General features: G+C 44.9%; 2 protein-coding genes across 3 annotated transcripts; one reads left to right on the forward strand and one right to left on the reverse strand.

Moving 5' to 3' along the window:
* Nucleotides 1-42246: 42246 nt before the first annotated feature.
* LOC141063600 (uncharacterized) lies at nt 42247-99878 on the reverse strand. Its single transcript, XM_073557729.1, has 2 exons — nt 99550-99878; nt 42247-45163 (listed from the first exon to the last, which is right to left on the reverse strand). The coding sequence occupies exons 1-2, from the start codon at nt 99876-99878 to the stop codon at nt 43534-43536; spliced, it is 1959 nt and encodes a 652-aa protein (XP_073413830.1). The 3' UTR covers nt 42247-43533.
* A 7589-nt stretch (nt 99879-107467) lies between these two features.
* Nucleotides 107468-121533, forward strand: NKX2-2 (NK2 homeobox 2). Of its 2 annotated transcripts, XM_073557403.1 has the most exons (4): nt 107468-107597; nt 114783-115425; nt 116767-117075; nt 120479-121533. In XM_073557403.1, the coding sequence occupies exons 2-4, from the start codon at nt 115161-115163 to the stop codon at nt 120619-120621; spliced, it is 717 nt and encodes a 238-aa protein (XP_073413504.1). In that variant the 5' UTR covers nt 107468-107597; nt 114783-115160; the 3' UTR covers nt 120622-121533. The 2 variants fall into 2 exon arrangements, with proteins under 2 accessions (XP_073413504.1, XP_073413503.1); XM_073557402.1 differs by lacking the exon at nt 120479-121533 and having other exon boundaries at nt 116767-118074.
* The last annotated feature ends 21448 nt before the right edge of the window (nt 121534-142981 follow it).

The following is a 142981-nucleotide window of genomic DNA, read 5'->3' on the forward strand; positions in this document are numbered from 1 at the left end:
ATGTTTGTACTGTGGGCAGACTGGTCATGTCTTGAAGGCTTGCCCATTGCGCGCCCAATTATCTGTGCCATCTGAGAAGCTGCATTCCCCTGGTCGCTTGGAGGGAGGCGACCAGGGAGTATACATTTCCTCCATTTTGTCCTCCCAAGGTACCATGTCAGCAGAGGTCTTGGCTGACGGGGTACCGGAGGTGATACCGGTGCTTGTGGACAGCAGAGCAGGAGTCAGTCTGGTGGATGCTCGCTTTGTCCAGACTCATGGTCTGAGGTGTAGGACGCTAACCCAACCTATAAGCGTCCAGGCCATAAACTCTGTTCCGCTGTGCCAGGGGAGTTTGACTAAAGTCGTAGAGAGTGTTCATCCGCGTATAGGACATCATGAGGAGTCCTTATTGTGCTATTTCTTGGAGGGAATGCCAGTACCTATTGTTTTAGGCTTCCCTTGGCTGAAAAGACAAAACCCGTTAATAGATTGGCGGGCAAGGGAAGTGGTCAGCTGGGGGCACTCGTGTGAGGGCTGCTGCCTAGGAACTACTGTCTCTGCCGTCTCTCTTCAACAGACCCCTTCCTCTCCGGTGAGAGCAGCAGATGTGTTGCAGGAGAGTAGGGGCAAGTCTCAACCCTTGCCATTGGCCAACCCTGGGAGGCGCAGACCTCGTGGTGGAAGGGGTTGGAGGGTGGTGTACCCCTTGGTGAAGTGCGGGGGTGTGAGTGTGGTGACACAGGGGGACGCCTCTGTTGTCAATCCCAGAAAGCGTTCTCCAAATGGTGACAAATGAACGAGTGGCAATAAACGTTCAGGTCCGGACCTGTGTGTGAACGAGAGTGTATGGGTGGCCACCAAAAGACATCCAGAGGAAGTGTGTTGTGGAGTGTTACCAGCTTATACCAAACATGCCAAACATACACATACACAACTCATTCCCCAGGTCAGCGCTTCGGAGATGTGTGGTGCCTCCAGAAACGTTGCCAATACCAGCAGGCTCATTTGTCATCAACCTGACATGCAGGTAGTTGCTGGGGTGAACTCTGGGTCTGGGCGTCCCCGCTGTAGGTGATTCCCTGATGGGGAGCGGTCTTGAGGGTCCAGAGGCCCCTCATTAAGGGGAGGGTACTGTCATGATCCATGCGGGATCAGGACAGATAAAAGCACAGGTAACCTTTGTTTTCTCAAGCTGTGCTTAGAGATGTTTTTGCCTCGGTGGCCATTTGGATTATTGCACTGTGGTGTTGTTTGTTCTAAGTTTTCCCCCGGTGGTGGTGAGCATCATTGCACTCTGTTTCTTTAGTTAAGTGCACATTTATAATGCAGGTGTGATTGCTGGCTCTGCTATAAAAGAGTCACAGGTATTGCAATCAGCGTTGGTGATAGTATTCATTTCCAACCATCCTTGGTGGAGGAAGGAGCTGGAGAGAGCTCCTGCAGCACGGTCAGAGCCCTGGTGTGGAAGGAGTCAAAGGGGACTTCATTGCAGCTCTGACAGAGCTTGGTGGCAGCGTTTCAGGAGGAAATCTGCATTCTGGTGGTGGACTCTGTTGCCAGGAGCAAGTGCAACAGAGTAAAGCTAAGTGGTGTTCCCTGTTTGTGTTTTTCCTTTGTGTGTATTAGTATAGCGGTGGGGCCAGTGCCTGCACCACCCAGCTCCCTAGCAAGGGATAGGTGTAGGGTGTGCTAGGGCGACAGGTATCCTGAGCGGCGCTCGGAGCGGAACCGGCCTAGGGAACGTCAGGAGCGTTAGGGACACTGACTCAGGGGAGTGCAGGAGGTCTCCACGTCCCCTTTCCCTATCGCAGGGCCCTCCATTGTAACTGTGTTCCCTCCCCCTTGTCTTGTTGTTTACAGTTACCGGCCTGCGGGCCGTGTCACACAGGACTGTATCACGTACCACGTCTTGTTTTTTACAGTTACCGGCCTGAGGGTCACGTCACACAGGACGAGTCCACGTGACATTATCACCAACGCTGATTGCAACACCTGTGACTCTTTTATAGCAGAGCCAGCAATCACACCTGCATTATAAATGTGCACTTAACTAAAGAAACAAAGTGCAATGACGCTCACCACCACCGGGGGGAAAACTTAGAACAAACGACACCACAGTGCAATAATCCATATGGCCACCGGGGCAAAAACATCTCTAAGCACAGCTTGAGAAAAAAAAGGTTACCTGTGCTTTTATCTGTCCTGATCCCGCATGGATCATGACAATAAGTTGATATACATGCAGCCTGTAGGTGCATGTTCATACTGGCCACTAAACAGACAAAACCTAAGATAAAGACATTTTTTCGCAACACCTTGGTGTCGGAATTGTATACAGTGGGGACAAAAAGTGTTTATTCAGCCACCAATTGTGCAAGTTCTCCCACTTAAAAAGCTGAGATAGGCCTGTAATTGACATCATAGGTAGACCACAACTATTAAAGTCAAAATAAGAAAACAACCTTGTCTGATTTGGCAACATTTATTTTGCAAATTATGGTGGAAAATAAGTATTTGGTTGCCTAAAGACCTGTAACTTCTTTAAGAGGCTCCTCTGCCCTCCACTCATTATCTGTAGTAATGGCACCTGTTTAAGGTTGTGGACAGGTGTTTTTTATACTGTTCAAACAATCACACTACCAAGTTCACTATGGTGAAGACCAAAGAGCTGTCGAAGGACACCAGAAACAAAATTGTAGCCCTGCACCAGGCTGGGAAGACTAAATCTGCAATAGGCAAGCAGCTTGATGTGATGAAATCAACTGTGAGAGCAATAATAAGAAAACGGAAGACATACAAGACCACTGATAATCTTCCCTCGATCTGGGGCTCCACGCAAAACCTCGCCCCATGGGGTCAAAATGATCACAAGAACAGGAAGCAAAAATCCCAGAACCACACATGGGGACCTAGTGAATGACCTGCATAGAGCTGCGACCACCGTAACAAAGGCTACCATCAGTAACACACTACACCACCCGGGACTAAGATCCTGCAGTGCCAGACGTGTCCCCCTGCTTAAGCCAGTACATGTCTGGGCCCATCTGGATTTTGCTAGAGAGCATTTGTATTATCTAGAAGAGTGATGGGAGAATGTCATATGGCCTGATGAAACCAAAGTAGAACTGTTTGGTAGAAACAAAACTCGTCGTGTTTGGTGGAGACAGAATGTTGAATTGAATCCAAAAAACACCATGTCTACTGTGAAGCATGGGGATGGAAACATCATACTTTGGGGCTGTTTCTCTGCAAAGGGATCAGGACATGATCCATGTACATGAAAGAATGAATGGGGCCATATATTGTGAGATTTTGAGTGCAAACCTCCTTCCATCAGCAAGGGCATTGAAGATGAAACGTGGATGGGTCTTTCAGCATGATAATGATCCCATGCACACAACCTGGGCAACAAAGGAGTGGCTTCGTAAGAAGCATATGAAGGTCCTGGAGAGGCCTAGCCAGTCTCCAGATCTCAATCCCATAGAAAACATTTGGAGGGATTTGAAAGTCCGTGTTGCCCAGCAACAGGCCCAAAACATCAATGCTTTAGAGGAGATCTGCGTAGAGGAATGGGCCAACATACCACCAACAGTGTGTGCCAACCTTGTGAAAACTTACAGAAAATGTTTGACCTCTGTCATTGCCAACAAAGGATATATAACAAAATATTGAGATGAACTTTTGTTAATGACCAAATGCTTATTTTCCACCATAATTTGCTAAATAAATCTTGCCAAATCAGACAAGGTGATTTTCTGGATTAGTTTTCTCATTATGACTCTCATAGTTGTAGTCTACCTATGATGTCAATTACAGGCCTCTCTCTTCTTTTTAAGTGGAAGAACTTGCACAATTGGTGGCTAACTAAATACTTTTTTCCCCACTGTATATTGCAAGGCAGTAGAGCTAGGCGAACCCAAACAGTATAGTTCAGCATCTGTACCGAACACCTACTGAACGGGCACGGACACCAAACACAGACTTCACCAGGAACTCCATGTTACTGTTTAGGTTCGCCCCCCCCCCCCGAACACCGGGTGTTTGTCGTGCTGTCATGTGCCTGATAGCGCAGCATACGCTGCTTCTGATTGGTGGTAAAATCATTACCACCGGTCAAACAGCATTGGTTCCCACATTGTCAAATGACAGCATGAGCGCGCAGCTGTAATTGGAGGTATAAAACTTACCTCCGGTCACTGGTGTCAGCTAATAGGACAACTCTGTTCAGCCGATGCCTGCTGCCCTTAAGAACAGTGAGAGCAGGAGCAGCTGATGGGAGTATTCATCAGCTGGCGCCAGCGCTCTAAATAAATAATTTAAAAAAAAATTACATACGTTTCCCTGTATCTTTGATAACCAGCCATACAAAATTCCCAGCTGGGGGGCTGCAACCCTCAGCTGTCAGTTTTAGCAAGGTTGGTTATGAAGAATAGAGGGGTCCCCACACTTTTTTTAATTATATAAGTAATTTAAAAAAATGGCATGGGGTCCCCCCATTTTTGACAACCAGTCTTGCTAAAGCAGACGGCTGGGGTCTGTTATTCTCAGGCTGGTAAGGAGCCATGGATATTGGCCCCCAGCCTATACATAGTATCCCAAAGCCACCCAGAAAAGGCACATCTATTAGATGCTCCAATTCTGGAGCTTTGCCTGGCTCTTCCCACTTGCCCTGTAGTGGTGGAAAATGGGGTAATATTTGGGGTGGTGATGTCACCTTTGTATTGTATGGTGAAATCAAGCCCACAGATTAGTAATGAAGAGGCGTCTATAAGACACCAATCCATTACTAATCCTATAGTTATATGGTAAATAAACACACAGCCACAATAAAGTCTTTTATCTCTATAGGTAAAAATGAATGTGTGTGTATCACCAACCAATCACAAAGCATCTTTCATTTCACCAGAGCTGAAAGAAGCTGAGCTGTGATTGGTTGCTATTAGCAACAGTTTTCCTTGCAAACAATCACTAAGCATCTCTCATTTCACCAGAGCTGGTTAAAAGAAGCTGAACTGTGATTGGTTGCTATGACCAACAGTTTTCCCACTTGACAACACCTCAGCAGACACTGACATGTGGGAGAAATATAGCATCTTCGGGAACATAAGCTCCCAGCCATTGTCTGCCCCCCTGAAAGCAGCAGAGAGCACATCACAGAAATGAATCCTCCCCTCCTGTGCCCATATACACATCACACATCCTCCATCCCGTAGGCACATCTTCCCTCTTAAAGGGATCATTGATATGGAAGTCAGAGCAAATCCATCCAGCGCTTTGGTTTTGACCCCAGGCCTCTCTTAAAGGGATCTCCAGTATGGAAGTTAGGACTGTTCCACTCAGCTCTGTGGTTCTGACCCCAGGGTCTCTTAAAGGGATCTCCAGTATGGAAGTTAGGGCAAATCCACTCTATGCTTTGCTACTGACCGCAGGCCTTTCTTAAAGGGATCTCCGGTTTGGAAGTCAGGGCAATTGCCTTCAAATGCTCTGTTACTGACCCCAGGCTCTATTAAAGGGATCTCCTGTATGGAAGTTAGGGCAAATCCCTCGGCGCTCTGATTCTGACCCCAGGGTTCTATTAAAGGGATCATTGGTATGCAAGTCAGGGCAAATTCACTCAGCGATCTGGTTCTGATCCCAGGCTCTCTTAAAGGGATTCCCGGTATGGAAGTTAGGGCAAATCCACTCACTGCTCTGGTTCTGACCCAAGTCCCCTCTAAAAGTGATCCTCAGTACGGAAGTGAGGGAAAATCCACTCTGCACTTTGGTCCTGACCCCAGGCCTCTCTTATAGGGATCTCCGGTATGGAAGTTAGGAACGTTCCACTCAGCGCTCTGGTTATGACTCCAGGCTGACAGGATGATGTGGGATATTAGTGGTAGTTGTCCGGTGGCTCTGGCTGATGGGATGATGTGCGATATTATAGGTAGTAGTCCGGTAGCTCTGGCTGACGGGATGATATGGGATATTAGTGGTAGTATTCCGGTGGCTCTGGCTGATGTGACGATGTGGGATATTATGGGTAGCAGTCCGGTAGCTCTGGCTGACGGGATGATGTGGGATATTAGGGGTAGTAGTCCAGTGGCTCTGGCTGACAGGATGATGTGGGATATTATGGGTAGTAGTCCGGTAGCTCTGGCTGATGGGATGATGTGGGATATTATAGTGAATGTGGCTATGTGGAATGGGTGGGGCTCTACACTTAGCTTTATATATATAGATATAATCATTATAATTTGCTATAATTTACTGTAGTTAGTTACTATGCCCAGGTAGCGCCGGGCGCTAAACACACTTTTCCTTTTTTCATTTAAAAATAACAAATACAGTTATACTCACCTAACGCCCATTCCATTGAATCCCTCGTCTCCTGTAATAAAAACAAAAATAAGAAACAACCTGTATGTCATTCTATCCCACGCTGTAATCCATGTCTGGGGATTAATAGTTTTCAATCTGCACAGCACCAAGATGCGACCCTCCAGGCTCAGAAAAACTGTTGAATGAGCTACTGCAAGCTCAGCCTCAGTGAGTAGCGATGACCTCATCAAGGTTACCGCAGGTCACTGAGGCTGCGTTCTCAGCCAAGCCTCTCAACTGCAGTGACCACCCTCTGTGAAATCACATCTAGCACAGTGAGAAAAAGTCTCATGGTGCAGAGGCAAGTTCGCGGCAGTTCAAATTCACCACAATGAAATTCTCCCGGTGAACTGGGTGAACTTGCCTCTGCACCATGAGACTTTTTCTCACTGTGCTAGCTTTTTATTTTTATTATTTAGAGCGCTTGCACCGGCTGATGAATACTCCCATCTGCCACTGCCTGCCTTCACTGTTATTAGCGGCATCAGGCGTCGGCTAATGGGAGCAGTAGTCCCATCAGCTGACACCAGTAACCGGAGGTAAACTTTATACCTCTGATCACAGCTACGGGCTCTCCCTGTCATTGGACAGAGTGGGAACAGTGACTGACATTGATTGTGGATACTTCACACTAGACCTTGGAAATCAAGGAAATCAAGGTCCCAGAGTCTGGAGGAAGAGTGGAGAGGCACACAATCCAAGCTTCTTGAGGTCTAGTGTAAATTTTCCACAATCAGTGATAGTTTGGAGAGTTATGTCATCTGCTGATATAGGTACACTGTGTTTTATCAAAACCAAAGTCAGCGCAGCCATCTACCAGGAAACCGACAAGGTTTTTGGAGATGGAAATTTTATTCTCCAGCAGGACTTGGCACCTGACTACACTGCCAAAACTACCAATACCTGATTTAAAAACAATAGTATCACTGTGCTTGCTTGACCAGCAAACTCGCCTGACATTAGCCCATAGAGCAGGGGTGGGGAACCTCAGGCCCCAGGGCCATTTACGGCCTTCGATGACCTTATATCAGGCCCCCGAGCAGATTCTCAGGGACCGCATTCTTGGGCAGGGAGCTGTATTTTGATTGCCACAAGCTCATTAATTTCTTCTTGCTCTGTTAGCACACACACGCAGTGTTCACTACTGAACACTGAAGGGCATGCAATGAAAGATTAAGTGATGAAACCAGTGCCAGAGTCAGGATGTAATTTGTGGGCGGAGTTTGTATGGCCCCCCGAAGGATGGTATAAATATCCAAATGGCCCTTGGCAGAAAAAAGATTCCCCACCCCTGCCATAGAGAATCTAATGAGTATTGTAAAGAGGAAGATGAGAGACACCAGACCCCACAATGCAGATGAGCTGAATGCTGCTATCAAAGTAACCTGGGCTTCCATAACACCTCAGAAGTACCACAGGCTAATCGCCTCCATTTGATGTCAAAGGAACCCAGACCAAGTATTGAGTGCATTTACTGAATATACATTTCAGTAGGCCAACATTTCAGATTTTAAAATAATTTGTTCAAGCTGGTGTTATAAAGTATTCTAATTTACTGAGATAATGACATTTGGGTTTTCATTGGCTGTAAGCCACAATCATCAACATTAACAGAACTAAACACATGAACTAGATCATTGTGCTTGTAATGACTCTATATAATATATGAGTTTCACTTTTTGTATTGAAGAACTGAAATAAATTAACTTTTTGATGATATTCTAATTTTGTGAGATGCACCTGTGTATAATATACCGTATATACTCGTGTATAAGCCGAGATTTCAGCACATTTTTTCAGTCATTGCCCGGAAAGCCAGCGGGGGAGGCGGAGTGGAGGAGCAGCGGCAGGAGCTGGCGGCTGTGACATCATACTCACCCTCCTTGCACCATCGCTGAATGTCCCTGCATCTCCGTTGTCCCACTGCACCAGCTCTTCCCCTGTGCTGAGCGGTCACGTGGTACCACTCATTAAGGTAATGAATATGCACGTGTCTCCACTCTCATAGGTGTGGAGCGCATATTAATTACCACGTGACAGCTGAGCACAGGAAGTGCTGCCTGGAAAACAGTGATGCAGGGGCGTGCAGTGATGGCGCGAGGAGGCTGAGGAGGATGGGTAGGACAGAGGAGGACAGGGAACGACGGAGGATGATGAGGAGGATGGGTGAGGATGGGGGGAGCCGAGACAAGTCATGCATACAAGGATAGGATGAGGGAGCCCAGCCATGCATACAACGATGGGACAGGGAGGAGCCATGCATACAACGAGGGGACCGGGAGAGCCATGCATACAACAGGGGGAGCCACATAGAGCAGGACAGGACAGTGGGAGCCACACAGAGCAGGACAGGACGGGGGAGCCACACAGAGCAGGACAGGACAGGGGGAGCAACACATAGATGGAAAGGGATGAGGGGACAATGCATACCCAGCTTATACTCGAGTCAATAAGCCTACCCAGTTTTCCGTGGCAAAATTAGGCGCCTCGGCTTATGCTCGGGTCGGCTTATACTCGAGTATATACTGTGTGTATACATATATATACTGTATATATATATATATATGAACAACGACAAAGCAAAGTCCAGCAATAACGTGAGCAATCCAGGATGCTGTTAAAAAAAATTTTCTTTTTATTCATAAATCCATTAAAATGCAATGGTCCAAGCAGTTTAAAACAGCAATAACGCAGGAAAGTCGTGCAGATAGGACTATGCGTTTCAGCAGTAGAACCCGCCTTCTTCACGGTCCAGAATCAGGACCGTGAAGAAGGCGGGTTCTACCGCTGAAACGCATAGTCCTATCTGCACGACTTTCTTGCGTTATTGCTGTTTTGAACTGCTTGGATCATTGCATTTTAATGGATTTATGAATAAAAAGAAAAAAATTTTTAACAGCATCCTGGATTGCTCACGTTATTGCTGGACTTTGCTTTGTCGTTGTTCACATTTGTATGGATGGACTCCTACATCCAGATCCGGGCACAACGGAGTTAACCAGGTCAGCTGAGGTTCCAGGTGGTTCACAGGAGTGAGCTGGTCTACATTGTTGGATTTATATATATATATATATATATATATATATATATATATATACACTCACTGGCCACTTTATTAGGTACACCTGTCCAACTGTGTGTTAAGACTTAATTTCTAATCAGCCAATCACATGGCGGCAACTCAGTGCATTTAGGCATGTAGACATGGTCAAGACAATCTCCTGCAGTTCAAACCGAGCATCAGTATGGGGAAGAAAGGTGATTTGAGTGCCTTTGAACGTGGCATGATTGTTGGTGCCAGAAGGGCTGGTCTGAGAATTTCAGAAACTGCTGATCTACTGGGATTTTCCCGCACAACCATCTCTAGGGTTTACAGAGAATGGTCCGAAAAAGAAAAAAAATCCAGTGAGCGGCAGTTCTGTGGCTGGAAATGCCATGTTGATGCCAGAGGTCAGAGGAGAATGGGCAGACTGGTTCGAGCTGATAGAAAGGCAACAGTGACTCAAATTGCCACCCGTTACAACCAAGGTAGGCAGAAGAGCATCTCTGAACGCACAGTGCGTCGAACTTTGAGGCAGATGGGCTACAGCAGTAGAAGACCACACTGGGTACCACTCCTCTCAGCTAAGAACAGGAAACTGAGGCTACAATTTGCACAAGCTCATCGAAATTGGACAGTAGAAGATTGGAAAAACGTTGCCTGGTCTGATGAGTCTCGATTTCTGCTGCGACATTCGGATGGTAGGGTCAGAATTTGGCGTAAACAACATGAAAGCATGGATCCATCCTGCCTTGTATCAACGGTTCAGGCTGGTGGTGGTGGTGTCATGGTGTGGGGAATTTTTTCTGGGCACTCTTTGGGCCCCTTGGTACCAATTGAGCATCGTTGCAACGCCACAGCCTACCTGAGTATTGTTGCTGACCATGTCCATCCCTTTATGACCACAATGTACCCAACATCTGATGGCTACTTTCAGCAGGATAATGCGCCATGTCATAAAGCTCGAATCATCTCAGATTGGTTTCTTGAACATGACAATGAGTTTACTGTACTCAAATGGCCTCCTCAGTCACCAGATCTCAATCCAATAGAGCATCTTTGGGATGTGGTGGAACGGGAGATTCGCATCAGGGATGTGCAGCCGACAAATCTGCGCCAACTGTGTGATGCCATCATGTCAATATGGTCCAAAATCTCTGAGGAATGCTTCCAGCACCTTGTTGAATCTCTGCCACGAAGAATTGAGGCAGTTCTGAAGGCAAAAGGGGGTCCAACCCCTTACTAGCATGGTGTACCTAATAAAGTGGCCAGTGAGTGTATATATATATATGGTGGGCCATTTATATGGATACACCTAACTTAAATGGGAATGGTTAGTGACCCAGATCGGCACGCTGAATTTGCAGAATGGGCAACACAAAAATTGGAATAGGACCCTCATTTTACATAGAACATTATGTTCAGTGATTTGGCAAACTTTTTGGGGTGGGCCATTTATATGGATACATCTAAATAAAATGGGAATGTTGACAGTTTTGTTGCGTAGGGTGTCTTGCATTGAAATCTGCTGCAATGACCAGGGTACTGCATTCTCCAGACATCAACACAATTTCTATCCGCTCCTCATGTGTTAACATCTGCGACATGTCAATGGCTGTAAACAAAGAGAAACTTGTAAATAACTCATGAAAGAATAAAGTCACATTAAAACCGAGCACACCATTGTTTTTCTTGTGAAATTCTATAAAAGTTTGATGTGTCACATGACCCTCATTTTTTCCCATTGAAAAAAATAAAATTGGATCCAAAATGGCCGACTTCAAAATGGCTGCCATGGTCACCATCCATATTGAAAAGTTTCCCCTTCCCATATACTAATGTGCCACAAACAGGAAGTTGATATCACCAACCATTCCTATTATATTTAGGTGTATCCATATAAGTGGCCCATCCATATATATATATATATATATATATATATATATTAAAGTTAACACTAAAATACCACATCCTAGATATATCTGTAATGAAATATTCCAGTTGCAAATTTTTATTCATTTGCATAGTGGAATGTGTTCAGAGCAATAAAACATAACAATTATCAATGTAAATCAAAATGAATATCCCATGGAGGTCTGGATTTGGAATGATACTCAAAGTGGAAAATAAAATTACAGGCTGATCCAACTTCAGTGGAAATGCCTCATGACAAGGAAAAGATGCTCAGTAGTGTGTGTGGCCTCCACGTGCCTGTATGACCTCCCTACAATGCCTGAGCATGCTCCCGATGGTCTCCTGAGGGCTCTCCTCCCAGACCTGGACTAAAGCATCCGCCAACTCCTGGACAGTCTCTGGTGCAACGTGACATTGGTGGATGGAGCGAGACATGATGTCCCAGATGTGCTCAATCGGATTCAGGTCTGGGGAACGGGCGGGCCAGTCTATAGCTTCAATGCCTTCATCTTGCAGGAACGGCTGACACACTCCAGCCACTTGAGGTCTGGCATTGTCCTGCATTAGGAGGAACCCAGGGCCAACCACACCAGCATATGGTCTCACAAGGGTTCTGAGGATCTCATCTCGGTACCTAATGGCAGTCAGGCTACCTCTGGCGAGCACATGGTGGGCTGTGCAGTCCTCCAAAGAAATGCCACCCCACACCATTACTGACCCACTGCCAAACCGATCATGCTGAAGGATGTTGCAGGCAGCATATCGATCGCTCTCCATGGCGTCTCCAGACTCTGTCACATCTGTTACATGTGCTCAGTGTGAACCTGCTTTCATCTGTGAAGAGCACAGGGCACCAGTGGCGAATTTGCCAATCCTTGTGTTCTGTGGCAAATGCCAAGCGTCCTGCACGGTGTTGGGCTGTGAGCACAATCCCCATCTGTGGACGTCAGGCACTCAGACCATCCTCATGGAGTCGGTTTCTAACTGATTGTGCAGACACATGCACCTTTGTGGCCAGCTGGAGGTCATTTTGCAGGGCTCTGGCATTGCTCTTCTTGTTCCTCCTTGCACAAAGGTGGAGGTAGCGGTCTTGTTGCTGGGTTGTTGCCCTCCTACAGCCCCCTACACGTCTCCTGTTGTACTGGCCTGTCTCCTGGTAGCGCCTCCAGCCTCTGGACACTACACTGACAGACATCCTGGATGAGCTGCACTATCTGAGCCACTTGTGTGGGTTATAGAATCGGTCTCATGCTACCACGAGTGTGAAAGAACAAACAACATTCAAAAGTGACGAAAACATCAGCCAGAAAGCACTGGTACTGAGATGTGGTCTGTGGTCCCCACCTGCAGAACCACTCCTTTATTGAGGGTGTCTTTATAATTGCTAATAATTTCCATCTGTTGTCTATTCCATTTCCACAACAGCATGTGAAATTTATTGTCAATCAGTGTTGCTTCCTAATTGGACAGTTTGATTTCACAGAAGTTTGATTTACTTGGAGTTATATTCTGTTGTTTGAGTGTTCCCTCTATTTTTTGAGCAGTGTATGTATGTCTTTTTTGTTTTTTAGGGTCTAATAAAGATTTTGTGCATATTTTTAAACACTCCTATCGTTTTCCTTTATGAATATTATGAATACCTAAGCAGAGCACCACATGAAGCACCCCCCCACATGCCCGCCCCAAAGCACGAGAGTTTCATTAACTCAATACTGAAAATAAAGATTAAACAACAACCACAAGATGGATTTCATCAACCAGGTATCATTTTAATCAGTATAATGGCGCCGACCTGACACTGTGTGTACGTTACTGTGCACAATCCTGCTGATAGGTTTCCTTGAACATGAAGTCTGTGCTGCACTAGTTGGACAAGCTCAAAGATCAAGGAGCCATTCTATACAGCTAGTGGCAAAAGGCTACCAAATTACAGGCATGGGGGCAAGTAGTAATCCCCGAGAAATTGCCAAAGAAGCTCATGAGCTCAGAGCCTACCTTCGACCAGGAAAGACCTACAAGTGGCTGCAGAGTTACTTATATTGCTCGCAGCTTGAGGCCACGGACGAGGAAGTTTGCTGATAGTGCCGAGTGTGTGACCTCACCAAATGCACAGAACACTGGGCACCCATAAAGACCATACAGAGCAAGGAACCGCCTAAAGCGTTAATGATGGACTACCTTCTCGTGGGACAATCAACTAGACTGACCACTTCTCCAAGTTTGCCGTGGTCCCCCTAACTTGGGAACACACAGCTCAGTCCGCTGTGCAAGCCCTCTGTCAATATTTCATCTGGGTCTATGGGTGTCCAAAGAAGATCCACTGAGATCAGGAACCATGTTTTCAGAGAAAAGGGACGGTGTAACTGTACCACATCGAAAAAGGAAAAACCCATGCCATCCCCCACTCCTGTGAGCCCTTTAACTGGAATCAGTTTCAAATGTTGAGAACATTAGAGAAAGACAAGAAACTACATCAGCTTTACTACATGCCTGAACTGGTCTGGACCTATAACAATCAGGTCCACACCCCCACGGGTTATACCCTGTACATGCTACTATTTGGTAGAGCCGGCCAAGAAATCGTCAAACTAAATCTGGAACAGCCAGAGGATCTATTCAAATGGTCTATATCACCTCATGGGTGAAAGAACATTGTCGGTGGCTCCAAACCATTCATCAGCTAGCAGGCCAGCGGTTACAAGAGAAGACCTATAACAGCCAACCTCCAATTCAGGAAGTTCCGCTCCAGCCTGGAGACCGGGTGCTGGTGGAAACCAAACATCCTAAAAGCAAGCTGAGTGCACATTGGGAGGTGCAACCATACAAAGTGATCAAGAGAGTGTACCCCAAGGGCCTGGTGTACGAAGAACAAGTTGAAAATGAGGAATTTGATCAGAGAACTCTACACAGGAATTTGTTACGCCATGCCAGTCTGAAGATCCCAAATTTTTTTCCCAAGAGCACCCCTCCTGTTCCTTTATCAGTGTCATCTTTCCCTGACAGTGACTCTAGTGAATACTGGTGGACCGTTCCTGAAACTGCAAAAGGTAGTCAGTGGATGTTCCCAACACAGAACCATTGTCAGTTCAGAGAGGAGAGGAATCCCATCTTGCTGCTGTAGAGGACAGTCCTACCGTTAATACTTCGATTGAAGATAGTCATGACTTCTGGAGATCCAGTAGGCCTATTGCAGGGGTTCCACCAAATTTATATGATACTGATCAGCTCAGTTGGGCTACCTGTATTGATTGTGGGCATCAGGACCCTGCTGTGTATAAAGTTGCATATAGAGTTTTTTATCCTTCTCCATAGACTATACAGCAAGGCCAAGGATGGCCAACTTAAAGTGGGGAGGCATGTAGGGAGTGTTAGGTATCGGGTTCCTGCAGCTGCACAGCAGGAATCCAGAGCCTTGCATCCAGTGGTCTCCCATTTGCCACCGACTGCTCAGGAGCCTGCACAGCAATCTCGGCGTCCCAGATGCTCTGCTCAGACCAGCTCTGTAGGACTGGTTGTTGCTGCCACCTCTGGGTCAGCAATAGCAGCGCAGGCTGTCCTACAACAAGCAACTCCAGAGGCTAAGTCCTCTCGTCTCGCTACTTGGCATGCTCACGAGACGATCTCCCATTGGAGATCGGGAGTCACGTGCTCAGGTCCTTCTCCTGATCTGATTGGTCCAGCTCAGAGATCTGGAAGGTCCTGGCAGCGCACGGCTATAAAAGGCCCGCATGGCCGCTCGGCCATGTGCTAGTATAGACTCTTCTTGCTAGATGTGTGAATGGTGATGGATGTATGATTCTGGTGACTGACTTATTAAGATTCCCCTCCCTCTGATATTACGCATGTGGATAGGGAACTATAGAAAGAGTCAGCGCCAGTCAGTGGCAAACCTTAGGCCACTGTGCACACCGCACCTCTACACTAGCGTCCGGTGGTGTCACGTCTCTCACGGCACTATCGCATAGCGGCTGTGTCTGCCGCCGCACTGCATTCAGCAGCACTTACCGGCGTCCGCAGTAGCGACGCCGCACGCACGTTAGGTCTAGACAGACACGTCCCCTGTCTTGGACCCTGTCCTGTGACCTGATACCGTGCGTGCAATTACGCTGAGACCTGTGAGTCTAACAGGCTCGGTGTTTATGTTTATGTTACAGCGCCTCTGTGAGTTAACAGAGTCCGCTCTGCGCACATCGGGTGATGTTGACCCCATGCACATTATACCGCCATATAGCGCATCTGCCATTGTCTAGCAGCGGTTTTAACACTTACTGCACGGTGGACCCCGGGTGGCGAGCGCACTTTCTATTATTTAATATTTAGTGCGTTCCGCCGTCCCTAACATTATACTAGCGCCAGGGTCTGGTTAGTAATGGCGGACCAACAGCAGCTGCGGCAGTACATTCGGCAGCTGTAGGGCAGGTAGGCGGCTCTCGAGAGTCCCACCTCAGCTGCGAATGCTACTGCGGACGCTGTTCAGGCAGTCGCAGAGGCTGTCTCACGTGTGCCCACGTTCACACCGGCACTGACATTATCCCGCCTCCCGTTGCCCGACAAGTTTTCGGGTGACAGCACCACCTGTAAGGGATTCGTGAGCCAGTGCTCTATTCAGCTTGAGCTAGTGGCCGCACGGTTCCCTACAGAGTGGGCTATGGTGGGGTTTATTGTCTCTCTCCTGTCGGGCAGGGCACTAGAGTGGGCTACGCCATTGTGGGAGCATGATGACCCCGTGGTTCTGAGCACCGCTCAGTTTCTCACATCCATTAAACAGGTCTTTTTGGAACCACGGGTCACTCACGACACCTCTCTCCAACTATTAGCCCTAACACAGGGGTCCCTCTCGGTCAGCCATTACGCCGTTCGATTCCGGACATTGGCTTCCGAGCTGGAGTGGCCTGATAAGACAATCGTCCCTGTGTTTTGGAGAGGGTTAGCGGAGCATGTCAAGGATGCTCTAGCAACCAGAGAGGTCCCCACAACTCTGGAGGAGTTGATTGCCATTTTCACCCGCATTGATCTCCGGTTTACGGAGCGCGGGCTGGAGTGTGCGCAATCCAGGCGAAGGGTTATGCTGGCTCCCACCTTCTTCGAACCGGTAAAATTTCCTGCTCAGGAGCTGATACCTTCTGAACCTATGGAGGTGTCTCGCGCCGGTTCCAAGCCGCTTCCGGTGCGAAGCTCCGCATGCTGTTACCAGTGCCCGCAGTTTGGTCACTCGGCTAACACGTGTTCACTGCAGTTGAAAAAACAATCTCGTCCAGTGGTCGTAGGTGGGGGTCTATCAGATATGAAACCTTTCTCTCCCAAACCAATATTCCGTGGGACCTTAGATAGCAGAGCTTCCACCTGGGAGGCAGAGGTCACCATGGATTCCGGGGCAGAAGGGAACTTTATGTCCTCGTCCTGCACCCAAAAGCGCGCTATTCCGCTGGTGTTACTGCCCCAACCCTTGACCATCAGGGTGGTTAATGGTGCACCTTTACCATCTCAGGTTACCCACCAGACAGCACCACTCGGGCTCTCAATCTCACCATCCCACCGTGAGATTTTGTCCCTGGTCATTTTGCCAGATGGCATCGACCAGGTGCTTCTCGGAGTTCCCTGGCTCCGTTGCCATTCCCCTCATATTGATTGGGCTTCGGGGAATATACTGGGTTGGAGCAAGGACTGTGAGGGAAGGTGCCTGAGGGGCAGTGTTCAGGTAGCCTCCACTGAAGTGCCCGCAGATCTCTCCACGCTTTCCAAACCATACCTCCAGTACGCGGACGTCTTCTCTCTTCTCGCTTCTGCCGCACCGTCCTTACGATTGTCCGATAGATCTTTTGCCAGGCACGGAACTTCCTAGAGGCTGCGTGTATCCGCTATCACTCCCCGAGATGGAGGCTATGTCTCAATATATCTGGGAGAACCTGGCAAGAGGTTTTATAAGGAAGTCTGTGTCGCCAGCTGGTGCAGGGTTCTTCTTCGTGCAGAAGTGGAGAGTTACGTCCCTGCATTGACTACAGAGGTCTCAACACCAAAACAGTTAAAAACAAGTACCCTCTTCCGTTGATCTCTGAGTTATTTGACAGGTTGCGAGGGGCCTGGATCTTTACAAAATTAGATCTACATGGGGCGTACAACCTGATCCGCATTCACGAAGGAGATGAGTGGAAGACAGCCTTTAATACCAGGGATGGCCACTATGAGTATCTGGTCACGCCCTTCGGCCTCTGTAATGCACCTGCTCTCTTCCAGGATTTTGCTAACAACGTCTTCCGCGATATGCTCTCTACCTCAGTGGTAGTCTATCTGGATGACATCCTCATCTTTTGTCAGATTTGACCTCCCACTGGAGAGACGTCTGCAAGGTCTTCGACCGTCTGCGGGCGAACTCTCTCTTCGCCAAGCTGGAGAAGTGCCAGTTTGAGCAGGAGTCCTTGCTGTTCCTGGGCTACATCATCTCGGCCCAGGGGTTGGCTATGGATCCTGCCAAATTGCAAGCGGTAATGGACTGGCAGGAGCCCCATTCACTCAAAGCGGTGCAGCGCTTTTTGGGGTTCGTCAACTATTACCGCCAGTTCATTCCCCACTTCGCCACACTGGTAGTTCCTCTGGTTGCCCTCACTAAGAAAGGAGCTAATCCCAAGGCTTAGTTAGATAGTTAGAACAGGTCTCCAAGGCCTTCTCATCTCTGAAGACCTATTTTGCCGGCGCTCCCATCTTACACCGTCCTGATGTGGATAAACCTTTTATCCTAGAGGTGGATGCTTCTTCCGTCGGTGCAGGAGCAGTCCTTTTTCAGAAGGATGCTCAAGGTCAGAAGCATCCCTGCTTTTTCTTCTCAAAGTCCTTCTCACTGGCAGAGAAGAACTACTCCATCAGGGACAGGGAGCTGCTAGCAATGAAATTGGCCTTTTCCGAGTGGAGACATCTCCTGGAGGAAGCCCGGTTTCCCTTCCAGGTGTATACAGACCATAAAAACCTGGTCTATTTACAAACGGCCCAGCGCTTGAACTCTCGTCAAGCTAGGTGGTCACTCTTCCTCTCCCGTTTCCGCTTCACCTTGCACTATCTGTCTGGAGAGAAGAACGTTCGTGCAGATGCTCTCTCTCGCTCGGTGGTTTCAGCGGAGGAAGAGGAGGCTGAGCCTCTGCTAATTCTCCCCACTGAGAGTTTCAGGACCATGGCCCCAGTTGCTCTCGAGTCAGTGCCGCCGGGCAAGACCTTTGCCCCTCCTCAGCTACGGCCGGAGGTTCTCGCGTGGGCACACGCGTCCAGGGTGGGTGGTCACTTCGGCAATAAGCGGACCACAGAACTCCTGGCAAGATCTTATTGGTGGCCACACACGGCCCAGGACACGAAGGAATACATACAGGCATGCGTCTCGTGTGCGCGGAACAGATCCTCTAGACAGAGGCCTGCTGGGTTACTGTATCCCCTGCCGGTGGCAGACAGACCTTGGGAGATGGTTGGCATGGATTTTGTGGTTGGCCTGCCCAAGTCTGGTGGCAGTACGGTCATCTGGGTGGTCACCGACCATTTTTCTAAAATGGTGCATCTGGTGCCACTTGCGCAGCTGCCTTCCGCTCGTGGTCTTGCCACACTGTTCATAAAACATGTATTCCGTTTGCATGGCATGCCGGACAAAATTGTTAGTGACCGAGGTCCCCAATTCGCAGCTCGGTTTTGGAGGGAGCTCTGCAGTCTACTCAGTATTGAGCTAAATCTGTCCTCCGCTTATCATCCCGAGACGAACGGGTTGGTTGAGAGAGCCAACCAAACTCTGGTCACATACCTGCGACATTTTGTCTCTGCCAGGCAGGATGACTGGGCATCCTTACTACCATGGGCTGAATTTGCCCTGAATAATGCAGTGGCTGATTCCACTGGTCAGACGCCGTTCCTTCTTAATTACGGCCAGCATTCATGCGTCCCTGTCCTGATGCCAGTGTCCTCTACTGATTCCAGGGTGGCAGACTGGGTAGAGGAGGTTCGCAACATTTGGGATGGCACCCATGATGCTATTCAAGCCTCTAAAGAAAGAAAGAGGGCATCCGCCGACACACATCGGCGCCCCGCTCCAACCTTTTCCCCCCGGCGACTTGGTGTGGCTCTCTGCTCGAAATATCAAGCTGCGGGCCGAGTCCACCAAGTTCGTGCCGCGATACATCGGAACTTTTAAGGTTCTAGAGCAAATTAGCTCGGTGGTCTACCGCCTGGCTCTTCCACCACATTTAGCCATCTCTGACGTCTTCCACGTGTCCCTTCTCAAACCTGTTCATATGGCCCGGTTCTCCGAGTCATCTGCCGGGTCATCAGACTTGTCTTCGGATGAGTTTGAGGTTAACGCAGGACGGGGACGCAGGATTGTGCGTGGCAAAAAATTTTTATTTGGTGGACAGGAAGGGTCATGGTCAAGAGGCCCGGACCTGGGAGCAAGTGGAGAACATCCACGCTCCGCTCCTGATAGCGGCCTTTGAGCATAGCGAGGCCCTAGGTGAGGGGTAATGTTAGGCATCAGGTTCCTGCAGCTGCACAGCAGGAATCCAGAGCCTTGCATCCAGTGGTCTCCCATTCTCCACTGACTGCTCAGGAGCCTGCACAGCAATCTCGGCGTCCCAGACGCTCTGCTCAGACCAGCTCTGTAGGACTGTTTGTTGCTGCCACCTCTGGGTCTGCAATAGCAGTGCAGGCTGTCCTACAGCAAGCAACTCCAGAGGCTAAGTCCTCTCGTCCCGCTACTGGGCATGCTCATGAGACGATCTTCCATTGGAGATCGGGAGTCACGTGCTCAGGTCCGTCTCCTAATCTGATTGGTCCAGCTCAGAGATCTGGAAGGTCCCGGCAGCGCACGGCTATAAAAGGCCCGCATGGCAGCTCGGCTATGCGTTAGTATAGACTCTTCTTGCTAGATGTGTGAATGGTGATGGATGTATGATTCTGGTGACTGACTTATTAAGATTCCCCTCCCTCTGATATTACGCATGTGGATAGGGAACTATAGAAAGAGTCATCGCCATTCAGTGGCAAACCTTAGGCCACTGTGCACACCGCACCTCTACACTAGCGTCTGGTGGTGTCACGTCTCTCATGGCACTATCGCATAGCGGCTGTGTCTGCCGCCGCACTGCATTCAGCAGCACTTACCGGCATACACAGTAGCGACTCTGCACGCATGGTAGGTCTAGACCGACACTGTTTCCTGTCTTGGACCCTGTCCTGTGACCTGATACCGTGCGTGCAATTACGCTGAGACCTGTGAGTCTAACAGGCTCGGTGTTTATGTTTATGTTACAGCGCCTCTGTGAGTTAACAGAGTCCGCTCTGCACACATCGGGTGACGAACCCATGCGCATTATACCACCATATAGCGCATCTGCCATTGTCTAGCAGCGGTTTTAACACCTACTGCACGGTGGACCCCGGGCGGCGAACGCACGTTCTATTATTTAATATTTAGTGCGTTCCGCCGTCCCTAACAGGGAGTCAGCCCCTGACAAAAACTGAATTACACTGTGAGTTTGAGAGACGATTCTCCCCTCTGATTTGTGCGCACTTGGACTAGATGTTTTCCTCCGTGCAGCTTGCAGTGTATTTGTTTGAGCAACAAGCAGGAAGTGTCTTTTCAAAAAGTGAAAAGGGAGACTCAATTCCTGTGTGAGACAGGCAGGACAATAAATGTGTCCTAACACTGAGAGACTGTTAAATTAACTATCGGCTTCAAGGAGATCGATCACCAGGACTGCCCGTTAACCTGAAGAAAAAGCTCAACACAGCAAACTTGGCTCATCTACAGTACATACAGACCAAGCAGAAGCTATCAGACTTTCTCCTAAGTGTAAAGGCCCCGTCACACACAGCGATCTCGCTAGCGAGATCGCTGATTTTGTGACACATCAGCGATCTCGCCAGCGAGATCGCTGTGTGTGACGGGGATAAGCGACTGGCCCCCCTGCCAGTTATCACCGATCGTGCAGCATCGGCCAGGGCCGTTTTTCTATCGCTGGTCTCCTGCTGGCCAGCGCGCATAGCTGCGTGTGGCAGTGAGAGACCAGCGATCAGCGACGCTGATTTCTAATGTAAATGTCGGGTATCCAGGAGTCGCGCGGCTCTTAGATACCCGATGTTTACCATGGAAACAAGCGTGTACGCCGGTTTCCAAGGTAAACAGTGGGTATCCAGGAGCCGCGGCTCCTGGATACCCGACATTTACATTAGAAACCAGCGTCCAGCGTCGCTGATCCTGATCGCTGGGGCTGTCTTGTGACAGTTCACCAGCGATCAGCCTAACGATGTCCCAGCGATCCCATCATGTCGGATCGTTGGTGGGATCGCTGGGACATCGTTATGTGTAATGGGGGCTTTACAGAACTGTGAGTGTGACACCACAGTTCAACTGTGTTAGGGTGTAGAGCAGGGTTTAGCTAGGGTGTTGTAGCAGTGCAGCTCGATTATCGGAAGCCAGGTAAGAAATTAAAAGAGAGTAGTTTGAAGAAATTGTTTATACTGTTTGTAGTGAACTTTGCATTTCCATAGCTGAAGCAAAGCCTATGTGACAGGCTCCAGATCTCTCTCCTTGTATCTATTATTGCTATTATTATTACAAGAACCATCTTATTTTACGGCATATAATCTTCTTTCAATAAAGCCGGTGTTTTGTTTCTGCGGGGAGTCTGCGCAGCCTCAGTGACGTCAGCAGTAGTCACTGAGGCTGCGTAGACTCCCCGCCTGACCCGCGGTGAACTCGGCAGCGTGTGAAAATGTTCAGAAACTTTCCCACGCTACTGACTTCATCTCCAATCAAGCTGGGAAGCTTCGCAGGCAGTTTTTCAGTCATTTTCACAGTGGTTTACAGCCGGGGTGGTAGCATTAGCACTGCTCCCGGTTGTAAACTATTTAACCCCTTGAGATGGATTGCAGGGTGGAACATGACTGTATGGCAGATAGGTATGGGATATTGTTGCTTTTTTATTTTTTATTTTTCACAGGAAAACAAGGGCTTCAATTGGATTGGGAGTTTAATAAAGATGGCAAAAATGTGTGTTTAATTATTTCATTAAAATACTTTATTCTTAATGTGTGTGTGTTTTATTAACCCTTTCATAATATAAGATTAATAATGTCTTATTGACACCTCTCTATTATTAACCCGGATTAATTTCACCTTACAATAGCAAGGTGGTATTAACCCCTTATTACCCCATATGCCACGGCTATACGGCAATGGGAACAGAGAGGCTAAGTGCCAGAATTGGCACATCTTACAGATGCGCCTTTTCTAGGGTGGCTGGGGGCAGATGTTTTTAGCCGGGGGGCAATAACAATGGTCCCTTTCTAGGCTATTAATATCTGCCCTCAGTCACTGGCTTTCCTTCTCTGGTGGAGAAAATTGGTGCGGGAGCCCGTGCTATTTTTTTCGCTGGGAGGACGGAACTTTTGGAGCCAATAAATAGGCTTCCACATTATTTATTTATGATTTTTAGGGCTGGTATCCATTATATGTCCATTTCAAGCCGGCAAGAAGACCTCGCCATACGAATGTCACACGGATGTCACACGGATGCTTAGATGCGAGAAAATCGCATCCTCGCATTGCACACGGATGACATACAGATCATTGTTCAGAGAATATTTCTGCGATTCTCGTCCGTGAAAAACGGACCAGTTTTTTATATGTTGCGGTTGACTCCAGCCTTATTAGTTGTGACTGCTACTTCAACGCCTACTATAATTATACCCCTGCCAAGGGCAAAAAACACATGATTTTGTGTTACTGCACTTCCGTTATTTTGTGCTGCATCACTACTATAATGCATGAACGAGCACTTATATTTTAACCCATATGAAAACAAAATGCATACACATCGTATTGTAAACTGTGTGATCTGCATTTAATTCAGATTCGAATATGGCTCAGTTAATTAGTGTTCGGACACATCTACATAGATAAGTCTGTTCTGCTGAATAGGACAAATGTCACCAGCAGTGTGTCTCTAAAAACTTCAAATAGCCAATTTCATTTTCCATTCTCTACAGTTTATTTTCAAGTGATGTTGATAGCTTTCCATCTTGTCTGAAAATAGCAACAATGATATATTTCATTAACAGTAAGACAAATGTTAGATTTTTTGCTGAAGATTAAACATCGTGTAATTGGGGATGCTTTTGAACCTTTGGCTCAGGATACAGGAATGCTGCAAATTTCATTAAAGAATGCATCCAGCATATATTTATAAACACAATTGAAATGAAAACATGAAATTGCTAAATCACTTGACTCTGATAACCTCACTTAGATATAACTGATATGTAGAAAATAAAACAGTTCCGCTAATTTACTTTTAATGCTCTGTGATTATATCTGAATCTTCACAATAACGCACATTGAAAAAAGGTGGAAACAGATGCTGCAGCATAGAATGAAAAGACACAATTGTGGTATGTTGCATGTATAGTAGTATGTTAAGCTTCTTCATTTATTTTCTTTTACAATTGCACTAAATTTATTCCTTTAGATGATTATAACACTCCGAATGTCCTTCAAAGATGAATGACGGGAGATTGATTGACTTTTCAAGTTCAAGGAAAATATTCCACTATGCATGAAATCATTTAACCCTTCCTTTTTGAAGACTCGTTGCTTTCTGTCTATGCGCCGCTTCTGTTATACAAAGTAATATTCTAATTACATTTTCTTCTAGGAATGAATAATTAGAAATCATGCAGGAATTGTGCTGGGTAATTTAGCTACATTCTATGCCCTACCAATGGCATTCACACAGGACAGGTGTTAGCCACTGTGTTTTTAACTCTTTAGTGACCAAAATGTTTCAATCTTAAATTACCAGACATTTTTTAGTGGTTTTGCACATTTAGTGTGTAAGTCTAACAGCCCTACATTTTTTTCAGGACGCATAGGGATAATAAATGTAGTATAAATGGATGTATGGATGAACTGTGGAAGTCCATTAGTGACAATCTTGTCCATTTGTGACCTGAATATAAGACTGTGACATTAAATTTGTTGATTGAAGGATTGAACAGGAAGCTTCTAGATCAGGATCCAAAACTTGCAAAAAGGAGGAACGCAGCAGCACTCTGTAGAAACCAATATATATGCGAACACCAAATCTATCATAATTGCTGAGTAAACTGTAATAAAAAGTTTAAAAAAATTAAAACGTTACTTACAAAAATGAAGGTTCTTAGCGAATAAATTGGCCAATTCATGTGAGCCCATCAACCACGACAAGATGACACTTCTCTGATGGGTCCTGTCATCTAAAACATGCCTCTCTTGTGCTATACTGTAAGTCTACAGTGTGAATGGGCAAATATGACTCTCCTGAGTTACAAACCTGCACATTAAAGTAAGCTGGTAGGAACCAGGGTTGATTATAAACACCTTTGGGCTGATGGGTGGGGTGCAAGTCAAAAAGGAGGCAGTAACAACCTCCAATGGATAACTGCAAAGAACAAAAAACCTGACCGGCACTATGTAGAGACCAATATATATGTGAACACCAAATCTATCAAAATTGCTGAGTAAACTGTAATAAAAAGTAAAAAAAAAATTTTTGTTCTTTGCAGTAGATCAGGATCCCAGTCTGTGACCACTTTCAATGTACAGTGGTATCAAGACATAGGAAGATGTAGAGGCAGATATATCAACCAAATGGTCGGTAGGGATTCCAAGAAATCTCAGTGTTTTAATTGTAGGCAGATTGGTCATTTTGAAAGGGACTCCAAAGTCATTGATACCTTTACCCAGCCCCAACATGCACCCGATAGGATGTTAGCAACCTGAGTGTCTCTCTACCTTCCCCTTTCATATGTCGACAAATTAGGACCCTCCACTACAATGTGAATTCAAATTGAAGAAGGACCAACTATAGAATGTTTAGTGGAAAGCGGGACAGCCAAATCAGAAATAGAATTAGCAATGGTCTCAACACACTTCATATTAGATGAGGTGGCATTGAGTGTGAGGATGGAGAGCATAGACACACAAAGAAAAATCACTTAATCACTCAGAATCAGAAACAGAGCAGATTATGATGAGATTTTTAGTGTCAAACAGACCAACTCTGTAAATCTACTTGAGTCAAATATTTTGGATGCTATACAAGCTGTTATTAAATATACTCCAAATTGGGTGCGGGTGACCAATGCTCTAAATGACAAAGAACTTGCAGTCCTTACTGCAGCCTTAATGCTTTTTGAACCATGTTCAGAAATACGCAGCTTGCTGGAGGTAGCACTCAAGCAGACCCGACTCAAGCTTTGGGCGTCTAGCAAGACAGACATTGGGCCTATTTCAGTTTTGCCTGTTAAGGTGGAGGTTAAACCCAACACCATAACTCCATGCCTATGCTATTGTCCCCTCGGTATCAGGAAGTTGGAAACCATATCACTGCAAATCAGTGAGTCCCTAAAGGCAAGGGAAATCAGAGAGTAGGTTTTCCATTGCAACACCCTTTTGTTTCCAGTGAAGAAAAAGACTGGAAAGAGACGAGTTACCTACAGTATAGTTCATGATTTGAGAGCTGTTAATTAAGTCAATATAATCATGACTTTTAATGTCCCAAGTCCACACATAGTCCTCTCACAAATACCACCCATTGCTATATATTTTCTGTCATAGACCTGGCAAATGTTTGTTTCTCTATAGCAGGGGTGGGGAACCATTTTCCAGCCAGGGGCCATTTGGAAATTTCTACCATCATTCAGGGGCCACACTAAAATGATCACCTTGAAAATTACCCCGGTATATTTAGTCAAAACAATTAATTTCGGTAACTCACCCTTAAAGGGAATCTGTCACTCTTTTTTTGGCCTTGCAATGACGTCCTCTTCTCCCGTCCTGTAATGGCTCCGGCGCAGGCGCATTGCTCTGCCCTGTTGAGGGCAGAGCAGAATTTTGCAGTGCGCAGGCACCGGACCTCTCCCGACGAATGCGCACTGCAGGACTCTGCTCTGCCCTCAACAGGGCAGAGCAATGCGCCTGCGCTGGAGCCATTACAGGACGGGAGAAGAGGACGTCATCGCATGAAGAAGGAAGGCGCCGGATGGGACAGCGACACCCATCGGACCGGACCGCCCACCTCGGTGAGTATAATATAACGTGTTTTTCTTCTCTTTCAGGTTACATCGGGGGCTTATCTACAGCATTACAGAATGCTGTAGATAAGCCCCCGATGTCTATGCCGGCAGCTGCAAGGCCAAAAAAAGGGTGACAGATTCCCTTTAATGTGACGGCTGGAGCTGCTTCTCTTTGGTGCAGCTGTGATTATAGGTGATACTGATCATGTTGCTTCTCACAACTGCTTTTCCAGGTTTGTGTCAACAAGGAGAGCAGTCAACTTTTTGTCAAAAGTTTTTTAAATCATATACAACACATAGGAGATGCTGGGACTACTATATATACATCACATAGGAGACACTGAGACAGCTGTATATACAACACATAGGTGATGATCGGACTGCTATACAAGCATCACATAGGAGACACTGTGACTGCTGTCTATACATCACATGGGAGACGCTGGGACTGCTGTATATACATCACATAGGAGATGCTTAGACAGCTGTATATAAACCACATATAAACTACAGGAGGGGCTGGAGGGCATAGACATCACAGAAGATGCTGGTACATATTCATCACCGGAGAGGCTGGGGGGAATAGACATCACTGAGGAGCTATATACATCACTAGGAAGCATAAACAGCACTGGGGGTATATATGTCCCTGGGGGGAATATACATCATTGGTGGGGTCACATACATCATTGGGGGCTATATACATCACAGGTGGGGGATATACAGCACTGGGGGCGATATACAGTATTCAGTGGGATATATAGCACTTCTGGGGCAAATTATCACTGGGGAATATACATATCACTTGTGGCACATATAGCACTGGGGGGATATACAGCATTTGGGAGAGAGGATATACAGCACTCGGGTTAACATACATCACCGGGGAGGCACATATATCACCGAGTGGGGCTCATATATCACTGGGGGGACACAGAGATCACCGGGGGGTGGCACAGAGATCACAGGGGGTGCACAGAGATCACAGGGGGCACAAATATCTCAGGGGGCATAAAGATCACAGGGGGGCACAAAGATCACAGGGAGCACATAGCTGGGGTGCACAGAGATCACGCAGGGGCACAAATTGCAGGAGGACACATAGCTGGGGGCACATAGCTGGAGGGGACAGAGATCACATGGGAGCACAGAGATCACATGGGAGCACAAATATCACAGGGAGGTACATAGCAAAGGGGGCACAGGGATCACAGGGTGTCACATAGATCTCAGGGGGCACATAGCTGTGGGCACAGAAATCACAGGGCACATATAGCTGGAGGGCATAGAAATCACAGGGGGCATATAGCTGGGGGGCAGAGAGATCACAGGGGGAACAGAGATCACAGGGGGCATATAGCTGGGAGCACAGGGATCACAGGGGGGGCACAGGGCTCACATGAGGGCACATAGCTGGGAGGCACAGATATTACAGAGGGGCACAGATAACTAGCAGAAAGGCACAGAGCTGCGGGAACAGAAATCACCAGCAGACAGACAGGCACAGAGCTCCCGGCACCCACAGATATCACTCTGGACTCTCTGGCAGCAGCTCCTCTTCTGGGATAGGAGGAGGGGAACGCATTGGGAGCTAACCCCACCCACCCAGGTACTAACCCCGCCCACCCAAATGCAAACCCCACTCACCCTGGTGATGTCATTATTCACGTGCAGGGAGGCAGCGTTCTGTAATGAACACTCCGTACCGTGCTCTTGGAGCTAAAGGGCTGGCAGCTGACAGGATTCAACTGCTGAACGAGGATTGCGTACTTGGGGACATGCCTGTGAGCCGCATGCGGCCCACGGGCTGGAGTTTCTCCAACCCTGCTCCATAGCATTGCATAAGGACAACCAATCCCTGTTTGCCTTCACTCATGAGGGAAAAAAATACTGTTGGATTGTCTTACAACAGAGAGCTGACAATTATCCCAGCCAATATAGACCGGTCCTGCAGTCAGTTTTGCAGAAGTGGCAGTCAATAGCACTGACTACTATACCACTGCAGTATAAAACAGGAGAGCTGGAGCACCAGCCAATGACTTGCCACACATATGAAACTGTTTCCCTTTGTTAGAGCTTTTGCAAGCAAGTAATAATAAATAATAATCTTTATATAGCGCTAACATATTCCGCAGCGCTTTACAGTTTACACACATTATCATCACTGTCCCCGATAGTGCTCATAATCTAAATTCCCTATCAGTATGTCTTTGGAATGTGGGAGGAAACCCACACAAACACAGGGAGAACATACAAACTCCTTGCAGATGTTGTCCTTGGTGGGATTCAAACCCAGGACTACAGTGCTGCAATGCTATCCACTGAGCCACCATGCTGCCTATGTGAGGAATATTGTGGTGCTAGCTCACAAGTATAATGCAACAGACATTTGGAGAAACAGAAATTGCAGCACTCACCAATCCTTTTAAAAAAAAATGGAAAGTCCTTTTGTAACATTTATGTAGGTAATAAGGAATCTGATAGCGTGGGATAAAACCATTCAGAACAAAGCTGCAGAAAAGATGTATTTAAGCAAAACAGAAAAGCAAACAGAACTAACACACATATTCCTGCAATTGTAATGAGGTGCTCAGCACAATATAGTAAATCACAGCAAACTGAATAGCCGGACGCGACCGCTAATACGAACCAGTTCACCAAGCATATGACGCAGGAGTGCGCGAGACACTTGGAAGTCCATTAAAGATATCAGTGGATATGCATACAGTATTTAAACGTAGTTATCCAGCACGGGCTTAGTGGAAATGCACACAGAACTTAAACAAGGGAGTCTAGCAATAGATTGATCACACGTGCGTACAGCACTTGTTTGAATGAGTCCAATAATACGTTGAAGAAGCGTAGATAGTGGAAAGTCTGTAAAGGTACCTTTGAGGGCTGACAAGTCCCGCTCAAGTCCTGCACCACAGCCCAACAGACATAATCTAGAAGATATAAAGAAGTTACACTCCTTATTGACCACAGCAGCTTCTGAGGTAAGAGAGGGAACCCAAGTATTCTGGCCAATAGGCAACCCAGGACAGAGATCCAGGGGCACACACAAAATGGAAGGCAGCTGAACGAGGCAAGGAGTACTACTGAGTAAGGAACAGCAGTATCAGGGAGCTCAGCACAACGGCCAGGAGCTCAGTAGCCAACAGCACAAAATACTCAGGCAAGGAGGAACTCACGACCCTGACTTAAATAACAGGACAGGCAGGAAGTTCCATGACAGGGACGAGATACAAGATTCCATCTTGGATAAGGGCAAACAGGCTCAAAAGGGAAATCCGGAATCCTTACATCTTTATTTTTCAAAGCATCGGGACATGCATAGAGTACGCAGGAGAATGCAGGGTGCACAATCTCTACTGCACCCTAGTCATTGATGTACATGGCCAGGTAACCTGATTGTCCCAAACTGGCTTCTCCAAATGTCTCCATTGGACCTGGTGACTTCATTGTCCCAATCTGGCTTCTCATATCATCTCCATGAAGCCAGGTAACCAGAAGGTCCCAACCTGGCTTCTCTGAACGTCACCATGGTTGCACTGATGGTCCATGGATCAGATCTATATTTCTACAGCTGGGGCTGTGGTCCCTGAAGTTGAAATTTTGTATAGTGTCTCAAATCTGTATCCCTCCTGTTGGAGCCATATTGTCCTGGCTGCTGTTCTGTAGAGTCTCTCTGCAGAAGGATAAAGGTCTCTTTTTAAAACCACATCTGAACTTCAGACCATCATCCACATGTCAGAGAGAACGTGGGATGAGGTCAACTTTCATTGTTTGAGTATTTAATCAATTTGCATAGTTTGTCCTTCACTGTTTGCGGGTCAACAAGATACATGGACTTAAGCAATGCGTAATTAATATATTAGCAAACATGGATTGAGAGTCACTGCATCCTTGTCCTCCAAGATAGTAGCACAATAAGTTGTAGGAGCTAATATAATAGGTAAACAGCAGCAATTCAACAAGCGACAAACATCAATTCAAATTACAAGAGTCAACGTTCAGACTCATGTGAACAACAGTCTATGTCTCTTGACCTACTGAATATACGTCTGGCATAATTAAGAATACATGCTGTGTTGTCACATTCCTCCCCATCTTAATTAGCCAGACGTAATAGTCTTCCAATTATCCTTCTCCTGGTACTCAGCTTGACCTTGGTAACTCCTCACGTAATCAACGGGAACCAAACACGCATCCATTGTGTCCACACATGGTATCCTCCGCATCCCATGGGTCCTGAAAGCTGATGAAGGTCGAACGTCGTGGCACCATCTCACCCATGACTCTTCAGCTCAATTGTACAGATTCGCCCATACAAACACAAAACTCCTCAAGCTCCTTCTCCCACTTGAGGCTCCTGGTCCCAATGCAACCAACAACTCCTGAATTCAAGCTGCTTGAGACTGGGTACTAGATTCCAGACTGCTACCGGATCCTTGATTTGGAAGGCAGTTCAATTCCTCTTGGTCAAGCTCATCATCCTCCTCGTCGTTCCGGGCATTCCAAAGGATCAATTCATGTATCAAATCCGATCGAGTATCAGTGGTCATGTATTCGATCCATTGTAGCTGGCTCAACTCCTGTATTTGCCGTTTCCTGTTGAGGCTGTATATCCACTCCAGTCCTCTTCTCAAGGCTAAGCTGGTGGGGTTGGACATAATGGCAATCAAAACCTGCTGTGTAAAAGTCACCTATGGTCCGCTGGATCTGTCTATATGCCTCCCTGGTTGTAGAGCCCTTGGACAGTGTCTACAAACACTAGTCCCCTGCAGTCCCCCAGATCCACCAGGCTGGGTAGTATCACACCACTGCCACCAATTATGGAGACATGAGGCTCTGTGGGTGCTCTCGTCATGTCGACTGGCCCGGTTGTCTTTAGAAAGATTGCACGGACCAGGGCTCATTCCACTTAACACTCGCACCTCCTTTTCCGTAGGCATAATACTACTCAGACAACAAAGGGTGAAAGTAAAACAGAATAGAAATACTTTAATGTACCACCAAAAGACAATAACATATAGAACAGTCCCAGCAAATACACAAGATGGAGCAAATTACAGAATCTCACCTTTCCGCTGGCTCCCCAGGATTAGAGCAGATGCAGCTTCAGGGCTTCCAAGGCCGACAACTTCCACAAGTGGTACCTTGCTTTTGACGGCACCCATAGAGAAGAGATAATGACAAGCTTAGGAAGCTGACAGTCCATTACATGGTCAGGTGACCTGATTGTCCCAGTCTGGCTTCTTCAAACTTCTCCATAAGGCCAGGTGACTGGATTTTCTCAACCTGGCATCTCTGAATATCTCCATGTGTTCAGTTATGGTCAATGGATCAGATATGTATTCCTCCAGCTGAGGCCATGGTCCCTTAAGCTAACATCCTGTATAGTGTCTCAAATCTGTATCCCTCCTGTCGGAGCCATATTGTCCTGGCTGCTGTTCTGTAGAGTTTCTCTGCAGATGGATAAAGGTCCCTTTTTATACCTACATCTGTCCTTCAGGCCATCATCCATGGGTCAGGGAGAAGGGTGGGAGGAGGTCAGCTTTCATTGTTTTAAGTATTTAATCAATCTGCATAGTTTTTCCTTCACTGTTTGCACGTGAACAAGCTACATGCATTTATACAATGGGTTATCAACATATTAGCAAACATCGATTGTTTAATGACTCTGCATCCCTGTCCTCCAAGATAGTAGCACAATAAATTGTAAGAGCTAATATAATAGGTAAACAGCAGCCATTCAACATTCCACAAACATCAATTCAATCTACAACAAGAGTCAATGTTCAGAGTCATATGAACAATAGACTATGTCTCCTGACCTACTGAATATATGTCTGGCCTAATTAAGAATAAATGTTGTGTCATCACACCAATCTATTGTCACATACCATGAGCTGAATTTCTTCACATAGGGTCACTGCCATACAAAATATTTCCCTGACCAGGTTACCAAAGAAACATAGAGTCTTCCTAGGTCTTTTGATCTACTGTAGAAAAAGGATTCCCTGTGCATCATCACTAATGCAACCCCTGTTTGATGCACAGATGTAAAGATCCGTTCACACTCACAAAAAGCTGCTAGACTCACTAAGTATGAATTCAACCAAAAAAGGGAAGCATATATCATTTAAAGACAACAGACATTTTATTTAAACAATCATTTTATTTAATACATCATAAAAATAGTAATCATAGTAATAGACCAAAACAGAGATTTGTGGATGCAAAAAATGCTACCAGCAGTAAAGTCACTAAAGACAAAGCTATGGGATAGAGGTACAATAGTTATTTGCACCAGATATATATCCTCATTCAATAAAAAGTTACGATAAACTCATACATTATCTTAGGTAACTGTGCAAAACAATACAGCAAGTAGATGGTTAATAATCACCCCAAAGTATATAAATGTCAATTATATGCCAGATCAAAGGCTATCTAAGAAAAAGCTGCCGTGTTGAAAAACATTTTTAATCTCATGCCAAACGTCCAAGGTGCACATAGCCAAAAAAAATTCACAAGGCTTGAGAATAACTACCAAATCAAAAAGAATTATTTTCTAAAGTGCAAAGTGCATAAATATAACATAAGGCTAATTATATCTCCATACAGGAGATTAAAGTATTCAGATGTATTACCATGTGGCAAACATAAGTTTGAAGCCCTAGTTAGTGAGGCTCAAAGATATTAAGCATTAAGCAAAGATTGCTAGATATGCAGATTAGGACAAAATGGTCACACAAAAATAACATGAATCTAGGTAAACATGGCAGCTGAATCAAAAATATCTGACCTGCTGGTGGCAGAGGCTCCTTGACGCGCGTTTTGCGTAGGCTTCTTCAATGGGGGTATTTCTAGGCCTTTGAGGATAGGTCACTAAGTATGAAGTCTCCCATCTCTCACCTGAATATGTTACGCTCAAAAGATACTCAGTTTTTGAGCTCATCCACTCTCAGTCAATGGGTTTAGAAGAGGGGAAAGAGTCAGAATTGCATGAATCACAAGATTTAATATCAGGAACTTTGTGGGATCCTCTGGCAAAGAAATCAATTAGGCAGACACAGTTGTCTTGAATGACCCCGGCACAAAACATGTAGGTGTCCATCTGAAAGATTTGGGCTCATACCAGTGAGACCACTCCTGAGGCAATTGTCAACCGAAAGATTGACAAACAAGCAAACAGGTCCAGTAAGCCTGGGGAGACGGGGAGGTTCTGGACAGAGTGTCTTCCTTAACATTGAACTGAGTTTGCATAAATCAGCTCTTTTTCTTTCTTATGTCCTCTTTAGTTTGGCCTCAAAAAGCAGGGTTACACTTTCCATTGCAACTACAAACTTTGCATAGTGATCAATTAAGCTATATGACCTCGATGAGACAATTAACTTGCACTCATAAGTATGATTTCAGGAAAAGTCTGGAGCCTTAATTTGAACCACCAAGAAGGGTCCAGCTGGTGACTGCTACATCAGTAAAACTAAAAGGGAAACCAACATGCGTGCATGCAAGTCACCGCCAAAAGATTCAGCCCCATTTTCAGTTTCTGGAGTGAGAACTCTCATCTGTCACTTGATTTTGTAAAGTAACTTACTCACTTAATGTGGTTTTGAAGGAAGACTGGAGCAATAAGCTGGTCAAACTCTATCAAGTCCTGCTTACAGACGTTAGTAATTCCAACAAAGCAATTGCTGGGTATCATACACATGGTCCAATATCCTTTAAAATCTTGCAATACCTAGCCATCCCCTTAGTCCCATATGAGGTTTTTAAATGTAACTGTTTCCATGAAGATAATTAGAGCCAAGTCACCGATAGAGGAAAAACCTCACCAGTATCTATGCAGTCCAAGTAAGAGGGTGGGTAGAGAACTCCTGCTTGCATATAAATCTGACAGGTAGTCTGACCTGCTGGAGTGACTGAGATCTAATACAAGACAAGTTAGTACTACAAAATGAGACATGCATGCCTCAAGAACATGGTCTTCCCTCAAAGTTATAAAACATGGTATGCTTCCATGGTTTGCTAGAAGTGCAATCTTTAAACTGAAATTCCTCCCGAGGATTCTGTATGTCATTCAATGGCTTCCAATTGGGATTTCGCCATCCTTCTTCAGGGGTCTTGCTTCTAATTAGGGATGAGAGGACCCGTGGAAGTTTTGGTTCTGCGGGTTCAGCCGAACTTGAGAAAAAAGTTTGGTTCAGGTACCAGAGCTTGACCCAAACTTAAAGCCAGACTCAAACCCCATATAAGTCACAAGCAAGCCAAACTTTGCTGTTGTAAATTGGCTGTAAAATGGTCATAGCAAGGGCTAGAGGGCTGCAAAAGGAACCAAAATGGGTAAGAGCAGGACAATTGCCCTGCAATTAAATGTAAATAGGAAAATTACTCAAAATATCGCAGAATTAAAAAAAAGAATCTTGAACAATAAGACAGAGGTCCAAGTGGATCTTCTTCTATTCACTTCTCAGTTAAAAACATCAGCTCGGCATGCAAAAAATAAACCCTCACTTCACCCGAGATCACGAAAAATGGAGATGCTACAGGTATCAAAAAGTGGCGCAATTTATTTTTTTTACAAAGTTTTGATTTTTTTTTCACCTCTTAGATAAAAAAGAACCTAGACATGTTTGGTGTCAATAAACTCATAATGACCTGGAGAATCAGAATAGCAGATCAGTTTTAGCATTTAGTGAACCTAGTAAAAAAGCCAAACAAAAAAACACTGTGGGATTGCACTTTTTTTTTGCTTCTTCACCGCACTTGGATTTTTTTTCCTGTTTTCTAGTACACAACATAGTAAAATCAATGGTGCTGTTCAAAAGTACCACTCGTCCCGCAAAAAACAAGCCCTCACATGGCCATATTGATGGAAAAATGAAAAAGTTATGGCTCTGAAAAAAAGAAGCAAAAAACGAAAGCACAAAACCAAACAAAGCTCCAGTCATGAAGGAGTTAAGGGAGACTTTGAGGTTACTGGAGTTTCCAGTTGATGGAACACATGGAGGCTGTGAACTCTGGAAACCTTAGTTCACCGCCTCCAGGTGTCCCAGTTGATGGGAAATTCAGTAACCTTAAGGCTGTGTGCCCACGATGCGATTTTGTAAGTGTTTCCGCGGCGATTTTAAACACGCGATTCTGCCGCAGAAACGCTTAAAAAAGCATCACATACACCATCAATGAAAATTGCATACCCTTGTGCTAATGTTGCGATTTTTACCGCTGCGGTATCGCTAAGTGGTAAAAATCACAGCATGTTCATTAATTTGCGGAATTGCGTGCGATTCCGCCTACATAGACATGTAATGAAACGCTTGAAAATCGCAAATGTAACAAACATTTGCGATTTTTCAAGCGTCTCAAAATGCACACTACAGGAAGTGACATCGGCCCATCCCTTAATGCCATCCCATGAGCATCCCATAATCCAGGAAGACAAGAAAAAATCCCATAATTCCTGTCTTCTTGGATCATGGATGCTGACATGGAATGGTACCGCAGGATGGACCTGGATGTGGGCCTCCTCGTAAGTGTGGTATGTGTCTGTGTGTGTGTGTCGGGTGTGCGGTGTATATGTGATTTGTGTGTGCGGTGTATATGTGGTGTGTGTGCGGTGTATATGTGGTGTGTGTGCGGCGTCTGTGTGCTGTCTGGCATAGGCCGATAGGACAACTACTCCCATTGGCCTATGTCTGTTCCCCCTTCACTAGCGCCAGCAGGCTCAGCATGATGGGAGCAGTATTTCTTTTTTTCATTGGTGGCCAGTGGTTACCTGTGGAAAAAAATTATAATTACCTCTCCCCAACGTCGCCATCTAAAAAAAAAATAAAATAAAAAACCCGTACTCACCTCTTCTGCTAATTCCCCGAAGACCATGTTCCACCTAAATAAAATTGTAAAAAAACAAACCACAAAAATACCTACCCTCTGCAGCATCCCATAAAAACGACTGTCCCACGAAGATCTAAAGTTTAGAGCGACCACATAACATGTGGCCGCTCTAAACCACCAACGCTGCTATAATGAACGGGGCCGTAAAGCACCCCGGTTCATTGCATACCGAGTTCACCCGAAGGCAGCTCGCGCTGCTCAGGTGAACTTGGGCGGTGCGGTGTGCGCATGCGCGGACCCCCAGGTTCACCTGAGGTGAACTCAGGAGCATGGGAATTTTTCCCATGCCAATTAGTTCATCTCAGGTGAGCCAGGGCGCCTGCGCAGTGCAGCCAGCATGACGTCATTTTTCTTTTTTTTGGATTGTTTAAAAAATAAAAAAAAAATTAAAAAATTGTTGTATTTATTTCATTAAATTTTTTTAAAATTAAAGTGTGTGGTTCCCCCCTCCCAAAAAATAAATATCTAAATAAAAAATTTTAAAAAAATATCATATGCCCAAAAAAAAATTTAAAAATATATATATATATATATATATATTTATTCCCCATTTTTAACCCCCCACCCGAAAAAAAATTTAAAAAATATATATATATTTATTCCCCATTTTTAACCCCCCATCCAAAAAAATTTTTTTAAAAATATATATACTTATTCCACATTTTTAACCCCCCGCCCGAAAAAAAATATATATATATTTATTCAACATTTTTAACCCCTGCCCGAAAAAAATTTAAAAAAAATTTATATATATATTTATTCTACATTTTTAACCCCCCGCCCGAAAAAAAATTAAAAAATATATAAAAATATATTTATTCCACATTTTTAACCCCCCCCAAAAAAATTTAAAAAATATATATATATTTATTCCCCATTTTTAACCCCCCCGCCCGAAAAAAAATGAAATAAAAAAATACATATATTTATTCTCCATTTTTAACCCTCCAGCCCGAAAAAAAGTTACAAAAATATATATATATATATATATATATATATATATATTTATTCACCATTTTTAACACCCCCCCCCAGCAGAAAAAATAATTTAAAAAAAAAAAATTTTGTGGGGGAGGGATTGAAATGTATGTGTGTGTGTGTATATATATATTAGATTAGGGTTAGGGTTGGGATTAGGGTTAGGGTGGGGATTAGGGTTAGGGTTTGAATTAGGGTTAGGGTTTGGATTAGGGTTGGGATTAGGGTTAGGGTTGGGATTAGGGTTAGGGTTTGGATTAGGGTTAGGGTTTGGATTAGGGTTGGGATTAGGGTTAGGGTTGGGATTATGGTTAGGGTTGGGATTGGGGTTAGGGTTTGGATTAGGGTTAGTGTTTGGATTAAGGTTAGGGTTGGGATTAGGGCTAGGGTTTGGATTAGGGTTAGTGTTTGGATTAGGGTTTGGGTTGGGATTAGGGTTAGGTTTGGAATTAGGGTTAGGGTAATCATCATCGTAACGGAGAGTAGACTGAAAGAGCCGTGTTGGGGTGATTGTGTGTGTGTGCACATGTGTACATGGATTCATACATATCTATATTGGTTTTGAAAGTGTATTACCGTGAGAATATATATTAATTGATGTGTGAAAAAGTAGATATTGTTAAAATCTTAATATTGTTGACTACACAATAATTTCCAAAAAATACCTTAACTTTATTGTAGATTGAAAAACATCCGGCCGTATGGGACTTCTCATGTGAGGAATGTAAGGGTTCCAAGCGGGATATACGGCCGGCTATTGTTAAAGAACTTTATCCTCAGTGGCCTCATCTGTCTTCAGCTGGACGAAAAAAGATTAGTATGTATTGCATACATTGCATTTGTCCAGTTTTTTTAATGATTGAATTTTCAAAAAACTTTTTTTATTGTTTCATTTCAGTGGAAGATGTAAAGAACCGATGGAGGTCTGTAACAGATCGCTTAATGAAGTCGCTAAAACCTCCAAGTGGAAGCTCACCTCCGAGGGTAGGGTCCAATACTCAGACCAGCTCCAGTTTGTTTTAACTAGCAGGAACTTGCGGAGGTAAATTTTACATATAAATTTTTTTTACAATTTATGTAACATTTTAAAGTAGCCTGTAATTAACATGGTTTTTTTCTTTCTTCTACAGAACTGACGGCAACATCAGGGCCGAAACTCCTCCGGCCCATACAACTAGCCCGGAGCAGGGTTTGGGAGAGGAGGTGGAGGATCATACGTTCTTCTCACCAGATGTTCCTGAGGACTGCCCATCATCCTTGCCACCCACAGATATGTTATCTGCAACACCAACATATTCTGCTGCGAGAACTTCGGCATCTGTGGTTGAGATCGTGTCAGAGTCCTGTTTTGCTGCTCCTGCCTCGGGTGCGGCCTGTAGCTCTGCTGGTGGAGTGTCAAGGCCTACTAGGATGGGCCCTGCTTCTGCCCATCCCATGCCCTCGAGAAGGGCGGCACCCAAAAAGGTCAATACTGAGACTTCGACTAGTGTGTTACAAAACCTCACTAGACGAACCCTCAGTATGCTCAACACTTTGTCGAGGCAAGATGAACTTGACAAATTTGGCTCATTTTTAGCCAGCCGCCTCATATCTATGACACGTGACCGGCAGAATACGTTGATGTCAGCAGTCAATTTACTCTTAATGACTGTTGACGTCCCATCCCCAATTCCCCCGTCATCAGCTATAATGACGGGGATTCTTAATATTTTTAATTCCCAAAGTGGGCCTCCACCACCACCAGCACCAGCTGCATGGCAGCGTTTTGGGCAGGCAGCAGCATACAGGCATGATGCTGCCGAACCGTCTGGTTTTGCCCGACCACCATCCACGCATACCGCATCCCATAATACTTCACCCACCTCTACTATGTCATCCCCAAACATGTATCCAACCTATGGATATGATCCTGACTACCATACTTTGTGATAAATTTTCTACTATCACCACAAACAACTCTGTATGTCCCACCCCCCCTACTCTGTCCTGTTGACAGGGTGCTTTTTGTTAATTCAAAAATTTTTGTGTTTTGTTTTTTCAAAATTAACATTAATTATGTTTATTAAAAAAATTTCAAAAGAAATTCTGTGTGTTTTTTAATTTCTTTCCCAAAAAATTTTTGTACTAAAAACACACCAAAAAATGCGTGTGAACATACCCTTAGGCCGGGGTCACACTTGCGTGTGCAATGCGAGGAACTTGCGCAAGTCTCTCTCATCAATGCGCGGCACTGCCGTCAACACTCAAATCGGAGTGTGCGGCTGCATAGAAATACATGCGGCTGCACACGCCGGTCCGAGTGGCAGCAGCATTGATGCGTGAGTTTCTCGCATTGCACACGCAAGTGTGACCCCGGTCTTATTGTAATCCTACCTGACACAATGGTATGACAACAGATAAGTGATCTGTAAAGAAAATGAAGGACTAGCCTATTGTAAGGCTTAAAACCCTTCACAGCATCCACTATATTTGGAGCGGGCTCACGGTCCACACTTGTGACTGAAAAGTTACACATGTGCAAATAAACTACATGTGAATTTCTAGTTACTGGTGTGCTCAGCTGCCTTCGATTTTTTTGGAATTCTTGCAAAGTTTTGGTATATATTAACCCCTTCACCCCCAAGGGTGGTTTGCACGTTCATGACCGGGCCAATTTTTACAATTCTGACCACTGTCCCTTTATGAGGCAATAACTCTGAAACGCTTCCATGGATCCCGATGATTCTGACAATGTTTTCTCGTGACATATTGTACTTCATGTTAGTGGTAAAATTTCATTCAAATAACTTGTGTTTATTTGTGAAAAAAATGGAAATTTGGTGAAAATTTTGAAAATTTTGCAATTTTCTAACTTTGAATTTTTAAGCCCTTAAATCACAGAGATACAGCACACAAAAAACTTGATAAGTAACATTTCCCACATGTTTACTTTACATCAGCACAATTTTGGAACCAAAATTTTTTTTTGTTAGGAAGTTATAAGGGGTAAAAATTGACCAGCGATTTCTCATTTTTGCAACATCATTTTATTTTTACGGACCACATAACATTTGAAGCCACTTTGAGGGGTCTATATGATAGAATATACCCAAAAGTGACACCATTCTAAAAACTGCACCCATTAAGGTGCTCAAAACCACATTCAAGAAGTTTATTAACCATTTAGGTGCGTCAAAGGAATTTTTTGAATATTTAAAAAAAATGAACATCTAACTTTTTTTCACAAAAAAAATACTTCAGGTTCAATTTTTTTTATTTTACCAAGGGTAACAGGAGAAATTGGACTGCAAAAGTTATGTTGCAATTTGTCCTGAGCACGCTGATACCTGATATGTGGGGGGGAACCACTGTTTCGGCGCATGGCAGAGCTCAGAAGGGAAGGAGCGCCGTTTGACTTTTTCAATGAAAATTGGCTGGAATTCAGATCAGACGCCATGTCCCGATTGGAGAGCCCCTGATGTACCTAAACAGTGGAAATCCCCCACAAGTGACCCCATTTTGGAAACTAGACCCCCCAAGGAACTTATCTAGATATGTGGTGAGAACTTTGAACCCCCACAGAAGTTTATAACGTACAGCGGTACAATTAAAAAATCATATTTTTTCCACAAAAATGATCTTTTTACCCCCAATTTTTATTTTCCCAAGGGTAACAGGACCCTATAAGTTATTTTGCAATTTTTCCTGAGTACGCTGATACCCGACATGTGGGAGAAAACTACTGTATGGGCACACATCGGGGCTCGGAAGGGAAGTAGTGACGTTTTGGAATGCAGACTTTGATGGAATGGTCTGCGGGTGTCATGTGCGTTTGGAGAGCCCCTAATGTACCTATACTATTGAAACTCCCCACAAGTGACCACATTTTGGACACTTGACCCCCCACAGAACTTGTCTAGATGTGTGGTGAGCACTTTGAACCCCCAACTGCTTCACAGAAGTATAATGTATAATGCCCGGGCGTGAAAATAAAAAAATCATTTTTTTCCACAAAAATGATATTTTTGCCCCCAATTTTTTTTTTCCTAAGGGTAACAGGAGAAAATGGACCCCAAAAGTTGTTTTGCAATTTGTCCTGAGTAGGCTGATACCCTACATGTGGGGGTAAAACACTGGGCGCATGACAGAGCTTGGAAGGGAAGGAGCACCATTTGACTTTTTCAACTCAGAATTGGCTGGAATTGAGATCAGACGCCATGTTGCATTTGGAGAGCACCTGATGTGCCCAAACAGTGGAAACCCCCAATTCTAACTCCAACCCTAACCCCAACACACCCCTAACCCTAATCTCAGCGCTAACCCTAGCCCTAACCCTAACCCTAGCCCTAGCCCTAACCCTAACCCTAGCCCTGGCCCTAACCCTAGCCCTGGCCCTAGCCCTAACCATAACCCTAATGGGAAAATGGAAATAAATGCATTTTCTTTTAATTTTATTATTTTTCCCTTACTAAGGGGGTGATAACGGGGGGTTTGATTTACTATTTATGGCGGTTTTTATGTTTGGCAGCTGTCACACGCTAAAAGACGCTTTTTATTGTAAAAATAGTTTTTGCTTCATCACATATTGAGAGCTATAATTTTTCCGTATTTTGACCCACCGAGACATGTGAGGTCTTTTTTTTTGCGGAACGAGTTGACATTTTTATTGGTACCATTTTTGGGCACGTGACATTTTTTGATCGCTTTTTATTCCGATTTTTGGGACGCAGAATGAACAAAAACCAGCGTTTCATGAATTTCTTTTGGGGGGGTGCGTTTACACCGTTCCGCGTGCGGTAAAATTGATAAAGCAGTTTTATTCTTCGGGTCAGTATGGTTACAGCGATACCTCATTTAGGACTTTTTTTATGTTTTGTCGGTTTTATGCAATGAAAACTATTTTATATAAAAAATAATTATTTTTGCATCGCTTTATTCTGCGAGCTATAACTTTTTGATTTTTTTCTCTGATGATGCTGTGTGGCAGCTTATTTTTTGCAGGACAAGATGATGTTTTCAGCGGTACCATGGATATTTATATGCATCTTTTTGATCGCGCGTTATTGCACTTTTTGTTTGGCGGTATGATAATAAATCATTATTTTTTGCTTCGTTTTTTATTTTTATTTTTTAAGGGGTTCGCTAAAGGGGTTAACTAATGGGACAGTTTTATAGGGCAGGTCGTTACGGACGCGGCGATACCTAATATGTGTACTTTCATTGTTTTGTTTTTTTTATTTCCAAAAAATAGATTTATTGGGGGAATATTTTTTTTTCTAATTTATTTGGCGATTTTTTTAAAATTATTTTAACACTTTTTTTTTTTTAACTTTATTACATAGTCCCAGGTGGGACATCACTGTCCTGTGACAGATCGCTGATCTGTCACATCACAGATCACTGTGACAGATCAGCGATCTGTCACAGGCACTGCTGCAGACTTCCTCATGCCTGCGCTTTGCAGGCACTGAGGAAGCCAGCTCCCTGCATGCCCCCGAAGGCCCCCGTCGCCATCTTGGATTCGGGGGCCTGCAGGGAAGGAGCCCCCCGCAGCAGCGCTGCACATTGCGCTGCCGTGGGGGACTCAGGGAAGCACGGAGGGAGCCACCTCCCTGCCGATGCTTCCCTTTAACCCCCGGTACACCGCGATCATGTTTGATCGCGGTGTGCAAGGGGTTAACGTGTCGGGGGCGGTCCGTGACCGCCCCTGACACATTGTGCCGGGTGTCAGCTGTGATAATCAGCTGACACCCGGCCGCGATCAGCGGCGCTCACCACGTGGGTACCGCTGATCGCTAAGACGTACTATCCCGTCCATGGGCATAGGGGCCCGGGTTCAATGAACGGGATAGTACGTCTGATGTCAGGAAGGGGTTAAAAAAAAAAATTGGTTAGAAAATAAATTTTTATTTAATGGAAAAAATAACATAAAATACACATTACCATAACAGCACAAAGGACAAAACAAGAATCAATTTGGGGAACGGACAAGCAAGCAAGTATGTAAACTGAGCCTTAAGGTGGGTAGGCAATCAGTATAATAAATATATTAAATATATCTTCATTACAGCATAAAATTCAAGCGCCTCAGTGCAAATCGGAGCTGCTGGCATTCAAAAAATTAACCACACTATGCATAATGTCTTCCAACATCCACCAATAACTGCCCATACCAACAACCGCTATTATTGAATAATAATAATGGAGAACAGATTTTATTTTGCAAACAAAGTTAATTTTTATTAACTTTTTTGTATTTTCACATTTATTAGAGAACAACGGACCTTGCTTGCTTGTAGTTAGTCTTCATATATTCTCTGCTGTCCTGGCTGCTCAACACCGGCACAGGAGTATTGCCAGTGCACGGCACCTTCAGGACTCATGAAGTAGTCAGTGAAGGTTTCTTGCACAAGCACACCCGAGTTGGATACCCTTCCTTGACCCAAATTTGAAACAGCATTTAAGTCAGACAGCTGTGACTCCTCATCTACGTCGGTGGCATATTCTCGAGCGTAGTTGTGGAGTACACAGCATGCCTTAATGACTGTGTCAGCGGTCTGCGTATCCAACTGGATGGCTGTGTGAAAGATCCGCCACTGACTACACATGATCCCGAAGGTGCATTCCACATATCTGCGTGCACGACTCAGCCGATAATTAAAAACCCTCCGCCGGTCATCCAGTGCCCTTCGTGGGTATGGGCGCAGCAGGTTGCTCTTTAAGGGAAACGCCTCATCCGATACCATCACAAAGGGTACTGGATGTGTGGAACCCGGCAAAGGTCTTGGGGCTGGGAGCGTTCCGCCATCTCGAAGAATTTGCTGTCCAATCTGTGATGCTCGCAACACCCGAGAATCCCCAGTACTGCCATAAGCACCAACGTCAATGGCAACAAATTTGCAATGTGCATCAGCCACCGCCATCAGGACCACCGAAAAATACTTCTTATAATTAAAGAAGTGTGATCCTGATCGTGGTGGCTTCAGCACTCTCACATGTTTGCCATCGACAGCACTTATGCAGTTTGGGAAATTGGCCACAGACTGAAAGCCTGCTGCGACCTGCAGCCAAGTCTCCTCGGTTGGGGAAGGCATCACCATGGGCTGCAACTTCTGACAGATGACGGCACATGTGCACCTCACAATTCTAGAGATGGTGGTTCTACCAACCCTAAATTGGAGGTGCAGTGATGTGTAGCTCTCTCCTGTGGCCAAAAACCTGAAAAAAAATACATTGATAAGCCAAAAAAAAGGCCAGGCGTAAATAGCACATTTCAAATATAGATGGCAGCAGTATGGGGGCAGTGGAAAGGCCAGTGGCTGGCAGCAGTATGGGGGCAGTGGAAAGGCCAGTAGCTGGCAGCAGTATGGGGGCAGTGGCTGGCAGCAGTATGGAGGCAGTGGAAAGGGCAGTGGCTGGCAGCAGTATGGGGGCAGTGGAAAGGGCAGTGGCTGGCAGCAGTATGGGGGCAGTGGAAAGGCCAGTGGCTGGCAGCAGTATGGGGGCAGTGGCTGGGCTGGCAGCAGTATGGGGGCAGTGGAAAGGGCAGTGGCTGGCAGCAGTATGGGGGCAGTGGAAAGACCAGTGGCTGGCAGCAGTATGGGGGCAGTGGAAAGGCCAGTGGCTGGCTGCAGTATGGGGGCAGTGGAAAGGCCAGTGGCTGGCAGCAGTATGGGGGCAGTGGCTGGCAGCAGTATGGGGCAGTGGAAAGGACAGTGGCTGGCAGCAGTATGGGAGCAGTGAAAAGGGCAGTGGCTGGCAGCAGTATGGGGGCAGTGGAAAGGGCAGTGGCTGGCAGCAGTATGGGGGCAGTGGAAAGGCCAGTGGCTGGCAGCAGTATGGGGGCAGTGGAAAGGGCAGTGGCTGGCAGCAGTATGGGGGCAGTGAAAAGGCCAGTGGCTGGCAGCAGTATGGGGCAGTGGCTGGCAGCTGAATCAGGGCAGTGGAAAGGGCAATGACTGGCAGCAGTATGGGGGCAGTGGAAAGGCCAATGGCTGGCAGCAGTATGGGGGCAGTGGAAAGGGCAGTGGCTGGCAGCAGTATGGGGGCAGTGGAAAGGCCAGTGGCTGGCAGAAGTTAGGGGGACAGTGGAAAGGCCAGTGGCAGGCAGCAGTATGGGGGCAGTGGCTGGCAGCAGTATGGGGGCAGTGGAAAGGGCAGTGGCTGACAGCAGTATGGGGGAGTGGAAAGGGCAATGGCTGGCAGCAGTATGGGGCAGTGAAAAGGGAAGTGGCTGGCAGCAGTATGGGGGCAGTGGAAAGGGCAGTGGCTGGCAGCAGTATGGGGGCAGTGGAAAGGCCAGTGGCTGGCAGCAGTATGGGGGCAGTGGAAAGGCCAGTGGCTGGCAGCAGTATGGGGGCAGTGGAAAGGGCAGTGGCTGGCAGCAGTATGGGGGCAGTGGAAAGGGCAGTGGCTGGCAGCAGTATGGGGGCAGTGGAAAGGGCAGTGGCTGGCAGCAGTATGGGGGCAGTGGAAAGGCCAGTGGCGGGCAGCAGTATGGGGGCAGTGGCTGGCAGCAGTATGGGGGCAGTGGAAAGGGCAGTGGCTGGCAGCAGTATGGGGGCAGTGGAAAGGCCAGTGGCTGGCAGCAGTATGGGGGCAGTGGCTGGCAGCAGTATGGGGGCAGTGGAAATGGCAGTGGCTGGCAGCAGTATGGGGGCAATGGAAAGGCCAATGGCTGGCAGCAGTATGGGGGCAGTGGAAAGGCCAGTGGCTGGCAGCAGTATGGGGGCAGTGGAAAGGCCAGTGGCTGGCAGCAGTATGGGGGCAGTGGAAAGGCCAGTGGCTGGCAGCAGTATGGGGGCAGTGGCTGGCAGCAGTATGGGGGCAGTGGAAAGGGCAGTGGCTGGCAGCAGTATGGGGGCAGTGGAAAGGCCAGTGGCTGGCAGCAGTATGGGGGCAGTGGAAAGGCCAGTGGCAGGCAGCAGTATGGGGGCAGTGGCTGGCAGCAGTATGGGGGCAGTGGAAAGGGTAGTGGCTGGCAGCAGTATGGGGCAGTGGAAAGGGCAGTGGCTGGCAGCAGTATGGGGCAGTGAAAAGAGAAGTGGCTGGCAGCAGTATGGGGGCAGTGGAAAGGGCAGTGGCTGGCAGCAGTATGGGAGCAGTGGAAAGGCCAGTGGCTGGCAGCAGTATGGGGGCAGTGGCTGGCAGCAGTATGGGGGCAGTGGAAAGGGCAGTGGCTGGCAGCAGTATGGGGGCAGTGGAAAGGGCAGTGGCTGGCGGCAGTATGGGGGCAGTGGAAAGGCCAGTGGCTGGCTGCAGTATGGGGGCAGTGGAAAGGCCAGTGGCTGGCAGCAGTATGGGGGCAGTGGCTGGCAGCAGTATGGGGGCAGTGGAAAGGGCAGTGGCTGGCAGCAGTATGGGGGCAGTGGAAAGGCCAGTGGCTGGCAGCAGTATGAGGGCAGTGGAAAGGCCAGTGGCAGGCAGCAGTATGGGGGCAGTGGCTGGCAGCAGTATGGGGGCAGTGGAAAGGGCAGTGGCTGGCAGCAGTATGGGGCAGTGGAAAGGGCAGTGGCTGGCAGCAGTATGAGGCAGTGAAAAGGGAAGTGGCTGGCAGCAGTATGGGGGCAGTGGAAAGGGCAGTGGCTGGCAGCAGTATGGGAGCAGTGGAAAGGCCAGTGGCTGGCAGCAGTATGGGGGCAGTGGAAAGGGCAGTGGCTGGCAGCAGTATGGGGGCAGTGGAAAGGGCAGTGGCTGGCAGCAGTATGGGGGCAGTGGAAAGGCCAGTGGCTGGCTGCAGTATGGGGGCAGTGGAAAGGCCAGTGGCTGGCAGCAGTATGGGGGCAGTGGCTGGCAGTAGTATGGGGGCAGTGGAAAGGGCAGTGGCTGGCAGCAATATGGGGGCAGTGAAAAGGGCAGTGGCTGGCAGCAGTATGGGGCAGTGGAAAGGGCAGTGGCTGGCAGCAGTATGGGGGCAGTGGCTGACAGCAGTATGGGGGCAGTGGCTGGCAGCAGTATGGGGGCAGTGGAAAGGCCAGTGGCTGGCAGCAGTATGGGGGCAGTGGCTGGCAGCAGTATGGGGGCAGTGGAAAGGGCAGTGGCTGGCAGCAGTATGGGGGCAGTGGAAAGGCCAGTGGCTGGCAGCAGTATGGGGGCAGTGGCTGGCAGCAGTATGGGGGCAGTGGAAAGGCCAGTGGCTGGCAGCAGTATGGGGGCAGTGGAAAGGCCAGTGGCAGGCAGCAGTATGGGGGCAGTGGCTGGCAGCAGTATGGGGGCAGTGGAAAGGGTAGTGGCTGGCAGCAGTATGGGGCAGTGGAAAGGGCAGTGGCTGGCAGCAGTATGGGGCAGTGAAAAGAGAAGTGGCTGGCAGCAGTATGGGGGCAGTGGAAAGGGCAGTGGCTGGCAGCAGTATGGGAGCAGTGGAAAGGTCAGTGGCTGGCAGCAGTATGGGGGCAGTGGCTGGCAGCAGTATGGGGGCAGTGGAAAGGGCAGTGGCTGGCAGCAGTATGGGGGCAGTGGAAAGGGCAGTGGCTGGCGGCAGTATGGGGGCAGTGGAAAGGCCAGTGGCTGGCTGCAGTATGGGGGCAGTGGAAAGGCCAGTGGCTGGCAGCAGTATGGGGGCAGTGGCTGGCAGCAGTATGGGGGCAGTGGAAAGGGCAGTGGCTGGCAGCAGTATGGGGGCAGTGGAAAGGCCAGTGGCTGACAGCAGTATGAGGGCAGTGGAAAGGCCAGTGGCAGGCAGCAGTATGGGGGCAGTGGCTGGCAGCAGTATGGGGGCAGTGGAAAGGGCAGTGGCTGGCAGCAGTATGGGGCAGTGGAAAGGGCAGTGGCTGGCAGCAGTATGAGGCAGTGAAAAGGGAAGTGGCTGGCAGCAGTATGGGGGCAGTGGAAAGGGCAGTGGCTGGCAGCAGTATGGGAGCAGTGGAAAGGCCAGTGGCTGGCAGCAGTATGGGGGCAGTGGAGAGGGCAGTGGCTGGCAGCAGTATGGGGGCAGTGGAAAGGGCAGTGGCTGGCAGCAGTATGGGGGCAGTGGAAAGGCCAGTGGCTGGCTGCAGTATGGGGGCAGTGGAAAGGCCAGTGGCTGGCAGCAGTATGGGGGCAGTGGCTGGCAGTAGTATGGGGGCAGTGGAAAGGCAGTGGCTGGCAGCAATATGGGGGCAGTGAAAAGGGCAGTGGCTGGCAGCAGTATGGGGGCAGTGGAAAGGGCAGTGGCTGGCTGCAGTATGGGGGCAGTGGCTGACAGCAGTATGGGGGCAGTGGCTGGCAGCAGTATTGGGGCAGTGGAAAGGCCAGTGGCTGGCAGCAGTATGGGGGCAGTGGCTGGCAGCAGTATGGGGGCAGTGGAAAGGGCAGTGGCTGGCAGCAGTATGGGGGCAGTGGAAAGGCCAGTGGCTGGCAGCAGTATGGGGGCAGTGGAAAGGCCAGTGGCGGGCAGCAGTATGGGGGCAGTGGCTGGCAGCAGTATGGGGGCAGTGGAAAGGGCAGTGGCTGGCAGCAGTATGGGGGCAGTGGAAAGGCCAGTGGCTGGCAGCAGTATGGGGGCAGTGGCTGGCAGCAGTATGGGGGCAGTGGAAATGGCAGTGTCTGGCAGCAGTATGGGGGCAATGGAAAGGCCAATGGCTGGCAGCAGTATGGGGGCAGTGGAAAGGCCAGTGGCTGGCAGCAGTATGGGGGCAGTGGAAAGGCCAGTGGCTGGCAGCAGTATGGGGGCAGTGGAAAGGCCAGTGGCTGGCAGCAGTATGGGGGCTGTGGCTGGCAGCAGTATGGGGCAGTGGAAAGGGCAGTGGCTGGCAGCAGTATGGGGGCAGTGGAAAGGCCAGTGGCTGGCAGCAGTATGGGGGCAGTGGAAAGGGTAGTGGCTGGCAGCAGTATGGGGGCAGTGGAAAGGCCAGTGGCTGGCAGCAGTATGGGGGCAGTGGCTGGCAGCAGTATGGGGGCAGTGGAAAGGGCAGTGGCTGGCAGCAGTATGGGGGCAGTGGAAAGGCCAGTGGCTGGCAGCAGTATGGGGGCAGTGGCTGGCAGCAGTATGGGGGCAGTGGAAAGGCCAGTGGCTGGCAGCAGTATGGGGGTAGTGGAAAGGCCAGTGGCAGGCAGCAGTATGGGGGCAGTGGCTGGCAGCAGTATGTGGGCAGTGGAAAGGGTAGTGGCTGGCAGCAGTATGGGGCAGTGGAAAGGGCAGTGGCTGGCAGCAGTATGGGGCAGTGAAAAGAGAAGTGGCTGGCAGCAGTATGGGGGCAGTGGAAAGGGCAGTGGCTGGCAGCAGTATGGGAGCAGTGGAAAGGCCAGTGGCTGGCAGCAGTATGGGGGCAGTGGCTGGCAGCAGTATGGGGGCAGTGGAAAGGGCAGTGGCTGGCAGCAGTATGGGGGCAGTGGAAAGGGCAGTGGCTGGCGGCAGTATGGGGGCAGTGGAAAGGCCAGTGGCTGGCTGCAGTATGGGGGCAGTGGAAAGGCCAGTGGCTGGCAGCAGTATGGGGGCAGTGGCTGGCAGCAGTATGGGGGCAGTGGAAAGGGCAGTGGCTGGCAGCAGTATGGGGGCAGTGGAAAGGCCAGTGGCTGACAGCAGTATGAGGGCAGTGGAAAGGCCAGTGGCAGGCAGCAGTATGGGGGCAGTGGCTGGCAGCAGTATGGGGGCAGTGGAAAGGGCAGTGGCTGGCAGCAGTATGGGGCAGTGGAAAGGGCAGTGGCTGGCAGCAGTATGAGGCAGTGAAAAGGGAAGTGGCTGGCAGCAGTATGGGGGCAGTGGAAAGGGCAGTGGCTGGCAGCAGTATGGGAGCAGTGGAAAGGCCAGTGGCTGGCAGCAGTATGGGGGCAGTGGAGAGGGCAGTGGCTGGCAGCAGTATGGGGGCAGTGGAAAGGGCAGTGGCTGGCAGCAGTATGGGGGCAGTGGAAAGGCCAGTGGCTGGCTGCAGTATGGGGGCAGTGGAAAGGCCAGTGGCTGGCAGCAGTATGGGGGCAGTGGCTGGCAGTAGTATGGGGGCAGTGGAAAGGCAGTGGCTGGCAGCAATATGGGGGCAGTGAAAAGGGCAGTGGCTGGCAGCAGTATGGGGGCAGTGGAAAGGGCAGTGGCTGGCAGCAGTATGGGGGCAGTGGCTGACAGCAGTATGGGGGCAGTGGCTGGCAGCAGTATCGGGGCAGTGGAAAGGCCAGTGGCTGGCAGCAGTATGGGGGCAGTGGCTGGCAGCAGTATGGGGGCAGTGGAAAGGGCAGTGGCTGGCAGTAGTATGGGGGCAGTGGAAAGGCCAGTGGCTGGCAGCAGTATGGGGGCTGTGGCTGGCAGCAGTATGGGGGCAGTGGAAAGGGCAGTGGCTGGCAACAGTATGGGGGCAGTGGAAAGGCCAGTGGCTGGCAGCAGTATGGGGGCTGTAGCTGGCAGCAGTATGTGGGCTGTGGCTGGCAGCAGTATGGGAGCAGTGGCTGGCAGTAGTATGGGGGCAGTGGAAAGGGCAGTGGCTGGCAGCAATATGGGGGCAGTGAAAAGGGCAGTGGCTGGCAGCAGTATGGGGGCAGTGGAAAGGGCAGTGGCTGGCAGCAGTATGGGGGCAGTGGCTGACAGCAGTATGGGGGCAGTGGCTGGCAGCAGTATGGGGGCAGTGGAAAGGCCAGTGGCTGGCAGCAGTATGGGGGCAGTGGCTGGCAGCAGTATGGGGGCAGTGGAAAGGGCAGTGGCTGGCAGCAGTATGGGGGCAGTGGAAAGGCCAGTGGCTGGCAGCAGTATGGGGGCTGTGGCTGGCAGCAGTATGGGGGCAGTGGAAAGGGCAGTGGCTGGCAGCAGTATGGGGGCAGTGGAAAGGCCAGTGGCTGGCAGCAGTATGGGGGCTGTGGCTGGCAGCAGTATGTGGGCTGTGGCTGGCAGCAGTATGAGGGCAGTGGCTGGCAGCATTATGGGAGCAGTGTGTCTTACAGTCTTTTGGGGGCCAAATGTGTTACCAAAACCCCCCCAAAAAAATACTTACCGCAAGGTGATGAGCAGCCTTTCCGCAGCAGAGATGGCTCGTCGCATGACCGTGTCCTCATAATCTAAAGCTGGAGAAAGAAGGCCGAGTAGGTGATCGAATGCTTCAATTGGGATCCTGCAGAATTGTATAAATTTTTCAGGATGCCTGTGAAAAAAAAAAAAATTACGATTAACCACACAGATGAAAATGTGACATAACAACAAAAAATAAACTTAAGTATCCATTAGGTTCACACGGCTAACAATAGACCTATTTTCCTCTGTATATCCTGGTAAAGGAGATGGAAGTGGCCCTTTGCCGCCCGCTCTTGAACTATCGGATGCACCCACATTCTAGTTCTCCTCCTCCTCCTCTTCCTCCTAGACTTGAGTCAAAAATACATATATTTAATAAAATATTAAACAGATCAAAAAATTGCATGACATTATGTTACCTGCTCGTCATGGTGTAGGTGTAGCAGATTCAGTAACAAAGTCAGCAGCAAAATCCGCAAGTTTTCTTCGCTCAGACTCCACTGGTCCTGCACATGAGTCATTTGGAAATCAGCCTGAAAACAAAATGGAGAAAAGGGGTTGGAAAAGGAAATGACCTCATATTGTATTTTGGTTTTTTTTATAAACAACTTTATTTGGGGTCAAAAATCGCTTAAAAAAACGCATGAAAAAACGCATTGAAAAAACGCATGAAAAACGCGTCAACATCGCGTCAAAAACCGCATGTGTTTTTCCTTGCAAGGGTATACGTTTCTGCTCAGGAAAAAAATCGCATGAAAAACGCTACGTGGGCACATAGCCTAAAAGCTCCCTAAGGCTGTGTGCACACGCTGCGGATTTTGCTGCGGTTCCGCAGCGGTTTTGGCCGCTGCGGACCCGCAGCAGTTTTTGCTGCGGTGTACAGTACCATGATTCCCTATGGGAATCAAAAACCGCAGTGCAGACGGTGCGGAATTTTCCGCGCGGATTATCTGCGGTTTTCAATCCGCAGAAAGAATTGACATGTCAATTCTTTCTGCGGATTCTCCTGCGGTTTGCCATCTCCTCCATTGAGGAGATGAAAAACCGCAGGGCAAAACCGCAGAGCAATCCGCAGGTAAAACCGCAGGTCTTTTGACCTGCGGTTTCACCTGCGGATTTTACAAAATCCGCGCGGATGAATCCGCACATAATCCGCAGCGTGTGCACACAGCCTTAAGGTTACCTGGCCGCACAGCTGCCTGGAGACCCGATGGCTGTGAACTCTGGTAGCCTTTGCGGCTACCTGAGTTTACAGTCACTGGGTCTCGTGGCAGCTGTAAGTCTAGAAACTTTAAGGGAGCCTTTAAAGGAAACTTTAAACTTTAAAGTTACTGGAGTTCCCAGCTGCTGGAACACCTGGAGGTTGTGAACTCTGGTAACCGTAGTTCTCAGCTTCTAGGTCTCACAGGAGTTGGGGATCCCTTAAGGTTATCTGGCCTCACAGCTGCAGTGAGATTCAGTGGTAGTGAACTGTGGTAAAGTTTAATGTTTAAATCACAAATTAAATTATTTAATTATGGTCTGAAGTTAATTACTCTAACGTGTTCAATGGGGTTGAGGTCAGGACTTTGTGCAACCACTCGAGTTTCTCCGCACCATGGATTTATGGATCTTGCTTAATGCACAAGGCCAAGGTCATAACAAACTTTCTGTCACGATCACGTGTGTCAGGACGCAGATGATACCGCAAGGCGAACCCATAACACACGTGACCCTGGATACACCGCCTCCAGTGGGGCGCATTTAAATAATAACACGTGCAGGTGGATACGCCGCCTCCACCTGGCGAATTTGGGAATTACACGTTATACATAAAATCTGGAAACCCCGCCTCCAGTAAGGCGCATTTAAATAATAAGGGGGGAACCTGGGTAACTTTAACAATGGTGGGCCCTGCGATAGGGAATGGGGAAATGGAGACCTCCTAAGCTCCCCTGAGCCAGTGTCCCTGCACTCCTTACATTCCCTAAACAGGCTCCGCACCTGTCGCCGCACGCGTACCTTAACGCCCTTGCTCACCCTGACCCTAAACCCTCACTAGGGAATGGGTCGGTGCGGAGACTAATCCCACCACTGCACTAATAACACACGAGGAAAGAGACAATACAGGGGAAACACCACTTAGCTTTGCTCTGTTGCGTGCGCTCCTAGCAACAGAGCCCTCCACCTGAGTGCATCTTCTCCTCCACCTGGATCCATCACCATAACAGGATCCTTCACCTTAGTGCAGCCTTGGAGCAGAGTCCAACACCAGTTGCAGCTGCTTAGTACCAGAGTCCCAAGGAAGTGTTCAGCTTCTGCCACGAAGTCAAGCATGCTTGAGTCCAGCTCAGCGGCCAAGTCCCACATGGTGAGTGCCACTCTCCATAGTAGCCACTCCACCAGACCATGCAGACACTTCCCGCTGACTCCATCACTGCGACCCCACCACGCCATGCCAGCCCTTCGTCCAGACACCATAGCTGCGACAAGTCCCCCCTGGCTAAGCTGCGCAGGACTCCTCACCAGCTCCATCCTTCCTCCAGGCTCTCCAAAAACAGAGTGAACACAAACTCACAATATCACAGGCAGTGATTGCACACCTCTAGCACACCTTTATAGGGTGTCACACCTGACCCCTAATTAAGTGCACAAAAAACCAAAGTGCAATACCACAACCACCACCGGGGACAGTCAAAACACCTTTGAACTTAACCAAAGTAAAAAAAGTTCACTTTGTGCTTTTAATACCGCCAGATCCAACACTGGATCATGACAGTTTCGTCACAAAGTTGAAATCATACAATTGTCTAAGATGTACTTACATGTTGTATCATTAACATAACACTTCACTGCAAAGAAAGAAACCCAACTTTTGAACAACAGCCCCAGAATCACACATCCACTGCTCCAAAGTCCAGTGTTGGTGTGCTTTACAATACCTCAGTCGATGTTTGGTATTCAGCATGGTGATCTAGGACTTGTATGCTTGTACGCTGACAAAACTATGAAGCTCCTAATACACAGATCTGAAGCCACCTCCTGAGGCAGATTGGAAGTCTTTTATTAGTAATGTACCTGTTTGTCCACCATTTTACATCTAGAATTTAATAAAATTGATATTTTATGGGACTTTAGGACTGCTTGTGTATTGTTCTGTTTGCATTAGTAATGCAGTAGAGAATATGTTGTGACTTTCCTGTGCTCCAGCACTCTATGCCCACCCTGAAATGTGTCTTAGGATAAAAGCCAAATCAGAATCTCAACTTGCAGTCATGGTGTTTTGGGTTATTGCCCCACATTACCCCTTAAACCTCAGTCCAGAGCCTCTCACCTAGCCAAATCAGTTCTCATACTTTGTACTGAAGGGGGGCAATACTCCAAAACACTGTGTATGCAAATTGAAATTCTGGTTTCGCATTTATCCTAAGTCACAGGGTCTATAGTGACTTGTAAGATTTCTGCTTCCAGCAGGTGGCGCTGTAGAGTTCAAATCCTCTTCCTCTTTGAAAAGGTTATTTGCAAATTAAATTTACAAAAGTAGCATTGCACGGCGAATATGCTTCCTTACCTTGGCATGCCAAAGCCGGTATGTCATTCTCCCCAAGGAGAAACATTACCCCTTAGACCCAGGGTCTGCGTCAGCACCCGGCGTACCCGGGCAAGTGCTGGGGCCCTAGCGAGACAGGGGGGCCCAATCGGCACCTGAACAAGTTTGTTTTTTTATTTATAAGTCCGTGGTCGGTCCCCCGCTCTCCGCCCTCTGCTCTCCACTCTCTGCCCTCTGCTCTTCGCCTTCCACCCAACATCATACTGACCACAATCTTTTTTCCTGTGAGAGCACGCGGTCCACATGTTACCGCTCATTAAGGTCATGAATATGGACGCCACTCCTCTCCCATAGGCGTGGTGCCCATAATCATGACCTTAATGAGCGGTACCACGTGACCGTATGCTCTCACAGGAAAAAGTTACCAGTGCCTGGACTCAGGTGAGCGGCGTTGAGAATGAGCGGCAGCGGGCCCGGGGGGTAATGAGCCCAGCCCCCCGGGGGAGATGAGAGTGAACCGGGGGGGAGAAATCAGCCCAGCGGGGGAGATGAGAGTGAGGGGGGAGGAAATAAGCCCAGCGGGGGAGATGAGCCCATTATTCTCTATGGGGCATTATATGGGGCCCATTATCCAGTACAGAGCATTATATGGGGCCCATTATTCTGTATAAAGCAATATTTGGGGCTTATTATATTGTATGGAGCATTATATGAGGCCCATTATCTGTATGAAGCAATATTTGGGGCTCATTATATTGTACTGAGCATTATAAGAGGCCCATTATTCTGTATGAAGCAATATTTGGGGCTCATTATATTGTATGGAGCATTATATGAGGCCCATTATTCTGTATGAAGCAATATTTGGGGCTCATTAAATTGTATGGAGCATTATGAGGCCTATTATTCTGTAAGAAGCAATATTTGGGGCTCATTAGTCTGTATGGAGCATTATATGAGGCTCATTATTCTGTATGAAGCATTATATGAGGCTCATTATTCTGTATGGAGCATTATATGAGGCTCATTATTCTGTATGAAGCAATATGTGGTGCCCAAGAAACTGTATGGAAGACTATGTGATGCCCAGAATACTGTATGGAGTTCTATACTGTCCGGTCTTAAATGAAAGCTTTTGAATCCCCACTAGGGCACGCTGTTATGAATGGGTCACTGAGGAGGAGAGCACTATAGGCTATGCCACCAGAATACCAGAGAGGTTGGTCGCTCAGCGGATTGCAGACCCCTGATCTTATCAACACAACTAGCAGTAGCCGTGGAGAGTTCCTACATTGCCCTAGACTCCTCATCACAGCCAGAGGACTAACTAAGCCTAAAGACAGAAAGGTGAAATCTAAACTGCTGCGTTGAGAATGAGCGGCGGGCCCGGGGGTAATGAGCCCAGCCCCCCGGGGGGAGATGAGAGAGAGCCGGGGGGGAGAAATCAGCCCAGCGGGGGAAATGAGAGTGAGGGGGGAGGAAATAAGCCCAGCAGGGGAGATGAGCCTATTATTCTCTATGGGGCATTATATGGGGCCCATTATCCAGTATAAAGCAATATTTGGGGCTCATTATATTGTATGGAGCATTATATGAGGCCCATTATTCTGTATGAAGCAATATTTGGGTCTCATTATATTGTACTGAGCAATATAAGAGGCCCATTATTCTGTATGAAGCAATATTTGGGGCTCATTATATTGTATGGAGCATTATATGAGGCCCATTATTCTGTATGAAGCAATATTTGGGGCTCATTATATTGTATGGAGCATTATGTGGCCTATTATTCTGTATGAAGCAATATTTTGGGGCTCATTATTCTGTATGGAGCATTATATGAGGCTCATTATTCTGTATGAAGCATTATATGAGGCTCAATATTCTGTATGGAGCATTATATGAGGCTCATTATTCTGTATGGAGCATTATATGAGGCTCATTATTCTGTATGAAGCAATATGTGGTGCCCAAGAAACTGTATGGAAGACTATGTGATGCCCAGAATACTGTATGGAGTTCTATACTGTCCGGTCTTAAATGAAAGCTTTTGAATCCCCACTAGGGCATGCTGTTATGAATGGGTCACTGAGGAGGAGAGCGCAATAGGCTATGCCACCAGAACACCAGAGAGGTTGGTCGCTCAGCGGATTGCAAACCCCTGATCTTAACAACACAACTAGCAGTAGCCGTGGAGAGTTCCTATGTTGCCCTAGACGCCTCATCACAGCCAGAGGACTAACTAAGCCTAAAGACAGAAAGGTGAAATCTAAACTGCCCCGAAGCAGATCCCCAATGGAATAGACAGTCCCCAAATATACACCGTTGGTGAGACAAGACGAAGCACAAACACAGACAGAAAACAGACCGAGCAAACGATGAGGCCCACACTGACCAGACAGGACAGGACAGAAAAGGCACCATCCGCAACCACGCAAAAACCCCAACAATTCGAACACGACTGATGTACAAAAATACCGAGGTTTGAACAACCTCGCCCCCAGCATATCAGCACCCAGGCGCGAACCGGTGGCCAGCAACAGACCAATACAGCAGGGGACTGAGCAAACAAACATAAGATACAAAAATACAGGGCAGGAGCCAGCAGCCCCAGGGGGGGCAAGCTGACCCCCGACAGCAAGGCAAAAACAGACGCAAAGGGTTTAGCAAATGACACCCGAAATAGAGAATGGAAGGGCGCACTGCTAATGTGAAGTAAAATATCAGGGTACCGGGGGTGCGAATGGTCACATAAAGTAATAAAAAAACAAGAAAAAGAAGGACCAAAAATAGAGAATTGCACACCACCAATGATAATAATACAAGGAAAAAGCTTTATTAACAGCAATGTTGATTAAAAACATGTAAAAACGACAAAGATGACAATCCCACTGTTAACCATGATCTATACAAAATACAATTGAGTCTTATAAATGTACCATTAGCATATATAAAGAAAGTTGGATGAATGAAGAGGGCATCCGCAATAAGGTGTATCCCCATAAATATATGTAAAATGTTACAACATGGTGCCCCACATGATTGCAATCTTAATAAGATCGCCCCAATGCTGGAGACTCAAAAATACATATATATATATATTTGTAGCCTTCAGGTAGGAAAATACCATAAACAATATATCAGCCACAATGGCTAAATACACCACTGACATGCAAAGTCCAAATATCCACAAGAATTGAGATAAACATTTGAATAAAGCCTGTTGCAAATCATCACACATACTGTGCAAAAAGGTGCCTCATGTCGCGGCAGATGAACATGCTGAATAAAGAGCTGCACAGGTAAGGGCCACAAAAATAAAGCGGCAGATAAAGTATCACACATGAAAATACATAAGGATACTAATCAAATAACCAGTGCATACAAACAATATCAGCACTCCAACCACTGAGGGCAACACATCAAATGTGGAACAGAACAAAATGAGGTGCATGAAAGAAATCCATACCAAGGCACCAGTATAGTCAGGGTAACAAGTGGGAGAACCCAACGCATGTCGCCGTGCCAAGACGGCTTCGTCAGGGGAAGTATGCGTTATATTGCTGTTAAGCACCTTTAAATACCTGTAAATAACGTGCTTAGTCTGGCCACCTGTGGGGGAGCATGTCGGACCCAGACCGGAAGAGATGCAAGAGGCTGGAAGCCTGGCTGACGTCTCTGCCCAAAATGTCAAATGCGCACGCGCTGAAAGATCAGCTCGGCGCATGAGACAAAGATGCATTGGGCATCATTAGTTCAAGTGAGCGTGACTTCATTTGGGTAGAACACTCTATAACACCTACTTTTAACATGTTACCCAAAGTCCACAAGGACCTACACAAACCACCTGGCAGGCCCATTGTTTCCAGTATTGGTAGTCTGTGCGAAAAGGCATGCATATACATCGACCTTTTTTTTTGCAGCGATTGGTGCTTAAACTACCCTCTTACATTAGCGACTCCTCACATTTTATTTAATCTTACCAGGACATTGTCCTATCGGCTAATGACATCATGGTAACATGTGATGTCGAATCATTGTATTCGAACATCAACCATGAGGATGGGATGCAGGCAGTCCTTTTCTTTCTGGATCAGCAACAAAATTCAGATAGATAGCACACGGCACTTAGAAACCTGATGTGTACCTTGGTTACCAGCTCCCTGCACCAGCGCGCTGGTAACTAAGGTACACATCAGGTTTCTAAGCGCTGCGCGTCGCTTAGAAACCCAACGTTTACCTTAGTTACCAGCACGCTGATCGATGGTCTCCCACCTGGCACATGCAGCGATGCATGCTGGCCAGCGGGAGACCAGCGATCAAAAAAATGTCCTGGCCGTTCCAGGACGATCAGCAATAATCAGCAAGGGGGTCGGTCGCTGGTCAGTGTCACACACAGCGATCTCGCTGGTGAGATCGCTGTTGCGTCACAAAACTTGTGACTCAGCAGCGGTCTCACTAGCGAGATCGTATATGTGACGGGGGCTTAAGGAAAACAAGTGTCTGTTGCTTTGTCATCTACAGAAGCAGAGTATGTGTCTGCAGCCCACTCAATTTAAGAGGTCATTTGGTTAAACCAATTATTAGGCATCTTGGTAAGCCATCAACTCAACTGAGGGTGATTAATGAAGACAACCAAGGATGCATTAAACTTGAATGCAGAGAGAAGATCTGTTGTGAGTTCATTTTTCCCTTCACCATTGAGGTCTGATGAACTCCCTACTCTGGTGAAGGAAGGTAGTGAGGCTGATTACCAAACACCTGGGCAGCTAGATGATGACTGGGTGGCTGGAATTAAGGACTGGATATAAGGCTGCCGACGCCCTTCTTCCTGGCTGGTGATTTTCCTGCTGGATTCTTGGAGACCAGTCTGATTCCTGCATCTCAAAGCTAAGTTTCCTGCTCTTCTTTGTACTCTTCAGTTTTGTTTTTGCTTTGCCTTGTTTTTTTTGGGAGTTCTGCCATCCCCGGCCGGGGGTGAGCTGAACCCCATTTTTGTCTCTGATCTGTTGATATTTTGCTCTGTCTTCAGAATATACCTGAGTGCTGATATAGTCTTTTGAAGCCTAGCGACTTCAGGGCCTGTTTTTCCTATCAGTCGGTTGGCTCATTTTGATAGCGTTTTTGCGGATGGCAGACAGCAGCTTTCCTATCCTGTCCTATGTAGTTAGCTTGGGCCCCATCATTTGCTCAACCTATGTTTCTATCTGTGTTAGTGTTTTCATCTTGCTTCACCGTCATTATATGTTGGGGGCTGCCTATTGCTTTGAGGTCTGCTCTGGGGCAGTTTAGTTTTTCCCCTTTCTGTCTTTAGGCTATATAGTTCTCCGGCTGTGATCAAGGGGTCTAGGGCACCGTAGGAACCCCCCACGGCTACTGCTAGTTGTTGTGGATAGGTTCAGGGGTCTGCAATCCGATAGCTGCCAACCTCTCTGGTTTTTCTGGACTTAGCTGGTATTTTGTTTTTTCCTCCTTCGGTGACTCATCATAACAAAGATCATTGCGAGAACCAAACACATTGATGTTAAACACCATCACCTGCGTGATTTGATAGAACATGGCATAATTGAGTTTGTTTATTGCTAGGCTGCCCAGATGATAGATGATGTTATGACAAAGCCACTTCCAAGGGACAAATTTGAAGAATTCAGAAGCACTATGGGACTAACAAGATAAGTAGTTGTTAAGTGGGGGTGTTGGAATATTGCTTATTATTGTATATATTGCAAAAACTACTGTTTACTGCTATTTAATCAATTAAGGACTAAACCCCTTTGTAGGTTAATGACAGGGCCTCATTTTTTAAATCTGACCAGTGATATTTTATGAGGTAATAACTCTGTAACACTTCAACATATCACAGTGATTCTGAGACTTTTTTATGACATATTGTACTTTGTTAGTAGTAAATTTTGGTCAATATTATGTATCACATTTACCATATACCACACAAAATAGTTAATAAATAAAATTTGCCACATGTCTACTTTACATCAGCACCATTTTTTAAACAATTTTTGTTAGAAGGGTTAAAAGAAAAGTTTCTCAGCAATTTCTCTTTTTTGCAACAAATTTGGCCCCTAAGTGCCAAAAGAGTAGAATCCCTCCTCAACTGACCCCAATTTGGAAATTTCACCCCATGGGAATTCATTTACAGGTGTAGTGACAACTTTACTAGCAATGGATGTTGATAAGTAAAAATGCAAATATGCCATTATAGTGCTCAGTACGTTGTAGTGCCCAGTTCATTGTGTCCAGCTTGTTCTACTGGAGACATGCATCCCATAAATTAAATGGGATCTCCTCACTACAGTAATGCCAAACATGTGGATGTTAACTGCGAATTAGGCACACTGTGGGGCTTGGGAGGAGGGGAGCATAGGGATTTGGTAGCTCAGATTTTGCTGCATTCCTTGAACACCACCCTCTATAATTTTGTTATCAGATTGCAAACTTGAGTGAGGATTTGCTTTATGTGGGTCATGAAGAATCTTTTATTGGTGCCATTTTGGAGTACAAAACATTTTAGATCACATTTATCCTGTGCTCTATGCAGGTCAACAGCAGGTGAAGAATTAGTTTAATTTATTGTTTACGCAGTTCCTCGTGCATTATAAGAGATTAGATTACTTCATTCTTCAGCTCAGTAAGATTCAGCTATATCAAATTTATATCTTTTTTTAGGTTTGCCTGCTCTCACACACTAAAGATGCTTTTTTTTACAAAAAAAAGGTTTTGCATTGCCATATTCTTTCCATATTTCAGCTGACAGTCATATTAGGGCTTGTTTTTGCGGGATGAGTTGACGTTTTTATTGGTACCATTGTCGGCATGTAACTTTTTTTATCACTTTGTATTCCTCTTTTTGGGAAGCACAATGAACAAAAACCAGCAACCCAAAGATTTTTTTTTTATTTTTTTTTTTATGACACTCGCCATGTGGTAAAAGTGATAAGGCAGCTTTTTTTCTTCAAGCTAGTACAATTACAGCGATACCACATTTTTATATTTTTTATCAATGGTCTTGTATGTCTTCCATTTTCTTATTATTGCTCCCACAGTTGATTTCATTACACCAAGCTGCTTGTCTATTGCAGATTCAGTCTTCCCAGCCTGGTGCAGGGCTACAATTTTGTTTCTGGTGTCCTTCAACAGCTCTTTGGTCTTCACCATAGTGGAGTTTGGAGTGTGACTGTTTGAGGTTGTGGACAGGTGTCTTTTATACTGATAACAAGTTCAAACAGCTGCCATTACTACAGGTAATGAGTGGAGGACAGAGGAGCCTCTTAAAGAAGTTACAGGTCTGTGAGAGCGAGAAATCTTGCATGTTTATAGGTGACCACATACTTATTTTCCACCATAATTTATCAAATAAATCTTGCCAAATTAGACAAGGTGATTTTCTGGATTTGTTTTCTCATTTTAACCCTCATAGTTTTGGTCTACCTATGATGTCAATTACAGACCTCTTTTGTCATTTTAAGTAGGAGAACTTGCACAATTGGTGGCTGACTAAATACTTTTTTTCCCCACCTTATGTTTTATGTTTTTTTCTCTCCCAACCTCCTAATTGCTGCTCTTGATCACAGCATTTTTTTTTAATTAAGTTACCAGTGACATTCTATACAATTCATTGCTTTACACTGATGTATTTTGCCATAAACTAAGCTAGCTTCACATAGATCCTACTCTACATCGATGCTTCCATTCAGTGTGTAACAAAAATGCCAGAAGGAGACTGATGGATAAACTTATTCCATTGATTGCAATGAGATCATTCTCATCTCTGTCAGGCATCAGTTTTTGTGCTGGACAGTTGTAGTTGGCACAGTTTCGGGGTTAGATCACGTAAACATGGATATTTAAAAAAAAAAAAGCCTGGTGACAATTGAGCCACTTTGCATTAGTTTTGCCATCAGGTCTGTTTGGGTGAAATGTATAAGGCTTAAAAAAGTACCGTAAGCTTGATCTAACTGATATATGTGAACCCAGCCTAAGACTGTGTCACTATTTACACAAAATCGCTGGTTCTAGTAAAAACAAATTAGCAGCATTGGTCAGAAAACAATCAATGCAAATGCATAATTCTTGCGGTACATCATTTTACAATATCTTCTTCTGTATGACCCCTTTCCAATGAGTATTCTGATTTAAAATAAAAATTTGAATATTTAACACAATGTCAAATCATAAGCTTAAATCTGCCACCCTATACAAGAAATAAACTCATATTCGATGTAATCTATATATAAATAAAAGTGAATGTATGTACAGTACGTATGTGTGTGTGTATCACCAACCAATCATGAAACATCTTTCATTTCACCAGAGCTGTTTAAAAGAAGCTGAGCTGTGATTGGTTGCTATGAGCAACAGTTTTCCTTGTAGTCAGTTGTGGTAACTGAGGCCTATTATTCTATGGTGTTATTGTCCTTCTGTAAAGCTGGAAATTACACAATTTATTACTGTGCCAACACAGACCACCCCCTGTCACAAACTGCAGGGGGAGCCCAGAATCAGGAACTTCTCTTTGTCTGGCATGAAGCACCTCATTAACTTAAAGATTCAAACACAGATTTAAAAAAAAACAAGATGGATTTCTCCAACCCAGGTATCATTTTAATCGGTTTAACAGTGCCATCCTGACAATGTTGGCTCTGACGGGATGATCTGGGATATTAGGGGTAGTAGTTCGGTGGCTCTGACGGGATGATCTGGGATATTAGGGGTAGTAGTCCGGTGGCTCTGAGAGGATGATGTGGAATATTAGGAGCAGTAGTCCGGTGGCTCTGGCTGACGGGATGATGTGGGGTATTAGGGGTAGTAGTCTGGTGGCTCTGGCTGACGGGATGATGTGGGATATTAGGGGTAGTAGTCCGGTGGCTCTGATGAGATGATGTGGGATATTAGCGGTAGTAGTCCGGTGGCTCTGGCTGACGGGATGATGTGGGGTATTAGGGGCAGTAGTCTTGTGGCTCTGGCTGACGGGATGATGTGGGATATTAGGGGTAGTAGTCCGGTGGCTCTGATGAGATGATGTGGGATATTAGCGGTAGTAGTCCGGTGGCTCTGGCTGACGGGATGATGTGGGGTATTAGGGGCAGTAGTCTGGTGGCTCTGGCTGACGGGATGATGTGGGATATTAGGGGTAGTAGTCCGGTGGCTCTGATGAGATGATGTGGGATATTAGCGGTAGTAGTCCGGTGGCTCTGGCTGATGGGATGATGTGGGATATTAGGGGTAGTAGTCCGGTGGCTCTGACGGGATGATGTGGGATATTAGCTGTAGTTGTCCGGAGGCTCTGGTTGACTGGATGATGTGGGATATTAGGGGTAGTAGTCCGGTGGCTCTGGCTGAAGGGATGATGTGGGATATTAACGGTAGTAGTCCGATGGCTCTGACGGGATGATCTGGGATATTACGGATAGTAGTCCGATGGCTCTGGCTGACGGGATGATGTGGGATATTAGGGGTAGTAGTCCGGCGGCTGTAACGGGATGATGTGGGATATTATGGGTAGTAGTCCGGTGGCTCTGGCTGAATGGATGATGTGGGATATTATAGTGAATGTGGCTATGCGGAGTGGTCGGGGCTCTACACTCAGCTTTATATATAGATAGATAGATAGATAGATAGATAGATAGATATAGATATAATCATTATAATTTGGTATAACTAACCGTAGTTAGCTACTATGCCCAGGCAGCGCCGGGCTCTTCAGCTAGTATTATCATAAATTAGCAATTATGCACTTTGATATTTTATTAAAGCAACACAATGGCATTGGTAAATCTAGTAAAATACACTCCTTACACAGTCAATTTAAGCATATTGAGAACCACTGAAGAGGTGGGAATTCTGATCACGTCAAGTATATAATGAATTTTAGAAGTGTCTAAGCAAGCAAAGTGCTAGCAACTTTCTATTGAGAATCAAAGAGTGATGACTGAAATGGAGGGAATAATATTGGTACGATTTACTTGTACAAGGTTAAACATATGGATTAGAATCTACTAGTGATAAGCGAGTATGCTTGTTACTCGAGATTTCCGAGCCTGCTCGGGTGTCCTCCGAGTAGTTTGGGCATGCTCGGAGGTTTATTTTGTGTCGCCGTAGCTGCATGATTTGTGGCTGCTAGACAGCCTGAATACATATGGGAATTTCCTAACAAACAGGCAATCCCTGCATGTATTCAGACTGTCTAGCAGCCACAAATCTTGCAGCTGCAGAAACACAAACTAAATCTCTGAGCACGTCAAAATACTCTGAGAACACCCGAGCACGCTCGGAAATCTGGAGTAACGAGCACACTCATCACTATAATCTACCAAATATATAAAATAATGAATATGCAATTACCAACTCCTGAAAGAATTGGATGGAGTGTATGAGCAGAAGCAAAAGTCTGCAACTTATGCAAGTTATTTGATTCGATATTCATATGTGTGCACAAGGAGCTTTACCTGGTACTGCCAGCATTGTTTAACCCTCTTGGCGTCACTGCCTGTTTTGGCCATTATAACCTTGTTTTTTCACTTTTCTTTTGTCACGTTTCAGGAGCCTTAATTTTTTTATGGTTTTGTCAACATAGTCATATAAGGGTATGTCTCCACGTTCCATTTTGGCAACGCTTTGGATGCAACTCCGCCAAAAGCGCTGCCAGCTTTTGTACACGCGGTGATTCCACATGAGTACATTAGACTGTGTTATTTATCTTGCGGACACTGAGCATCGCCACAAGATAAATAGACATGCTGCGGTCTATACAGACGTGCCGCATGTCCGGTTACGCAGGTCTGCCACCTGCGTCTTTGAACGCATAGTGGTTATCTGATTTCATAAAATCCCCTCCACTTTCCTGTAACATCTGGCCGCTGCGGATTGGATGCTGTGGCTGTACATAGTGTCCAATCCGCAGCAAATACTGAACGTGGAAACATACCCTAAGATCTAGAATAAAAACAAATAGCAAACACCCTGCAAAAGTAAATGAATAGTAGTAGAACATAAAAACAAGGGTTGCTCAAAAATATATAAAATCCACCCCACTTCGACAAGTCATATCAAGGCTTGCATTTTGCAGGCTAACTTGAGTTTCTTAGTAGCATCAGATTGGATTGTATTAAGGTTATTAACAAACAAATTTAAAAAAATCTTTGAGAAGAAAAATGAAAAAAGTAACTATTTTGCCATTGTATTTTTTGAGGTTTAAATTTAACGCTATTCATGGTACTACAAAAATAAAGTGTTAGCTTTATTCTGTTGGGCAGTATGAATATGGTGAAACCAAACTTATGCACTTTTCTTTATGATTTGTTACTTTTGTAAAATCAATACACTGTGAAAAAATCATTTTCTTTCAGGTCACCATATTCTGAGAGTTTTATAATTTTCTGTCACCAAAACAATGTAAGGCCTTATTTTTTGCATGACAAGATGACATTTTCATTGATGCCATTTTGTGGTAGTTCTGAATTTTTTTATCACTTTTTATTAACTCTTTGGAAGGCAAAAAGAACACAAAAAACAGTAATTCTATTTTTTTAAGCACCATCGACTGTTTGCTATACCGTAATTGTATTGTAACATTCTTTGTGACTTCATACCATCATGCACAATTTCCCAAATTTTGTACAGTTTTTCTATGTTTTGATACTTTGGGTACCATTTTTGGGTACATACAACTTTTTCATCACTATTTAATTATTGCTTTGATAGTAGGCATGAACAAAAAAACATTAAGTCTGTAATTGGTTTTACATTTATTTTTTTTTACAAAGTTCACCATGCAGTATAACTGGTATGATAACTTAACTCTATGAGTCCATATGATTAAAGTATGTTAATAACCAATTTATACCTTTTTTGTGTTTTACTACTTTTGCACAAGAAAATTATATTTTTTTTAATTTGCTTTTTTTGGTCCTCATATTTTAAGAGCCCTAACATTTTCATTTTTTATGTTGCGGAAATGTATAAACTGTAGTTTTTATTTTGTATCATTTTGGAATATATATGACTTTTTGATCACTTTTTATTTATTTTTTTTCTCACCAAGATTAACAAAGTAGTAATTATAGTATATTTTCTTTGTTGTTCAACAACTTTTACTGTACAGCATAATGAAAAATATTCTATGGGTCATTATGAACATTGCAGTACCAAGTAAGTGCCTTTTTTTTGCTATTGGTTTTTTTCTTAACAAATAAGCCATTTGTTTAACAACATCGGTAGTACTAATATGCCCACGTCAGACTCCCTCCCTTTGATATGGGCTCCGGCGCTGAGCCCACATCTTTCCCAGCACATGTCAGCTGTTTTGAACAGCTGACATGTACCTCTAACAGCCGCAGGTGGAATAGCGATCCACCGCTGGCTGTTAACCTGTTAAATGCTGCTGTCAATCTCTGAATGCTGGTAATTCATACAGTAACTGAACTCTTCACAAGGCATATCTGTTCATTAGAAGCCTTTCCGGGTAACTACCTGATGAAGTTGCTTGAAAGAATGGCAAGATTGTGTAAAGAGGTCATCAAAGTAAAATGGGGATACTGTGAGGAATCTAAGGTTTAATACATATTCTGGTTTGTTTCTTTACTCCTTGTTTCCATACCTGTCCCTTCATTGTTTTGCTGCCTTCAGTCTACATCTACAATGTACACTCTCAAATCAGAACAAGGAAAACCATTGCATGAATAGGTGCGTCCAAACATTGTTCAAAGGTAGAGTGGACAACTCCTTTACAGACCACAATTCACAATTCAGCTTCATATGCAAAAAAGTATTCCTGTACAAAAGAATATGTGCACCAATTACCTTATGCTAAATTAAAGAGCGTTTGCAGGGCTTATGGTGTGCCTATGCCTGATTATTTGGAAACAATACTCTGGTTTACTGCTTTCAAAATGAGGATAAAACAGCCATTTTGACATGAATTTTCAAAAGTAACTACACCAGCTTCATCGGTTCAGAGATCCGTTCAATTATGCCCTTTATACTTAGTTATCAACTCTCAAAAAGGGAATTGTCAAGACTTTTGGGTGCCATACTAACCTGCCACAAAGCTGCACTTCTCCCCTCAAAGATTTCTTCACTATAATGGCGATCCCCAACATCAAGAAGCACATTCATTCATACTACATTTTTAAGGACCTTAATTTGTACAATTTGGCAAGAAAACATCTGTTCTGTGAAATCCATTGGCACATCCTTTTTAATGTAGGAGTGGCCACCCCCTGTCTTGTCATGTTTTATCATAGAGATATAAGGAATTGGAGATGAGCGTACTGTATATGGAAAGCTTTGCTCTGTCTGCTTTGTGCTGATGGATGCAATTCCAATTATTGATTTATAGTTGAAAGCACCACTCCACCGGTGTAAACGTAAGTCCTTTGCCCGCGGTCATGTAAGGGGGTGAGATTTGACGTCTAACTTGCTCCCTTTCCTTCTGATTGTCTCCTGGTTGTTAATGTCTACAAATGTGTCTATGTTAAATGCTTGCAGTACTGCTACATATAAATTATGTATTATTGCTCATCTTTAATGGTATTGCCATATGTATGTTACCATTTTGTAGAAAGCTGTAATATATTGTCTTGTATTCTTGTATCATATTATTACATAATATAATGTGTCTGTTGTGCATGTACAGTTAGGGAAAGTTAGTGCATCCTTTTGGGGACATTAGGGGAGGGCACTTTTAGTTTATAGTTCCTATAGAATCAAGTAAGTGTAGTTCTGTTGAGGGCCACTAGATGGGGGCATACTAGTGGGCCTGATAGGTGTGGCTGATAGGAGGGTTCATTGTAGGAGGGGCTGCCGGGTAGTAAGAGGATAGTTGGTTAGGAAGTTAAGTCAGATGTGGCCAGGGCGCCCTAGTGTCCACATGGGCTATAGGCCCGGAGAGCTTGGAACCCACGCAACATTCAAGCGCTGCAGCCTACGTTACCCACAGCCACTGTGTGTCATAGCAGTGAGCCAGTACAGAAATGGAAAGATGTGGCGACTTGTTGCCTGGGCCGATGCTTTTAGGGCAGTAGTCGGCTGGACAGCTGAAGTGAAGGGAGCTGGAGCTTCAACGAGTTAGGTACAGATGGGTCGGATGGTTTACCAGAGGCCACCAAACCTGGTGACTGATGATTTCGAGTCTGGGGTGAAACAGGCAGAAGGAATTGTCATCATGGCTTAGTTAGGCCAGGAAGGAACTGGGGAGCAGTCTAGGATGGTCCGGTCCGGGCGTGTTCTGCACAGAAGTGACAGCCAGTAAGAGAAAGATGAGGAAGCAAGTAAATGTCACCATGTACCAACTGTAGATGTAACGTGTGAAGTACTCAGTAAAGAAAGTGTTGAAGTTAATCTGGACTGTGTCTCCATTGATGGGGGTCGCCTGAGAGAGGGACCGGTATTGCCTGGGAAATGCCCAGAGGAAGCTGATTTTGCAGATACAGGTATGCAGAAGAGTACATTTTCCTGTAGGGGAAGGACTGGACATGGATATAGCAATTGTTCAGGTCACGACTACAGTTCTATCCGTCCCTTACAGTCACATACTCACCCTCCAGCATTCGGTTTTGCAGTGCCATTTTGTGAGTGCAGCCTCTGACTGTCCGGAAGTCAGAAGTTGTGTCACAAGCTCTCAATGCAAATTTATGAGAGCGAGAAAGAGGCCCATAGGCTAACATTGATTAGTGACCTCCGATGCGCTCCATGAAACACTGGAGCAGATGGCAGGTCGGCCATAAACTGCATGAGACTGACTGAAGCGGCAGCAAAAACAGTTGAAAACAGCCAAGGTGAGTATCAGCAGTGAAATAAAAAAAAAAACAATAAAATGGTGCATTAAGGTAATAAGACAATGGAGGATATGGATCCTTATTATTTGAAGGATACAGAACTATGTTGGTACAAGAGAAAAATACTGATATTTGATATTGTGTGGATACCAGGCCCGGATTGGTAATATAACCAACCGGGCATTTTGTGGGCCGCGGGCGGCAGCGCCCGATCATCTGGCCGCTTGCCAGCTGATGCGGCCACTGGCCTGGCTGTTGCTCCTGCCGCCGGCCCTCTGCGGGCACGGCGGTTATAGTTTCCAACCCTCCAGCACTGCAGGGAGATAAGCCGCCACGCCCCCTCCCATGCACCCCATCCTCGCCGTAGCATGAGACCTCCCCCCGCAGCCACTCACAGCGTCGCTTGCCTGCTCTCTTCTCTGTTCACAGGACCTGTGATGAGGTCACAGGAGGGGAGGAGTCAGGGGTCACATGATCAGGAGCCTTTGTCCTGACTCCTGATCATGTCACCCCTGACTCTGCCCCTCCTGTGACCTCATCACAGGTCCTGTGCGCTCAGCCTTGCCTCTTGGTGTCTGCAAGACTCTGCTGTGCTGTTGTCATGGTGCTGGATGAGGTAAGTATGTGTGGGGTCAGGAGGGGTTTACAGGGTAGATGTAGCAGAGCTGTGTGTGTATGAGGTGTACGGAGTGGAGCTGTGTGTACGAGGTGTACGGAGCAGAGCCGTGTGTGTACGAGGTGTATGGAGCAGAGCCTTGTGTGTACGAGGTGTACGGAGCGGAGCCGTGTGTATACGAGGTGTACGGAGCGGAGCCGTGTGTGCACGAGGTGTATGGAGTGGAGCCGTGCGTGTATGAGGTGTATGGAGAGGAGCCGTGTGTGTACTTGGTGTACGGAGCAGAGCCACATGTGTATGGGGTATATGGAGCGGAGCCGTGTGTGTACGGAGTGGAGCCATATGTGTACGGGATGTATGGAGCGGAGCCAAGTGTGTACGAAGCATACAAAGCGGGCGTATGAGGTGTACGGAACAGAGCCGCGTGTACGAGGTGTATGGAGCGGAGCCGTGTGTACGAGGTGTACGGAGCAGAGCCACGCGTGTACGAGGTGTGCGGAGCGGAGCCGCGTGAGTACGAGGTGTACGGAGCGGAGACGCGCGTGTATGAGGTGTACGGAACAGAGCCGTGTGTACGAGGTGTACGGAGCGGAGCCGCGCGTATATGAGGTGTACGGAGCGGAGCCACGTGAGTACGAGGTGTACGGCGCGGAGCCGCGTGAGTACGAGGTGTACGGAGCGGAGCCGCGCGTGTACGATGTGTACGGAGCTGAGCCGCGTGAGTACAAGGTGTACGGAGTGGGCCGCGTGTGTACTAGGTGTACGGAGCGGAGCCGTGTGTGTACTTGGTGTACGGAGCAGAGCCGCATGTGTATGGGGTATACGGAGCGGAGCCGTGTGTGTACGGAGTGGAGCCATATGTGTACGGGATGTACGGAGCGGAGCCAAGTGTGTACAAAGCATACAAAGCAGGCTTTTCCCATGGACACAGGAGTACATGGCGGGGCCCCGAGGAGCATTTTAAAACACACACATGACGTTCCACCTGAAGTGATGTGCTGGAAGCTGACCGGAAATGAGATAATTTCTTGAGGAGATTGTGACGGAACCAGGAATGCTTCAGATCCATCACCGTGTCCTCCTCCGACAGCGCAGACAGCAGGATCGCCTTGGAATCGGGGATGCCGGCCATGTGAGCGGATCATGATATGTCCTGCATCGGGAGGCTCAGGTGGGCACTACAATGGGAGCCGGGCTGCTATAGTATCTTTATAGAATCTTTATTTATTTCTCTCTTTTTCTTTCTTTCTCTGTTCTTTCTTTCTCATTCTCTGTTCTGTCTTTCCCTCATTTTCTTTCTCTCTCTCTCTGCTCTTTCTTTCTCTCTCTAATCTTTCCTTTTTCTTTCTCTCTCTCTGTTCTTTATTTCCCCTCTTTCTTTCTTTTTCTTTTCTCTCTTTCTTTTTCTATGTTCTTTCTTTCTTTTCTTTACTTCTTTCTTTCTCTGTTCTTTCTCTGTCTCTCTCTGTTCTTTCTTTCTTTCCCCTCTTTCTTTCTCTCTCTGTTCTTTCTTCTTTCTCTCTCTGTTCTTTCTTTCTCTCTTGCTCTCCTTTCTTTCTCTCTTTTTTCTCTCTCTCTCTGTTTTCTCTCTTCCTTAGTGCCAGTCAGTGTGCCCATAATGCCAGCCACTGTGCCCTCAGTACCAGTCAGTGTGATCAGCCGTGCTAAATGGGTGCGATTAGGCGTGGACATGGGTGTGACTAGTTGTGAAATGGGTGTGGCCGGGCGTGGCCTAAAATTAGCAGCTGCGCGCGCCGCAGTCTTTGTCCCTCTTTCCCTTCTTCAAAAGTTGGGAGGTTTGATAGGGGCAGCTATGACCAGGGGTCCGGTTGCCCAATGGATAGCAGTTCTGCCAGGAATTCTGTCACCGTGTGTACAAAAGGGGACAGAGCTTTGGGAGGAGTACTGTACCTAAAAGCAATAAATAGGACTGAGCTGAAATCCTGGGCACAGCTGTGACTACATGTTATATAGTCATGTTAATCTCCTCTCACTTCTTGTAACCTACAAGTGTAGAAAGATATTATATAGTCACTATGTGACTAGTGGGCCTGTGTAACTTCAAATGCCAGGGCTGAATTTTAGTCCTAGTCCGGCCCTGGTGGATACACTCATCTCTAGAGATGATTCTTATATATTTAAACAATTTTGCATAAGGACTTGTACCATGTACTTAATATTCAAGGTCCACTTGAAGATATTCATCTTTATATTCTTGGATAAGGAACTGTGTACTTTGTTTGCACCAAACAATAGCATGGAGTAGCCATCTGTTATGCACAGGTGGGGAAGCTGGAGTCTGCCAAAACATATCGGCCTTGCATGTTTGTATATGATCTAACATGCTGACTCCTGTTTGCTTTAACCCAGTTCAGATCTGCAATACTTTGGGGATGCTTTGTAGGTATCAGTCTTGTGTTATTGTAAAATCAAATCTAACGCATAGTGACTGATAGCGAGGCAAAAAAAAAACTTATTTATAGATAGATTTGGAACAAGCAATTTTTTTTTTACTTTGTATATTTCTATTTTTTCTGGAATTAATCAAAAGGATTGGATTAGGTTCTGTACACACTACTGTCAGAAGCGCAGTTCAGAGCCACCATCATCACATTTGACAGCAGGAATAGGCAGAATAATGTCATCTTCTTGCTGTCAAAATAATAAACACCACAAGAAAACCTTAACGGACCCCATTGTAAAGCATTTTGGTCTCTTAAGCCCAGTTTTTATCTTTGGAACAATGGATCCAGCAAAAAGTTGTGACTTCAGTTACAGCTAGAGTTGAGCAAAACGGGTCGAAAAATTTCAAAAGTCGCCGACTTTTGGCAAAGTCGGGTTTCATGAAACGAAACCCGACCCTAGGATGAGGTCGGCCACGAGGTCGGCGACTTACGCGCCAAAGTCGCGTTTCAAAAGTTTGTTTTGCGCTCTTTTTCAGCCAATCAGGATCCACGGACACTGTGGGCAACGTGATGACATAGGCAGGGGTCACCACCATCTTTCAGAAGGGCATGCAAGTGATTGGCTTGCTTTGGTGGGCGTCACAGGGGGTATAAAAGGGCGTGCACGCCGACCGCCATCTTACTTCTGCCGATCTCAGTATAGGGAGAGGTTGCTGCTGATTCTGTAGGGAGAGCGTTAGGCAGGGAAGAAGACAAAAAAACTGCTTCTGCTGCTAGCGATTTGGCCTGCACAACACACCCGTCACTGTGTGTGCAGTGCAAGGGGAGGCTATATAGTGGTGTATCAGTGGTGTTGGTTGTTGGGCTGCCTTCTAAGGCTTCCTGACATTCCTGCATTGCTGTTTACCCACTGCTCCGCAAACTGCTTTTTTAAAAGCAATCCCAATTTTTTTTTTTTGTCCTGCTGAGAAGAAAAAAAAACTGCTTCTGCTGCTAGCGATTTGGCCTGTACAACACACCAGTCACTGTGTGTGCAGTGCAAGGGGAGGCTATATAGTGGTGTATCAGTGGTGTTGGTTGTTGGGCTGCCTTCTAAGGCTTCCTGACATTCCTGCATTGCTGTTTACCCACTGCTCCGCAAACTGCTTTTTTAAAAGCAATCCCAATTTTTTTTTTTTTGTCCTGCTGAGAAGAAAAAAAAACTGCTTCTGCTGCTAGCGATTTGGCCTGCACAACACACCAGTCACTGTGTGTGCAGTGCAAGGGGAGGCTATATTGTGGTGTATCAGTGGTGTTGGTTGTTGGGCTGCCTTTTAAGGCTTCCTGACAGGCTGGCATTGCTGTTTACCCACTGCTCTGCAAACTGCTTTTTTAAAAGCAATCCAATCTCCCTTATCCTCTAGTCACTTTTGTCACAGCTGTGCCATCGAGCCTGTGACATAGCGCTCAGATATCAGTGGGCCTCACACAATCCAAAAGTGTCCAGTGTCCACAAGTGTCTGCAGAAATTCAAAATCTCCCTTATCCTCTCGTCACTTTTGTCACAGCTGTGCCATCGAGCCTGTGACATAGCGCTCAGATATCAGTGGCCCTCACACAATCCAAAAGTGTCCAGTGTCCACAAGTGTCTGCAGAAATTCAAAATCTCCCTTATCCTCTAGTCACTTTGGTCACAGCTGTGCCATCGAGCCTGTCACATAGCGCTCAGATATTCATTGGGCCTCACACAATCCAAAAGTGTCCAGTGTCCACAAATGTGTGCAGAAATTCAAAATCTCCCTTATCCTCTAGTCATTTTGGTCACAGCTGTGCCATCGAGCCTGTCACATAGCGCTCAGATATTCATTGGGCCTCACACAATCCAAAAGTGTCCAGTGTCCACAAGTGTGTGCAGAAATTCAAAATCTCCCTTATCCTCTAGTCACTTTGGTCACAGTTGTGCCATCGAGCCTGTCACATAGCGCTCAGATATTCATTGGGCCTCACACAATCCAAAAGTGTCCAGTGTCCACAAGTGTGTGCAGAAATTCAAAATCTCCCTTATCCTCTAGTCACTTTGGTCACAGCTGTGCCATCGAGCCTGTCACATAGCGCTCAGATATTCATTGGGCCTCACACAATCCAAAAGTGTCCAGTGTCCACAAGTGTGTGCAGAAATTCAAAATCTCCCTTATCCTCTAGTCACTTTGGTCACAGCTGTGCCATCGAGCCTGTCACATAGCGCTCAGATATTCATTGGGCCTCACACAATCCAAAAGTGTCCAGTGTCCACAAGTGTCTGCAGAAATTCAAAATCTCCCTTATCCTCTAGTCACTTTGGTCACAGCTGTGCCATCGAGCCTGTCACATAGCGCTCAGATATTCATTGGGTCTCACACAATCCAAAAGTGTCCAGTGTCCACAAGTGTCTGCAGAAATTCAAAATCTCCCTTATCCTCTCGTCACTTTTGTCACAGCTGTGCCATCGAGCCTGTGACATAGCGCTCAGATATCAGTGGCCCTCACACAATCCAAAAGTGTCCAGTGTCCACAAGTGTCTGCAGAAATTCAAAATCTCCCTTATCCTCTTGTCACTTTTGTCACAGCTGTGCCATCGAGCCTGTGACATAGCGCTCAGATATCAGTGGGCCTCACACAATCCAAAAGTGTCCAGTGTCCACAAGTGTCTGCAGAAATTCAAAATCTCCCCTGTCCTATAGACACCTTGTACCTTGTTTTACATTACTATATAGTTTGTTGGATTTTGTCTACATTTCTACCAAAAATGAGGAAGGCTGGTGGAAGAGGCCGTGGAATTGGGCGGGGGTTGGCAGCTGGTAATGATGGTGTTGGTGGTGGATCTGATGGTAGTGGCAAGAGCAAAATAGGACCGAATGCAGGAGGTGTTGAGCCTGCGTCATCGTCTGGCTACATAAGGCCTCAAACGCTTAGTTTTCTAGGAGTTGGCAAACCGCTTTTAAAGCCAGAGCATCAGGAAAAAGTTTTGTCTTACATTGCTGACTCAGCCTCCAGCTCTATCGCCTCCTCTTCTTCAGTTGTAAAAAGTAAAAGCACTGAGTCATCATTGGAGGCTCATGTTCATGAACCACACCTTTCCTTGTGTCCTTCACCCCAACCAAGATTGAAGGATGACGCAGGCCATACTACTGATTACTCCATGGAGCTGTTTTCACATACCATGCCTGGATTATCAAGTCAAATGGTGAATTACCCAGGCCAAGATGAATCTGACATGGAGTGCACTGATGCACAGCCGCTGATGGATGATTCTGCTGGTACATTCACTCAGAGCACTACATTGTCCTCGCAGTGTACAGAGCCAGATTCTGACCCTGATGAGACTCAGGTGCCCCTTCCCGCACACTATACCACCATACACGGTGACACAGAGGAAGGTGCACATGACATAGAAGAGGAGGTGATGGATGACCCAGTTGTTGACCCAGATTGGCATCCATTGGGGGAAGAGGGTGCTGCTTCCAATAGCTCAGATGAGGAGCATCCACAGCAGACATCGACATCGCAACAGCTGTTATCTGGCAGGCCCGGAGCACTCCAAAGACAGGTTCCAAACATCAAAAGAGTTGCTGGACAGCTTGTCCAGAGGGTCAAAAGATCACAGCGTGCTAGGCCGCAAAATGTCTGCCAAAGTAGGAAGAGTGCAGTGTGGCACTTTTTTGAGCAAAATCCTCATGATCAGGCCAAGGTTATCTGTAAGAAGTGCGCAAAGACCTTTAGCCGAGGGAAAAATCTGAAAAATTTGAATACCAGTTGCATGCTTAGACATTTAACCAGCATGCACTTGCAAGCGTGGACACAACACCAAACCTCAAGTACCACATGTGCAACTGATCACAACGAAGGTAGTCAGCAACGCTACATTGTTTCCCCCACTGTAAGCCCACCGGTTAGCACAGCAGCAAATGTTGAGGTGTCGTTGCAAGGCCACAGCAGTCAGGGAATCCCACTGTTATATCAACGAAAGACTGATTCTAGGCAATCAGAAAGAACACCAACTCCATCACCATCATCAACCCTCTCTCAGTCCGCCCTGTCCACCGCTACTTCCACCATATGCAGCTCTCAAGTCCAGCTCACCCTCCCAGACACTATGAGTAGGTCAAGAAAGTACTCAGTCTCTCATCCGCGTACACTGGGTTTGAACGCCCACATTGCCAAACTAATCTCGTTTGAGATGATGCCCTTTCGGTTGGTGGAAAGCACAGCTTTCCGCGAACTCATGGCCTATGCAGTACCACGCTATGACCTACCCAGTCGCCACTTCTTCTCTCGCAAAGCCATCCCAGCCCTCCACCATCATGTGAAAGACCGCATTGTCCATGCACTCAAGCAGTCAGTGAGCGGAAAGGTGCACCTCACAACTGATGCATGGTCCAGTCGGCATGGCCAGGGCCGTTACGTGTCCATCACTGCGCACTGGGTTAATGTGGTGGATGCAGGGTCCACAGGGGACAGCGGTGGTGGGACAGTGCTGCCTAGCCCACGGTATAGGAAACAGTTGGCTGTAGGCGTTCGACCCTCCTCCTCCTCCTCCTCCAGAAGCGAAAGCTCGTCCACAGAGCGCAGTCGTACGAGCACTCCATCTGCAGCTGCCACTGTTGCACACGATGTGTCCCCCTATCGAGCAGCTAGTGGAAAGCGTCAGCAGGCTGTGTTGCAGATGATGTGTTTGGGCAACAGACACACCGCCGAGGTGCTGGCCGAGTACTTGAAGCGACAAACTGAGTCATGGCTGGGCAGTGTACATCTTGAGGCAGGCAAGGTAGTTAGTGATAACGGCCGTAATTTTGTGGCAGCCATAGCCCTTTCAAAACTCAGTCATATACCTTGCTTGGCTCACACCTTGAACCTGGTGGTGCAGTGCTTCCTCAAAAATTATCCGGAGTTAACAGCCCTGCTCCAGAAGGTGCGAAGACTGTGCGCGCACATCCGCCGGTCGCCTGTACACTCCGTTCGTATGCAGAAGCTGCAGCGATTGCTCCACCTTCCCAACCACCGCCTCATTATCGACATTGCAACAAGGTGGAACTCCACCCTGCACATGGTGGAGCGGCTGTGCGAGCAGAGGCAGGCCATAATGCATTTGTGGGAGGATACACGGCCAGGCACTTTGAGAGCAGACATGGAGTTGACAGGCGTGCAGTGGTCGAAGCTGAAAGACCTTTGTAAAGTCCTTCAGTGTTTTGAGGAATGCACACGGCTGGTAAGCGCAGACGACGCCATCCTAAGCATGAGCATCCCACTTATGCGTCTGCTCATGCAAACTTTGACGCACCTTAAGGAGCAGGCGTCTGCAGCCAATGTTGATGAGGAGGAAGAGGAGGAGGGAATCCTTGATGACATTCAGCCATTGTCTGCTCAGGGACCTCTCCTGGACGAGGTGGAGGAAGAAGAGGAGGAGGAGGAGGATGATGGGGATGATTACTTAGGGGAGGAGGATGCATCTCGTGGGGCAAGTGAAAATGTTGGCGTGGCAAGGTCTGGTACAGGGTTTGTGCGTGACTGGAGGGATGTGGATTTGCCAGAAAGTGCTCCTCCAACCAGCACTCGCAGTGCATCATTGACACCGGGAACATTGGCCCACATGTCAGATTATGCCTTGCAGATCCTAAAAAGGGACCCACGCATTGCCAAAATGATGAACGATGACGACTACTGGTTGGCCAGCATCCTGGATCCACGCTATAAAGGCAAATTACAAAACATCATGCCACAGGAGAACCTTGACCTAATATTGGCTAATAAACAAGCAACTCTGGTAAATCGGTTGCTTGAGGCATTCCCAGCACACAGCAGCGGTGATGGTTCTCACACGAGCCGTACGGGCCGGGGGCAGCTTGGCAGAGGTGTTCGTGGTGCACACAGCAGAAGTGGCGTTGGAGACAGGGGTTTCATGACAATGTTGTGGACTGATTTTTCAAGTACCGCTCACACAACTGGTAATACTGCATCGATGGAAAGTGACAGGAGACAGCAGTTGTCAACTATGGTTACAAACTACTTTTCCTACCATATCGATGTTCTCCCACACAGGTCATTCCCCTTTGACTATTGGGCCGCTAAACTGGACACCTGGCCTGAATTGGCACAATATGCCTTACAGGAGCTCGCTTGCCCAGCTGCAAGTGTGCTATCGGAAAGAGTCTTCAGTGCAGCTGGATCAATCCTGACAGAAAAAAGGACCCGTCTGTCAACCCAAAATGTGGATGATCTAACCTTCATTAAAATGAACCACGCATGGGTTTCCAAGGATTTTGTCCCACCTTCCCCTGATGACACATAGGGTGACAGAAAAATGGCTTGCTTTGGTCCACCTCTTCCTGGGACTTGACCTATTTCACCTTTTGCATCAGCTGAATGTCCAACATCAACATATGCCACTTTCTAAAACTCCCTAACTGTGCTGCCTCCCCCCCCATGGCCGGGGTCACCACCTAGCGCACGACACCGTGTGAGTGCCGTTGCCCTGGACAGGTGGGTAGGCCGACTCTTGGGCGCGGGCACTGGTACAGGGTCATTCATTGTGCAATCAAGTGTCTCTGACGGTGGTGGTGCACACCCGCCGTCAGACACACCGCCGTACTATGAGGGGCCCAGTGCCAGTACCGACGCCCACGAGTGGGCCCCCCTTGCTTGGGCAGGGCCCCAGCATTTGCAATCTTTACCTCTCCCTGCTCCTCCGCTGTGTAGTCTGGGCCGTCAAATCCATACTGTGCCTGACACCGTCTGAGCCTGCCTCCTGATGTATAGACATATATTTTGAATGTGTACGCTATCCATACATGTTATCTGGGGATACGGTACCCTTTCTAACCTTTGTGCAATCACGTGCAATCCATACTGGGCCTAACACCGCCTGAGCCTGCCTCCTGATGTATAGACATATATTTTGAATTTGTACGCTATCCATACATTTTATCCCGGGAAACGGTACCCTTTCTAACTTTTGTGCAATCACGTGCAATCCATACTGGGCCTAACACCGTCTGAGCCTGCCTCCTGATGTATAGACATATATTTTGAATGTGTACGCTATCCATACATGTTATCTGGGGATACGGTACCCTTTCTCACCTTTGTGCAATCACGTGTAATCCATACTGGGCGTGAGAACGGCTGGCGAGCTGTTAAGCAAGCTACAGCACCTGTGGTTTGCACACGTAAGTTTTTCATTTTTTCAGGAATGACGGTTAGGCCTAATTCCGGAACTGCGGTTGACCTGCACTTACTGGGAAATCATTGTTCGCGGGTAATAATTGTAATCAGTGATCCCCATCACTAACGTTGTTCAGCGGGTTATCTGCACCTGTAAGTGACAAACGCTGGCCTTTTCAGTGTAGCGCACATGCAGCCACGGACATGTAAGGGCATGACACACCAGTTATTGGCCAATATCATGTGCCAGAGCCTCACGTGTCCCTCTAGTAAGCCGGACTCGGACCGCGGGGCATGACGGAGTCTCGTTCGTTAACGGAATTAAGCTTGCAATGTGTGCATCTGTTCTGTAGCTGGCATGGTTGAGGTTTCCCAGGTGGAGTCGAATTTAACCGTAGGCTCCACTCCTGGTGGTGCCCTTCTGGACATTCCTTTAAGGTTCAGCTTTGCAACCATACTGCCCACGTAAAACAAACACTTTGCCTTCATGAACGCTGTTTGGAGGGTCATGACTCGTGGGAATAACGCCGCCCAATCAGTTAACCTGCTAGAGAGATCGTTCGTTGCTCCCAAGCATGACATCACACTCCCTAGGAAGAAGGTAATGCCACTGTGGCGACCGTACTCCTGGGGGCGACACAAGTGCACTGATGCCCAGCCACTGCTCGATGAATCTGCTGGTACATTGACCCAGACCACTACATTCCCCTCGCACGCTACACGACCTGAATCTGACCTTGATGAAACTCAGGTTACCCTTCCCATATACAGTTCCATCTTACACGGTGACAAAGAGGAAGCTGCAGATGAAAGTGCAGGTTCGGCCCACCCACCATCAGACACACCACCGTACTATCAGGGGCCCTGTGCCAGTGCCGTCGCCAACGAGTGGGCCCCCCCTGCTTGCTCAGGATCACAGCACTTGCAAAGTTGAAATACTGTGCAGTTAGATGGAAGATGGGGACGACGAGGAATCCAGACAAGTACAGGGATTCCCTAGCGAGGAGACTTATTTGATTGTTTTCAATGTTGGGACAGCAATTTTTGGGGAGCACTATACTCTGGAGAATGATAGATGGGGCCCACCATACACTGGAACATTCCAAAGGTGGACATCAGACACTGGAGCAGCATTTACAGGGCCCATTATACACTAGAGCATTAGAAATGGGGCCCATTATGTTTGGAGCATTATTTGGGCCCATAAGACAGTGGAGCTTCATCCATGGGGACCAACATATACTGTAGCATTATGTGGAGCTCATCATATACTGTTTCAAACATTATATGGGACCAATGATTCTGTATGGAGAAATAGATGGGCCTCGTCATGAGATGTAAAAAGTGAGGTATTTTTCATTGTACTATACCGCTATTTCTCTGCCGTATCGGAGCATGATGAGTTGTGGTATGTGTTAAAGGGGCGCTCTTTCGCCCAGGGCACATGAAAACCTGCAGCCAGCCCTCCCCCCCCACAAATTTAGCCAAATAACCCCCATTTTTCAATGCGTAACTTGTATTATGAAGTTAATTAAGGTTGACAAGCTTAAGTAAGAAGAATTGATGCTTTTGGCATTCAAATGGGCACTGTAGGTGTGTTTCCTGTCCTCCTCTCACTGCCGACTTTTATTCCCCATTAACTTACATTGGGTTTCGTGTTTCGGGACGACCCCGACTTTTCCCTATAATCGGACGATCTTGCTCGACCCGTCTTTTGGAAAAGTCGGGTTTCACGAAACGAAACGCGACCCTAAAAAACCAAAAGTCGCTCAACTCTAGTTACAGCGCAAAACCGAAAAAACTGAGCCAACAATTCCAAAGGCCGCGACAAGCATAAAATGATCTGAGTTTTCAGTAATTTTTTAATTATTTATTTGATTTTTATTATTTACTTCAAGACTTCAAAAACATGCATCATTTGGCTTACAGGGATTGTTCGTAGGTCGGGTATGCAGCTAGTTCTCGGCTTCAATTTTTCAAAAAACAGCAACATATTACAACACCATGATTGTGGGTGAGATTTCATGAAATCTCACCCACATGCTATGGAGAAAATCTGCATTATAAATTGGGCTGTGTCTCGAATTTGACACTTGTGACTTTTCTCCTTATGCAGTAATTAAGGAAAGAGAGCGCACATAGGGCGATAAAAGTGTATCGTCACAACCCCTTGCAGAATGTGAATGGAACCCGTGGTTGCTGCAGACTCCCGTAGATACCAATGTCACAAAGGAGGAATAAAAAGACCGGGTTTTTCAATGTATCCGCGCTGACCACACAAGGACAGAAATATTCTTCATAGCTTTATTGTGCCGACGCATTTCGTGGCAAATCTGCCACTTCCTCAGGGCCAAAGAATTACAGTATCTGATTACAGCAGTGATTTTATACAAAACCTTCATGACATCACAATTACATGCAAAAAGACATCACTTCCTGTGGAAACGCCCCCTCCAATGTCAAAATGTCATACACCAGTCACAATAACTTTATATCAAGATCTAACCTCTGATAAAGCACATTAAACATCTAAAAAATCAATCTTTAATTTGAAAAAGTGTATGAAACCTATATTCACTACATATTAAAATTTTATAAAAATAGAGTTGACTAGAATCAAACCCACAGATTTTAGGCAAGCCAGAACACTTAAGGCTTCCCATTACCGTCATGCTATCTCTCAACTTGTTAGGAATGGTTGTGGTTTTATATAAGGCCTTCATGACATCACAAACAGACACAACATTACTTCCTGTGAAACCGCCCCCTCCAATGTCAAAAATCTGCATTATAAATTGGGCTGTGTCTCGAATTTTACACTTGTGACTTTTCTCCTTATGCAGTAGAAATTTCATTACTAAATGCAAAATCTGCAGTAAGCCCGCAGCTTTTCCAAAAGAAAATCTGCAGGTAAATCCTCAAAAATTTGTGTAAAATTAGCTGCTGTGAGGGCGTGGCATGGCGAGCGAGGAGTGAGGACGCATGTAAGAGAGCTCCCGCTCCCGCACCGGTGACCGACCCGAACAGAGCCCAGCATACTCACCCCACCTTCCGATGTCGGCTAGGAGGACCAGGGGGAATACGTCCGCGGGCCCCTCAGCACCCGATAGCACTCCCGGAGGCATCTCCCGCTACCTTATAGGAGCGGGAAGAAGGAAGGCCGCGGGCGCCATGACAGGAGTGGAGACCGGAGCGCAGCAGGCCCCGCCGCCACCAGGAAGTAAGGTGCAGGCGGGAGGAGAGAGATCTGGTGAGACGGCAGACAGAAGGGGACCCCCTGGGAGGAACGGGGGCACATCCACGGGGGCCCAGCAGGCAGTGAGACTCTCCCCTCCAAATAAATCCTCTGGGGCCCAGGAGACCCGTCAATCACAGGGGCACCACGCGGATGGTTCCGCGCAGACACAGGTCGGCGGATCAGATAGGAACCCCGGGCGGATGAATGCAGAACCCCCCGCGTCACAGAGAGGCGGCAGTGTCCCCCCAGACGTCGACATGGCCACCGCAGTGGTCCCTGCAGCACTAGGAGCAGCGGACCCCATGATGATGGACACTGCAGCATCAGATATACAAAATAATGCAACCCGCCGACCAGACGCACTCCCGACACCGCAACACGGGAGATCACCCTCTTCCACAACAGGGTGCTCCGCAACACCCATGGGAGCTGATTTCAGTCTATTATACAATAAGATAAAAGATATCCAGACGAAGCAGGATATGGAGCAGTACATTGCTCGTTTTGAATGCTCCTATAAGGCTGAACTTTCCGTACTAAGAGATGATATTCAACAATGTGGTGAGAAAGTGGAATCTCATGACCAGCTTATAGCCTCCCTGACCGAAAGAATGGAGGCTCAGGAAGCCGCCACAGCCGCACAAGCAAGACAGCTGCAAACTCTAGCAGAAATGCTGGATGATTCTGAGAATAGGGGACGCAGAAATAATATAAGAGTAAGGGGATTGCCTGAATCTATACCCCCCCAGGAGTTGAACACCACTTTGAGAGATATTTTTAACTCGGTACTAGATAGGCCTCAGGATGCCCCACTGGAACTGGATCGTGCCCACAGGTCCCTGGGCCCGCGTCCCGGCGAGCAAGATCCACCGAGAGATGTGATATGCCGGGTTCACAAGTATCAACTTAAAGATGCGGTCATGGGAGCAGCCAGGAGAGCAAAATCCATAAACCACTTGGGATCTCGTATACAGCTCTTCGCAGACTTGTCCAGATGGACACTACAGAGACGCAGAGCTCTCCGCCCCCTCTTAGACGAATTACAACGACGCGGCCTTCCCTATACTTGGGGATTTCCATTCTGTCTTCGGGTTCGGAAGGGAGGTAGAGTGCATTGTTTGAGCCATCCTGGCGGAGTTCCGGCGTTCTCAGCTGCCTTGGATCTAACGGAGGTGGATATACCTGACTGGCCACCCCTGCCATCATACTATAGACTTGAAGGTCTCCAAAGAGGCCAGAACCCTCAGCAGCAACGTCGTCGCAGGGGTCGGCCCAATGGTCCAGGGCACATGCACCCGGTAGACGACGAGGCTGGATAGTATGCCTGGTCCTGAATTGCAGGTGGTCCTGCGGTGTTATGTTTTGAGGGATAACTTGTAGTCTAGAAGGTTATATTGGTTCTGAGTTTAAAAGCGAAGTATTCATAATACTATCAGTGTTGTTGATATCGAAAATAGTTAAGAATTGGGGTATGCTTCACTAGCCTATAATTAGATAATATACGTATATTCTCTATCTGTTCAGTCCTCGTTATAAAGGGAATATGATGGTTAAATCATTACGGGGTCGGGAACCGGGGGAGAAGGTGTCTCCAACTCCTCTTTTTGCTGTACACTTAACCCCCGGAGGCGCTGTTTTGCCATCAAGGCACGCAGCTGTTATATTTTACCTCCAACAGGTTTTCCTGGAGTGTGCTTATTTACACTCGTATAGTTAAAATTTCCTATTTCTTTGTCTTCTTTCTCTTTTTCCTTTTTTTAACTTCGCGTCTACTTTCTTTGTTAATACCCACTCCCTTCACTAGCTCTCCCTCCCTCATCAACAACGGGCGTAGGACTCCGAAGCCGATCCATCTTGTTAGCCGTAACCTGCATCCTTGACCACACGCTGCGGATACAATGTCGGGTAAGACCACTGTACAAAAGATAACATTGGGCTCTTTGAATACTAGAGGCTTTAATACTCCGCAGAAGCGGTCACATATTTTACATGGTATGCATAAGAAAAAAGTAAATATAGTAATCTTGCAAGAGACACATTTTAAAGTCGGACACATCCCTAATATTCACGACCGACACTACACAACATGGTTTCATAGTGCTAACCCGGATTCACGCTCCCGCGGGGTATCTATAGCGCTCCATAAATCTCTCCAGCATAACATATTGGACACCTTGGTCGATACGGAGGGCAGATACGTGCTTTTGAAAATTCAAATTTTTTCAACCACATATACTATAGCGGGTTGGTACGCTCCCGGCCGGGACCAAATACGAGCTGCTAGATCTTTCCTGAAGCTCGTGGCTGAGTTTGCTGAGGGGTTGGTCATACTGGGAGGAGACTTTAACATGACTCTTAACCCGACTCTAGACTCCACGGCAGCGAAGTCATATCTTTCATATCGTCAGCTATCCTCACTGAAAAGGGACCTCCAGGATTTGCGACTCACTGACGTCTGGAGACTTTGTAATCCCAGTGAAAGAGACTATACGTTCTTTTCCACACCGCACAACTCTTATGGGAGGATTGATTTCTTTCTCCTTAGCCACTGTGCATTGGCCTGGAACCCGAGACCTTCTATCGGGAGTTTTCTATGGTCGGATCATGCTCCAGTGTTTCAGGACATTAGCCCTCCTGACTCGGGGCTGAGACAGTGGACGTGGAGACTGAACGATAATCTTTTAAAAGATAATACTTGCGTGGCCGACATCAAGTCTACCATAGTGGACTTCTTACAAGACCATGCACATGACACCACTGCCATCCCTGTTAAATGGGAGGCCCTTAAATGCGTTCTTAGAGGGGTTCTCATTAAGCATGGATCTCGCTTGAAACGAATAAAAAGTAAAGAGATTACAGACTTGACAGAAAAGATACTGACGTTAGAGACGAAGCATAAAATGGACAAGGACACGGAAACGCTGATTGACTTGATCAAATACAGAGACGATCTGAAGTCCCTACTGAGTGAAAAATACCGACACCACAGAAATCGCTTCAAAAGTATATTATACGGTCAAGCTAACAAATGTGGACGTCTACTGGCCAGGTTCTTGCATCCGCGTAACCAGACTACATACATCTCTTCTCTCCAGCAAAAAGGGGGTCGAGCAACGTCAAACCCGACAGAAATTTTGGACATAATGAGGCGTTACTATCACACATTATATAATATTGGTGGAGATTGTCCCCCTCAGTCACCTTTGGATCCTCAACCATGCATAGAATCTTATATTCACGACACCGCCCTTCCCACACTGGCCACGGACTTAACTATCTCGTTGGATTCGGACTTTACGACAGAGGAGATTGTTGAAGTCATCCAAAACACTCCGGCTGGTAAAAGCCCGGGACCGGATGGGTTTTCCCCTCATTTCTATAAGATGTTTCAGGAACAACTTAGCCCTATTATGACGGGGGTATTTAACTCCATCACAGCTGAGTCCCCGTTCGCCCCACAGTCTTTAGAGGCTTTTATTACGGTGTTGCCGAAGCCGGGCAGGGACCCTAAATTAGTAACAAATTACCGCCCAATATCTCTCATCAATGTTGATGTAAAATTATACGCCAAAATACTGGCAAATCGACTGGCTCCTCTCTTGCCCTCTGTAATACATTCAGATCAGGTGGGGTTTGTGCGAGGAAGGGAGGCGAGGGATGGCATAAGTAAGACCCTCAACTTGACTGCCTATGCTAAATCGAAGTGTAAACCGTTGGTTGTACTGTCGATGGATGCGGAGAAGGCCTTTGACCGTGTGCACTGGGGCTTCATGTTTTCGGCCCTACGACAGCTGGGCCTGGGGAACCGTTTCCTGCATAGGGTCGCAGCCCTATACTCTGGCCCATCGGCCAGGGTCAAGGTAAATGGAGCAATGTCGGGCTCTATGACCATTGGGAACGGGACCAGGCAAGGTTGCCCTTTGTCGCCCCTTCTATACGCGATAGTTATGGAGCACTTGGCAGTGGCGATCAGGAAGAACCCTAGTGTACACGGTCTATGGGTGGACGATATTCATTATAAAGTCTCTCTTTATGCGGATGACCTCTTAGTGTATATATCCCAGCCACACATAACCCTCCCATCATTGATGGAAGAGTTCCAAAAATACGGAGAGGTCAGTAATTTCAAGATTAACTTTCAGAAAACTGAAGCCCTAAATATATCCCTAGGACAGACTGAACTTACAAGACTTATGGGAAATTTCCCCTTTCGGTGGAAGATTGGGGCCATTCAATATTTAGGCATTCAAATCCCTACTGACACGACCGACTTATATAAATTAAATTATGTGCCTTTGTTGGAGTCGACTCTGAAACAGTTGAGGGAATACGGACGGAAGAACATCTCATGGTTTGGCAGGATGAATTCATTTAAAATGGACATTCTTCCTAGGTTTTTATATCTATTCCAGGCGGTCCCGATAGTGCCGCCGAAGACATTCTTTCAGACCATTAGATCTGCGTTAATCCGCTTTATCTGGCAGACATCTAAACCTCGTCTTAAATATTCTATTCTAACCGCCCCGAAACCCAGAGGTGGAGCGGGCCTCCCTGACCTGGAACTCTATCACAGAGCTTCCCTACTTGCACGTCTGTTTGACTGGCAGTTCGGTCATCATTCTAAACAATGGGTTCAATTGGAACAGGCATCTTTCGGCGTCCCATTGTGTCATCTCCCGTGGATCAGACGTACTGAACAGGTTGCAAATGACTATAAGGGACCAACAGGTTTCTTGACTCGAGAAGTTCTACAGGTCTGGAATCGTGTTAAACATAAAAAGAAACTGATCAGTAATTTGAACCCACTGTCACCGATAATTGGTAATCCGGACTTTCCCCCAGGGTGTCACAGAGACCAATTTTTAGGTTGGCATAGGAGTTCTGACTTACGACTGGGACAGATACTAGTAGACGGAAATTTTCCGACATGGGATGCCTTATGGGAAAAGTTCCCTAGTAGGTCACTCTCCTGGTTGGAATATAACCAGTTGAGATCGTTTATACGGGGACGTTTGGTTGACCGTGCTTCTCGCTCTCCCATGACGCGGTTGGAAGCTCTCTTACAAATGCAGGACCCTCCCTTACATTTGATTTCCTTTTTATATAAGGAACTTCACTCAGGGGAATCGGAAGGGGTTCCAAGTTACATCCGCGCATGGGAGGAGGAGATGGGTTGCAAGTTCTCGAAGGAGGACCTTGACAAAGCTTTTCTTTATACACATAAAATGTCTCCGGCCGGGGGCGCTCAAGAGAAAAATTATAAGATACTGACTAGGTGGTATCTGTCCCCCGTTAGATTGAAGTCCATCTTCCCGACATTGGATGATACATGCTGGCGCTGTGCAATGGAGAGAGGCACGCTATACCATATATGGTGGCAATGCCCTGCTATACGACCCTTTATTGGGGTCAGAATGATCACAAGAACGGTGAACAAAAATCCCAGAACCACGTGGGGGGGACCTAGTGAATGAACTGCAGAGAGCTGGGACCAATGTAACAAGGCCTACCATAAGTAACACACTACACCACCATGGACTCAGATCCTGCAGTGCCAGACGTGTCCCACTGCTTAAGCCTGTACATGTCCGGGCCCGTCCGAAGTTTGCTAGAGAGCATTTGGATGATCCAGAGGAGTTTTGGGAGAATGTCCTATGGTCTGATGAAACCAAACTGAAACTGTTTGGTAGAAACACAACTTGTCGTGTTTGGAGGAAAAAGAATACTGAGTTGCATCCATCAAACACCATACCAACTGTAAAGCATGGTGGTGGAAACATCATGCTTTGGGGCTGTTTCACTGCAAAGGGGCCAGGACGACTGATCCGGGTACATGAAAGAATGAATGGGGCCATGTATCGTGAGATTTTGAGTGCAAACCTCCTTCCATCAGCAAGGGCATTGAAGATGAAACGTGGCTGGGTCTTTCAACATGACAATGATCCAAAGCACACCGCCAGGGCAACGAAGGAGTGGCTTCGTAAGAAGCATTTCAAGGTCCTGGAGTGGCCTAGCCAGTCTCCAGATCTCAACCCTATAGAAAACCTTTGGAGGGAGTTGAAAGTCCGTGTTGCCAAGCGAAAAGCCAAAAACATCACTGCTCTAGAGGAGATCTGCATGGAGGAATGGGCCAACATACCAACAACAGTGTGTGGCAACCTTGTGAAGACTTACAGAAAACGTTTGACCTCTGTCATTGCCAACAAAGGATAAATCACAAAGTATTGATATGAAATTTTGTTTCTGACCAAATACTTATTTTCCACCATAATATGCAAATAAAATGAAAAAAAAACAGACAATGTGATTTTCTGGATTTTTTTTTCTCAGTTTGTCTCCCATAGTTGAGGTCTACCTATGATGTAAATTACAGACGCCTCTCATCTTTTTAAGTGGTGGAACTTGCACTATTGCTGACTGACTAAATAATTTTTTGCCCCACTGTATATATATATATATATAGTGAGATAGCGCTCATTGAATGTGTTGAGGAACACTCATTTGGCAGTGGGATTAAGCCACATAGGAATGGTTTTCCACTTAAACAGTCTGGTTTATTTACAAAGCATAAACCGCATAAAGTATAGTCCATTTCATTACATCAACAGAGCCTTCCAGGAGCTCTGCTCCACATGCTGACTTCTTGACAATCCTGGCTTCCAGGGGAACTGCTTTACTGGGATCACTAAGCCATACACTGACTTGCACGACAAGCTCCAACCCGTCAGGTCCAGACCCTCTGAAGGACGGTAGTTTCCCCAACTTTGATAGCTGTCATGGACTTTCCAGGCACATGTCCTCCTTTATGTGCTATCCAACAAACCTGTCCTCTTCCAGGACCTTCCAACACTTAGACCATGTGACCAAACAACAGTCTCATTATATCCTGTTGTGAGTTCATTTTCCCCTTCACTACTGAGGCCCGAGGAACTCCCTCTTCTGGTGAAGAAAGGTAGTGAGCCTGATTGTCAAACACCTGTGGCTGATGATGATGACTGGCTGAGTGGAGTTAATGACTGGATATAAGGCTGCCGACGCCCTTCTGGCCTGCGGGTGATTTCTCTGTGGACTTCTAGGAAACCAGTCTGATTCCTGCTCATCTAAAGCTAAGATTTCTGCTTTGCCTTTTTGCATTAGTGTTTTGTTTTCCTTGCTTTTCTGGATTCTGCCATTCCCTGCTGGGGTGAGCTGAATCTCCTTTTGCCTGTTGCTCTGTCTTCAGAATATTCCTGAGTACTGACATAGCTTTTTTGAAGCCTAGCGTCTTCAGGGCCTTTTTTACTGTCAGTTGGTTGGCTCTTATTTTCATAGGGTTTTTCACAGATTGCAGACAGCAGCCTTCCTGTCCTTTCCTATCTAAGCTAGCGTGGGCCCCATCTTTGCTCAGTCTATCTTTCTGTCTGTGTTTTGTTCTTTCTTCTTGCTTCACCGTCATTATATGTGGGGGGCTGCCTTTTGCTTTGGGGTCTGCTCTGGGGCAGTTTAGATTTCCCTTTCTGTCTTTAGGCTATGTAGTCCTCCGGCTGTGATCGAGGGGCCTAGGGCATCGTAGGAGCCCTCCACGGCTACTGCTAGTTGTGTTGATAGGTTCAGGGGTCTGCAATCCGATAGCTGCCAACTTCTCTGGTTTTCTGGACTTAGCTAGCATTTCTATTTTTTGCCTCCTACGGTGACTCAATCATAACAGAATCACCCGCCATACCGCAGATTCTAGGGTACTCAATAGCAGGAAAGAATTGTATAAAAAAAATAAAAACTAAAAAAAATAAAGTGTGCATATTTTTTCCTCTATATCTCTGAGGCCGTAGGGGGAATTTTTTTTTCTCTCAATGGAGATAAAGCAATTGTCTGATCGTGTGGAGGAGCTCGCTGCGGAAGTGCGGGGAATTTCCGCCTACCTTGCTCATTCATATGCTGCTGAACCAAAGATTCCTACACCTGATGTATTTTTTGGGGATCGGTCTAAATTTTTGAATTTCAAAAATAATTGGGATTGGGCGTTTTCTTTGAAACCAGATGATCCTATTCTGACTAATGTGAACGCATTTTTTCAGGCCTTGGGGTTGTAGTATGACGAACCTAATGCCATTGATCAGGCTGAAAAGACCCTGCTGGCATTGAACCAGGGTCGTGATTCTGCAGAATTGTACTGTCAAAAATTCCGAAAGTGGGCAGTACTTACTACCTGGAATGATAATGCCTTGGCTGCTATCTTTCGGAAGGGGTTGTCAGAAGCCATAAAAGATACTATGGTGGGATTTCCTGTTCCCTCTGGTCTTGACGATTCTATGTCTTTAGCCATTCAGGTTGATCGGCGTTTACGCGAACGCAGAGCTGCACGAGAGGTGTTGCCACCTGTTGAACAGATGTCTGAACCTATGCAATGTGATAGAGTTTTTTCCAGAGAGCAGCGTCAGGAGTTCAGAAGGCGTAATAAGTTGTGTTTTTTCTGTGGAGATGCCTCGCATATTATTTCTGTCTGTCCTAAACGCGAGAAACGCTTTGCACACACATTTTCTGTTGGTGGTGTTCAACCTAAGTTTCTTCTGGCTATTACTCTGATCTGCTCCCTGTCCACATTTTCCGCCAAGGCTTTTGTGGATTCGGGAGCAGCTCTAAACCTAATGGACTTGGATTTTGCTAAACGTTGTGGATTTCCGATGACACCTCTGCAGACGCCTATCCCTTTGAGGGGGATTGATGCTACTCCTTTGGCTAAAAATAAACCTCAGTTTTGGACCCAGGTGGTAATGCGGGTCACCCCAGACCATCAAGAAAATTGCAGGTTTTTGGTGTTACATAATCTGCATGATACTATTGTTATGGGGTTTCCCTGGTTACAAATTCATAATCCAGTTTTGGATTGGAAATCTGTGTCTGTGGTGAGTTGGGGTTGTCGGTGTGCCTTTAGTGAGGCTCCGGTGTTTTCCACCTCTCCTCAGTCGCATGATGTTCCTGATTATTTGGCGGACTTTTATGATGTATTTAGTGAGAATGAGTCTGCGTCTCTGCCTCCTCATAGGAGTTATGACTGTGCTATTGAACTGAGCCCGGGGTGTAAATTTCCCAAGGGTCGGCTCTTCAATTTATCTGTACCCGAGCACGAGGCTATGCGATCCTATATTAAGGAGGCGTTGGAGAAGGGTCATATTAGACCATCCTCATCACCCTTAGGTGCCGGGTTTTTTTTTGTAGCCAAAAAGGATGGATCATTAAGACCTTGTATTGATTATCGTGCTCTCAACAAAATTACTGTTAAATATCAGTATCCGTTACCCCTGATTTCTGATCTATTCTCCAGAGTTAAAGGTGCTTGCTGGTTTACCAAGCTTGACCTTAGGGGGGCGTATAATCTTATTCGCATTAAGCATGGGGATGAATGGAAGATGGCGTTTAATACTCCGGAGGGACATTTTGAGTACCTGGTGATGCCTTTTGGGCTCACTAATGCCCCTTCTGTCTTCCAGTGCTTCATGAACGATATTTTCTGAGATTTTGTCGATAAATTTTTGATTATCTATCTGGATGATATTTTGATCTTCTCCAAGGATTGGGATTCTCATGTGGAACATATTCGGACTGTGTTCCGGATCTTGAGGGAGAATTCCCTGTATGTCAAAGGATCTAAATGCCTTTTTGGAGTACAGAGGATTTCTTTTTTGGGATTAATTTTGTCCCCGTCAACTATTGAAATGGACCCGGCCAAGGTACAGGCCATTTACGATTGGGTTCAGCCCACTTCTTTGAAGGCCTTCCAGAAGTTTTTGGGTTTTGCTAATTTTTATCGGAAATTTATTGCAAAATTTTCTAGTATTGCCAAGCCATTGACTGATTTGACTAAGAAGGGTGCTGATGTGTTAAATTGGTCTCCGGAGGCTGTTTCTTCCTTTTAGGAGCTGAAGCGAAGATTCACCTCCGCCCCGGTTTTGCGGCAACCTGATGTCTCACTTCCGTTCCAGGTAGAGGTGGATGCTTCTGAGATTGGTGCAGGAGCTGTTTTGTCCCAAAAGGATCCTGTAACATCTAAAATGAATCCCTGTGCTTTCTTTTCCCGAAAGTTCTCTCCATCTGAACGTAACTATGATGTGGGGAATCGGGAACTGTTAGCCATGAAATGGGCATTTGAGGAGTGGAGACATTGGTTGGAGGGAGCTAAGCATCAAGTCATGGTCCTCACTGACCACAAGAATTTGATTTACCTAGAGTCGGCTAAGCGCTTGAACCCTAGACAGGCTAAGTGGGCCTTGTTTTTTACACGTTTTGATTTTGTGGTTTCCTTTCTTCCTGGAACTAAGAATGTCAAGGCTGACGCCCTCTCTAGGAGCCTCTTTGCTGATTCTCCTGTGGTGACCAAGCCTGCTACCATCTTAGGCGAAGGGGTAGTTCTTTCTGCCATCTCGCCCGATTTGAGACGTGCTCTGGAAGAGTTCCAGGAGGACAAACCTGAGCGTTGTCCCAGTGGAAAGTTGTATGTTCCTGACCAGTGGAAGAAGAGAGTGATGTCTGAAGTTTATTGCTCTGCTTTGGCTGGTCATCCAGGTATTTTTGGTACTAGAGATCTGGTGAGTCGGTCTTTTTGGTGGCCCTCCTTGTCTTGTGATGTCAGGAATTTTGTGCAGTCCTGTGGGACGTGCTCCCGGTCTAAATCGTGTTCTCGCTCTAGTGGGTTGTTGATGCCTTTGCCTGTCCCCAAGAGGCCATGGACCCATATTTCAATGGATTTCATCTCTGATATGCCTGTCTCTCAAAGGATGACTGTTATTTGGGTGATTTGTGATAGGTTCTCTAAGATGGTTCATCTTGTACCACTCCCTAAGTTGCCGTCTTCCTCTGAATTGGTGCCCCTGTTTTTACAACAGGTGGTTCGCTTGCACGGGATTCCTGAGAACATTGTATCTGACAGAGGAGTCCAGTTTGTGTCTAGATTTTGGAGAACTTTCTGTTCCAAGCTGGGAATTCAGTTGTCCTTCTCCTCTGCTTTTCACCCTCAGACCAATGGGCAGACAGAGAGAACAAACCAGACCTTGGAGTCATATTTGTGATGTTTTATTTCTGCTGATCAGGATGATTGGGTTTCATTTTTGCCCTTGGCCAAATTTGCTTTAAATAATAGAGCTAGTTCTGCCACTTTGATGTCTCCTTTTTTTTGTAACTTTGGGTTTCATCCTCGATTTTCTTCAGGGCAGGTGGAGCCCTCTGCCTGCCCAGGGGTTGACACTGTGGTGGAGAGAATGCACCAGATCTGGGACCAAGTGGTGGATAAGTTATCTCTCTCCCAGGAAAAGGCCCAGCGGTTTTCCAACCGACATAGGACCATTGGTCCCCAATTTAAGGTTGGTGATATGGTGTGGTTATCATCAAAAAATATTGCTATGAAGGTGGCTTCTCCTAAGTTTAAGCCTAGATTTATTGGACCTTACAAGATTTTGGAGATTATTAATCCGGTCTCTTTTCGTTTGGCTCTTCCTGTCACATTTAAAATCCATAATGTGTTCCATAAATCTTTGTTGAAGAGGTTTGTTGAACCTGTTGTTCCGGGGGTTGCACCTCCAGACCCGGTATTGGTTGAAGGTAACATGGAATATGAGGTAGAGAAAGTACTGGATTCCCGTCTGGCTAGACGGAGACTCCAGTATTTGGTTAAGTGGAAGGGTTATGGTCAGGAGGATAATTCCTGGGTCTCTGCCTCTGATATTCATGCCAAAAGATTGGTGCGTGCCTTTCATCGGGCTCACCCTGATCGCCCTGGTGGCGTGGTTGAGGGTTCGGTGACCCCTCCTCAAGGGGGAGGTACTGTTGTGAATTCATTTTCCCCTTCACTACTGAGGCCCGAGGAACTCCCTCTTCTGGTGAAGAAAGGTAGTGAGCCTGATTGTCAAACACCTGGGGCTGATGATGATGACTGGCTGAGTGGAGTTAATGACTGGATATAAGGCTGCTGACGCCCTTCTGGCCTGCGGGTGATTTCTCTGTGGACTTCTAGGAAACCAGTCTGATTCCTGCTCATCTAAAGCTAAGATTTCTGCTTTGCCTTTTTGCATTAGTGTTTTGTTTTCCTTGCTTTTCTGGATTCTGCCATTCCCTGCTGGGGTGAGCTGAATCTCCTTTTGCCTGTAGCTCTGTCTTCAGAATATTCCTGAGTACTGACATAGCTTTTTTGAAGCCTAGCGTCTTCAGGGCCTTTTTTACTGTCAGTTGGTTGGCTCTTATTTTCATAGGGTTTTTCACGGATTGCAGACAGCAGCCTTCCTGTCCTTTCCTATCTAAGCTAGCGTGGGCCCCATCTTTGCTCAGTCTATCTTTCTGTCTGTGTTTTGTTCTTTCTTCTTGCTTCACCGTCATTATATGTGGGGGGCTGCCTTTTGCTTTGGGGTCTGCTCTGGGGCAGTTTAGATTTCCCTTTCTGTCTTTAGGCTATGTAGTCCTCCGGCTGTGATCGAGGGGCCTAGGGCATCGTAGGAGCCCTCCACGGCTACTGCTAGTTGTGTTGATAGGTTCAGGGGTCTGCAATCCGATAGCTGCCAACTTCTCTGGTTTTCTGGACTTAGCTAGCATTTCTATTTTTGCCTCCTACGGTGACTCAATCATAACAATATCCCATGAGACACACCCATTGATGGGAAGTAGCTGGTTAGCCAGACCCGCCCAGCTCGCTGGCTAACCTGCAAGCCCAGCCCATACAAAGTAAGCAAGGCTCGTGGAACTACAGGTCCCAGTGCAACATTCCAGGATTACAGCACAGAGGACCTCCGGCTCTGCAACACATACCGGCCATGCACAATAACGCCAGTCACTGTCTCACAATATATATACAGTTGTGGCCAAAAGTATTGATACCCCTGCAATTTTGTCAGATAATACTCAGTTTCTTCCTGAAAATTATTGCAATCACAAATTCTTTGGTATTATTATCTTCATTTAATTTGTCTTAAATGAAAAAACACAAAAAGAATTGTCCTAAAGCCAAATTGGATATAATTCCACACCAAACATAAAAAAGAGGGTGGACAAAAGTATTGGCACTGTTCGAAAAATCATGTGATGCTTCTCTAATTTGTGTAATTAACAGCACCTGTAACTTACCTGTGGCACCTAACAGGTGTTGGCAATAACTAAATCACACTTGCAGCCAGTTGACATGGATTAAAGTTGACTCAACCTCTGTCCTGTGTCCTTGTGTGTACCACATTGAGCATGGAGAAAAGAAAGAAGCCCAAAGAACTGTCTGAGGACTTGAGAAACCAAATTGTGAGGAAGCATGAGCAATCTCAAGGCTACAAGTCCATCTCCAAAGACCTGAATGTTCCTGTGTCTACCGTGCGCAGTGTCATCAAGAAGTTTAAAGCCCATGGCACTGTGGCTAATCTCCCTAGAATTTGACAGAAAAGAAAAATTGACAAGAGATTTCAACGCAAGATTGTGCGGATGTTGGATAAAGAACCTCGACTAACATCCAAACAAGTTCAAGCTGCCCTGCAGTCCGAGGGTGCAACAGTGTCAACCCGTACTATCTGTCGGCATCTGAATGAAAAGGGACTGTATGGTAGGAGACCCAAGAAGACCCCACTTCTTACCCCGAGACATAAAAAAGCCAGGCTGGAGTTTGTCAAAACTTACCTGAAAAAGCCTAAAACGTTTTGGAAGAATGTTCTCTGGTCAGATGAGACAAAAGTAGAGCTTTTTTGGGCAAAGGCATCAACATAGAGTTTACAGGAGAAAAAAAGAGGCATTCAAAGAAAAAAACACAGTCTCTACAGTCAAACATGGCAGGGGTTCCCTGATGTTTTGGGGTTGCTTTGCTGCCTCTGGCACTGGACTGCTTGACCATGTGCATGGCATTATGAAGTCTGAAGACTACCAACAAATTTTGCAGCATAATGTAGGGCCCAGTGTGAGAAAGCTGGGTCTCCCTCAGAGGTCATGGGTCTTCCAGCAGGACAATGACCCAAAACACACTTCAAAAAGCACTAGAAAATGGTTTGAGAGAAAGCACTGGAGACTTCTAAGGTGGCCAGCAATGAGTCCAGACCTGAATCCCATAGAACACCTGTGGAGAGATCTAAAAATGGCAGTTTGGAGAAGGCAACCTTCTAATATCAGGGACCTGGAGCAGTTTGTCAAAGAAGAATGGTCTAAAATTCCAGCAGAGCATTGTAAGAAACTCATTGATGGTTACCGGAAGCGGTTGGTCGCAGTTATTTTGGCTAAAGGTTGTGCAACCAAGTATTAGGCTGAGGGTGCCAATACTTTTGTCTGGCCCATTTTTGGAGTTTTGTGTGAAATGATCACTGTTTTGCTTTTTGCTTCATTCTCTTTTGTGTTTTTTCATTTAAGACAAATTAAATGAAGATAATAATACCAAAGAATTTGTGATTGCAATTATTTTCAGGAAGAAACTGAGTATTATCTGACAAAATTGCAGGGGTGTCAATACTTTTGGCCACAACTGTATACTGTATAGTGCCTTGAAAAAGTGTTTGTATTCCATGAACGTTTACAAATTTTTTTCATATTATACCCACAAACTGAAATGTATTTTGTTGGAATTTTGTGTGATATACCAGCACACAGTATCAAGTGTTTGTGAAGTGTAAAAGAAATAATACATGGTTATCTAATTATTTTAAAAAATGTAAGTATGAAAATTGTAATGTGCATTTGTACTCAGCCCCCAATTGTCTGAAACCCCGAAATAAAATCCACCTGTGTGTAATTTATTTTCTGTATAACTTCAGCTGTTCTGTGGAGGCCTCGGAGGTTTGTTTGATAACTTAAGGGGTCAAACAGAATAATGCCAAAGAATACACCAGACAGGTCAGGGATAAAGTTGGGTAGAAAAGTGAAACAGGGTTAGGTTATAAAAAATAGCACAACCTCTGAACCTCTCACAGAGCACTGTTCAGTCCATCATCCAAAAATGGAAGGAGTAAGGAAGAACTGTAAATCTACCAAGACATGGTCATCCACCATCCACCAAAACTGTCATCCCAAGTAAAGAGAGCACTAATTATAGAAGCAGCCAAGAGGCCCATGGTCACTTTGGCGTAGCTGCAGTTTTCATAAAGGCACTGCTGGAATTAGATGCACCTAGTTCCCTAAGAGATTCTTAATGAATTTAGTGCATCTTACAATTGGCATGGGCCTCCAACAGAAATGTTACTCCAGCTAAGGAATGGGGTACATTTCTTGCATGATTTATGCTACTAAAACTGCAAAACATATTATGAATTTTCTGGACGAGCTTTGTTACACCCCATCTCAGTCAATCTCTGCCCACCTTGACAGAGCTGGCCTGGACTGGCATAAAAACATCAAAATTATGACACTTTTGTATTGTGGCAGGGGATTTTATTGCTGAAATTGACGACTGTAGGTAAGGTTGGTCTGTAGCAATGTTTAGGAAGGTTGTATGCATCAAAGAAATAACCAAATATGAATTCTGGGAATCAAAGTCGCCCAATACAACACTGCACAGAGTATCAAATTGCCTCCACCTTCTTTGCTTGTTCTTAAAATGCATGCTGGAGCCTTCTCTTAATTTGGTAAGCCACACTCAGGAGCATAGTGGCAGGGAGTGGTAGGTGGAGCTGCCTGATATAGACACGGTAAAGCTAATCTCTGCAGGACACAGCAGGGTTAAATTCCTGCAGAGACCAGCCTCGCCCCCGCCTAAGGCTAGATGGAACCCACATTCAGATGCATCAGTGCTGTATGAAACAGCCTCAGAGGGACAGCCAGATATGAGGAAAAAACACCTGGTAAGCAGAGCGGCGCTGGGAAGACCAGCGAGTCCCCGTCGTTACAACATATATACCACCATGAGGGATATATACCAAGATGGGCACAGGATAAATGCAGTTCATGCTGGACAGTCCAGGAATTTAAAGAAACTGTAGGTTTTTTTCCAAGTAGAGTGGGCAGCTTTACCATCTGAGAAAATAAAGAATCTCATCCACAACTTCCACAAAAGACTTCAAGCTGTCATTGATGTTAGAGGTGGCAATACACAGTATTAAGAAATGGGGTGTGTAACTTTTGATCAGGGTCATTGGATGTTTTGGGTTGTCATTATGATTTAGAAAGAGAAAACACAGCAGTTTGACAATAAATGGCTTCACCCAACTACTAACCATGAGAGGAGAAAAAGGTTTGATGTTGTCATTCATATTCTCTGAAAAAAGGCCAAGAAAGAAAAAATTCTGCCGGGTATGTAAACTTTTGAGCACAACTGTATATACCAGGATGGAGTCAGGATGAGGGACATATATGCCAGGGAGGAGCCTAAGATTGTGAACATTACTACATAATGGGGGAAGAGGTGCAACTTGTTTATCCTTATAGGATTTAGCATGCCACAAGGGCCCATACATCTGACCAACATGCGGGGGGTGGGGTCCAGGTCCAAGTCCTGCATCGGGGCCCATCGGACTTTAGTTACGCCACTGCTCTCATATGCAATTGGATGTCACCATGATGACTAAAAAAATGATTTATTTTTTAATTCCAGTCGATCCAAGAAGTTCTAATCAGTCTGGAAATGCTGACAAATGGACCGGGAAATTTTCACTCGCTTTTCTGATCTGTTGTCAAACATTTGGGGACCCACTTTGCAGATCGCGTCTTCATGTCCAAATGTTCATGGATAATTACAAAACACACTCACGGGAAATCCCCATGATGTCTGCTATTGCTTTAGATGAAATTCGCTGATTCTCGAGTATGAGGTTGTGCACAGCATCGACGATCTCCGGAACAACCACCACTCTCGGTCGACCAAGACGTTCGTTATCGTTGGTGCTGAAGTGGTCCATTTTAAATTTGTCAACCCAGTTCTTAACTGTAGAATATGAAGGGCATTGATCAACCAATGTCTGCGACATATCACCATGAATATCCTTCACGGACTTTCCTTGCAGACACAAGAATTTTATCACTCCTCTGCTCTCATTTGTTGTGAATATTGCATTAGACTCCACCATTTTGTTTGCTGCCATAAGCTAAAAAACACAAAATTTTGAAAACATATATTAGACACGTAAGGCTTTCATGAGATGTAGCATTCGGTACCATAGAAACAAAAAAAGATTACAAAGCCAAAGACTTATCAGCAGCCCCTAGTATACTCGAGTATAAGCCGACCCGTTTATAAGCCGAGGCACCTAATTTTGCCACGAAAAACTGGGTAAGCTTATTGACTCAAGTATAAGCTGGGTATGCATTGTTCCCTCATCCCTGTCCTGGTATGCATGACTCCCCCCGTTACTGTCCTGGTATGCATGGCTCCTTATCCCCTATCCTTGTATGCATGGCTCCCCCATCACTGTCCTGGTATGCATAGCTCCCCTGTCCCTGTCCTTGTATGCATGGCTCACCGGTCCCTGTCCTTGTGTGCATGGCTCCCCCGTCCCTGTCCTGGTATGCATGGCTTACCGGTCCCTGTCCTTGTATTCATGGCTCCCCCGTCCCTGTCATTGTATGCATAGCTTCTTATCCTCTATCCCTGTAAGCATGGTTCCCCCGTCCCTGTCACTGTATGTATGGCTTCCCCATCACTGTCCTGGTATGCATGGCCCCCCCGGTCGCCCGGTCCCAGGGCTGTGGGGTACTCGGTACCGAGCTGGTGTCAGTGGGATATGTCACAGTGGCGGTGACCCGGTCCGTGGCCCTGGGCGCCCAAATCAATGGTGGTTTGTAGTCAATGTAGTTTAAGTGGAATGGAATAGTTTGTGATGCCACCTGTGGTGTTTGGCAAGCAAGATGTTAAGCCAACGCTGCGTGCAGATCCTCTGGGGCTGATGGTGTGTTGCAGCATAGATGGTGTAGCTCCCCACAGGTGAAGCTGTAACCCCAGGGCAGTGTATAGGCGCAGGCGGTGTGAGGAAAGTTGGTACCCAGATGTAGTGGTGCTGGCAGTGTTGGCGCACAATTGAATGGAAGACACCAGGGCTGGTAGTTCCAAAGCTTTACTCACAGTTCGTGGTACACACTGGTGCCTGCCTCCGTGCCGTGTCCTCCGGGGCAGAGACTCAATCAACCTCCCGGGCAAGTCCAGCTGTTGGAGAGGAGTGTTGGAGAGGAGACTCCAACACTCCGCCAACATGTACCTTCCCTGAACGACTCCTCTATTGCGCCTTTTAGTGTGAAGAGCTCCAGTACCGTGGTACTCTGAAGTTCCTCCTGTCAGATGTTCCTAACAACTCTACTTGTATGAGAGACAGCTGTAGCCTCTCTCGGGGACTCCTTTCTCCAGAGTCCTGGTTCTCTATTCAGTTGCTGTTGTGCCCCAAGTTTTAGATGGGAGTAGTGCATTTACAGCCAATTACTCCACCGGTGTCTGCTGCAGAACCATAAGTGTCCATACAACCTCGGGGACCGGGCCCCGGCCTTGCGCTGAGAACCTATAGGCAGGGTTCCTCTTCCAACCCACAACTCCTCTCTGTTCTCCTACTCCTTCGTACCGCGCTGTTCCTTCTCTCTCTTATGGAAGCTTAGGTTGCAGTTCTAAGTCTTTCTCCTTCTGTTCCTTTCCCGTGCCAGCTGGCTCAGGTCACTGAGGCAGCTGCAGCACTCCTTCCTCCATCCCTTCCTCCAGGGATCCCCACTACTTCCGAGTGGCCTCCTCTCAGACTGACCTCCTGACTGATCGGTAATTCTAATCCTTCCCAACCTTTTATATATCTCAACTCCACCCACCTCCCAGCACATCTTGTGTTACGAAGCCAGGAACCACGAAAGGTGCTCTGCTACCCTCTAAGCATGAAGCCACAATCTGGTCCTGCTGAACTATCCCATGTGTGGGGTGCAGGTGTTGGAGTATGGAAAGGAGTTCCCAACTTACCAAGGTGGTGGGGCACTACACCTTAGGAGAAGGTGCAGAACCTCTGTGGCGACTGAGCCTCAGGGGCGCCACGCAAGGCTCCTTATCCCCTAGTCTTGTATGTATAACTATTTATTCCCTATCCTTGTATGCATCATTCCTGTTAAAAAAAACATCCTGCCTGCGCGCCCTCGCTGGCACTGCATCTCGTTCCGGCGCCAGCATATCTTCCGGCCAAGCAATCACCTGGCCCCGCTCATTAAGGTAATAAATATGCACTCCCCATCTATGGGAGTGGAGTGGCGTGCATATTCATTACCTTAAAGAGTGGTGCCACATGATTGCTCAGCTGGAAGAGCTGCTGGCGCTGGAACGAACCAGATGCAGTGTCAGCGAGGGTGCTAGGACCAACGAGATGCTGTGCCAGCGAGGGTGTTAGGACCAACGAGATGCTGTGCCAGCAAGGTCGCGCAGGAAGGTGAGTAGGATGTGTGCTGGAAGCCGGCGGCTGCGGCTGGCACTGTGCGCTATTACAGCAGTGGCACAGGCTTTAGCCACAGCCACCAGCTCCTGCCTCTGTGACCAGCTGCTCCACCGCTCCCTCCCCCCCCCCCCCCCCCGACGGCTTTCTGGGACAATTGACTCATGTATAAGCCAAGGGGGGGGGTTTTTCAGCACAAAAAAATGTGCTGAAAAACTTGGCTTATACACGAGTATACACTTTATATTAATACCCCACACTATATTACATGCACAAATAAAAAGACAATTACTGGACAATAAAGTTAGTGGGAGTGAATCCTTAATGAAGTGTAAATTTTTTTTGCTTTTTTTCTGCACAGGATTATAAGAGCAGCTAACATAGCTGACATATGTTTAGCAGCATTCAGAGATCTGCTTTTCAGAAGCCACCTGTAGACCTGTAGGCTATTTATGAATCATTGGCTTTTATGTGAGATTGTTGTGAGCGTGCTCAGTGATCTATGCAGAGGTCGCTATACAGGAAGGGCAAAGAATTAAGCTTTGGTCATTGTACATTTATACACTGAATGGATAAAAATATTGTTACATACCAATAATCAACAAATTTAGATGTTTCTTTCAGTTACATTGCCGCAGGTATATAAATTTCAGGCACTCGCCATGCGTCTGCTTTTATAAATAATGTGAAATAATGGCTCATTCTAAGGCCATGTGCACACGATGCAGATTTCCAGCGGATCCGCAGTGGATTTTACCGCACAGAAACGTTGCATATCCGCATTGTGATGTACAGTAGCATGTTAGTCAATTGGAAAAAAAAAAACGCTGTGCAGACGCTGCGGATTTTTCCGCGTGGTTTTCTTGTGGTTCAAAATATGCAGCATGTCACTTCTTTTGTGCGGTTTTCCACCTGCTCCATTCTCCAAATCCGCAGGGGGAAATCCGCAGAGGAAAACCGCACAAAAGCCGCAAGAAAACCGCAAGAAAAAAGGAAGAAATCCGCAGGAAAAATGCAGGTCATTTGACCTGCGGATTTCTTCAATTCTGCGCTGAAAAATCTGCAGGGCTAAAAAGTACGTCTGCACTTAGCCTAAAGAGCTCCCTACTTGCGTGGTCCTGTCACTGTGTCACCAGTCAGTTCATGAAAATTCTTCCCTTTTAGATCTTTAGTGCTCTACTGAGTGGTGTTATGGAGAAGTGGAAGTGTGTAAGAACCACAAAAAGTCAGCTACGAAGTGGTGACCACCTAAATTGCAGAGCGTGGTCACCAAGTGCTGAGGAGTATAGCAACTGTCTGCTCACTCAGTAACTGCAGAAACTATGTCTCCTCTTGCATTAGCATCAACACAAAAACTATGCGCCGGGAGTTTTATGGCATGGGTTTCAAAGGCCAAGCAGCTGCATGCAAACCTTACATCACCAAGCACAAAAGCACAATGCCAAGTTTTGGCTGAAGTGGTGTAAAGCTCACCACCACTGGACTCTGAAGCAGTAGATACTCTGAGTTCTGTGGAGTAATGAATCTCAATTTCGAAACGTGATGGACAAATCTTCACCTTATGGACCCACTAAGCCCCAGATCTGGATGGGTACACGCTCCCGGCCATTGATATAGTTGGAGAAAGGCATGTGGGCAGTGAGGACATAGTACACTCAGGAGTTTTTTGGGAGGAAAAGACAGATTCAATGAAATCAACAAGAAAAATCAAGGTTAGCACGGTGTGCACAGGAGGTGGAAAAAAACAAACAAGAGCCCTAAAACACAATCTAAAGACAGAGGTATAAATGTTTTTCAGTCTTAAATAAAACTAGGTAGGTGATGTCACTGATCCATGCCAGGCAGCCTACAAAACCCAACATGGACATAACAGAGGGCATCAAACCCAAAGGAAGGAAGCATGGACTGGAATACCCAGGAAGGTGTGTAACACTAGGTTTGGCAAAAACAAGGAGACTGTTACCTGCCTGACTACACTGTGCCAACTGTAAAGTTTGGCAGAAGAAGGTAATGCAATGGGTTTATTACTCAGACCTTACCTCTGATTAAGGAAATCTCAATGCTTCAGCAAACAAAGACAATTTATTACAGCTGTAGAGTCCAATCTTGTGGAAACAGTTGGGAGAAGGCCATTTTCTGTTTGCCATGACTGACCTAGTGCACGTAGCAAGGTCCATAAAAGCATTAGCTACAGTAGATGAGTTTGATGGGAAAAACTTGACTGGTCCATAAAAAGGCTGACCTCAACCCCATCAAACATCTATGGAATAAATTAGAAACTATAGAGATTTTGAGCCGGGCATTCTCTTAAACTCAATAATTCAAAATTTAAAAAAACAGTGCTTTCAGACCTCAAATAATGCAAAGAAAAAAGTTCATAATCATTTAGAAACAACAATACTAATGCTTAAACTCAGGAAGAGTTCAAAAATCAATATTTTGTGGAATAACCATGATTTTTAAAAACAGCTTTCATGCGTCTTGGCATGCTTGCCACCAGTCTTTCACACTGCTCCTGGTGCAAAAATTTAAGCAGTTCTTTGTTTGATGGCTTGTGACTATCCATCATCCTCTTGATTACATTCCAGAGGTTTTCAATGGGGTTCAGGTCTGGAGAATGGACTGCCCATGACAGGGTTTCGATGTGGTGGTCTATTAATTTTTGCCAGAGCTGTGTATAGTGTTTCATTGTAATCTTGCCTGTGATAACAATGAGAGGAAAAGTGAACAAGTGTTTATTTATGAGATCAGGGGCCAAGAATGTTAGTTATCAGCAAGATTTCAAGATTTTTTTTAATAAAGATGGTAACCAGTAAAATTAAAAATAATCATTAAACATTCTTAAAAATCTGATCAAACAATCATTTAATTTCTGATAATAGCTCATTCCATAAATGTTCAACTTTAGCTATAACATATAAAAAAATAAAATAAAAGCTATCAAAACAATGTTCGTAAAAGTGTTCTGATATAGAAGAAAATATGAAGAAAATAAAAAAATCAACTAAATTCATATTTGTCTTAAATTAGTAACTGACTTTAACTTAGTCTAGGGGTAATCATTATTGTAAATGAACATGTCCACCATCCTGTTGCACTGATAGAAACCTATCCTTGAATGTAAATAGGACAGGTTGAATACCAAAAATAATTCCTATTTATTTTTTTATTCCTTTTCTTTCCCTGAGAATATTTTAAGTGCTATGTTGTTATGCAGCTTATTATGTAAAACGTGACATTCTCATATGTTTGTTAAACTATTGTGATATTTTATATTGTGAAATTATGCTAGTAAGTTACAATTGTGCAGAAACTATTATTGGACTGGTATATTATTGGGCCATATGAATGTTATATGCATACATGACAGAACAAGGCAAGCAGGTAGAACTTCCAGTTTACTGCCAATGTCATATTGCAACTTGAGCAGCATCACAAAAGAAGAACATTTTTTCAGCCAACTTGTCATGAAACTAGTTAGTATGTCTGGACAAGGAAATAGCATTTTATTGTAGTATCATTGCCAGTAAACACTGGTTGATTAACATTTCCATTGACAGTAATGGATGTATCAATAGGTGAACAGACTTAGGCCTCATTCAAACATCTGTTTTTTCATAGACTTGTTCCATCTGTGTTTTTTATGGATAAAAAACATACAGATTATAGTCTGCGGTTGTTCGCATGTTCATGTCTTTTTCATTGGTCTGCAAAAAAAATAAAACGGAGACATGTCCATTTTTTGTCCGAGTCTCAGATCAAAATCACCCTTAGGTCTCATACACACAACCGTATTTTATTCAATGGGACAATGCAGATAAACGTTTTTTTTTTCACTGACCGAATCAGTGTGTGAAAATAAATCACTGCATGGACTTGTTTCTTCCATAAATAGGATGACATTCGCCCATTCAAGTCTATGGGTCCGTGAAGAAAACTCGAATGCTATACGGAGCCATATTGTAGCATCCATTTTTTACAAATACATTGCAATTCTATAGCACAGGAAACTATAAATGGTCTTGTAAAGGATTAATAGCTCCTGTTTTAAAAAACGGATTGCATACAGATGGCAAATGAGAAAAAAATTGTCCTACTTTCTTGGTTGAAACCTAATGATTTTTTATACGCTCATGCGAACCTACGCTTAAAAGGAGGAAAAACTTTTTTAAACGTGTTTTTTTCAGCACGTGAGAAAATCATTACAAAAAACACTTATGGCAAAAATTAAAAACACTGAACTCTAATGAAAATCTGATCCCAAGCACTGATGAAAATCAGTTCAATTGTCACACAAGAGAAACTGGCGTCTGAATGAGACCCTATCTTGGCCACAACAAATTGGGTCAATATATTACTCCCCCCCAGGAAAAAAAAAAAAACTAAGTTTAAAGAACATTGGTACACTCTTTAGATGAGCCAAATTGTCCAACACATTTTAGGTTCCTGTAATAAAATGACGGCCGACACAAAATATTTTTAGCTTTTGAGCTAAACAAATTGGTAACAAATGGATTGGGGAAGTAGCACAAAAAGAAAACTCATAACTTTGTGACAATGATATTTGTAAATAAAGGAACAGTAGCACACAGAATCTTTTCCACTGATCACCAGCCCCTGGAGTTGGTTTTACATCAATCTGCCCCAAATTAATTCCTCACCTCCAAGATACACAGCCTAAATTCTGTTCATACCTAGTGGTAAATGGAAACTAAATCATAGGTCTATATCTACCAAAGCATGTGCTAGCACAGGTGATATCTGCAGATCTAATGCAAACTGTGCACCACACTTAAAATCTGCTGCTGCAGCTGGCTACTTGGTTGGCTACTGAAATATTTATTACAAGCAAAGCACAACTAAAGAATCCAAGATCCCAACTATTCAGCATGAGGCATGGAGCAATCTGCGCACCCTTGGTCTAGTGTGTACAGTCCTGGAGGATAGCAATAGGCATTGCAGCAAGTACTGTAAAACATAGATAGGTATATGCCAGATGAATGCTATCAAGAGGGAAAGGGTGTTTGCACTTAAAACCAATTTATTACCGATGAACATATGGCCAATATTTTGCCTCACGTCACAGGGAAGAAAAGCAAATAGAACCTGCAATTTAAGAGAGTGGGGGCTGGGTGACAGTCATTCTGCAGGAGGAACTCAGGGAGTCATAGGCAGATATGAGCAGAGGGGAGTTTGTCAGAGAGGAGATATGTGGGTCAACTGATGAGAAGGGCAAATAAATGTATTTGCAGAGTGAGAGAAGTGCAGCAGAGTATGTGAGCTTGTGCCTAGAGTGCCACCTTATCTGTCTCTCCAGCTCCTCCTTACCTCTGGAAAGCTGAGACCCACCACTGTCCCCAGCTGTTCTTCTCCTGGCTTCCTACTTTCATCCTCCACCAGGTGAGCTGACTTTCTTTTTTTGTTGCTGTTGTTGTTGTTGCTGTCCCTCTGCTAGTTTGCACCCTGAAATAAAAGTCTGGCATCTCTATTCTCGAGCAGTTGTCTCCTCTGAAAGACTTGGATTAAATGGATAAGTTTATTTGCAAGTGCACAAAGAGGCTGCAAAGCGTTTGATCTGAGCTGCGCATTGAAAAAAAACTATCTGCCATCGTCTCCACAAGGCTGAGATGCTGCTGATGTGATGTGGGTTTTAATGCAAAATGAATGACTTTTTAGAAAAGGGGGAACCTCATCTGAGCGATTCAGCAGGTGGTCCAGCCACTGGGCATGGACCTTACAAGGTCTGGTCATCTTCTGGAGCAGAGGAGAAGACAGGTGACAGAAGTAGCCCTAGTGCCTGCAGATGGTCTCTTAGAGATAACTGAGTAATAAATCATGCTCAGCTCTCTGTCAGGGCTGCCAATATATGGGATTTGAGAGCCTATCTTTTGGGATAGGGCTCTTTATTTACCTGTTGGAACACCATCCTTGCCCATGATGGCTCCATCTTCTGTTCTAGAGCTGTGTTGGTTAATGGCTTAAGAAGGCTGCAAAACACTTTAGGATGTCAGCGCACCAGGTTCTCCCTAGTATCATCACCCTTGTCTTTCTGTGATGGAAACTCTTGAGCAGTTCTCTTTTGAGTCAGTAGAGATCGCTGGAGGATCAGTAATATCTCCCCACCATCCCTGTAGCCTCCTCCACCAGGATCATGAGTTCTCTCCTTTCTCACACCCTTCCTGACTTGAGCAGCGATTATCATTATGAATAAGGCATTTAGAGCATGCTTTACTGGTACTTTAATTTTCCCATAGCAAATCCTGTTTATCCTCTATGAAATGGACATCACAGGGAATAATGCACCTAACATGGGCACCTCTGTCTACTTCATTCATGATCACTGTTTGGCTCCAACCTCCCCCAGATGTCCTGCAGGGGCTCAGTTTTTTTGTAGCAGTCACGTTTAGATAAGGATATGCTTAAAGCATTGTATTTCATTTTTTTGAGAAATAAACGTGAAATCAGGCCATAAAATACTCAGCTTTATCATTCCGGGCTTGAAATGGCTGTTTCCGCAGGGAAAATAACGGTGCTTAATCTCCTTGTGACATATTTAATCATTTCTGGAGCAGAGAAGATGAATAAAGAGAAAATGTTAGCCTGAGGGAAACAAAGGGTTTGATTTTCATATTAAATTCTCATAATGGACAGCACATAAAATAAAAAGCCCCCAGGGCTGTGCCATAGCTTTGCCCTTAAATATACCCAGGCTATACATTTAGCTGGTGCTGGTGCCTTCATTATTGCAATCCCAAAGCCAAATCCTCCTGTGCAGCCTCAGGACATATCCCCATCATGGAATGTGACTGATACAAAGAATAAATCCCCAGCTTATTTTCTCAGAATGGCTTTATCACACTTTTTGGTGAAATAAAATAAAAATTCCAATTTAGATTGTTGTACTTTGAACAAATAATTAATCGCTTGTCATGGGGAAGTGCCTTAGGTGGGTGACTTTGCTTTGGATTGATTGATATGCATTTGATCATCTAACCTTAATGGAAGGCGAATAGCTTTTACTGATTCATAAACAGGTAATACAATCTTTTTTCTTTTTATCTATCTGCAGAGTAGATACTACCAACACTGCATCAAGCCAGATATTTTATCAAGTTGGTCCAAGCCAGCCCTTGAGGTCCACAATCCTATTGATTTTATTAAATTCCCTTTGAGGACTCTCAATGAATTGCATGGTGTGTCACATTGCTCAGCCATTTAGCTTGGGTTTCGATGCTTCATATAAATCCATAGCTGAAGGTATTGTCAGCAGTGCTTATTATTGTAACTTTTCATCATTTCCACCTGTGTTTGTTTATGTGTCTTTTATTGGGCTTTCAGCAAAGATTGGGGGGGTTTTTTTTGTAAGATAATTGTCAGGGCTAAATTGGTCTATGTGTTGCCTCCAAGTTGATTTCAAGTGTGCCACCAAGTCCTAGCTGGAGAAGAGTATCCAACCCAACAAAGCCTTTGTGTCAGCTTCAGTAATCCTCAACAGAGCGTTAAGGTGGAATATGTTTTGTTTGTCTGAAGTGAATGGGAAAAAAAAAGAAAACAATTGCTTGCACCTTGGAACTATTCAAACAATAGACTAATCCACTTGAAGCTTGTTATCTGAGCTGTGTTGTGTGATGAGCAGAGGGTCAGCCTTATATGTCATCCTGAAGATGATATAATGATGCCACTGAGCACTTTAATGAATGAAATTACACTAGCTTTATCAATGCACATCCATTATGCTCCCATCAGATATTATGACTTTATGCCAAGAGAATGGCATATGCAGCCTGGCACTGTGTCGTTTTCATCAGCCATAAAAATGGGGGATTTTTTATTTATTTATTTTTTTCTGGTGATGCCCCCCTCTTTTACAGCACAGATTTTTTTGGGGGGATATAATAAAATACAATATAAAATACAAGACACTTCTCCTGTTTCCTATCATGCCATGAAAATGTATGTCCCCACAACAAGTTTCATTAAAGGAAAATAAACAGTCGTGTCCCTGCTCCATGCAGGGGAGTCATGAATTTTGGATGAGATAATCTGCTGATAGAAGGGAGAGAGAAGAAAAAAAGAAATCCATGCTCTGAAATACTCTAGCGGTGTTATAATCCAATTGTCAAAAAGACAGGTCATTACCGAGGAAGTTTCAGTATATAGGAGAAATAATAGTGGGAGAAGGAGAAGAGAGGTGTTAAGAGAGATTAAGAAATAAAGCCATGAGGAGACAGAGACCTGGCTGGTGAGAGGGAAGGAGCTGAGTGTTCAGGAGAGGAAGAGATGGAGATGGCAGCTGATAGGGAAACAGCACCGGGCAGTCTGAATAGAGGCCATACACTGCTGCAAACAAAGGGACCCGAAACATACAGTTTATTTTATGATCACCTTCTGGTAGGGTCAATAATATTAAATATTAAAGCATGAGGTTCATTTGTGTTTGTTTTTGGAGTTGGGAGATTGAATTTAGTTATTATATTCAATGTTTTGAACTTTATTAAGTATCATATTTTATATTAAAGACTATTCCAAGTGTGTGTGTACACATGTATAATTTGCATAGAGATAATTGGTTATATATATTGCATTACTAGTGGGGAGAACTATGTATAAATGATTTACTATTAAAATACAGATAAGTGGTAGGGTATATATATATATATATATATATATATACTGCTGCTCAAAAAAAGTAAAGGGAACACAAACAGCCTGTTGCAATTGGAATAGTGTTCCCTTTATTTTTTTGAGCAGCAATATATATAAATATATATATATATATATATATATATATAGTATTTATATTTTCTTCTCTCCAAATGATCTCTCTCTATATATATAATATATACATAGCTCTCCCCTACTATATATATATATATATATAGTAGGGGAGAGCTATATATATTATATACATAGAGATCAGTGGTAGAGGAGAATTATATATATGTATGTATATATATACACATGTACACATATTATATATAGAGAGAGAAATTAGTAGTAGAGGAGAACCATATACATTATATAGGTAGAAATTAGAGGTAAGGAATAGAACTATGTATATAGTATATTTATAGATATACATTTTAGGGGTAACATATATTAAATACATATTAAATACATAGAGATTAGTGGTATGATGTAGAACTATCTATATTTTACATGTATAAAGATTACTGGTAGGGGATAATTATATAAAATTATTAGGTAAGGTATAGAACCATGTATATACTGTTTTCATAGGGATTATTGATAGGGTATAAACTATGTATATATTCTATACATAGAGATTAGTGGTAGGGGAGAATGGAGGAAATGTATTGATTAGAAGAGAAAAAAGCACAGTGCTACTACAGACGGTGCCCTGTGCTATAAAGCCACCTGTAAAAGTAACCAGGTAAATAGTAGCAGAGAGCACTCGAGCTGAAGTGCAGCCACTTATCACAGTCACATCTCTTTCCTCCTTGCTCACTTGTTCAAATAATCCCACAACTCTCCCAATCCCCAAACACCAGCTCAGTGCTGCGCCCACACCGCTGCCAGGTGGAGTAGCCCCGATATCATATCGCGATATAGCGGTGTAGCTGTTCTTTATTTTCGTTATAATGCTACAACTACAAACATTTCCGAATCCCCGCATTTGCCCACACAACATCAAGCTTCACCGAATAATCGAAATATTGTTTTCACAACATTTTACCGGAATAGAACATTAGAGAGGAGGAGAAGCAAAAATGGCACAAACCTGTATAAGTCCTTCAGTAAGAAAAAGAGAAGCAGCAGCATCCGAAAGGGTCTGAATAACCAATGTGTCACTGTATGGATTACACGCTTTTCAATGAATGTTCAATATGGCAGGTAACAGGTTAAACCTAGTAAGTACAATAGTCAGCAAACTAAAATATAAAACTATTATAGGAGGAAAAAAACAATGTAAACGAAAATAGATACGAGGCCAATAATATAGTTATATAATTGCTCCTTTGTGTGCAATCTGTGGGAAAAGTATGAGAAGTAATTTATTCCTTATATCAGGAGCAGGAATATAATGCAATCAGAACCTAAAAAGACATAAAGACATGGCTTGGATTCCAACTAATATATGATATATAGCTTAATTAAAATACATGAAAAGTAGGTGTATATATAAATAGGTACATATATATAAAGCACTGTGGAAATAATGGCGCTATATAAATGAGTAAAATAAATTAAATTAAATAAAATAACATATATATACATATATATGTATATATATATATATATATATATATATATATATATAGTCATCTGCAATAAGACCTCAGAAAAATAAATTATATAATGGACTTATCGCATAGCTGTTTGCAGCTGACTATATATATGTGTATATATATATATATATACACATTTACTGGGTAACAATGCATTACCTTAACCAATATTATTGGTTGGCAGCACATAGGTGGGTAAATATTGCACCTAATGCTGGATTTCACCTAGTAGTTCACATGAATGAAGTCATTGTGTGCTTTGTGCAGCTAATGAGCCCCAAGTCCTGCAAGTCCTTGTATGAAGGAATATTCACCTGTCAGGTGGTCCAGCGCAGCCCACTCATCTCTACAGCACCAGACAGATAGCATTTGGGGTCTCCAGGCACCAGGTCTACCAAGCTGTATTTCAGGGTCTCAGTTCACTATTAGACCAATATAATAATCCTCCAAATGAAAGGCACAAACACATTTTCGATTTCCTTAAGTCCATTTGGAAATTGTCACAAAATTCCAGACAATGAAGGAAATCCCTTCTGGGCATCATAATGACTTTCCATCAGCCCAAATTTGTTTTTAAAAAAAATGTATGCTTATTTTTTATTTTCAAATAAATTTCTGGACTTTTAAAACATTTTATGGGCCAATTTCCTATTGCCTTAAAGGTCCCTAAACGACTTAACCATTTATTTGCCTAGTCAACCATCGGCCGGCGAAGGGTTAAAGCTGCGGCAGGGCTGAGAACTGAATGAAGAGATAGCCCCATTGAAAGAGGTTGAATGCCATGACAACTAGCAACAACCTCAGATTTATCCCAAACAGTTAGGGCACATTGTAAGAGGGCGTCAATCATGTATTATTTGGCTACTGAAATAAATGCAAAAACTGAGCCCTGACAAAAGCATCCAACAGGAGCCGGACATTTGTCTACATTTCCCCCATTGTCCGCAGCTTAGCAATCGGTTTGTATTTGTGTTTGCCCGGGTCCGACCACCCAGGATGAGCTGGGGGCTTGCTAAGACCCATGGCATTGTCACACACATCACATACTAGATGGGAGGCACACAGATACTGAAATCAACTGATCGACAATAATCCATTGGCTTTTTTTTTTCCCCCTCCTGCATCTCCCAGACTTTTTTTTTTCTCTTGGTGTACAGTGGTGGGAGAAAGTCAGAGAACTTCCCTAGACCCCCTTTGATGCACCCAAAACTCACAGTATACAAATCCTGCTCCGATCCCAGAAACATGCTATATTTCATCAGAAACATAGCAAATTGATAGAAAAAATCAGACAAATATAATAATAAAAGTAGAATGTAATAGGGATAAAAGAGTGAAAACATTCTAATACAACACATAGTAATAATAAATATCATGTTGCTAAGGATGCATAGGCTACATGATGCATATGATGAATATATAATATACATTAAATATAAAATAATAGCAACATTTACAAAGCTTAAATATCTGTAATATATTCATGTAATTAAATGAAATATATATATATATATATATATATATAGCTGGTAAATTGAATACAGTTTTCCTAACCATTAGAGAATAAGGTAACACGTGTGAACAATGGGCAGCTCCTCTAATACTTAGCTCGCACCTATGTTCTCTTAGTTACCACCATCACACAACCCAATCTCTCTGCATTTCCTCCTGAGAAGCCATCAAAGCTCACAGACAGGTTTATTTTACATAGTAACATTGTTAAAGGGCGTCTAGGCATCACAATGGCCATGCTCTTTCCCTTCTCACAAAGAAGAGCCCAGCTCCCAGGTTGATTACATGTCCACACACTTTAGTTTATTTTGGAGCAAAGTAGAATCAATTACTTGCCTTTTTAATTTATCCTACTCATCCCTAAGCCCCAGCCACAATATTGACCTAAGAGGTTTACATAAGTCGGTCTCCTGCCATGTGAATAGCATCTTGTTTAGGTAAAGCCCAATATCTTGAGTGGGTCTTGTAGGTTCTGTAAATACTCAATATTCTGCTTTGCTGCTTTTTTTTTCTAAAGGATGAGGAGAAGGCAGCGGAGAGAGGGAGACAATTTGTTTAAACGTGGTCTCAAGTGTGCAGGATCTCAGCTACTTGGAGGTCCTTTGTATGTAAATAGTATGGAAAAGGCCCTCCCCATCTTTGTAATTAATTGACACGTTATACCACTCATCATGGGCTGAAGCACCAATGGTAAAGGCTCCGATCTCCCCAAAACCCACAATTTCACATCTGCAAACACTGTCTTCATCCACTTGACTCCCAGGACCCGCCCACACGTGGCCAAGCTTTCTGGATCTTAATGTACTTTTTCTCCTCTCTGCAGGTTCATGTGTGAAGACCCAACCTTATATGGACTCATCACTCCAGCTATGGCTTATTTTTTTCAGACAGCAGGCAACTGCTCAGTGTGCTCCAGCCAGACCCTGAAGTGAGCCCACTTTGGCATTTTTCCTGGAGTTACAAACTATTTGAGAGGAGCTGGTGACTGCTCTTGTGCTCTGTGATATCACTCATCTGCTGCAGGTCCACCAGCAAGCTGCCTGTGAAGCCCTGGGTGTGGGCTACTCTGCTGCAGCTGCTGCTCCTCTTCTTCCTTCTCACAACTAAACCTTTTTTTTTCCCTGTGGCAAAGAGGATTGCTGTCATCATCATCATCATCATCATCATTATCACTGGTTGACTGTAGCCTTCTGAGGAGAACATGTCTTCCTTAACCAACAACACCAAAACTGGGTTTTCTGTCAAGGACATTTTAGATTTGCCTGACACCAATGATGAAGAAGGATCCATTACTGAAGGGGCTGATGAAGATACAGAAGGGTCGGAGCCCCCCAAAAAAGCTGGTGGGTTAGCTCAGAGCGCCCTAGAAGCTGTGCAAGGTCTGCCTCTGAAAAACCCCTTCTATGACAATAGCGATAATCCCTATACACGGTGGCTGGCGACTACTGAGAGCATCCAGTATTCCTGTAAGTACCTGCTCCTCCAGCTACCAAAGTATCACTCCTAAATAAAGGCAAACATCAGACAGTGGGTCACTAGGTAAAGGGAGACATATAATATTACTAATGCACCCACATATAATATTATAGATCAGGGACCCTCCCCCATCAGGGTGCCAGCCCTGGGGGTCTCTGCTGTGTCCTCAGTCTCCAGATCAAACCTACAGAAATGATAACTCCACTTTCTAGCTACATTTTCCCTTACAGAGAGGTCTTTGTGCAGACGATTTGGAAGATCAGTCTTTTTGGCAGGAAAATAAAATGTCTACACGAGGCTGAGGCTGTGCTCCTCAATGAAGGAATTGTTGATTAGGCTTTAAAAATCAATTCACGTATCTTGGACGAAAATAGTCCTGTAGCCAGTGAGGGAAGAACTTCTAAAAGACCCATCATTTCCAAGCTTCCCAAATGGTACAGAACTGAAATGTCTGGATGGAGCAGGAAGGTCAATGCAGGAGGAAATCACAGATAGGAACCACACAGAGGCTAGACTTGGGGGTTAATTTATGGCCATGACCTAATATGAGCATAAAGGACTATATATATATATACATATATGTGTGTGTGTGTGTGTGTATCCATATATATGTACGAACATTGCTGGATATGCACAGATAGATCAATAGGCAAGCGCTGTTTAATTCTCGTTAAGAGTGTATGTGCTCTATCATACAGTTTATTATATTATTATATATGTATATAACATTATATAAATATATATGTATATAATATAAATATATAACATTGTGTAAATATATATGTACATAATATATATATATATATATATATATATATATATATATATATTGTGTAACCCTACAGTATTTAAATGTAGAGCACAATCTTGAGGCACATGCCATGCTGGCTACATATCATAGAAAACTTTATATATATATATATATATATATATATATATATATATATATATATATATATATATATATACTGCTCAAAGAAATAAAGGGAACACAAACAGCCTGTTATTAATGGAATAGTGTTCCCTTTATTTTATTTTTTTAGCAGTGTATGTGTATATATATATATATATATATATATATATATATATTCATAGATAATAGATAGATAGATAGATGCAAATGTACATAGATGATAAATAGATAGATAGATAATAGATGATAGATAGATAATAGATAGATGATATATAGAGATAGATAGATAGATAAATAGATGATACATAGAGAGATGATAGATAGATAGATAGATAGATAGATAGATAATAGATAGATGCTGGTATTTCTGTTTTCTTGTTGCTAACCATGCTTTCCCCTTCTGTTGGACATCCTGCAGTACATGGCTTTGCATCCACCAATTCCCAACAAGATTCCTCTCCTAAATCTCCAGAACCCTCAGCAGATGAGTCCCCAGACAACGACAAGGAAACCTCCAGCAGCGCAGACTCTGGGAAGAAAAGAAAACGACGGGTCCTGTTCTCCAAGGCGCAGACGTATGAGCTGGAGAGAAGGTTCCGGCAGCAGAGGTACCTGTCAGCCCCAGAGAGGGAGCACCTGGCCAGCCTAATCCGCCTCACCCCCACCCAGGTGAAGATCTGGTTCCAGAATCACAGGTACAAGATGAAGAGGGCACGGGCAGAGAAAGGTATGGAAGTCACCCCTCTCCCCTCACCCAGGCGGGTGGCAGTGCCAGTCTTAGTCAGAGATGGTAAACCATGCCACACACTCAAAGCCCAGGACTTAGCAGCCACCTTCCCCGCTGGCCTCCCCTTCTCCGCATATAGCGCCCAGTCCTTACAGCACATGCAGTATAACGCCCAGTACAGCTCTGCCAGTAACCCCCAGTACCCCACAGCTCATCACTTGGTGCAAGCCCAACAGTGGACTTGGTGAACTTTTATTTTCAAAGACTGTGGTACTCCAAAATGGTGATAAAGACTGTTGGGTAAAAAAGAAGCATTTTTATTATATTATTATTATTATTATTATTATTATTATTATTATTGGTTATGGCTTTTTATTTATTTTGTTTTATGGGAGGTCAGATGATTTTGAAAGAAAAAAAAAAATTCTGGTACTTGTGCTCTATGTTTACAAAATTCCTCCATGACAGTGAACCTGCCTACCTACAACAGAAAGAAAACAAAAAACAAAAACAAACTTATTTCTGCTTTTTGTGATTTTTTTTTTAATCCTTATTTTTGTAAAATAAGTTTTGTGTGCTGTAGAGATGTTGTCAGTCGTCCATAAAGCAAGTGGAAATCACTTTAAATATAGAGAGAATTTTATTTCCTCCTTTTATATGAAACTTTAAATATTTATGGCCATGTATAAAGTCCGACGAACTATTGGATTTTTTTTTTTTGTAAATAGTTGTGGTTATTGTTGTCACCAGTAACCTTCAGGGCGTTTTTATGCAATTATTCCCAAAACTCAAAGAAGAACAGAATAATAATATTAAAAAAAAAAACATCAGAGTCATTTACATAGAAATATGCATCTGATTATGTATGATTAAAGAAAAAAAAAAGAAAAAAAAACAAACCGAAAAAACTTCCACCTTCTTGGGAGATTTTCACTTTTTATAAGAATTTTAATAAAATGCTGTGTTAAAAAAGTAAAAAAAAAAAAGTGTGATTGAATTCTTGGTAGGAAGTAATATATTGGCTGTACAATTTTTTTTTATTATTTTATAATTAATATTAATATGTGCTGTTATTGTATTACTGTGATATCTATTAGCGCTGCTGCATTATTATGATGGATATGACGATAAATATGCTATTTTAATATGATTTATTATTATTTATTATTTATTTTTTGTACCTTTTTTGTACCATAATTATTAATAGCATGTAAGGCTGATGTCTACTTTAAGTGCCAATGTGCAAACTCTGATCCTGTACACTCCAGAGTGGAGGGATGACAGCTTTTCAGGCTTTATTATTTCAGGGCTATGTGTTTTCTTGGTTGGGATTGCTCTATTTGTCTGTGTTAAGAGGCAGCAGAGGTAAAATAAGGCAGCATCAGAAATAAACCCCACTTACTCCAGCAGCAAAGAGACCCTTCAGGCAGAGAAAGCTCTCAGTCTCTGAACAACTCTTCTGTTCTCTGTGTCAGCTTTATCAAGTGAGAGGAGATCTCGTTATTGTAGGAGCTTACATTGGTTTTTCTAGGAAATACAGGTTGGGGTCCTTGTTGTCTTTTAGTCAATATTTAGCCTCTTCACTTCTTGCAGTGATAATGATGACTCATTTCTAGCTCCGGATTTAATAGCTGTATAGTCATCTCTACTTACTGGACAAAAACGATTTTTTTGTACATGTTTTCCATAAAGGATTCCCCCCCCCAATACATAATGACATAATATATCCCTAAACTAATTCTACCTATAAACGTCCCTAAATGCTCAGTAACTCGGTGTTCATTTAATCATGTGTTTAGAAATTAATTGTCAGCTATAATCGGATTTTACAGATACAAAGATGAACCTTTCATGCTCCATAATGCAGCTTGAGTATATTGTAACCAGGTTAGATTGGGTGACTCAATATTTTATAGCTGTAATGTGGATTTTTTTATCATATATATATATATATATATACAAAAATAATCATATGTGCAGAAATGTATATATTTAGATACATTTCAGAATACATATGTTAAGGAGTGTATATGTGTGTATATATATATATATGTATATAATGTAGCTATAGAGAAGAAATTGTAACATATATAAAGGAGTCATTTTACATACATTTATATATATATTTCTATAAATAATAACTCCTTGATATTTGTTACATCTTCTTCTTTATAGATACATGCATGCATTTTCAGTTATATATATTCTAATCTATTTTTGAGCAGTATATATATAATTGCACTTATGTATTTTGAATTATATATATATATTAAATATAATATAATATATATATAATTCAAAATACATAAGTGCAATTATATATATATATATATACTGCTCAAAAATAGAGGAACACTTAAACAACACAATGTACTAGGATGTGTTCCCTTTAATTTTTTGAGCAGTATATATATATATAATTGCACTTATGTATCTTGAATTATATATATATTATAATGTATTATATATATCTTGAATGATTTATATTATATTGTAATATATATATAATTTGTAGCTGCCTTAATTGTATTTTATTGTGTAGCACAGGAATACAATGGAGCCCAGTAACTTGTAGCTTGTACCTGAGTCAATGAAAGCAGTGGAGCCTTGTGTGGCCATAACCCCTCTGGCCTTAGGTTTCCCCCTCTAATAGGGCGGTTTGTGCAGTCTATCTTTGAACAATATACAGTAGACATTACACAGCAGCACAATAAGAAAGGCTGGGAGTTGAGGATGTAAGAGGCGTGCATATTAACAAGGCCCCAGTGAAAGAGACCCAGGGGGACAGAGCCCAGGGAGATAGCAGTGAGTTCTCTTCTTTTGCTGCCTCCATTCTTCTTCTTCTTCTTCTTGTGGCTGCAGCCATTGAATGGGTTGATCAGGAGCAGTGCATCCCAGAGTCAGGGAGAGCTGTCCTAGGGGTTTTGTTCTGCCTGTCACTTGGCTCCATTGTGATCCAACTTGTCCACTCTGGATTCCATATGGCCAGCTGGGCTGAGGGAGGGCAGAGAGACCTTCTCACAAAACCCAAATTGTGTCCAGCATTGAAAACCAGCATTGTTGTCTGTGAAAGGAAGACGAATTAAAAATTCGTGCTATATTTATTGGTGTGGAAGAAGACCCTCTCAGGGAAGAACAGGCCCCTTTTTTATTATTATTTGTCCTGGCCCCTGACAAGTTTGTCATTCAACAGGAAATTAGCGGCCAGGCCATAAAATAAAACGACACTCTCTGCAGACCTCATAATTACACTTCATGTCATACTTTCTCCAGCCTGGGAAATCATGAATGTCCATTGATAGAACACAAGTCTCTGCCTGTCCTCCATATAACCCATCATGACATTGTGGTGCGAGTCTTTCTAAACCCATCTGACCCATTGTATCCATGTCTTCCTTTTTAGTGAGGGCACAAGTGTCGAAGACAATGTGGGACCCCCTGTACCTAAGATTGGTGACTTTAGATGCACCTGCTGCCACCTGTAATCGCTTTAGTCTGTTACATATTAACAAAAGTGTTGGGAAAATCGATGTAAACCTCCAATAATGGACAAGACAAGAAGGGACTCTGCTTGGTTCACACACGTAGGAGTAGAAAGAGCAAAGGACACAATTCTGGACGTTCTAATTAATTGAATATTTACATTGCCTGGAGGATACAAAGTCTCTTGTACACTGTATATATATATCAGCCTTTCTGTCAATGCTTCATTGTGCTGTGTCCTTCACCAAACAGGAGGACTGCACACATTCATGTAAAGGAACCCATTATTAAAGGATGCAGGAGTTAAGGTGAATAATTGCGGAAGGGAAATGGAGGTTGGTAAATATCTAAGTTGATTAGAAGATATTTAGGGTTAGAGGAAATTGGAACTTGGGATTTAAGGCAAAGAGGCTAATGCAATATTAAGACATTGACATTGAAATTGGATCTGCAGTATTCAGTGGCTGCAAAGCAAAAAGGTTTCTGGAGGGGAGAGAGGGCAGGTTATTTCCTAGACTGTTTGGAGATCAGTCATGAATGAAGCGACCAGGACTTAAAGCCTGAGCTCTGCTCTCTACCTATTGACCATTAGGCTTAGGGCTGCTGGTAATATGGATCTTCGGATCTGCTCAAGAGTCTGCTCATTGACAAGCTAATTCAATATTTACCAAAGTACAATGACATTTCTCCGTTGTGTTTATGAGGGACAATTACCAAGTGATTGGATGAAGTGGCAAAACAAAAGCTTAGGTACAGCAATGGGTCCTAGCTGGGGCCACTAACCCCAAGTGCGTGATGGCATTATTGCACAGAATTGTCACCGACATATGTTATCATCATCATCATTATTATTATTATTATTATTATTCTGTGGATATTTTCTCAGGTCACTGTTATGTGATGGTGTAGTGTGGATTATGCAGGTTGTGTCTGGTGCATATCAAGCAAATCATATCTTAATATCATATTTAACCTTAAAACTAGTAATGTGTGTGTCTCTGAATGTTTCTTAACATATCTGTATATAGAAGCATTAGTAGTGTGTATATATATATTAGGCTATTCTGTAATTTGTGGTTCTGCTCTACATGTAAATACTATAAGGTTTCAAATTAATGTATACATATATATAAGAACACATATAAATACACACATATAAATGTATAAACACATATATATATATTTACACACACAGACACAAATGTATATATACACACACATACATATAAATATATTTACACACAGACACACATGTATATATATATAGATATACACACACATATATATTACACATACATATATATATATATAAAATATACACACTTATATATATATATATACACACAGACACACAGACACACATATATATGTATCACATAGGCACACACATTGTATATGTGTGATATATGTCACCTCACAATATTTATGGAGCACAGTCTGGAGACGCCTGCTTTCTGCAGGACTATAAGTCCCAGCATAACCTAGCTAGCTGGAGCGTCCAGTTGGCATGTTGTAGCCCTCATAACCTGTATGACTATATCCCCCATAGGATATTGCTGTTTGCCGTTTTGCAGGAAATATGCACTTCTGACTTTCAAGAGCGCAGGCACACAATGACACTGTGACCAGGACTATATATCATCTCTGTATTCCTGTGAACAGCCAAATAGAGCTCCATCTCCAAAACGCTCTTCAGCCCTCGCTATCTCTGATAGGAAGCAATCTAGTTTTATTGCTTTTTAAGGCTTTGTTTTGGGTCAACATTATTAATAAGATAGCTAGATGTAATCAGGTTGGCCAGTAAAAAAAAGAACCTATTTTAAACAGAATGCCACCCATTCGCCACCAGGGGTCAGCAGAGCTCCACATCACGGAACACTGAATTCCCATTGACTTTACATGGCTCAATGTGTCACGGAATAAATGTTTGTCTTAAAAATCCCTTTCTCAACATCGGTCACCTATGGCCTGTGTGTAACTCATTCATGGGGGGGAAAACAAGATATTTTAGCATCATTTACATTATCATGTCCTAATTCGTTTGCTGCAATACTATATTGCTGAAAGTAAATGAAGATCAGATAGATAGATAGATAGATAGATAGATAGATAGATAATAGATAGATAGATAAATAGATAGATAATAGATAGATGATAGATAGATAGATAGGTAGATGATAGATAGATAATAGATATAGATAGATAGATGATAGATAGATATATAAATAGATAGATAATACATAGGTAGATAATAGATAGATAGAGAGATAGATAATATATATAGAAAGATACATAGATAGATAATAGATAAAAGATATAGATAGATAGATAATAGATATAGATAGATAGATGATAGATAGATAGATAATAGATATAGATAGATAGATAGATAATAGATATAGAAAGATAGATAGATAAAAGATATAGATAGATAGACAGATAGATAGATAGATAAGAGATATAGATGGATGATAGATATAGAGATTGATAGATAATAGATAGATAGATAATAGATATAGATAGATAGATAGATAGATAGATAGATAGATAGATAGATAGATATGCGGAATATGTTAGCGCTATATAAAAGTAAAGATTATTATTATTATAGATAAATAGAAATATATGAAATAGATAATAGAGAGATATGAAACAAAACCTGATATTAATGTTAATATTCTGTTTATTTCATTATATATTATACATTATAACTATGATAGTAATTGTTGTGGAATTGCTCTTATACTGATGATTTCACACACGAAAAGCTAAAACGTCAGGTGAATAGTTATTTCCAAAACACAACATATAATAGTGGACTATTAGGAGCATTTCTTTTGGCCACAATCTCAAGGTCATTGCTTTACTTTCTGCATGTATGAAATGGAAGAGTCACTGTAATGTCATATTATCTATAGGAAACTGGTGTGTTATTGCAGGTGTCCAGAAAATAATCTTCATGTGATAACTACTATAGTCACTACAAATGCAATAATGCCCAGATGGATAGATATGGTATAGATAGATAGATAATAGATAGATAGATAATAAATAGATAGATAGATAATAGATGGATAGATAGAAGGATAGATAGATAGATAGATAGATAGATAGATAGATAGACCTCCTCCTCTTTGGCTCTTGACCAGGACACATGATACCTCCTGATGGGATCACAGGGCAGACATTCATCACTTTGCACCTTATAACTTTGGAAATCGCTGGTTTCTGCTCCTTCTTGCCTGGGAACCATTACCCTTCTTTTCTTTGCAGGGATTACATATATAATATATTAGAAGTAGATTAACCTTTGATGAATCCAGCACACAGGAGGCAGAGCAGGGATCTGTCCACAGGGAGTCGCAGTAGGATAAGAAATCCAAGCTCTGGCGCCATGTCTGCGGCTCTCACATCTGCTGAGGAGAAGGTCATCATCATCATCATCATCATCCACTCTGCGCCGCACACAGACTAGCTGCACATACAGCACATTGCCACCAGGGGGCATCAGCAGTCAGTGCCGTCTCATCCTGCTGTAGGCCGCTGTACAGACGCTGCCGTGTGACTGAAGATTGCTGCAAACGCGCGGGATTTGCCCCATCCATCCAGCACAGGTTTTATCATCGGATTAGTATCTAATAAACCGCATAGACATGTCTGATTGCTTGTAGCCTAAGATCTTATGCACAAAGGGCGGTTATTAACCTCTTCATGCCTCCCCATGTTTTTTTGCTGCTGGATAAACTGCAGAATTCGTATGTAACAGAACTGGATCGGTAATAGCGCCGTGCACATATCAAGGTTTATTTACTCTTTTAGACAGTGCAAAACATGGCCCGGACAGTCATAAACTGCGCCCTCTGCCCCCCCCGTCCGGCTTGATGGGTTTGGCGCATGTGTACACCGTCCTGCCTGCGCCAGCCGTTGGCTCACTGTGATTCCCTACATTATTAGGTTGTGGCTCACAGGACTGCAATTTAGGCCGCAGCCTTTTCCCACCTTCTAATAGGTCACACTCCTTTGTTGTACGTGTAAAAAAATGTTCATAGGGCTCAGTCAGACGGCCGCGCGAATCAGAACGTAGAGCGCGGACCGGCCGGCGGCTCTCCCAACCTGAGCGTGACCACTGCATAGACATTACATGCTCAGGTCGGGAGAGCCGCCGGCCAGTCCGCGCTCTACGTTCTGATCTTGGTCCGGTTTATATGGCCCGTAGGGCTCGTTCAGACAAGCGTATTATATTATATGTACACCACAGACCTCACATAGAGAGCACATGGACCCATTCTCCACACTGTCCAACGGTCTGTGGTAAATATCGCGGCTTGCTGATTGGGCTGATTTACAGACCAGACTAGTGCATGTGAACAGCAGACTAGCGCATGTGAACAGCAGACCAGCGCATGTGAACAGCAGACCAGCGCATGTGAACAGCAGACCAGCACATGCGCATGTGAGCAGCAGACCAGCGCATGTGAACAGCAGACCAGCGCATGTGAACAGCAGACCAGCACATGCGCATGTGAGCAGCAGACCAGCGCATGTGAACAGCAGACCAGCGCATGTGAACAGCAGACCAGCGCATGTGAACAGCAGACCAGCGCATGTGAGCAGCAGACCAGCGCATGTGAACAGCAGACCAGCGCATGTGAACAGCAGACCAGCGCATGTGAACAGTAGACCAGCGCATGTGAACAGCAGACCAGCGCATGTGAGCAGCAGACCAGCGCATGTGAACAGCAGACCAGCGCATGTGAGCAGCAGACCAGCGCATGTGAACAGCAGACCAGCGCATGTGAACAGTAGACCAGCGCATGTGAACAGCAGACCAGTGCATGTGAACAGCAGACTAGTGCATGTGAACAGCAGACCAGCGCATGTGAACAGCAGACTAGCGCATGAGAACAGCAGACTAGCGCATGAGAACAGACCAGCGCATGTGAACAGCAGACCAGCGCATGTGAACAGCAGACCAGCGCATGTGAACAGCAGACCAGCGCATGTGAACAGCAGACTAGCGCATGAGAACAGCAGACCAGCGCATGTGAACAGCAGACCAGCGCATGTGAACAGCAGACCAGCGCATGTGAACAGCAGGCTAGCGCATGTGAACAGCAGGCAGCTCCCACACATATCTGATATGTGGACGAGAACACAGAAACAGTCACATCCGCTGTTTGCAAATGTAACTGACCCCAGCTTTACTTCGTCTGACCCCAGTCTGACACACATGGTGCATGTTAGAATCTTCCACCACTTTATTCCTACAAAGGTATTGGCTCTAAATTACTTAAAGGGGTCGTCCACCACTATGACACTAGGACAATTCCTTCTCAATCTGAGTGTATTCCCACGTCAAAATAAAATCACCTATACTCACCTCCCGTGTTGGCTCGGTTCAAGCAGTGTCGGCATTCGCTCTACCGGGGCTGATGGGAGGTGTTTACATCACATGAGCCCTGCGCCCAATCAGCGCCGGCTTCTCTCCCCGCCTTTAGACCACTAAGCAATTGACAGAAAGTGAGCGGCGGCCACAGTTTTGACTTCCTGTTAATTACTTAACAGTTTTGTCTCATTCATCAATTGCAACTTTTTAAAAAGTCACAAAATTTTGCTTCAAATGTCCTCCAGTCCCCAATGGAGTGATTACTGTATATATACGCTAGGTAGGTTGGTGCAAATTTTGCAACATTTTAACAGAACATGCAACTTTTTGCAAAAGAAAGTAGCAAAACAAAAATAAAAAGCATTTGTAATTTTGCACAAAATTATTATTATTATGTTTTTCTTGCATAGCGACATCATATTCCGCAGCGGAGCTTTACAGACATTATCATCACTGTCACCATTGGGGCTCACAATCTAGATTCCCTATCAGTGTGTCTTTGGAATGTGGGAGGAAACCCACGCAAACATGGGGAGAACATACAAACTCCTTGCAGATGTCATCCTTGGTGGGGTGTGAACCCAGGACCCCAGCGCTGCAAGGATGCAGTGCTAACCACTGACCCACCATGCTGCTGTAAAATTCATGAACCACACACATCATTTTGAAGAATTTGGTGCAAAAAAAAACATCAAAAAGAAAAATTACTTTAAAAAAATGTAAATGATGAATCGGGCCTATGTCTGTGTAATCAATGTCAGGTGCCAGGCAAGGCAATCAGTGAGTTATCAATCAAGCTAAAGAGGATGGTGCTGGACAGAGAGCAACCATCTTGGGATTCGATGTGTCACGACCAGAACAGGAGCTGAAAAAAGGTGAAGAACGCTACAAGTGAGTACGAGACTGCCTGCATTACACTCACATACCTATACAAAGCGAGATAAAAAAAAAAGCAAAATTGCTGGAGTGGTTTTTGATGGTCATCTTAGGAATGTTCTGCTATGCTGAATATACTGGGGCACACAAATCATCAAGATCCGCTGCTGGCAGCTCCATTTGCAATTGCTGACATCCGAGATGTGCTCAATGGGACATTGGTTCACAGATGCTGCAGGCTCCTGACGTCAAGTCGAAAAACAGCTCCTGGGACTAGAATAGAATGATTTTTTATTTCTTTGTTTACTGATCATTGCCAAACGTACCGAACACTTCTATGCTCTATCAGTGTAACCCAAACTCCTAGGAAAGCTCTTTGCTTCCAAGCTTGCAAGGGCTGCTCTGATATTGGTGAGATCACTAGATTCACAAAGCAAAGTTGTCTCTGCTCACAGCAACAGAGAGCAGACCAGTTCAGGTCAGCAGCTAAACCATGCCATCAACCCAATCTGTCAATCATTCAGGAGCGCACCACACCTAGCAAGCTGGAAGCCAGTGGGCTTGGAACTAGTGCACTCTTTAAGATTTATCTTGTAAAAAACCTTTAAAGGGTTATTCCTATCTTCAAAAATGGATATTGGCAGATAGTGCTTGAAAAAAATAAGCACTTCTGCAATTTACTATTAAAATTTGCAGCCGATCTTAACTCCAGTAGTGAGAGAGCCAATTTGGTACTTAATGACACGGCCAATTTTTACAATTCTGACCACTATCACTTTATGAGGTTATAACTCTGGAACGTTTCAACATATCCCACTGATTCTGAGATTGTTTTTTCATGACATATTGTGCTTCATGTTAGTCATAAAATTTCTTAAATCAGATCCGTAAATCAGAGAGTTATATCGCACAAAATAGTTATTAAGTAACATTTCCCACCTGTGTACTTTACACCAGCACAATTTTGGAAACATAATTTTGTTTTGTTAGGACGTTATAAGGGTTAAAAGTTGACCAGCTAATTCTCATTTTTCCAACAAAATTTTAAAAAAATTTTTTAGGGACCACCTCACATTCCAAGTGAGTTTGGGCTGTCAATATGACAGAAAATACCCAAAAATGATACCATTTTAAAAAACTGCACCCCTCAATGTACGAAAAACCATATTCAAGTAGTTTATTAACCTTTCAGGTGCTTCACGAGAGCTAAAGCAATGTGGAAGGAAAAAATGAACATTTTCTCACAAAAAATTTACTTTGGATCCAAACTTTTTTATTTTTACAAGGGTATTAGGAGAAAATGGACCACAAAATTTGTTGTGCAATTTCTCCTGAGTATGCCAATACCCCATATGTGGGGGAAGCCACTGTCTGGGCGAATGTTAGAACTCAGAAGGGGGGGAGCACCGTTTGACTTTTTGAACCCAAAATTGTCTGGAATCAATGGTGGGCGCCATGTCGTGTTTGGAGACCCCCTAATGTACCTAGACAGTGGAAAACCCCAATTCTAACTCTAACCCTAATCCCAACCCTAACCATGACCCTAAGCACAACCCTGCAAAAGTTCTTTGTTTTTTCCAGCACTCTCCAACAATACCCATCTATCTAGATGGGAATAACCATTTTAAAACTCCCCATTAGCAGTTGTGAGAGCATTATGGGAGCTATAATATTTGCACCAGATGAAAATGCTTACTGTGGAGACACGAGGGTCAGTGGATGTTCTCATCCGCTGACCTGGCTGTCTTTAGAAAGACCATATGGACCACGCTCATCCTACTGAACACCCATACTCCTTTTCTGTGGGCAGAATACTACTCTGACAATGCAGGGTGCGGGTAACACATTGCTTTAATACTTTATTGATTGAACCACCAATAGACAATAACATATAGTACAGTCCCAGCAAATACATAAGATGGTGCAAATGACAGAGTCTCACCCTCCTGCTGGCTTGCAGTGAAAGAAAACAGACAGACTACATTGATGTATGTGGACAGATGATTTGATTGTCCCAACCTGGGTTCTCCAAATGTCTTTGAGGGTTCAATGATGGTCTATGGAACAGATTTGTATTCCTCCAATTGATGCCATGTTTCCCTAGCTGCTGTTCTGTAGAGTCTCTCTGTAGAAAGAGAGAGGCCCTTTTTTATATCCACACCTGTTCAGGCCATTATTGGGGGAGGTGGGAGGAGGTCATCTCTGATTGTTCAAGTGGTTGATTAACCTGTATATTTTGTCCTTCAATGTTTGCAGAACAACAAGCTGCATTTATTGTTCAATTAACCTGCGCCTTTGTTCGTCAAGGATAGCAGAACAATATGGTGCAGATACAATAGTTAGTCAGCAATGAGCAACCATTCAACAAATCAACAAATATCAATTCTTTTCAAATAATTTTATTGGTTTTCAGTAATTAAACAGGGTAAGGGAAGGAAGGTAGGAAGGGAGGAAAGGGAATGGGAAGTAAAGAACCTTGTACAGGTACAGAAAAAATTTAAAACTAGAGAACCAACAAATAGGCATTAAATAGCATATAGCAAATAACAACATAAAAGGAAAAGAAAATCGTCAATCCTTATTATGGGGTAACATTCTTGGAAGGAGATACAACATCCCGGTACTACAACGGCCATGTTTAGGCCTCAAAATATAATGCCTCTTGTTAAGTCTATTTGATATGGAATTTGTTGCTCCAAGTCTTCCATTTTTTTGTATATTTGTGGATGTGATTGTTAATCGCAAATCTGAGTTCTAAATCACTATGATGGCCTATTTCATCAAGTATGTCTGAAAACTTAGGAACCTCGACTTTCTTCCACCATTGTACTAACATGGTCTTAGTCACTAAGAGGATGTGTATGATAATGTATCTTACCGAATCATCAAACTGTTCCATGTCTAATGAAAGAAGTGCTCTTTCAGGCGTAATTGTGAAGTCCTTAGCAATGAGGTTAATGTGCTGTGTGACCTGGAACCAGAGGTTTTTGATCTTTGAACAACCCCAAAATATATGGTAGAGGTTCCCTTGATGTCCACAGCCTCTCCAGCACAAGGAAAATAATTCTGTGTTAAAATGTGATAACCTTGTCGGGGTATAGTACCACCTATTTAACAGTTTAAAATAACCCTTGTGAAGACCCATTGATATGTTGGAATTGTAAGTGAATTTGATGGCATCGTTCCAATTCTCGAGACAGATATCAGCACCTAAATCGGACTCCCATCTCTTCATGTATATGTTTTTGTGGCTCGTTAGGTCCTTGACGACAAATCTATACAAATTTCGCAGACTCCAGAGGTTTTTATTTTTAAGGTTGCACAACAGTGAAGTTAGCATTTCATAATTTAAAGTCTTCCCTATTATGATTTTCAAAATTCTGTCATTCAACATGGTGTAAAAGACCAGCTCAGATGATGGTAGATTATATTTAGCCTTGATCTCACTGAATTTCAAGAACTCCACTCCACTAAAAACATCCCCCACCTTTTTGATTCCAGATTTCCCCCATACCTCCGGCATCGGGAGATCATCCATCAGTGCAAATGAAGATGGGGTAGTTTTAAGATTTGCTCTGCTTTTTTTATATTTTTAGTCGGCTTAACGAGTTCCCTCCAGGCTGAGATTATCGACCGAAATATAGGATGCGATGAGTTCGCACTGTGCTTTTGCAGAAGGAAGTAAAAGAAAAGCTTTCGCGTGGAACCTCTATCACTAGCATCTCTCTCCAAGCCATACCAAGCCGGATGTGTCATGTTTTCCATAAACCAGTGCCTGCTCTGTTTAATAAGTGAGGCCTGATAATAAGCATATATGTTGGGCAGTCCTGTGGTCCCATGTTTTTTATTTTTATAAAGTAAGTCTGCAGATATTCTTGCTTTCTTACCTTTCTAAATAAATAGTCGGATGAGCTCTTGAATTCTATCAATGGATTGGCGTGGAAAGCTAACTGGCAAAGTCCTAAATATGTAAAAAATTTTGTGAAGGATAAAGGCTTTGACTGCCAGTATCTTCCCCAAAAATGGAAGTCTCTAACTGAGCCAAAAAGGATAGATCGCCTATAATAGTCTTTATAATGCAGTCTAAATTGGCCCTAGCTGTGGCTTGGATTGATCCTGCTATTCTAATCCCTAGATAGACAATCTCTTTCTCCTCCCAAATGAACTGGGTTTGAATCTTTATTTCGTTAATTTCGGATTGTTTCATGTTTAGAGTTATAAATTTGGATTTGTGTGGGTTTATCTTAAAATAGGATGCTCTAGAGAATTTTTCTAGTTCATCTGAAAGGGCTTTAATGGAATTTGAGGGATCAAGAAGTGTGAGGAAGAGATCATCTGCGAATAACCCGATTTTAAAATTTCGTGATGGCAGTTCAAAGCCTTTAATATCATTGTTTGATCTAATTTTTTCAGCTAGGGGCTCTATGGCAAGTACAAATAGAAGGGGAGACAGGGGGAACCCCTGTCTTGTGCCATTAGTAATGTCGAACGAGTCAGAAAGGAAGTTGTTTGCATAGATCCTGGCACTAGGACCCGAGTATAGGGTGAAGACTGTTGATAGAAACTTCTAGTCCAAGCCAAATCAAGCAAGAGTTGTTTTTAAATATATCCAGTTTACTCTATCGAACGCCTTCTCGGTGTCCAGTGCCAGAAGAGCAGTTTCGGTTCTTGAATTGTTAGCTAAATTTATCAGGTTCAACACCCTTCTAGTCCCATCTGAGGCCTGGCAGCCCTCTGTGAACCCTATTTGATCATCCACCAACAGATGTGGAAGGATGTTTTTTAGTCGGTTTGCGATGATCTTTGAGTAGATTTTAATATCGCTGTTTATGAGCGAGATTGGCCTATAGTTCTGTATCCTCTCGGGGTCTCCCCCCTCCTTTGGAATCATGACAATTGTTGCCTCTAACATCTCCTTTGGGAAGGAACCCCGAGAGGATGCCAGACCAAAGACGGAAGCCAACTGTGGAGCCAGAATTTTTGAAAAGGATTTATAGTATTCCCCAGAGAAGCCATCCGGCCCTGGTGATTTTTGGGACTGCAGTTTCTTGATAACGTCAACTATTTCACTCTCTGTAAAAGGGCTATTGACATAATTCAAGTCCAGCTCTTCAACTCTTGGTAAATCGATACTCTGTAGAAAAGAATCCACAAAATTCGAGTTAACCACCGGTGTTTGGGGTCATCTTTCAGGTTATAAAGATTTTTATAGAAATCTGCAAACGAGTTGACAATGTCCCTAGGGTGAATTTTGGGATCACCCGAGGGAGATACAATCTTAATTATCCTTTTTTTGATTCTTTCTCTTTTTAATTTCCTCATCATAAACTTGGTAGGCTTGTTGAGAGATGTATACGATTTATACCTAGATGCTTTGATGGCTGCATCGTATTCCTGGTAGATTTCAGATCTCAGACTCTGTCTGAGTCTCAAAATCTCAGCCTGGATGGTTTGGGAAGGAACTTTCAAGTTGGTTTGTTTTTTTTCTAGATCATTAATTTGGGCCTGTAGGTTTGTAATTTTTTTCCCTATTTCTCTTCTTATGTTTAGAGAGCATCTGCATAAAGCATCCCCTCAGGACCGCCTTATGGGCATTCCAGACCGTGAACTGATCTACTTCCCCAGATACATTTTCCTTGAAGTAGTTTAAGAGAACGTTTTCTATCTCTTGCTTGTAGTCTGGTATATATAACAAGGCTGGGTTAAGTCTCCAGCGGAATGGCTTGTCAGAGGGAGGATGCACGAGGAACTCAGCGAGAACCGGGGTATGATCTGAAATGGTCTTTTGCATGAACGGTATATCTTTACTTTTGGTTAAAGTAAATATATTAGTAAGTAGTAGATCGATTCTAGATGCTGTCTTATGTACATCTGAAAAGTGAGAATACTCAAGAGACGATGTGTTCAAGCAACAAAAAGCATCATAAAGCTCATTTTGAATTAACCAGTTTTTCAAAGCTGGAACCTTGTGGTGAACTAATGAGGATGAATCCATGCTACTATCTGGGACAATATTAACCCCTTTCTGCCATCCGACGTACTATCCCGTCCATGGGACCTGGGCCCCTATGCCCATGGACGGGATAGTACGTCTAGCGCGATCAGCGGCGCCCACGGGGTGAGCGCCGCTGATTGCGGCCGAGTGTCAGCTAATTATCATAGCTGACACCCAGCACAATGTGTCAGGGGCGGTCACGGACCGCCCCCGACACGTTAACCCCTTGCAGTGTACCGGGGGTTAAAGAGAAGCATCGGCAGGGAGGGGGCTCCCTCCGTGCTTCCCTGAGCCCCCCACGGCAGCGCAATGTGCAGCGCTGCTGCGGGGGGCTCCTTTCCTCCAGGCCCCCGAATCCAAGATGGCGACGGGGGCCTTCGGGGGCCTGAGGAAGCTGGCTTCCTCAGTGCCTGCAAAGCGCAGGCATGAGGAAGCCTTCTGCAGTGCCTGTGTCAGATCGCTGATCTGTCACAGTGATCTGTGATGTGACAGATCCGCGATCTGTCACAGGACAGTGATGTCCCACCTGGGACTATTTAATAAAGTAAAAAAAATAAATAAAAAAAAGTGTTAAAATAATTAAAAAAAAATCGCCAAATAAATTAGAAAAAAAAAAAAAAATATTCCCCCAATAAATCCATTTTTTGGAAATAATAAAAAAAAAAAAAAAAAAAGGACACATATTGGGTATCGCCGCGTCCGTAATGACCCGCCCTATAAAACTGTCCCATTAGTTAACCCCTTTAGCGAACCCCTTAAAAAATAAAAATAAAAAACGAAGCAAAAAATAATGATTTATTATCATACCGCCAAACAAAAAGTGTAATAACCCGCGATCAAAAAGACGCATATAAATATCCATGGTACGGCTGAAAACGTCATCTTGTCCTGCAAAAAACGAGCTGCCACACAGCATCATCAGCGAAAAAATAAAAAAGTTATAGCTCGCAGAATAAAGCGATGCAAAAATAATTATTTTTTATATAAAATAGTTTTCATTGCATATAACCGACAAAAACATAAAAAAAGACATAAATGAGGTATCGCTGTAACCGTACTGACCCGAAGAATAAAACCACTTTATCAATTTTACCGCACGCGGAATGGTGTAAACGCACCCCCCCAAAAGAAATTCATGAAACGCTGGTTTTTGTTCATTCTGCGTCCCAAAAATAGGAATAAAAAGCGATCAAAAAATGTCACGTGCCCGAAAATGGTACCAATAAAAACGTCAACTCGTCCCGCAAAAAATAAGACCTCACATGACTCAGTGGGTCAAAATACGGAAAAATTATAGCTCTCAATATGTGGTGATGCAAAAACTATTTTTACAATAAAAAGCGTCTTTTAGCGTGCGACAGCTGCCAAATATAAAAACCGCCATAAATAGTAAATCAAACCCCCCGTCATCACCCCCTTAGTTAGGGAAAAATAATAAAATTAAAAAAAAAGTATTTATCTCCATTTTTCCATTAGGGTTAGGGTTAGGGCTAGGGTTAGGGTTAGGGCTAGGGCTAGGGTTAGGGCTAGGGTTAGGGTTAGGGCTAGGGTTAGGGCTAGGGTTAGGGCTAGGGTTAGGGCTCAGATTAGGGTTAGGGGTGTGTTGGGGTTAGGGTTGGAGTTATAATTGGGGGGTTTCCACTGTTTGGGCACATCAGGGGCTCTCCAAATGCAACATGGCGTCTGATCTCAATTCCAGCCAATTCTGAGTTGAAAAAGTCAAATGGTGCTCCTTCCCTTCCAAGCTCTGCCATGCGCCCAAACAGTGTTTTACCCCCACATGTAGGGTATCAGCCTACTCAGGACAAATTGCAAAACAATTTTTGGGGTCCAATTTCTCCTGTTACCCTTAGGAAAATAAAAAATTGGGGGCAAAAATATCATTTTTGTGGAAAAAAATGATTTTTTTATTTTCACGTCCGAGTGTTATAAACTTCTGTGAAGCACTTGGGGGTTCAAAGTGCTCACCACACATCTAGATAAGTTCCGTGGGGGGTCTAGTGTCCAAAATGGGGTCACTTGTGGGGAGTTTCAATAGTTTAGGTACATCAGGGGCTCTCCAAACGCACATGACACCCGCAGACCATTCCATCAAAGTGCATTCCAAAACGTCACTGCTTCCCTTCCGAGCCCCGACGTGTGTCCATACAGTAGTTTTCTCCCACATATGTGGTGTCAGCGTACTCAGGCCAAATTGGACAACAACTTTTGGGGGTCCAATTTCTCCTGTTACCCTTGGAAAAATGAAAAAATTGGGGACTAATTGATCATGTTTCTGGAAAAAATACGATTTTTTTATTTTCATGCCCTGGCATTATAAACTTCTGTGAAGCCCTTGGGGGTTCAAAGTGCTCACCACACATCTAGATAAGTTCCTTAGTGGGTCTAGTTTTCAAAATGGGGTCATTTGTGGGGGGTTTCCACTGTTTAGGTACATTAGGGGCTCTCCAAAGGCAACATGACACCCGCAGACCATTCCATCAAAGTCTGCATTCCAAAACGTCACTACTTCCCTTCCGAGCCCCGACGTGTGCCCATACAGTAGTTTTCTCCCACATATGGGGTATCAGCATACTCAGGACAAATTGGACAACAACTTTTGGGGTCCAATTTCTCCTGGTACCCTTGGGAAAATAAAAAAATGGTGACTAAAAGATCATGTTTGTGGAAAAAATACGAATTTTTTATTTTCACGCCCGGGCGTTATAAACTTCTGTGAAGCACTGGGGGGTTCAAAGTGCTCACCACACATCTAGATAAGTTCCTTGGGGGGTCTAGTTTACAAAATGGTGTCATTTGTGGGGGGTTTCCACTGTTTAGGTACATTAGGGGCTCTCCAAAGGCAACATGACACCCGCAGACCATTCCATCAAAGTCTGCATTCCAAAACGTCACTACTTCCCTTCCGAGCCCCGGACGTGTGCCCATACAGTAGTTTTCTCCCACATATGGGGTATCAGCATACTCAGGACAAATTGGACAACAACTTTTGGGGTCTAATTTCTCCTGGTACCCTTGGGAAAATAAAAAAATGGTGACTAAAAGATCATGTTTGTGGAAAAAATACGAATTTTTTATTTTCACGCCTGGGCATTATAAACTTCTGTGAAGCACTGGGGGGGTCAAAGTGCTCACCACACATCTAGATAAGTTCCTTAGGGGGTCTAGTTTCCAAAATGGTGTCATTTGTGGGGGGTTTCCGCTGTTTTGGTACATCAGGAGTTTTCCAAACGCGACATGGTGTCCGATCTCAATTCCAGCCAAAAACGTCAAATGGCGCTGCTTCCCTTCCGAGCTCTGCCATGCGCCCAAATAGTGGTTTACCCCCACATGTGGGGTATCAGCGTACTCAGGACAAATTGCACAATAACTTTTATGGTCCTGTTACCCTTGGAAAAATAAGAATTGAGGGTGAAAAGATCATTTTTGTGGAAAAAATATGATTTTTTAATTGTATGGCTTTATGTTATAAACTTCTGTGAAGCCCATGGGGGTTCAAAGTTCTCACCACACATCTAGATAAGTTCCTTAGGGGGTCTAGTTTCCAAAATGGTGTCATTTGTGGGGGGTTTCCACTGTTTTGGTACATCAGGGGTTTTCCAAACGCGACATGGTGTCCGATCTCAATTCCAGCCAAAAACGTCAAATGGCGCTTCTTCCCTTCCGAGCTCTGCCATGCGCCCAAATAGTGGTTTACCCCCACATGTGGGGTATCAGCGTACTCAGGACAAATTGCACAATAACTTTTATGGTCCTGTTACCCTTGGAAAAATAAGAATTGAGGGTGAAAAGATCATTTTTGTGGAAAAAATATGATTTTTTAATTGTATGGCTTTATGTTATAAACTTCTGTGAAGCCCATGGGGGTTCAAAGTTCTCACCACACATCTAGATAAGTTCCTTAGGGGGTCTAGTTTCCAAAATGGTGTCATTTGTGGGGGGTTTCCACTGTTTTGGTACATCAGGGGTTTTCCAAACGCGACATGGTGTCCGATCTCAATTCCAGCCAAAAACGTCAAATGGCGATGCTTCCCTTCCGAGCTCTGCCATGCGCCCAAATAGTGGTTTACCCCCACATGTGGGGTATCAGCGTACTCAGGACAAATTGCACAATAACTTTTAGGGTCCTGTTACCCTTGGAAAAATAAGAATTGAGGGTGAAAAGATCATTTTTGTGGAAAAAATATGATTTTTTAATTGTATGGCTTTATGTTATAAACTTCTGTGAAGCCCATGGGGGTTCAAAGTTCTCACCACACATCTAGATAAGTTCCTTAGGGGGTCTAGTTTCCAAAATGGTGTCATTTGTGGGGGGTTTTCACTGTTTTGGTACATCAGGGGTTTTCCAAACGCGACATGGTGTCCGATCTCAATTCCAGCCAAAAACGTCAAATGGTGCTGCTTCCCTTCCGAGCTCTGCCATGCGCCCAAATAGTGGTTTACCCCCACATGTGGGGTATCAGCGTACTCAGGACAAATTGCACAATAACTTTTAGGGTCCTGTTACCCTTGGGAAAATAAAAATTGGGGTGAAAAGATCATTTTTGTGGAAAAAATATGATTTTTTAATTGTACCGCTGTACGTTATAAACTTCTGTAAAGCCCTTGTGGGTTCAAAGTTCTCACCACATATCTAGATAAGTTCCTTGGGGGGTCTAGTTTCCAAAATGGGGTCACTTGTAGGGGGTTTCCACTGTTTAGGTACATCAGGGACTCTCCAAACGTGACATGGCGTCCAATCTGAATTCCAGCCAATTTTGCATTGAAAAAGTCAAACGGCGCTCCTTCCATTCTGAGCTCTGCCATGCACCGAAACAGTGGTTCCCCCCCACATATCAGGTATCTGCGTACTCAGGACAAATTGCACAATAACTTTTGCAGTCCAATTTCTCCTGTTACTCTTGGTAAAATAAAAAAAATTGAACCTGAAGTATTTTTTTTATGAAAAAAAGTTAGATGTTGATTTTTTTTTAAATATTCAAAAAAATTCCTGTGACGCACCTAAAGGGTTAATAAACTTCTTGAATGTGGTTTTGAGCACTTTAAGGGGTGCAGTTTTTAGAATGGTGTCACTTTTGGGTATTTTCTATCATATAGACCCCTCAAAGTGGCTTCAAATGTGATGTGGTCCTAAAAATAAAATAATGTTGTAAAAATGAGAAATCGCTGGTCAACTTTTAACCCTTATAACTTCCTAACAAAAAAAAATGTTGGTTCCAAAATTGTGCTGATGTAAAGTAAACATGTGGGAAATGTTAGTTATCAAGTTTTTTGTGTGCCGTATCTCTGTGATTTAAGGGCATAAAAATTCAAAGTTGGAAAATTGCGAAATTTTCAAAATTTTCGCCAAATTTCCATTTTTCTCACAAATAAACGCAAGTTATTTGAATGAAATTTTACCACTAACATGAAGTACAATATGTCACGAGAAAACAATGTCAGAATCACCGGGATCCATTGAAGCGTTCCAGAGTTATGACCTCATAAAGGTACAGTGGTCAGAATTGTAAAAATTGGCCCGGTCATGAACGTGCAAACCACCCTTGGGGGTGAAGGGGTTAAAATCGCCTAGTAAGATCAGATCACCTGTTTTGACTTTGTCTATTTTTTTGATTAGCTTGTTCAAGAAACAAATGTGTCCCTTGTTAGGTGCGTATACATTCACTATTACGCATGGCCTTTCATGGAGTAAGCATATGAGTATATGAAACCTGCCCAACGAGTCTGGTATCTCTTTGATGAGCTGAAAAGGAACGGTGCCACCTACCAGTGTAATGACCCCAGCCTTTTTCTTTGTGGACAGTGACTTGTACATGTGTGGAAAGTTCTTGTGCTGGAAGATCGGGTGTTGATCGGAGGCCAGTTTAACCTCCTGGAGGCATACCAATTCGGCACGGGTTCGGTTGATCTCCTTCCATACCGCATACCTCTTATTCGGACTGTTGAGCCACCTAACATTGTATGATAAGATTTTCATCGTTAGAGTGCAATATCAAAACAGAAAAATGGAGACAAGCAAAACAGTGAAATACAGAAAAAAAAATAGGAACTTGCGCATTCTCCTGGAGGACTCCAAACCGGTTGGTGTCTCACCTTAGTGTGGGGGAAAAAGTGAGAAAAAATTAAGTGGCAAGTTCCCACAGTGACATCAATAAACCGTAAATATGGGTCATAAGATATTTATGTTCATGAAAAGGAAATTAATAGTATACACCATGTAAATTCGAACATAAGATAAAAATCAGTCCTAATCCCTATCCCTAAATGCTGGGTCATCCATCAGAAATTTAAGGAACTTCTGACCCTCGTGTGGAGTGTAGATGGGGTAGTTTTTGTCATTATACCAGACTAATAGCTTGGTAGGGAAACGCCATCTATATGACACTCTGAGCTCTCTAAGTTTAGAGGTCAAATCTCTGAAGGACCTTCTTGCGTCCATTGTCTCTTTGGAGAAGTCTTGGAAAATCTTTAAATCTTTATATGGCTCTGGAGGTGAACCTCTCTCTCAGAGATTTTAGAACCCTCTCCTTTGTTTCAAAAAAATGGACTCTGAGGATAGTGTCCCTAGGCTTTTCCTGTGGGACCCCTTTTGGACGTGGGAGGCGGTGTATACGATCAATATTTACTTCTAATTCTGTCAATTTTGGCGATAATTTTTTGAATAAATTTTTAGTGTAATCTGAAAGATCTAAGTGTGCTTGGGGGTGTGGCGCCCCTGAGGCTTCAGTTACCACAGAGGTACTGCACCTTCTCCTAAGGTGTGGTACCCCACCATCCAGGTAGGGTGGGAACTCCCTTTCACATTCCAACACCTGCACCCCACACACAGGATAGTTCAGCAGGGACCCATCCATACTTTCTGTTGGAAAGGTCATAGGATGCCTTTTGTGGTCCCTGGCTTCGTAACACGGGAGGTGCTGGGGAGGTGGGTGGAGTTAGATATAAAAGAGAGGGAAGGTGTAGAATTTCAAGTCGGTCTGGGGTGAGTCCCAGAGAAGGAGGTCACTCAGACAGGAGTGAGGATCCCTGGAAGAGAGATGGAGGAAGGAGTGCTGCAGCTGCCTCAGTGACCTGAGCCAGCTGGCACGGGAAAGGAACAGAAGGAAGGAGATGTAGACTGTAGACTACAGATTCCATAAGAGAGATAGAACAGATCAGAACGAAGGAGAATAGAAGGACGGTCGAGAAAGAGAGAGAACCCTTCCAGTCCAGAGCGCAAAGGTCGGTGTTAGGGACGGTGGAATGCACCAAATATAAATAATAGGAGGTGCGTTCGCCGCCCGGGGTCCACCGTGTGGTAGGTGACTAGACCGCTGCTGGACAATGGCAGATGCACCAGAAGGTGCCGTAGTGCGCCGGGGTTAATGTCACCCGAACGCTAGGAGCGGCTCTGTTCAGACACAGAGTCGCTTGGCAAAAATATATGCAAAGGCGCTGGCCCTATTAACTTCACAGGAGCCGGCGTGTGGCGTCGCAGCCGCGAACACCAATAGCTGCTGGTATTGCAGCGCAGCGGTAGCTAAAGCCGCAAGCGTCGGCGCCGAGAACCGGGCACCGACGGACGCTAGTGTAGGCGTGGATCGCACAATGGCATGTAGCTTGCCACAACCTGGAGCTGACTAACCCAACACACAGTCACCAATCGTATTATCCAAGGGAAGGGGTTTCATAATAAGTCAGTCACCAGTTCATGCATCCATCACCATACACACACAGCATGATATGCTACACTAGCGCATGGCCGAGCCGCCATGCAGGCTTTTTATAGCCATGCGCTTCCGGGACCTTCCAGTACCCTGGAAAGGACCAATCAGATCCGACGCAGGACCTGAGCATGTGACCCCTGCTCTCCAGGGAGTGGTCACCTTGCGGGCATGCCCAGTAGCACGGGCATGAGGACTTAGCCTCTGGAGCGGTTCCCTGCAGAACAGGATGCGCTACCATTGCTGCACCAGAGGTGGCAGCAACATCCAGGCTGTCAGAGCAAGTCTGAGTAGCACACCTGGCTCGCCGTGATTGCTGAGCAGCACCCGGAGCGGTCGGAGGAGAATGGGAGACCGCTGGATGTCTGGCTCTGGATTCCCACTGTGCAGTGTCCGGAATCTGACGCCTAACATTACGCCCCCTCCTAAGGCCCACTGCGCTCAAAAGCCGCAATCAGGAGCGGTGCGTGGATATTCTCCACCGGCTCCCAGGTTCGAGCCTCAGGCCCATGACCCTTCCAATTAACTAAATAAAATTTTTTGCCACGGACAAACCTGCGCCCTACCATGGCATTAACCTCAAACTCGTCAGACGATAAGTCTGACGACCCGGCCGATGACTCAGAAAACCGGACCATGTGAACTGGTTTCAGGAGGGACACATGAAACACGCCCGAAATAGCTAAATGTGGAGGAAGAGCCAGGTGGTAGACCACCGAGCTAATTCGCTCAAGGACCTTGAAAGGTCCAATATATCGCGGCGCGAACTTAGGGGACTCGACCCGTAGTTTGATGTTTCGGGTGGAGAGCCACACCATGTCGCCAGGGGAGAAGCTTGGAGCGGGTCGCCGATGCGTGTCAGCGGACGCCCTCATCCTCTCCTTAGAGGCACGGATAGCATCCTGAGTGCGATCCCAAATGTCCCGGGCCTCCACTGCCCAGTGTGACACCCTGGAGTCAGTGGAGGACACTGGCATCGGGACAGGGACGCGTGGATGTTGGCCGTAGTTTAAGAGGAAGGGCGTCTGTCCAGTGGAATCAGCCACCGCATTGTTTAGGGCAAATTCAGCCCAAGGTAGCAAGGATGCCCAGTCATCCTGCCTGGCAGACAAAATGCCATAGATAGGTGACCAAGGTCTGATTGGCTCTCTCGACCAAGCCATTCGTCTCGGGATGGTAGGCGGAGGACAGATTTAGCTCGATGCTGAGTAGGCTGCAGAGCTCCCTCCAAAACCGAGACGCAAACTGGGGACCTCGGTCACTCACGATTTTGTCCGGCATGCCATGCAAACGGAATACGTGCTTAATAAACAAAGTGGACAGACCTCGAGCGGAAGGTAGGCGTGCGAGTGGCACCAGGTGCACCATTTTGGAAAAATGGTCGGTGACCACCCAGATGACCATACTGCCACCAGACTTGGGCAGGCCAACTATGAAATCCATGCCAACCATCTCCCACGGTCTATCCGCCACTGGCAGGGGATACAACAGCCCCGCCGGCCTCTGTCTAGAGGGTCTGTTTCGAGCACACGAGACGCATGCTTGCACGTATTCCTTGACATCTCGAGCCATATGTGGCCACCAATATGACCTTGCCAGGAGTTCGGTGGTCCGTTTATTGCCAAAATGACCACCCACCCTGGAGGCATGTGCCCAGGCGAGGACCTCCGGCCGTAGCTGAGGAAGCACCAAGGTCTTGCCTGGTGGCACTGACTCGAGAGCGACTGGAGCCACGGTCGTAAAACTCTCCGGCGGGAGAATTAACCGAGGCTCAGCCTCTCCTTCTTCCGCCGAGACCACCGAGCGTGAGAGAGCATCCGCACGGACGTTCTTCTCTCCAGAAAGGTAGTGCAGGGTGAAGCGGAAGCGGGAAAAGAAGAGCGACCACCTAGCCTGACGGGAGTTCAGGCGCTGGGCAGTCTGTAAATAGACCAGATTTTTATGGTCCGTATATACCTGGAAGGGAAACCGAGCCCCCTCCAGGAGATGTCTCCATTCTGAAAAGGCCAACTTCATGGCTAGCAGCTCCCTGTCATCGATGGAGTAATTCTTCTCTGCCGGTGAGAAGGTCTTTGAGAAGAAGAAGCAGGGATGCTTCCGACCTTGAGCGTCCTTTTGGAAAAGAACTGCTCCTGCACCGACAGAGGAGGCATCTACCTCTAGTATAAATGGCTTGTTCACATCGCGACGATGTAGGATGGGAGCGCCAGCAAAATGAGACTTTATAGCCGAGAAGGCCTTGGAGACCTGTTCAGACCAAGCGTTGGGGTTAGCTCCTTTTTTGGTGAGAGCAACCAAAGGAGCTACCAGGGTGGAAAAGTGTGGTATAAACTGGCGGTAATAGTTCACGAACCCCAGAAAGCGCTGCACCGCTTTGAGTGAATGAGGTTCTTGCCAGTCCATTACCGCTTGCAGTTTGGCAGGATCCATGGCTAGCCCCTGGGCCGAGATGATATAGCCCAG

The sequence above is a fragment of the Dendrobates tinctorius genome, unplaced genomic scaffold (assembly GCF_039654945.1).
Source record: "Dendrobates tinctorius isolate UK_male_01 unplaced genomic scaffold, ASM3965494v1 ptg000250l, whole genome shotgun sequence".
Taxonomy (NCBI): domain Eukaryota; kingdom Metazoa; phylum Chordata; class Amphibia; order Anura; family Dendrobatidae; genus Dendrobates; species Dendrobates tinctorius.

Bases quoted from the DNA above. Each gene is read 5' to 3' on its own strand.
- LOC141063600 (XM_073557729.1), bottom strand. From the start codon at position 99,878: ATGGTGGAGTCTAATGCAATATTCACAACAAATGAGAGCAGAGGAGTG. The intron at 45,164-99,549 runs GTAATTATCCAT...GCCCTGATTCAG, and splicing joins ATTTCCCGTGAGTGTGTTTT to CTGCCAGCCACTGCCCCATA.
- NKX2-2 (XM_073557402.1), top strand. From the start codon at position 115,161: ATGTCTTCCTTAACCAACAACACCAAAACTGGGTTTTCTGTCAAGGAC. The intron at 115,426-116,766 runs GTAAGTACCTGC...GACATCCTGCAG, and splicing joins TGAGAGCATCCAGTATTCCT to TACATGGCTTTGCATCCACC.